The sequence below is a fragment of the Lucilia sericata genome, unplaced genomic scaffold (genome assembly GCF_015586225.1).
Source record: "Lucilia sericata isolate MDLA Ls3-8-SP2 unplaced genomic scaffold, ASM1558622v1 Contig000152F_arrow, whole genome shotgun sequence".
NCBI lineage: Eukaryota > Metazoa > Arthropoda > Insecta > Diptera > Calliphoridae > Lucilia > Lucilia sericata.
Window position 1 is genome coordinate 88287 of NW_023994183.1, and position 144179 is coordinate 232465.

A 144179-nucleotide genomic window follows, 5' to 3' on the forward strand; every position below is an offset into this window, starting at 1 on the left:
TAACTCACAAGAAACTTACTTATGTTGAATTTCTGAACTAGACTCGTATTTTTTAGCGAGTAATGGGCGTTAAAGTAATTTTTTGGAGGGGACAATATATGAGGGGTAGGGACATTTATGGACCGATCCTCATAAAATGTTATTTATTTTCCACTTTTATGGGGGCTATGCGAAAACGTGGACCGATATTCCCCATTTTCAATACCAAACAAACCTTACATATAAGAAATAATTGTGGAAAATTTATTTCTAAAAACTCTCTAGCTCTTTCCGATCGTGCTTTCAACAGACAGATAGACGGACGAACAGACATGGCTAAATCGTCTTAGAATTTGATAAGGACCCAGAATATACATATATACTTTTGAAGGTGGCAATAAAATTCTGATATGATAAAAAAATTCTAATGCCAGATTCAAATTTTAAGTAGCAATCCTTCATTTCGATTTATAAAACTTTTTGTTGGCCTGTGTTATTAAAAAATCAGTATAAATTAAACTTCTTATACAGCATTTTTCATATGTTCCTCGAGAATTCTGCCTAAAATCTAGGAAACATAGTGTATAAGAAAAATTCGATAAAATCACTCTGAAATATTAGTTAAAAAAACAAAACAAATCAGAATGGGGCCACAAATAGAACTATTTTTTTCTCCTGTTTGTTAAATATTAGTGTGTTCTGATAGATGAGATACATAGTCACTTTAAGTGAGAATAAATTCAATTTTCCGGCTTTATAAGTTAAAAGTCATGGGTCCAAAAAGTCAATGTTCACTTGTCACTTAAAATAACAATTTTTTAGACCATTAACTTTAAAATCAACTTTGTTATTTAAAAAGTGGATGTCTACTTTTACCCACATTTTGAAAAATTATTAAAAATTACTAGAATAAGTATTTTTTTGAATCTCTTTGTCTGTTCAATAACTAAAAGTTGTTACTAATTTTCACAAAAATATTTGAAATTTATATTGAAATACAAAACCAGTTTCTGATAATTTGTAACAAATTGTTGTTAATGAACAGACATTATATTTTCTAACAAAATTTCTTAATTTAAAGTTTCATTTTTAAACTTTTAAATAGTAAATCCCAAATTGATTACAATAAAATTAAGGACAATTGACCTGTTAAAAGCGGGATTTGTAGCAAAAAGCGGGATTTGTTATTAAAAAGCGACCTGTTAAAGCGGGATTTGTAGCAAAAAGCGGGATTTGTTATTAAAAAGCGGGATCGAAATCTAAGTCGGGATCAACCTTTAAAAAGCGGGATAATCCCGGATGTCTGGTCACGTTAGTCATAACAGTACTTGAATGTTATACTTTACGTTCTAACAAACTTTTTTATTGTACATCGCTTAAAAATACCAATATTGCGATAAAATTCGACATAATGAAGTTTTATAAGTTGGAAACAAAATCTATTTACTAAATTTGCGACTAGGATCATTATTAGATCCTAGCCCCAATGCTTTAAAGGAACCAACATGTATCTACTCATTCCTATAAGATTAAGTCCATTATTGACCATTCTTTCTATATCAATTAAAATAGTTTTAAATAATAACCCCCTTATTCATAAACAACATTTTATTTTCTGAAAGGTTTATAAAACAAAATTTCCATACGAAATTTGATTTATAAATCGTTTGTAAAATAAAATTGTGTTTATGAATAAGGGGGTAAAAAAATAACATTTGCTGCTAGAAAATGTTTAAGTGTTTCAAAACGATAGAAAAAATATAAATTGAATAATAACAGTTACGAACAACATTTGTTTTTTTATGTTGCCTAAACATTTATTGTGTAACTTTTAATTTTATTTCTTAAAAAGGGCAATTTTTTGGATTTCTAAAATTTTGATAACAGTTATTTTAGGTCCTTGGTATGTTTCAAATTTATTAGAGACGAAGATCTTTTTATATTTAAACCATAATATAACCTCGTAAAAGTATATGGTTTTTAAATGTAATATGCACGTAGTGCTTGTGTCGTAGACAAATCAAATGTGATTTATAATGTCAAACGAAACAAGCATACATTTGGTGGCAAACAATATTTAAGCACCGTTAGCGGTTTACTCTTTAGAATCTTCCAACAAAGTTGCAATAAAGTTTAACTTTATAAGATTCTAACGTTGTTATAAAAAGTATTACAAAAATGTAGTTACATCAATTTCAACTTAAACAAAAGTAATTCAAAATGAGTTTTTGGTATTTAAAAAAATTTTCAGTTTTTATCTGTGTTATGTCATTTCATACCAAAATGGACGTATAATTTAATAATAATAAATATTTATGTTTTCAGGAAAAAAAGGAAAGAAAAGTAAAGGTACCGTCATATCGTTACAATCATTTTTGTCGAATGGTGATGTTCCAGCAGGAACAACACAAGTGGCTAAAAATATTAGAAATGTTGATGGAGAAGACAGTGACGACGGAGGAAAAGTTCTTACAGTTGTTTGTCAACTTCCAACAGCTCCTCGCGCAAATAGAATATTTGATGATAATTCTATACCTCATAAAGCACCATTTATTGCCTATGTCACTAATTTGCCCTTTGATGTTAAAGAGGATGATATATATGAATATTTTAATGCTAATAATGTTAAGTCAGTAAGACTTCCACGAGAGGACGGAGAAACTGGCAGAGTTCGAGGATTTGGTTATGTGGAGTTTGAAAGCAGAGATGATTTAATACATTCTTTAGGTATACCAGATCCTACAATAAAAGGTCGCAGAATCAGAATTGACTTATCGAATGAAAATGAACAAAATTCAAGACAACGTGGAATGAGAAGAGGCTACGATACCGTCAGTAGTAATGTAGAAGGAAGGGAATCAACTAATTGGAGGCGCGACAATAACCAAAAGCGGGAGTCATACAACTTTGGTAATGAAAGGAACTCAAATAGAGATCAAAAGTCTACATCTGATGATTTTAATTCACCTGGCTCATGGCGTCAAAAAAATCCATCTAATTCAGCAACAGTATCATCTCCTGATCAAATTCATCAAAAAGATCGATATGCTTCTCAAGAAGAAAAAAATAGTACATCCGAACGACCAAAGCTAATGCTGAAGCCTCGAACACTGCCACTTCCAGAACTCGATGTCCAATTGCAAGTCCCTTTAAAATCCAAAGTTAATGATAATTCTAAATTTACTGGAACATCGGCAGAAAAGGTTTTTGGATCAGCAAAACCTGTTGATACTACGGCAAGAGATTTAGAAATTGAAGAACGCTTGGCAGATGTTCGTCGTCAAGATAATCTAAAGAAGGATGTTATAAAAACTACAAATGATTTCAATGAATTAAATATTGCAATAAATGAACAGGTTACAAACCTTGATCAAAACTGGCGACAACAATGTACAACCGATGACAAGCATGACAAGAAATATTTAAGAACAGGTAAATGAGACATTGTTAAATAAACATTTACGGTAATGCAATATTTGTTCAAGATATTTGTTTGTTAAGTGCTAAAAATAAAAAAATGGATGAAATTTTGTATATAGTTTCATTGGTTTTTTTGTTATTCACTTTTTTCGAAATCTATATCCGATTTCGATATGTGCAGCTTATTTTTAAAAAGAAACATTTACGGAAATCCAATATTTTTTCACGATATTTGTTTGTTAAGTGTTAAAAAAAAAACTAATGGAATTTTGTATATAGTTTCATTGTTTTTTTTGTTATTAAATTTTTTTCCAAATCCATATCCAAATCCGACTGTTCAAAAAAATAGGAGTACGGTATATTCTCTAACCTAAGTTAGATTAATTTCTTTATTCGTAGTATATATTAAAAAGATAATATAAAAAATAATATAAAAAAGATAAAATAAAAAGTAATAGTGTGGATTACTGTAATTTATTAATTGGCCAATAAGGCTTACAAATTACAAATGAAATAAATAAAATAAAATACACTCTTATATTTAAATGATTTTAAGCAATTTTAAGCACAGTTCGCAATTATTTCATTTAAAATACTGAAAGAAAATGTCAGAATTGACGAAAAAATCTGTTCAAATATCTTAAAAATATCACGAAAAGAAAAATGAAAAATGTAGTTATTAAACATCGTCACAATATTCATCACATGTACTTATCTTCATGTGAGGCAGACGTGTTTTTTTACTCGCCCCGCGATTTTATTAATATATATATATAAATTTATAAGAGTGCTTCAAAAAGATACATCTATATAGTATTTAAAATTTTTAATTGTTATTAAAAATATCAAAAAAAAAAAAATAATTTGTTTAGAAAGTGTGTGTGTGTTCATTTAATTTCCACAAGTTTTATTTAATATTAAGAGCATATGAATTCTCAAAATGAGAACAGGTTCAGTTTAAACGGCAGAAATGCCTACATATTTCTCAACGGGGAGGGAGCAACAAGTGTAAACAAAAATATAAATGATCCAAAATACAACAAAGATTACTTAACCGCCAAACCAATTGAGTGAGCTCGCTCTTCAGTAGTAGTAATGTAGAAGGAAGGGAATCAACTAATTGGAGGCGCGACAATAACCAAAAGCGGGAGTCATACAACTTTGGTAATGAAAGGAACTCAAATAGAGATCAAAAGTCTACATCTGATGATTTTAATTCACCTGGCTCATGGCGTCAAAAAAATCCATCTAATTCAGCAACAGTATCATCTCCTGATCAAATTCATCAAAAAGATCGATATGCTTCTCAAGAAGAAAAAAATAGTACATCCGAACGACCAAAGCTAATGCTGAAGCCTCGAACACTGCCACTTCCAGAACTCGATGTCCAATTGCAAGTCCCTTTAAAATCCAAAGTTAATGATAATTCTAAATTTACTGGAACATCGGCAGAAAAGGTTTTTGGATCAGCAAAACCTGTTGATACTACGGCAAGAGATTTAGAAATTGAAGAACGCTTGGCAGATGTTCGTCGTCAAGATAATCTAAAGAAGGATGTTATAAAAACTACAAATGATTTCAATGAATTAAATATTGCAATAAATGAACAGGTTACAAACCTTGATCAAAACTGGCGACAACAATGTACAACCGATGACAAGCATGACAAGAAATATTTAAGAACAGGTAAATGAGACATTGTTAAATAAACATTTACGGTAATGCAATATTTGTTCAAGATATTTGTTTGTTAAGTGCTAAAAATAAAAAAATGGATGAAATTTTGTATATAGTTTCATTGGTTTTTTTGTTATTCACTTTTTTCGAAATCTATATCCGATTTCGATATGTGCAGCTTATTTTTAAAAAGAAACATTTACGGAAATCCAATATTTTTTCACGATATTTGTTTGTTAAGTGTTAAAAAAAAAACTAATGGAATTTTGTATATAGTTTCATTGTTTTTTTTGTTATTAAATTTTTTTCCAAATCCATATCCAAATCCGACTGTTCAAAAAAATAGGAGTACAGTATATTCTCTAACCTAAGTTAGATTAATTTCTTTATTCGTAGTATATATTAAAAGGATAATATAAAAAATTATATAAAAAAGATAAAATAAAAAGTAATAGTGTGGATTACTGTAATTTATTAATTGGCCAATAAGGCTTACAAATTACAAATGAAATAAATAAAATAAAATAAAATACACTCTTATATTTAAATGATTTTAAGCAATTTTAAGCACAGTTCGCAATTATTTCATTTAAAATACTGAAAGAAAATGTCAGAATTGACGAAAAAATCTGTTCAAATATCTTAAAAATATCACGAAAAGAAAAATGTAGTTATTAAACATCGTCACAATATTCATCACATGTACTTATCTTCATGTGAGGCAGACGTGTTTTTTTACTCGCCCCGCGATTTTATTAATATATATATATAAATTTATAAGAATGCTTCAAAAAGATACATATATATAGTATTTAAAATTTTTAATTGTTATTAAAAATATCAAAAAAAAAAAAAAATAATTTGTTTAGAAAGTGTGTGTGTGTTCATTTAATTTCCACAAGTTTTATTTAATATTAAGAGCATATGAATTCTCAAAATGAGAACAGGTTCAGTTTAAACGGCAGAAATGCCTACATATTTCTCAACGGGGAGGGAGCAACAAGTGTAAACAAAAATATAAATGATCCAAAATACAACAAAGATTACTTAACCGCCAAACCAATTGAGTGAGCTCGCTCTTGTTCCCCCGTTATAAACTTTCATGAGAATAATATTACACAAACCAGGGATGGCAAAATTGGTACGATGGTACTTTTTTTTGATACTATTTGATGTTCAAAAGTACCGTTGTACTCCCGAGTCTTATTTGATTCTCTCAGGGCCACAATCACAATATCCGATTTTCGTTTAACAGATAGATAAAGAATTTTTTTATGAAAACCTTTAATATATCGTTTCGATAAAAAATAACAGGTTAAAGTATATTTAAAATTTTAAATTCCAAGAGTGTTTTACACTTTAAAATATGCATGTAAAATTACTATTACAAAGTATGTAAGTTTTTTGCGCAAATTACAGAAGATGCGTAAGTTTAAGCATAAAATGTTTATAAGAATTAATTACAACATTATGCCTGCAAAACTACAAATAAAATGTAGTATTTTGGTTATTCATAAACATGTTTCCAATAAAATAAACATTTCGACTTTATAATTACACATGTTGTGTTTAAATTTTATATTTTAGCCCCAATGTGTGTAATTTTAATTTAGACGAGTAATATTGAAATGTCAAACAATTTTTAAAAAAATAAAATATTTCAACAAATAAAACATTTTCAATAAGATTATGTTAAGAAGCAATAGAAAAAATAATACAAATAGCAAAAATATTCAAAAAATTGTATTAATTTGGTCCACTTAAATCGACAATGAACTAGTCCAAGACATCGCTCAAACAAATGCTGCATTATGCTGTTGTCAAGTTTGAATGAAGAAGGATATTTGAATAAAAATCCAATTAATGTGCGTGCTCCGTGGCTACATTTGGTTCCCATTGGTTTCTTCCAATAGAACATTAAATAATGAATATTTAATCCATCCACAAATATGCGAATATTCAAGATTCCTCAATATTTACTATATAAAGATAAAATTTACATTAAAATCCATTTAAATACGAAAGTGCATCAAGTAAATGAGATCTAAAGATAATTCTTTTGTAATTTTAAAATTAAATAAAGCATTCTTTCAAAATAATTTTAATATGTTTTAATCTTTTGAATAGAAAGTGATACATTAAAGGTTTACATTTCTATGTACAATTAAACAATTCAATATTAAACTTACATGTAAAAATGTTTTATTTAAACACAAAAAATTTAAATTTACACGATTTTGGAATGTTGCTAAACATTTTTATAAATACAAAAGGGTAAAAACACACATTTTGTATCAAAGGATTTTACATACAATGTGTTTAAAAATTTTGAATATTTTTGAACATGTATTTTTACACTAATTATACTAGGAGTCTGGTTACCTACAATAAATAGTGTAAATTTAAACAAAAATGTATAAGAGTGTAGCACATTGTTATATAAATTCTCAAAAATGCATCAACTAAAAGCCGTTTTTTCTAAAAAAACTAATAATAAAATTATAAACGGCTAATAAAGTTGTACATATTTTTATATTGATTGACATTATATGAATATTAATCTTATTAAAATTTCACTGTTAATATTTTATGAGAAAATTACCAGAAATTTAAATTTTTGAAATAATATTTGACTTTAAAACAAATGATTTCCAAACGATAGGAACTCGAAGGATTCAATCTACTATAAAACGATATGTTTTGAAACTAAGCATTTAACCAAAGATAATATAAGAAGTTTTAGGTCAAAAATATTTGGACTTTTAAGCAAATTATTGTTTCATGTCATATTCATAATCGGATGTACGAGTAAATATCCTATTTAAGGTCCCACGACGGATTTTAATTCAACAACACATATTTAAGCGATTTATTGACAATGAACAGTCGATACTAATACTTGTAGCTCAATTATTAGCATTAAGTTGAAATTCTAAATTCGTCCTTTTATAGGGCGAAATGTGGCCTAACTTTAATTAATGCCGGATTTATTAAAATATAATAAATTATATCATGACAGCTTTAAATTTAAGATATTTACATAGTACAATATCTGGCTAATATTTGAGATGTAAAAAGGTGAACATTGAGGGACGGACAAGGATACATCATATTAACATATAATGCCTTTCTACTTCTGTTATGGATTGTTTAAAAAAAATAAATGTAGTTAAGAAATTGCCATCATTTAGCAAAAAAAATATTTTAGTACTTTGAGATCCAAAAAAGTACCCTCTGAAATATTTTTTGATACTGACACAAAATCTCATTTTCCATCCCTGACACAAACAATAACACCTATTAATTCTTGTTTAGAACAAAGCATAAAAGAAAATAATAAAAATATATGTGTACAACAACCACATCATCAAAAAAAACAACAGATTCAACACACATGCCTGTGATAATCCACAAACAATATCTAGTGAGAGCTTAACAGTTTTTAACACTAAAGAGGCCGATCGTAGTAGCAACAATACACTGATGATGGTTATAGAAAGATCTCTCAATACCTAAACGAAAGCAAGGAAAACTTTTATACGTATCAGCTAAACCGCAGTAAAGGTTTAACAGTAGTTGTCAAAGGTATAGAGTCCACTGTTGATTCAAATGATATTAAGGTGGCCCTGGAAGAATTGGGCTATCAGATAAAAACTTTGTCAATATCTTTAATAAAGGTAAAGTTCCCCAGCCAATGTTTAGAGTTGAACTTGAACCCGAAGATGCAAAACTAAAAAGAAAAGAAACATCCTATATACTCTCTCAAATATTTGTGGAATCGGAGAGTCAATGCAGAGAAACCGCTTAAGAGAAGTCAACCGGTTCAATGTAGCAATTGCCAAGAGTTTGGACATACAAAGAATTATTGTACCTTAAGAACTGTGTTGCATGTGGATACCTTCACTCTTCGTCACAATGTGACATAATAAAAAATGCTAATTACCGTGGTTGCCCTGTATATAAAGTGTTACTAAGAAGACTAAGAGAGAGATACAAAATAAACTGAAAGGTGAAATTGTAGACTTTCCTACAAAAAATATTAATCTTGCTAATGAATCAAACCCAAGAGTAGATCTTCCAAAGATCTTCCAGCTACTGTAAATTCGAAACTAAACAACCAAATGAACACAGAATATTACCTCTCTTAATCGAAACATGACAAACTTCATGTCATCCATGCAAAGCACAATACAAGAACTCTTGAGAGCGCAGAATCAAATGATTCAAATTCTATTAACTAGAAAATGAGTTATTTAAAAATGTTTCTGGAATACAAACGGTTTAAGCCAACATCAGTCGGAAATATCCCACTTCATGATAAATAAATGCATTGATGTTATGTTAATATCAGAAACTCACCTTACAAATAATAAACATATATTGCCCACCGCGCTTTTCAATGACCAAGGAAAAATTTGAAGCATTAGGAGATCGGTTCTTAGTTTGTGATGACTACAACGCCAAACATACATACTGGTGTTCACGATTAATAAACCATAGAGGTAGACAGCTGTACAAATCTTTATTTGATCCCAATAATTGTTTGGATTTCATATATCCAGGTTATCCTACTTATTGGTCAACAGATCCTAAAAAAATTCCCGATCTTATAGATTTTACCATATATATTAGTAGAAATTCAGTAGAGATTCAATTCAGAAATCTCCTATGATTTATCTTCTGACCACTCTCCTGTAATAGTAAATTACTACAGAAAAAGTGAAATAACAGGCTCGTTGTATTTTAAGACAAATTGACTAAAATATAGGAAATATATTAGTAGTCATATCCACACTAATCCTAATTTACAGTGTGAGGAAGATCTAGATAAATACATTAGTGTCTTCACGTCACTGATGTCTTCGGTTTACATCATTATAAGTGCCATATTACCCCAAAAACTAATACGCTTATATGATGAGAGTGGCAACAAAATATATCTCCTGCTCCAAAGCAGAGGCTATCTACTACTACAAGGAGACTGAGAAGAGCCCTTCGATTAGAAGATGATCGCATAAGTAAAAATTATATTGAAAGTCTTACAAATAATAAATATACAAATTTCTCCCTTTGGAAGGCAACAAAAAACATTAAGCCACCCGTAGAGGCACAAACGAGTATATCCACAGGGATTAAGAAGTACCACTGGCAAAGGATGAATTTTTGAAAGTACTGGAAAAATATATTGCAAAATTACAAACCCAACCTAATCCGCTTGCAAGGCATCTCACACAGTACCAACATACAACAAGGCTTCGTAGAACCGCTAGGACGAGGACCATTCATTCTATTTTGCTCTCATCAGAGAGAAAACACTTTTAGTTTTTAAGATTTAATTACTTATTGTTAGGCTTTTGGAATAAGGCAGATTCAATAATACCAATAAAACGTTAAAAAAAGATAAATTTTTAGACAAAATTTTTTGGAAAAAATTTAATTTCAAACCATAAAGCATATAGTGAAACCGATAAAGTTTGCCAAATAACCTATTTAGAGGCGGTTTCATACATGGATGAATTTTTAATGCTTGAATACGACAACAAATTATATTTTTTTAATATAAATGAATTCAGGAAATATATTAGAAGTCCATTAATCGAAAAAATTAAGCTCTAAGCAACTTTCAAAGAAGTCGTATAATAGGAATGATTCATGATGGGCCTAGACCATACATGGGAGTAGTTAATTATATCGACTAATTAATTAATTAATTATATCGACTAATTAAATTGAAAAAAATTATAATTATTTTTTTTTTTCATTAGCATTATTTTGTCTATGGTAATGCTTTTTAATGAAACGATTTCATTAGTAATTATTTAAAAATAAATTTTCATTACCATTATTCAATGGCTTTTAAAAATTTTCGAACATTAATTCGAATTTCAAAAATAATTTCGAATATCCGAACATAATAATGTATTGTCATTAGGTGAAATCATGTATGCCAAATTTCAACACATTCGGACTAAAAGAACTAGTATTAACAGCTTTAAAAATTTGTCGAACACGAGTTCGAACTTTCGAAATTTTTTTTTTAGTTTTTATGATACAGAGATTAATTTAAAAACATAAAATTTTTTTCGAAAATAACTTCGAATTTTCGAACTTAATTTCGAATATTCGAACATATTATTGTATTGTCATCAGATGTACTTATGACTGCTAAATTTCAGCCAATTTGGGCTACGGGGACTGGTTTTAAAAGCTTTCAAAACTCGAATCTTATTAACAGCCTATATTTTTCTTTGCGCCTGTTCATTCATTATTATTAGATCATTGTGAGTATGTAATAATAAATTATAGAAATGTCACATATGTATATGTACATACCTATGTATGAAAAATTCACATGTACATATATATGTACATGTTGTAGAAACAATTATTAATTTTTTTATATTTTAATATTAATGTTTATTGTTCAAGAAATTGATTTATAATGAAAAATTAAATATTTTTAAATCAAACAATAACAGGAAACGTTTTATGTATAAAAATAAAATTGTAAAACTAAAGTGTATTAAGAAGGAGTTAAGTTCCTACATCTACTCCCCATATTAATGTTTATTGTTCAAGAAATTTATTTATAATGAAAAATTAAATATTTTTAAATCAAACAATAACAGGAAAAGTTTTATGTATAATAATAAAATTTAAAACTAAAGTGTTTTAAGAACGAGTTAAGTTCCTACACATGTCTATGTATGTATGTAAGAAAATATACATACATACACTCATACATTTTTGTTATTTAAACATTTCACAATGTAAAATTACAAAAACAAAATTTTATGTTCTCTTGTCCCCTCTCCGCATCTTATTTTTTAATTGCTCTCCTGTTAGAAATTTCTAAGATACCTATAACTTCCTTCATTATTTTATCCTACAATAGTCATTTCATAGACACTACGAATTCATTATTACCTTAATAAAAATTTATTGTTATTGTTTCTCGCTTCATATGTCATATTATCCTGTTACAAACAATACGTATAAAAAACAAGTAAGAGTTCGGCTGTGCCGAATCTTAAATACCCTTCACCACAGTGTATTTAAAATATATAAATTTTATAAAATTTAAATTTATTTCATTTTACCGACTATATCATTATTATAGCAATAGCAAAACGAACAACAACAACGCTAAACGAAATAAACACACAAAAAACAAAATACACAAGGCAGTAAAATCAGCAGACATCAAACATAATAAACGAAATACAAAAAAATCACAACGCAATGAATCCAACAGACATCCAAACATACAAAACTGAATACACCAAGAAACAAAAACAATATACACAAGGCAATAAAACACACAGCCATCCAAACATACGAAACTGAATACACCAAAAAACAAAAACATTTATTATTCGATATACCTATAAGAATTTATCAATATTTGACTTAACATGAAATCTATCGTTTCTTTGATAAAATTTCGAAAATAATAAGTAATTTTGAATTGGATACATAATATATTAGATAATCAATGGATTTGGACCTAAAAAAAATGTTTAGTGAGGTATAAATCTATATATTATAACAAAAATAATCTGGGTTTTTGGTCATTTTGTATTGATAAACAAAAACTACATTACGGAAACCCAATCTATTTGGGGAGTACTGTGTAAATTTTATTTAGAATTGTAGAATATAGATTCTTATTCAATAAATCTAACACTAAGTACCATCCTAGCCACTCTAAGTATGGGGACATCACCATATACCACTATAGAACTATTACATGCTAAAATCTTGATTTTCAACCTCATATTTTGAATGCTTTATTTTATGAATAAGATACAGTAGGCGTATTTGGATCTGGATAGTTATTCTTGATTTGGGTTCTAAATATATATAAGTGTATGTATTAGCTGAAAAATATTGCTTTTGTTGACCTTAGGGTATGATGACCACCTCTATTTTAAAATATCTAAATTAGGTATTTTTCCTGTACTACACGACAGTTCACTTTACAATGGTTCCAAGCAACCTAAGGTCTGTTTAGAGGTCTAAATTTAAACATAGTGTTCCTCCTAGTTCGTATATGGATTTTAGAGAAGATAAATCAGGAGTCCAATGGTTTTCCTTGGATACAAGTCGCCTCCCTTTGGCAGTTAAAGATTTTGAAAGACCACTCAGTGCGTTTTTTCTAATAATTCTTTGGATCATTACATCAATTACTCTATTTTATATTTTTTAATGTTATTGATTAAACATCACATAATTATATTTCATTGATTTACACTTGTTCTAGAAATCTAAACTAATTTTTTATATCGAAATTGCCTCATTATTATCCTTTAAACATTTTTAAGGTAAATAACATCACATTTTCACACAATGAGGATATGATTTTTTTGTCCTTTTAACACTAAACAATAAATTCAAAAAAGTAATTAAAAAATAATTTGAAAAACATAACGAAATTAACCGAAATTCTCAATATGCAAAATACTTTATTGACGTGCAAATTCTGATGAAAAATACTAAAATGCAACAACAAATGCACCAAAATTTGTATTTTAATATTTTTTTTCTTGGTTTTCCCATTTTACACAATCTCTATTTTTAATTGGAAAACATAAATTTACTTTTTACCTGTTTTTTCGAATTTTATTTATGAAAAAACAAAATTCTCTTAAAAAAAGGTAGGCAAAAAACTTAGTTGATTCACTGTAAACCCTTCTCACGAAGGTGAAGAGTATAATTATAAATAACAATTTTCTGCATTTTTTAATGGATTTTACAACTTACATTTTACATATAAAATATACATACATATTTCCTGTAAAAATACACTTTTTAGTGCAACTTACACATTTTCTTGATACAATCAACACGAATAAATACAAATTTTACATTTATGCATTGAACACATTGAAGACAGCAGGCTACACGACTACACGAACACAAATGCTGCTGTGCTGCAGTTGTAGTCGTGTGGTAGCTACTGAATTATTTCAAAGACTACAGCTACAAGTAATATAAATAAACAGCTGTTTCTTGTTGATATGAATTTATAATTCAGTGGTGTCACTTTATCGTTTTTTGTTTTTACATTAATAGAAAATAAACGTATAACATTTCAAAGTAATTAAGATTTAAACTATTATTTTGAGTAAATAACTTCTCTCAATAAAGTAAAAAAAAATATATTTTTTAAGCACTTCAATTTTTTATTATATTAGCAACACTGTTTCTGTTTTTGTGGTTGACAAAAATAGAAATTAGCTTAATTCGACTGCAGCGACAAAAGCAGTCGAGTGGTCGTGTAGCTGTGCTGTCGTCAAAAGAATCGTCTTCATATAAACGTGTGTATTTTATTTTTGACAGATTGCAGTTGGTAGTCTGCTGTCTTCAATGTGTTCAATGCATTAATATTCACAAAAAATAATACTCACAAATGAAATTATCATTTCATGTAAAAACTTAATTGTATTTTTTGCATCTTCACATATATTTTCTACAAATAAATACATTTTAATACTCCACATAGTTAGTTAGTTAGTTAGTTAGTTAGTTAGTTAGTTTGAAAGGAGGATGTATATACATCAAATCCGAAGAAATACACCTAGGCCTCTATCGGGCCTGTTGTGCGCTCCTTAACCAGTGCCTCAGGTGGGAATCGAACCCACCACCTCCGGTCTACCAGACTAGAACACTAACCACTAACCTACCGGAGGCCACCACATACTCCACATAAAAATTAAACATTAATTTAATATACATTAAACATTTATCAAACATAGCTACAGACGTTTTCAATAATTTTCTAATTAATATTTGGTTATTTTTGCATACATTACTCACATTTTATAGCTTTCAATTACAACATAAAATGTAAAATTTTAGACCATAAATAATTTCCTTTATTAAATAATATTTAAATTTTGCAGTAAAAATATTACAACCTTTTTTGTAATATGAAAGAAACCTGATTTATTTTCGATAATTAACGAGTCTTTAATTTGATTTTAATAAAAAATAATAATTTTCGATTATATTTCATACAACTTTCCTTAACATTTTTTTCAAAAGTTAAGTTTCCTACTACATACTTATTTGTCATGAATTTTTGATACTTTATTTTTAACTTTCTATTAAATTATCTTGATATTTAGAGGTTCATTACACTTTCTAAAGCAGTGGAGCTCAAAAACATACTACTACCAAATTTTTATTTGTATCGGTAAAGAAGAATTCAACTCAAAATAAAAGTACAGTGATGTTCAATGATATAGAGCTACCATCACGTTCAAAGTTTCTCTCCAATTAAAATCTCTCCTACAAAGAATAGAGTCGAAAAAACTAACTGAAATTTTGTATTGATCTGTTATGAATATAAAACCATTATTTTTGCAATAATTTACGTGTCGCTATTCGTAATTTTTAAATTTTTAAATTAAGCTACATACATAAAAAGGTGTGACAAAAAATAGAGCCAGTTTGCAAAAATAGCTAAATTTAACAATTTGTTGACAATTTTCAAATTGAAATTGACCTAAATAGTATTTTTCATTCTTTTTATTATAATTCTAAAAACAATATCATTAAAAACTTATAATTTTGGATCTTAAAAGGGGCAGAGGCAAACATTGCAGGATAGACAGCAGAAAAACGATAAAAATTTATGAAATAATTGGGTGCTCCAAGAAAATTATAGAAGATGCTGTAAAATATAAGTTTAAACCAAAAAATTACGCTTTTTTAAAGCGAAAAATTCTGACTCATGCGGAGCATGACAGTTTTGTGTGCTCCGAGTACCCTTAAAAATGAATATAACTTAGATGTTGCAAGCTTAATAGTAAGATCTCTCATGTATAAAAATAATTTAAATAATAAAATTAGTAGAAATCTAACCTTGAGCAGAATCGAAATATATTGTAGTCAGATGCAGAAAAGTCAATTTATTTAATTGATGATATGATCCGTATAGTTGTACGTAGACGTTCCAACACTGGATTTTGTCCAAAAGTGTACTATGAATATCATTGAACAAGGTGGATGGCGGATACGTAATGGTATGTGGTTATTTTTCTTGCTTGGAACATGGTCTCTATTTTGGATTGAGGGAAGATTAGACTGTAAATATCTCATAATTATACTTAACTAGTTGACGCTCACTCAAAAAATTATGAATCTATCCAGATGCACACTTAATTTTTGAAAAATTTGAGTACTTTGTTAAATTTCACGAGTACAGACCGAATATAAATTTTAATCAAAAATGTTGTTGATATAATAAAACTATATTATTTTATTGTTAAAATAATGTTGAAGGATTTTAAAAATATTTTTTATACTCCGATTTATAGTGAAATCAATATTGAGAGAAATAACACTATATGACGGCTGAGGGTGATCGATTATTCGACATTTTCCAAAAACTGGTGTTCGAATACTTGACATTTGAATAAAAACGGTTAACATATTTCAAATCCAGAAAAAAACGGTTAGCCGGTTTTCCATTATAAATAACAAAATCTATTTTAATTTGAAAAAAAAAATTGACGTTTATGTATAAATTTGATTAAGAAAAAATGGCCTGATTTTTAACAGTTTAAAAGATAACTTTAAATATATTCGTCTGATTTACATTATTTCTTTAATGTAATATTTAACTATTGTAATTGAAATATAATCTTAAGATTAATAAAATTTTATCAAACAGTTATTCCAATAAATTTTACAAATAAAAATTGTTTTTTATTAGGAAAATCAAAAAAGTTTAACCAAAGGTGCGTTAGAAAAATATGTTCTAGTTCCTGGACTCCAATATTTTTAAAATTTGGACGGGCTGTATTTTTATTTACTTCAAAAAAAAAGTAAAAACACCGGATTATTCGATATTCGAAAAATCATCATTTATAACAGAAAAAATTGGTTGAAAAACCGAGTCGATCAACCTACTATAGACGTCATTTGCATCTACGAGCGACCGTGCTCGACGTCTATAGACGCCATTTACGTCAACGTGTTAAAGATAATGAGTGAGATCGAAAAATTCTTAACATACGTACATATGTATACATATGTTAATAAAAACGAAACCTCTAAACTTACAGTTACAATTTACAAAAAAATATTTTTATATTTTTAATCACTAGTGATGAAATGTTGAACCTTTTTCGTATTTAACGTTTTTATAGTGCGTTGTGTCACTTTGCTCGAACAGGTAGTCCATCTCCGTTTAAAATCTACTACACTTTAAACCGTTTAAAATCTACTTCTCTTTTAACAAGAGCACAATATTACTCCACTCTTGGTATAAATACAACATAATTGTTCTTGCACCACTCAACATCTAGTTTTAACTGTCACTATGCAGTTTCCTAAGTCAGGCCAAAAATAAGTGGACACATTATGAAGTGTTATGAATGAAAGCAGCCTTTTTTGTAAACATTCCTTGATGTAAATTTCGGTATACAAATAATTGGTTTCTTTTTACGAAACTACATATTGCTTGCCATACTAAGAACTTTTTGGGAGATTTTGTCTGTTGGGTCCTAAACTTTTCTTGAACATTCCTTCGAGCATCAGCAACATACAATTTTTGACCACGAAGTCAACCATTATGCAGCAAGAATATTTGTTTATAAAACTTGACTTCAATTTCTGTGCTCTGTTTTTGGCCTCTACATTTTTAGCAGCTCCTGGCAGGAACTTTTTGAGTCCAAATAGTCTTTTCGTACCAAATAGTCCGAGCACTGAGCTAACCGGGCTGCTTTCATACCGGATGTGTGGGTGCTCTTTTGAAAATGCTTTCTATTTTTTTGGCTTTAGAAACATCATTACCATTCCTTCTACCAGAACCAGGTTTTCTATCAAGGTACAAGTTCTCCCGGTACTGTGTAATAACATTGGAAACAGTTTGACGACAGACCTTTAAATTCTTGGCCAACCTTTTATATGCCCATGTTTGGTTTTATTGAAAATATTTAATAATTTTAGTACTCACTTTTTTCTGGTCACTCATTTTAATCAGAATAATAAAAAATGAAATAATTGACATTAAACATAATAACTGACATGTTTTACAAAGGTAACTTGATAAAAAAAATTAAATAATACTTGGGTTAAGAGTTTTAATGAAAATCGTGTGTTAAGAGTTTTACGATCTCACTCCTTACTATGCTGAATGAGTAGTAGCAGTATTTAAGGAGATTCCCACTATATTTCCCAATTTTTTACATGACTCCATATCTCTTGCTCCAAAAAGAATTGTTATTTCTTATTTTTTCTTGATATTTTCTGGTTCAAACTTATGTATTACTACATTTTATACTATTTTCTTGGACCAAAGAATTATTTCAAAAATTTGCATTGTCCTTGCCTTGAACATGTTTGCTTCTTCTGCCTCTTTTTGGACTCAAAATTAAAGTTTTTTAATGAAATTATATTAGGATTGTAATAATAAGAACTAAACTTCCCAGCGGTAAAAATACACATTATGTACTCGCTTATCTAAGTGATATTTCGTGGCAGTCAGTGGTGATGCTTTCACTTATTCTTCCACTTAGATTTAACATAAAAGTGTCCTAGGCTTCCTCATCGATGTGCTCTCGCTTAGAATGTAAGCCACAGTTTCATTAAGGCAAATTAAAATTTCACATACATAATGTGTGGAGTTCTAAGCGAAGTTAATAAGACGCCTATAAACGCTTGCAAATAAGAATGCAATGTATGTAGATTACAATCCTATTTGCATTTGTAAGTTAAAATACCATGTCTTCCGATTTTGTTATAGAAAAAATATGTATTTTTTTACGTTTATTTAAAATTATGTAAGTTTGTTTAAAAATTATCATAAAATAATAAACATGTATTATAGTTAATTCAATAAAAATATAATCAAACAATTTTAACGAAGATAAATGAAATGAATCTTAATTTTCTTTTGAAACATTCGGCCATCTTCCTTTACAGATCCTGTAAACAAACAAGAGGAAATTGTCAGTATTAAAACTAGAATGTATGAAGTAAATTTACCCCAATTTTTTGTTTGTGCCATTTAGATCACCACAATTACTTTAAATTTTTACAATAAAATAACTTTTTTAAGAAAACATAACTTCACTTACAAAAAATCAACTTTAAACTGAAACAAAAATATTATTCTTTTCATGAAGTATACATACAAAAGAAAAATAAAACGGTACTTTAGTTCTGTTTTTTTTTTAAAGATATAAAAACAAAAAACAACATGAAAAAGGCAGCTAACTCTCTGCTTAAATCGTAATCTATGTTATAATTAAAGTGCATGATATGTTGGATTACGCATACATTGCACTCTAAGTACTTAGATTGCTCGCTTAGAACGTCATACTGATGTCATCGAATATTATCTAAGTACTTTGTTTCATTTACCGCTGGGTTACTATTTGTATCGATTTCAGTTTGAAAATCGTCTACAAATTGTAAAATTTTCATATTTTTGGAAACATAACACACTTCTTTATATAGCTTAATTTCAAATTACATTAAAATTACGCGACGCGTAAATTATTGTAAAAATAATGGTATTATATTCAGAACAGATCAACACAAAATTTCAGTTAGTTTTTCCAACTCAATTCTTCATTGGAGAGGTTTTAAGTGAAAAGAAACTTTGACAAAGCATGTGGCTCTATTTTTAGGAACAAACTATAGAGTACATCGTTAGCTTAGTACGCAAACGTAACAAGTCCATTTTTTATAGAAATTGAGACTTTAATGCAGAATGGTAGTATAACTAGAAATACACATGATATAATCAAAAATTACCTTTTTTATACTTTAAACATGTACTCTTGCTCCGGTATGCAAACGTGCTAAGTCCTCAAAACAATAAAAATATACAAAGAAAAAGTCCTTACAATTTGCTATTATAAAGGCATTGATTAGTCATGTAAAAAGAAATATCAATCATTTTGTACATCAACGTCTAGGAAATAGTGTGTGGTTTGTAACATTTTCAATTGAGTAAGAAATCATGGAATACTTTTTTAAAATAAAGTAAAACAAGTAAATATTGACAATAAACTGATTTTCTTTAAGAGGGATGATATAGAAGAGAATAGCGTAAGTTATGGACCGAATGTAATAGTAGTTAGTAAAGAAATTTTGATTCCTATAAAACTTGTAAACGTTGAATTGCATCTATAGGTTAGGTTAGGTTGATAGGAGGATGTATACTACATCAAATCCGAAGAAATACACCTAGGTCACAATCGGGCCTGTTGTGCGCTCCAATTCATGAAAAAAAAAACAAAATTGTTCACTGAATGTATTATTTTTCCATGTTCAGAAACTCAGTTTCCTGGACGTAATTCCTAAGAATCTTCCAATCGGTGTTGGTTAAGAATGTTATTTCCGGAATAACATCACATCCAAGATACTTGGATCTAACTTCGACGAATGCCTGACAATGGCAAAGAAAGTGCTCCAGAGTTTCACTGTCCTCTCCACATGCTCTACATTCGTCTGAATCCGCACGTCCAATTTTGTATAGATGTGCACGTAATCCTGTGTGTCCACTCAGAATACGTACCATAATACTAACCTCAGACTTGCTCATTTTGAGGAGATTTCTCGTCTTGCTCTCATCAGGGTCACCCCATAGAATCTTTGTGGTTCTACCCACCGTTTCATTATTCCAAGAGGCCTTATGGGATTCTCTCATCCATATTTTTAATTCAGCTTTTGTTGCGTCGAATGGTTTTACGTTTGTCAGGTTAACTACATCGAGCTCCCTTCCCTTTAAAGCTATTACATTCGCCCTTTCGTTGCCGACTACTCCCGAGTGGCCTGTTACCCATATGATGTGAACCTTACCTCTGGGAGAGTATTCAGTTAAAGCTTTCTTACAATCCAATACGGTCTTAGATTTAATTCTATCACCTGATATCGCCCTAATTGCCTTCTGGCTGTCGGTAAATATATTAAGCCCTGTGGGCGCCATATTTATTCTAATCCAATTTACACATTCCGTTATTGCTCGTACTTCTGCCTGGAAGCTTGTGTTATGATTAGGTAAACGGTGGTATACTTCTGTTTCTGGGTCTTCAATATAGAACCCCAGGCCCACTTTGTCCCATAATTTAGAGCCATCCGTGTAGCAACGGATTCCTATTGGTATTTGCTCTAATGTTCCGCTGGACCAAGACATTCTATCTGGGATTAGCGTTTCAAAGTTTCCGACATATTCAGTGTCTGCTTTTTGTCCAAAGCAGTCCACCAGATTATTGAAGCATAAGCTAGAATTGGTCTAATTACACTTTTATAAAGCCAATTTGTCATAGTAGGACTAAGACCCCATTTCATGCCTATGGTTCTCCTACATGTCGCCCAGCACCGATGTGCCTTGTTGATCCTATCCTCTATGTGGTGTCTCCATTTTAATTTCCGGTCAAGTATTACACCTAAGTACTTAACTTTGTCTGTCACCGGTATCTTCTTGCCCAGGAAGCAAGGTTCAGTATATGTAGAAATTTTTGTCTTTCTTGTGAAAAGACAGATTTCCGTTTTTGCCGGGTTAACATTGAGGCCTCTCGGTTGAGCCCAGCTCAAGGCCGTATTCAGAGCCTCCTCAGCTCTTCTACACAAGTAATTTGGATCCTTTCCCTTTAAAAGTATTACGACATCGTCTGCATAGCAGACACGTCTAAGTCCTTTCTCGGTTAGGATCTTTAGGAGGCTATTAATCGTGGTAACCCAGAGTAAAGGTGACAAAATGCCACCCTGTGGTATACCGCGAAATTCCTTTTTCCTGATAGTTATATCGTACATCTCGCAGCTTATCCATCTGTTCCATCATGTAGTTGATCCAGTTACGGAGCACCAGGTCAACATAAAACTGGTCTAGGGATTGGATAAGGGTATCAGTGTGCACGTTATTGAAAGCGCCTTCGATGTCAATGCATACCGCCAGTGTATACAGTTTGCTATCGAAAGATTCACCTATGCATATAAGCATGCTGCTTATATTTAAGGTCTTTGTATGGTATGCTGCTTTTAACCATGCTATCGACTATCCGTTCCAAAGTTTTAAGTAGGAAGGACGTAAGACTTATCGGTCGATAGGACTTAGGTGTCGCATAGCTAGGTTTCCCTGGTTTGGGTATAAATATTACCCTTGCATCTTGGCTTTTAATGGGGGTATATGCCAATTTTAAGCATGCAGTGAATATCTGTGACAGATGTACGGAAACCAGTCCCGCCTCCATCTGCAAAAGTGCCGGGAAAATTCCATCCGGCCCTGCAGCTTTATAGGGAGCAAAGCTCTTGATTGCCCCTTTAAACATGTCAGTTGTAATAACTATTTCCGTGTTACCCTCCCCTTCCTCCAATATCGGTTCATCTATGTTATTCGATATACCGGGTGGGAAATTAGAATCCATTAGGAGTTTCATTGTCTCCATATCCTCAAGCCTCCTGCCCGTGTCATCGATCATAGATTCCGGTTGGACATGAGTTTTGGATAGGAATTTTTTTTATCTTCTATACGTCATTTACGCTATCTACCTTTCCAGGAGTCTCGTTTGGCTTTTCGAACGATTTTCTTATATTCACCAAGTTTATTACGATACTCATCCCAGTATACTGCGGTCTTTTTACGCCGTGCCCGGTTAAATAGTTTACGAAGAGTCTTCCCAAGGTTCCGGATCTCCCCAGTTACCCAGGGTTTTTCCTGGGCAGATCTCCGCTCTCGCAGAGGGCAGCTGTCCTCAAACGATTCAACCAGGGCACTTGTGAACGTTTCCACTTTTTCATCTATATCCTCTTTATTTCGACATTGACATGAATTGCATCTATACTATACTGCTATTTTAAGCCAGTTGTGTGCTTTAAAGTCGTTGGGGTAGAGTCAAACATTGCCCTATCCTCATAAAATGTTGTAAATAGTGTTTGGGTCCCACAAAACTCCTTTATGTCGGATTTCATCACTATTCCGGTATTTTAAAAACAGTTATAAGCGTTAGAGTAATTTTTTCAAGGGTACTTTATATGGGAGCTATGGTCAAATATGGACCGATACTCATTAAAATTAGTGTAGCAATTTAAGTTCATTAAAGTTTTGTCTATATAAAATTTCAAAGCTGTACTAATATGCTGTACTAATGCGTTAAAATAATTTTCTGAAGGGGATCTTATATGGGGGTTAGATCAAATAAAGCGCGATGTCCGTCATTCTTTACTGTATAATTTTTGAATACAAAAAAATAACTTGCTTTGATAACGATTACTAGCTACTCAACATATTTATTTCTGTTTAATCTCTTTTCCGTATGGCGGCTAAAAAAAACTACGTTTACAGATTTTAAAAATATGAAATTCAAAAGAAGTTATGAAGTTTTTTGCTTCTCCTGTAAAATTGTGAAAAGAGGACTTCTTACGTTTGCGTACTAAGCTAACGATATGCTAAATTTATTATGAATTTTGACAGCCAGCTTATATCATAGTATATATGGGCAATTCTATCGTGGCGAACGTGACGGTCGTACGTTTTAAAGAGACATAATATATATTTTTAAAATTTCTTGTATTTGAAGATAGGGCTTCAATAGCTCTAAAGTTGATCGAATGAACTTAATAGACCTAAGATATAAGTAGTTAAAGTGTGTGACGCGATGTGACTGAAATAGAAGATGCTATGTTCTTTTCTGACACAAATGTAAAAGTTCCTGGTTATTGGTATAAAAGCTTTTTTTTATTGTATTTTGGAATATTTTTTGCTTTCAGATCTAAAAATAGTTTTTTTGTACAAGCCGGATCGTGTGAAGTGATCTGATATGACGTGATGTGAAAGTTAATAAGTTCGTAAATTTATTTTGGACTGTGTCCTTTTTAAAGGACTTCAAAGTTTTAAAAAGTACATTCTTAAAAAAATATTTTAAAATACATCTACTGATCAAACAATGCTAAATTTGATGTCAAGCTAACAAGACGAGTTGTAAAATATTTTATGTTATTTTTTTATTCTGTTAGCATTAAAAGATGTAAAAATTGTCTTTAAAAAATAATATTGAAAATTTAAGTAGATTTTAAAGGATAACAAATTTAAAAGACAGATTTTAATTCTGACAGTATAAAATAAAAATAATACAAAATATTTCCCAACTCTTCTTCTTAACTTCTTAAAACTTTGAAGCCCTTTTAATAGGACACAGGATCACGAAATAAATAAACTAAAAACGCAGTTTTTCTCCTTAGTTTCAGTTTCAGACGTAAATCATCCGGTTCGTGTCTAACGATTTTTTTCTTTTTTGTCGGACGGTGTTGCTGACCCTTCTGATGATAGTATAAAGTCGATACCCGAAAATGACTTTATTTTCCATACATTTCTTTCGACTTATCAGCTAAAAAATTGTCACGATCACTTAATTTAAATTGCATAAATATCGCATCATTTTGACTCTTGGTAGTAAATTACCCTTGTAGGGTTGGTAAGTATGGTAGATGTATTATAAATAATACTACAGTACTTTCGCTTATAGTCACAATCTTTAATTGCACACAAATTGAGGACTATATCGCTAATGTGATTATAAACAAAATTTTTTGTATATGCCACAATGTGCTTATAAAGAAAATCTTATATATTTATTCATTTTTTGTGAATATAAAAAAATAACAAGTAAGAGTGTTATATTCGCTCATGCCGAATCTTATATATTATAGAATTAGTTATCGATCCACCGTCATCAAAATCGGTAGAAAGATTTCAGTTCCCATAAAACTTGTTCATGTCGAATTTCATCGCTGGACTCGCTATTTTGTGGCAGTAATGAGTTTTAAAATCATTTTCTGAAGGACATCTTATATGGGGGGTAGGGTCAGTGTAGGATCGATCCTTATAAAATTTCTCGCATTTTGAGCCAGTAATGAGCGTTGAAGTCATTTTCTGAAGGGGACTTTATATGCGGTAGGGTCAATTAGGGATCGATCCACATAAAATTCCGTAGAGAGATTTTGGCTCGCAAGAAACTTACTTATGTCAAATTTCATCGCTATACTCATATTTTGTATCCAATAATGAGCATAAAATTCATTTTTTGAAGGGCACCCTATATGAGGGGTAGGGTCAGTTATCTACCAATCCTCTACCTTTTGCTGTTCGGCCTCTATCGCGCTTTCAACGGACAGACATGGCTAGATCGTCTTAGAATTTAATATGGACACAGAATATATCGTCACCTGAAACGCAAACGGCCCTAACTAACCAAAAATTCAAAATCGATTTTATTGTTGATTCTGATGTATTGCATCAAAACAAATGTCCACATAAAATTGACTCCTCCGACCAAAATTAGCGATTTTATTGACAAAAAAAGGCCCTATCTACAAAAACATTTAAATATTAAAGGTAAAAAGTCCAATTTATCCATTTTTATATACGCCAACTGATAACAATAAATCGCGTCGATAGAAACAAACTTTTCAATTTAAATAGTTTTTTGCTTCTCCTTCAAAATTTTAAAAATGTTAGATAGGGCCGTATGCGTTTTAGGTGACGATATATACTTTTGTGGGTTTTGACAATATTTCGATATGTTACAAACGGAATGACAAAATCAATATACCTCCCACCTTTTTTGGTGGTGGGTATAAAAATTCATGTTTATTAAAGAAATAAATATTATTTTCATAAATTCATTACATTAAAGAAATATTGTTTATATTATTTAAAAAAATCATCAATTTTAGTTGTTTTAGGTTGAGGATGTTGGTTACAGTTTTATCTTCTATTTTTTTTTTTTCAAACAAAAAATTTGAATTATTTCTTGCTCTAAGCAAAAATGTCGCAAAATATCTACTGCATTTAAAATTTCTTTAATCGAAAATTGTTTTTCTTCAACAAAAACTTCTTCATTTAATTCACGATAATTTAAAAAAAAATTCGTATGTGACAATGTCGTGAAGTTTTTTCATATAACATGACTTTTAATAGCCACGGATAGATGGCATATATGTGAAAAGTGCTTATATCAAAAAATGGACTATAAAGTAATCTTTTTATATGAAATTGATCGACAGAGACATTTAAATCTAATAAAATTGACAATGTCACTAATGTGACTATAACAATGATGACTATAAACGAAAACTACTGTATTTACATTAACTCAACAGCGAAATGTATTTATTTTAAATATGCAACGATACACTAGATTTATATTTGACAATGAAAACGAACTTTTAAGAAAAATAAATATATACATATGGCTATAATAAATGTTTTGTTTCGGCGTCAATCCGATATGGTTCAGTGTAAATGCACAAATGCACAAGCGGTTTACTCGTTGAATTAGTAATAGTTTTCCATCAAAGATGTAAACTAAAGTAGTAAATCATTAGGATTTACACTTAGAGGAAAATACCGCAAATAATCGATTTGTACTTAAACATGTTTATTTAGTTCAGATGTATAAATCAGAGACAGAAAATAATTGTTATCTATGAAATTTTTGCTTAAAAAAATCAGTAGAAAGAATCGTCATAGAAATGTTTCGAATGTCATTTTTACGGAAAATATAAAAAATACAAATCAAAAGCAATTTGTATTTTCTGAGAAATGAAATACAATCCAAATAAAATTTTTAATTTTTTTGAATAAAAATAATAACAATTACTGTCTCTGGTATAAATATAACATATAAGTTTTAATTATTGTTAAAAGTATCCGAATAACGAATATTTTGCGACAAAATAATTTTTACTCATTTTCCTTGTAATGTTTGATACATTTTTGTAATTATAAATAAATTTCTTTAATATTTGTCAAATTTTATATATTTCACATTGGTATAACACTAATCAATATAATTTACATAATTAATTAATTTATGGCATTTATATTTGTATTGGTATAACACTAATCAATATAATTTACATAATTAATTAATTTATGGCATTAAATTAGTTTTTTCCCAAAATGTAATCGTTAAATTTGTCTAGGTCTTTATTTAACAATTTGTAAACGTTAAAATTATAATTTTTGATTTTATTTTAAAAGAAAGCATAATTAGTTTTCGCTATCAACTAAAATTAACGAAAATAGCTTGATCTAAAAAATTGTTAAAAAATAACTTATTATTTATTGGATTAAAGAAGAAATGAAATTCTTACATTTGTCAATGGTTTATTGAAGGTATTTTAAGCTATTTGACGATTATGAATACGACTTTCCTGAATTTTGCCTAAAATTCTTTAATAAACCTAAAACAAGATTTTATAAATACAGCCCACAGTGGGGCAGAATGGAAATTTTTTGGAAATAAATCTGGCATTTCTAAACGGCTGATCCGATCGGGATAAAATTTGGCGTGAGCGTAGCCAAGGAGTATTCGAGTTTAAGTTTTGAAGATGAACCCTGCAGATGCCCCAGGGACGGCGCTGTGGCGGCTCAAAGTAGAGTACCTACGACATGTAAAATTTTTAAACTCGTGCCATTTTTTTGTTTTTCACCCAAATACAAAGATTTTTATATTTTGTGAAAGCGCTCGACGAGATCTTGAAAAAACATGCTTGGACATACTACTTATCTCTTATAATATCCGAGTTATAGGCATTTAAAAATTTAGTGATACAAAATTTACCATACCTTGGTCCGCCTTTTTTTGAATACCGGGCGTAATTTTGGACCAAATGGACTCAATGTAACAATCTTGTTAGTTACACAACAAAATTTCCAATAATATACAAAAAAATTCAGATCAATATCGTTTACAGGTCCAAAAATATACGTTTTTTAATTTAAAAATTCAAAAAATTTTAGATTTTTGGCGTTTTTTTGCCAAAAATGTGTCTTAACTCTTTTATTAATAAAATAAAATTTTTATTAAGAACATATAACAATTTTATAGTTTTCTAAAAGGTATCTTTACGCAGAACGCTTTGGCGTAAAAAACTTGTCCTATTTTTTGAAAATGTTGCCACTGCGTCCTTCCGAATATGACCTATTTTTTATCAAAACTTCAACTTTGGGCGACATGTTCTAAAATCCCAAAGCTGGGATCAGAAAACTGAAAGCAGTTTTGGAAACCTCAATATGTTTTCTATTTACTCCAAAAGTATTTTCCCAGCCCTGAAAGAAATGTGGACCCTATAGGCAAAAAAGTACAAAATCCCATTTTTGGGATTTTTATTCCTATTTTTGGGAATTGCGGGATGCCCTTTGACCTTTTCAATTTTTTTTTTTTGCATATTCTTATTTGAAATGACAAATTTAACAAGCGTTGAAAATTTCATTGAGTTTTGTTCATAAATAAAGATTTTGTCATATATTACATATTTGTTTAATTTCTAAAACTATGATTTATATCAAAATTTTAATAGGATCGCAGATAGCTACAACAATTTAGTCCATATTTCCTTAATATCATTTTTTAGTTAGATATGGAAATTCTCGACCCTTTACAAAAAATTTCAAGCCAATATCTCAATTACATTCAAAAATATGTTCATTTAAACCTGTGTCCTTTAATTTCATCTTTTTCATATTTTAGTATTAAGTATGACAGCACATATTTAAATCTTATATTTACCTATTTTCTATTTGTTTGCTTATCCTTATAATTGAAAGGATAAGCAAAAAATTATGCTTAAATTTTCAAAAATGTATAACTATTTTTACCTAAATTTGTTCGACAGATCATTTCGTTCTGTTTCGTTTATGATCATGTAGGTAAAAATATACAGGTAATGATAATTTCGATTCATTCACTAATAAGAAATATCAATGACTGAATTACAGGTTATAGTAATATAGTCCTAAATGTTAATAGGTAGACAATTCGTAATTTTTTACTTTGGAATACCTGTATCGGAAATGACAAGAATTGGTATATAAGTAAACTTCTCAGATTTTAAGTACCATATTTAATAAATCTACAATGAAGATTACATTAAAGTACGAAGAGTTGTGTTCCGTTTTATGGAGTATATCTTCAAAAGGGCCAGAAAGAATTGAAGACATTTCAAATTATATAAAAACTACATATAGTAGAAAAGTAGACAAAACAGGCATATCAAAAATTGAAAACTTTTTAAAACTTTTTGATGTAAAAAGTAAGTCTGTGGATGGAAATCAAAAGAAATTTCGATTAAAATTTTGTAGTTGGATGGAAACTACTACGGAAATCTCAACTTACAACACATCAACAGGAGCGCCTTGCAAGTCATACGAAGACTTATGTTCAAGGTAAAAAAAAAAGAGGGTCACACAAAAACTTTTTTCAATCTCAAATGAGGAAATTGCTGATACATTTAACGAAATGCTGAAAAAGGAAAACCAACATATGGATGTCGTACATATTGCAACTATTCTTCCTAATGCATCACCAAAACGACTTAAGCGAATTGTGGAAAGTATACCAACTCCAACATCATAATCAAATTTTACTGAAGAGGAAGCAATAGCGCTTATGTTGGAACTGGGTCTCAGTCGAAATAAGTACCAAATATTAAGGAAAGCTCTGCATGAAAAAGGACACAATATATTACCATCATACAAGGCGATCCAGGAAAAAAAAACAAACTATCCTACTAAATCAACAAAAAATAATGAAGAATTGAAAGAACTGAGAGCTGCGGAAAAAAGCAGAATCCAAGAAGAATGTAAAGTTCAGATGCGATTAAACATCGACAAACCACTTTCAAGTTGCGGTAGTACAAATGACGGTAATACGTCGAGAAGGTTTTTTCGTGATTTTGAAATTACTTCAAAAATAACTGGAATCGACAAGGAGTTGCTTCGAAGAGTTAAAACTATTTTAATGGCACTGAATAGTAAACATAAAATTAATGAAAATCGATTTGGGGAATACACGTCTGAAATTTCTAAATTACTTGTATCTCTGTATCCATGGAGGGAACTAACACCAACAGTACACAAAGTATTGTGTCATGGTCAAATAATAATTGAATCGAATATTCTTCCACTTGGAGAGTTAACAGAAGAAGCCCAGGAAGCGAGGAATCGAGATTTTAAGCATGTTCAACTATTCAGCTCAAGAAAATGCTCCAGGCAATCACAGAATGAAGATATTTTTAATAGTTTACTTCTATCTTCTGATCCTGTTCTTTCAACTATGCGAAAAAGATGGATTTGTTATGAAACTCTATCATCTCAAAACAAGGAAGATTTAAAGGACTTATATTACCTTCTGGATATGTATACCGATATGACAGATTATTTTATAGAAAATAAGTAGTGTTAGGAATTAACTATATAAGTAGGTTGTAAGAATTAATTGTATTATGTTTAAGATAAACAGTTCAAATAAAAAAAGCTATTATACTAACTGATGATATTGTATTAAATTGTGTTTTATATTTCGGTGGGCGGGAAAGGTAATTTGTGTGGGGTGATTTAGGTGTTGTTGTGCGTGGCTCATAATAAAATTATAATTTTTTTATTTTATATACAATATTATAATAAAATAATTAACTAAATAATTTTTAAAAATTGTCCAAATATTTTATTCAACACCAAATGTATGTTCTGTCATACTTAATACTAAAATATGAAAAAGATGAAATTAAAGGACACAGGTTTAAATGAACATATTTTTGAATGTAATTGAGATATTGGCTTGAAATTTTTTGTAAAGGGTCGAGAATTTCCATATCTAACTAAAAAATGATATTAAGGGATAAATATGGACTAAATTGTTGTAGCTATCTGCGATCCTATTAAAATTTTGATATAAATCATAGTTTTAGAAATTAAACAAATATGTAATATATGACAAAATCTTTATTTATGAACAAAACTCAATGAAATTTTCAACGCTTGTTAAATTTGTCATTTCAAATAAGAGTATGCAAAAAAAAAATTGAAAATGTCAAAGGGCATCCCGCAATTCCCAAAAATAGGAATGAAAATCCCAAAAATGGGATTTTTTACTTTTTTGCCCATAGGATCCACATTTCTTTCAGGGCTGGGAAAATACTTCTGGAGTAAATAGAAAACATATTGAGGTTTCCAAAACTGCTTTCAGTTTTCTGATCCCAGCTTTGGGATTTTAGAACATGTCGCCCAAAGTTGAAGTTTTGATAAAAAATAGGTCATATTCGGAAGGACGCAGTGGCAACATTTTCAAAAAATAGGACAAGTTTTTTACGCCAAAGCGTTCTGCGTAAAGATACCTTTTAGAAAACTATAAAATTGTTATATGTTCTTAATAAAAATTTTATTTTATTAATAAAAGAGTTAAGACACATTTTTGGCAAAAAAACGCCAAAAATCTAAAATTTTTTGAATTTTTAAATTAAAAAACGTATATTTTTGGATCTGTAAACAATATTGATCTGAAATTTTTTGTATATTATTGGAAATTTTGTTGTCTAACTAACAAGAAAAATTGAGTCCATTTGGTCCAAAATTACGCCCGGTATTCAAAAAAAGGCGGACCAAGGTATGGTAAATTTTGTATCACTAAATTTTTAAATGCCTATAACTCGGATATTATAAGAGATAAGTAGTATGTCCAAGCATGTTTTTTCAAGATCTCGTCGAGCGCTTTCACAAAATATAAAAATCTTTGTATTTGGGTGAAAAACAAAAAAATGGCACGAGTTTAAAAATTTTACATGTCGTAGGTACCCTACTTTGAGCCGCCACAGCGCCGTCCCTGGGGCATCTGCAGGGTTCATCTTCAAAACTTAAACTCGAATACTCCTTGGCTACGCTCACGCCAAATTTTATCCCGATCGGATCAGCCGTTTAGAAATGCCAGATTTATTTCCAAAAAAATTCCATTCTGCCCCACTGTGCAGCCGTAAATTGTTACCTAACTATTAGTGTGAAAAATAGCACATGATTTACACATGCCACATATTCGCTACTGACTGGATAATTACAGTGGTACATCTATAATGCAATTTAATTTTCAATCGTATATTTAGTTATAATTACAATCTCAGAATTACTGATCATGTGTGAGATTATTTGCTAAATTTTCTCAACTCTTTTCGTTCATTCGTAGAAATTGAAATTTTAGTAATGTTTTATAAAACTATTGTTACACGGTCACCACTCTATTTATTACATATTTTCCATTTTTCAAGATCTACTAGGAATCCTACATTATTGTTGCTCCTTTTTGGTAAGATCATGTAGACTTTGGAATTTTAGTTTAATTTCTACTAAAACGCCTTCAAACATTACTATGTTAACAATTACTATGTTTATCTGTTATATTCGATCCCAATAAGGCTTTGTATGGTTTTATTTACCTAATTTTCCATTATTTTATTTATTCATTATATAATTGTAAATTTTTGTATCGTATATGACCCTAGGGCTCGATTATTTGAATAAAGAATTAAAAGAAAAATATTACGAAAAAAGTAGTTACGAAATCATATTATAAAATATAAAAACTAGAATTTATAGAAAAAATTATAATAATTTTCAAGTTTTTTTAATTTAAATTTAACAAGATAGGTGAGATTAATAAATGTGAATTAATAAATATATTATTTTTCAATCCCTTTTGGTTTCCACAATGTGTTAAAAGTTATCAAAATTTGCATTTCAGATAAACACCGTGAAAATGTTAGAGATAATCGGAAAAAATATCAAGATAGGAGTGAAGGGTAAGTGCAATAATATTTTTTTAATTTATTTGTTTTTATTTCTCGAAAAACCAAACAAACCCTTATGCATAAAAATATATATACAAAAAAAGTATCCCAGCAAAAACTTGGTAATGGCTTGCAATTGTAAACACTTACCTATTAACGTACTTTTCAACGATTACTACATATCCTTCTGATTACATATACGTCTATAGACGTATTTTAATAACATCTTATTTATAATGCATCATATAAATACTTTCTAATTCATTAGTCAACTTCTGCTTGAAGATATAGAAGCTGTATATGTTTTACATTGACTGATTTTTCTAATTACTTTCAAGTGATTGTGGTAAGTACTTGCCTCCAATGACATAACCATGTTAAAATAATGACTTAAAATTATATTCTGTTAGTAGATTTTTGCATTTTAACCCCTCACCTGGTAATGAAAGTTATTGTTGGACATATTTTCAAATCGCAAAATTTTTAAATATTACTAAATATATTTTTATACCCTTCACTTTCGTGAGAAGGGTATATATAAGTTTGTCATTCCGTTTGTAATTTCTACAATGTAATTTTCCGACCATATAAAGTATATATATTCTGGATCCCATAGATAGCTTATTCGATTAGGCCATGTCCGTCTGTCCATATGTCTGTTGGAATAAATTTTCTGACGACCTTAGATTTATTTGGGATCAGTCTTCAATAATTCTATCTGACATGCTTTCGAGAAGTTTTCTATTTAAAGTCAGCAAAATCGGTTCATAAATAACGGAGTTATGAACAAAAATCTGAGACAACCTTTGAAAATTTCGTCAAAAAATGTATATTTTTTTCATACAAACGCATGAAAACAACAACGCTCAGATTGTGCTTGTTTGTGTGTCTGTTGTGTTTGCTTATTTATAATAAACAGTAAACCGCTGGAGACAACAACAACGTTTAGTATTTCTGTTTGTTGTTTTGAATTTATTTCTTTGACACAGAGATGGGAAAGCATTTATGAACGAAATGCGATTTTTTTTGGAAAAATTAAAGAAAAAATTCTTAAATTTAACACTATGGTGAAGGGTATATAAGATTTGGCACAGCCGAATGTAGCACTCTTACTTGTTTTAGTTACATATTTGTTAACTGCAACACTTCTATATCACAGTGAGACAAAATAAACAAAAATCGAAACACCTGGGAAGTGATACAATTTTTCAGAAAAGTAGATCCGAGTAGAACAAGAATCTGGTTTTGAAATTTCCCAAACACCTCCAAAATCTTGGGATATGGACCTTTAAGCATTTCATTAGGTTTTTGGTTTTAGTTATGCGCCGTTTCCCAAGTTTGGAGATGTTTTTACTAAGTATTTTATATGGTAACCGTACTATTTATCACAACATTAGAAAACTACGCCTGTTAATGAGTAAAACGCCACTTTATTTTTAAAAATCCGTTAGCAATTGTCGACGTTATTGATATTTTTCTTAAAATATTCAGAAAAATAGTATCACTCCCCAGGTATTTATTTTTGCCTTATAGTGCACAGTAGAGTGTCCCGAGGAACGGACTTTTTAAGAGTTTCATGTAGGAATACCACTCAGTCGATGCGTATTAATATACTGAACACGAGAAAAATAAAAAAATATTTTTTTGGAATGGTCCTCAGTTCCCTACCAGCGATTGAAAATCCTGACCTCAGTATAAATTACGGAATTTTTGACACCCAATTCGAAAAGATTGCAAAAAATAATTTTTCATCATATTGGACCTTTAAAAAAGAGTGATTTTTATTTATGTCGTATTTAGTACATTGAAACCCATCGTTTGAGAATGAGCTGTAATTTTAAAATATAACTATTTCTTGAGAAGATCTACAAAAATACGCTTAAGCTGGAGGTCCACACCACGCGTTCTACGCTTCTTCGCATTCTACGCGGCTGTCAAAAAAGTAGAATCAATGTTGTTGTGTGCTACAAGTTACAAGCACAAAAGCGTAGAATGCCTTGACGCGTAGAATGCTGTTTGAAGGTTAGAGTCCTCAAATTTTGTCGGAGGAACTTTAGTGTCAATATAATTTTTAGGACAAAAAGTAGGCGGACTATCATTAGGGATCGTGGCACCTCCCATATAAATTAAATACAAAAATACGTTTATCTTGGAAACTATTACAGTTAGAATCTTCAAATTTTGCACGAAAAACTTTAACTTCCAACTAAACATTTTGGGTAATAAATTGGCGGACTACCCATGAGGGGAGCGGCACCTCCTATATTAATTAAAGACAAAAATTCGTTTATCTGGAAAACTAATGGAACTAAATTCTTCAAATTTCGCACGAAGAACTTAAATATTCGTCTGAACATTTGGGATGAAAAAGATAGGAATTCTATCTGAATTAAATAGAAAAATTCTATATGAATTAAATAGAAAAATTCGTATATCTGAGAAACTATTAGAGCTAGAATCTTCAAATTTTACATGGAGAACTTTGAAATTCATGTGAACATTTAGAGCATAACGGGCGGACTTTCAATGGGTGGCTTGGCACAACATATATGAATTAAATACAAAAATTCGTGCATCTTGGAAACTCTTATATTATTCAAATTTTTTATAGATAGATAGAAATTGGCGATAGATAGAAACTGGCGAACTTGCAATAATTTGGTTGACATCTTTCATATGTAACATATAATAAATCTGGTATTTATTTATACATATTCCTTTTAGGGTAGCAAAGCACACTGGGTATAGCTAGTAGTAAAATAAAAACTAAAATTTATTCGGAATGAAATCACATTCAGTTCCTATTAAAATTTTAAATAAAAATTAGAATTTGATTTTTTTTTTTTGTGAATTAACAAAATGAATAAGAATTTGAAGATACTAAAAATAAAGAATTTGAATGATTGAAATTATAACGACGCACAGTGTCAGATTTTGCAAATTTAGGGGGACAAAACTCAAAAAATTTTTGATAATTTTTTGCATTTGTTTGAATTTCAATATGAGAGACAATTGTCCAAATAGTAAACAAACCGTTAATTGTAAGCGTATTTAAAAAGTGAGACATTTTTTCATGGACTCAAAAACATAGAATACCACTTGATTCTGGGGTTCTATTGTACCCATATGATTAAATGATATATAATCTATTGGGATTATAAAATATTTTTTGAATCTTTTTGCATACCCCATACACATTTTTTCAAAAGTTCAATATGAACTCGCAAAAGTTGCATTAGTACATTTTTGATGTTTGACGTTGAGCTGTGCCATTTAAAACTTACATAAAGTCTTGGATTTTATTTTACGAGATAACATCAGTAAAAATTAAAACAAATTTACTTAAAACCCCACTAAAATATTAGCAAAAGCGACAATTTTTACTTTAGAAAAAATATATTTATTGTTTATGAGAAAAAAGTACCAATTTTTACCCGTTTTTCCCCTTTTGTCTCTATCTGGGCCATGTTACGAATAAAATATATAGCCATTGATGCTTCCTAGTGTAGATCTGTCAAGTTTTTAAAATTGATGTGTTGTAACATGTATTGGCGTAATAGGAACAAGCACAAAAGTTGCAAAAAGTACCAAAAATACAAATATTTTCCCGTTTTTACCCGTGTTTTAAAATTATATCAATTAATATTTAATTGATATAATTTTAAGTAATTTTTCACTCATATTTAAAATTTTGACTCCATAAATATCTTTTTTACAAATGAATATAGAATGCCCTATTTTGCCCGTTTTAACACCCTGAAAGGTTGGCAGTCGCTAAAGTACTTTACTAATACATATATTTAAAAGTTTTGAGAGTTAAAACACAAATATTTCCACGTTAGAATTAAAAATTAACATTATATAAGAAAGTACTAATTTTACCTGTTTTCCCCCTTTTTGCGACTTTCTGATCCTAGATAAAAAAGTTATATAGCCTATTGACGTTTTCATAGCATTATGTTTAATAATTTTAAAATTCAGAGTTTAGTCCCCCTAAAATTGCAAAATCTGACACTGTGCGACGGTCCGAATGTCTAACAGCACTGTTTGAATTAAGAAATTGCTTTCGAGAAGATATTTCCACATTTATGTATTTAAATGTAATATTTCTATAGATGGGATTCTACCCGGTATTTACCCAATGTATGGGTAAATTGAGGGTAAATACCAGGTATATTCCTTTTTATACCCTTCACCTTCGTGAGAAGGGTATATATAAGTTTGTCATTCCGTTTGTAATTTCTATAATATAATTTTCCGACCCTATAAAGTATATATATTCTGGATCCTTATAGATAGCGGAGTCGATTAAGCCATGTCCGTCTGTCTGTCTGTCTGTCTGTTGAAATCAGTTTTTAGAGGACCCCAGATATCGGCGAGATCCGAATCTTCAATAATTCTGTTAGACATGCTTTCGAGAAGATCGCTATTTAAAATCAGCAAAATCGGTCCATAAATGACGGAGATATAAGCAAAAATCCGAGACAACCTCTGAAAATTTCATTAAAAAATACAATTTTTTCATGCTTTGATTAATAAGCAACAACAACAACACTGCTTATTCATTGAGTATTTCGTTTCACATGTTTGGATGGCTGTGTGTTCATTGGCATGTGTATATTGTTTTTGTTTCTTGGTGTATTCAGTTTTGTATGTTTGGATGGCTGTGTGTTTCATTGCCTTGTGTATATTGTTTTTGTTTGTTGGTGTACAGTTTCGTTTGTTGGTTTTACTGCCTTGTGTATTTTGTTTTTTGAGTGTTTATTTCGTTTAGCGTTGTTGTTGTTCATTTTGTTTTGCTATTGCTATAATAATGATATAATCGGGAAAATTAAATAGGTACATAAATTTAAATTTTATAAAATTTATATTTTTTAAATACACTATGGTGAAGGGTATATAAGATTCGGCACAGCCGAATATAGCACTCTTACTTGTTTTTTATCTTTTTTGGGTATTTATAAAAAGTTTTTTACATTAAATTTTTCATAAACTGATTGACAATCAATTAATAAATGTTTTCAAATATTTTTTTACATTTTATTTGTTTTGATAATAATAAACATTATCAAAATACAATTAAAAAACAAAATAATATAAAAAAATCCGTCCAAATGCATTACGTTGAATACAAATTGTAGAGAATGAATATATCAGTGATGCCTTTAGTTACATATGTATGTAGTGCATCCATAAATGTTAATCATTTTAGGTTCAAAATGGGAAGTTCTACACTAGAAAAATACCAGAAATACACCCTACCAACTGGTGGAAAAACTTTTAAGTTTTTTTTTAGCACGTAATTGGAATCTCTTAAAAAATGTCTACAAAAGAACACATACATATTTATGACTTTTATCACATTTACAGATGCAGCATCCACTTTATATAATTTAATAATAAATTAATTAATTTTTACTTTTTACAATCCGCGTGTTTAAAAAGTGTTGTATAACTTAGTTTATACCCAACTTTTTTGTAAACACCTGGGTATTTACCCATTTTTATCCAATTTATCCATTTTACTGGGTATTTACCAATTTGGTTTTTACCCTTTTCCCATCTCTAAATATTTCCTATTCTATGGAAATTCATTGAGTATTTCGTCTGTTGAGCTCTTTATAAATATAATTAAATTTTAATTTAATTTAACTATGGCTATTGAAACCGAATTTCTTAGCACCAAACCCGATACACAGATTCAATTAGACTCTTTATATCATGAATTCCAGGAAAGAACACAAAAAAACTGATAATTTTTGACCTCATGTCTTCCAATTTCTTTTATATTATCAATATATGTTCTTTATGTAAAACAACTCCTTTGTGAAAAATTTCAAAAAACGCTATTTTTATGGCAAATATCGCGAAAAAATATGATATAATATAAAAAAGCAAAATTTTAATTTATGATATTTTAAAATACTTTCAACAGCAAGAACAATTTGGTAAATGCTCTCAAGGTGATTTTACATCAAAAATGCATTTATCTTAAAAAATATTATTTAGAAATTAATTTTTATGCAAGAGTACAAGAGTGCAAGAGTGGTAATCGAATTTAAGTATTTGCATCCCAATTATGATCAATTATGTATTTTAAGCAGTTTTAAATTCATAAAATATCAATAAAATCATATATAAAATCAATAGTTTTCGAACAAATTAAAATCGTCACGAAACTCGGATTTTTTACATTTTTAAAAATTTAACGTTGATATGTCTTATGTGTCTAATAGAGTATTTGCTAACAAAAAATTAAAGAAATATGAAGACTTTTTAATTGATTTCTCGTGGAATTCATGATATAGTAATTTATAATAAAAAAAACTATCACCATTGCAAAATTTTAGTTTATGCTAAACATTACCTAAAATAACCTGATAATTTACGCAAATTTAAGAAAAAATAGTTATATTGAATTCCCAAAATTTCCCGAAATTTACGGAATTTGAAGTATCTCCAGTTGAAGTTTAGGTTCAATCTTTTTATCTTATTCTGAACAAGTTCAATGCCATATAGTTGTGGAATTGTTGGAGTCGTTGTGTAAAATAATAATGCCAAGGAAGATTATATGAGCAAAATCAAAAAATGTTAGATACAATTTTTTTCGAAAAATTTTTCTTCTGACAAAAACCACATTTAGAAGTTGTATGGGATAATAATTGCACAGGATAAATACGAAAACTTCAATTATTTTGATTGATGCGCGTAAAATTAGCGGTTTAAAATAATAAAATTAATAAAAATGATAATAAAATTAAAAAAGTTAGTGCCCATTCGTAAACATTTATAAGGACTATCAGCACTGATATTTAAAAAAAAAATTTTAATTTTTTTGACAATTTATTTCAAAACCCAAATCAAAGTACAATCTTTAATATTGTTTTTGCAATTTTTTTTTTTCGACAGATAGACTATCAAAACAATATAACTTTTGCATCGTAAAAGTTGTTTAAATTCGACTTAAAAAAAAAACAAGGAAGTCAAAAAAATCGTATTTAGTCGAAATGAAGTTTAAATTCATCTTTTTAGTTAAAAGAACTCAAACTAGTCAAGAATGATGAAAAAAGAATAAAAGAGTGTTTAAAAATTGATTGAAGTCAACTTTTTTTAGTTTTTTAAAGTCAACTTTTTTATAAAAACCCATATAAACTCAAAAATGTTGGATAAATTTGGAAAAAGTCGGAAAAATTAATTTAGGTTCAAGTTAAATTTGAAAAAAAAAAAAAAATCGAAAGAAGTCTTCAAAGATCGACTTTTTAAGGAGAAAAATTGAGAAAGTCGAATTACAAGAGAATCGTAAAATTCGGAATAAGTCGAGAGTGGTTTAATGTCGGCTTTTTGTTATTATATTTATATATATTTATATTTTAACTCCAAAAGCAAAGTTTTTGAGTTAAAATATAATTTTTTTCACATATGCCAGTTGCATACCACTAAGTGACCAAAAATCTCTTAAAGGAAATGGACTAAGCTTTTTTTCGAGTGAAAAAATACAACAAAAACGTTCATTTTGAAAAATAGGGGAAAATTAAGTGCCGAATATTGAAAAAAAATATACTTATAAATATAAATCTGGCATTTCTAAACGGCTGAGCGTAGACGAGGAGTATTCGAGTTTAAGTTTTGAAGATGAACCCTGCAGATGCCCCAGGGACGGCCCTGTGGCGGCTCAAAGTAGGGTACCTACAACATGTAAAATTTTTAAACTCGTGCCATTTTTTTGTTTACCATACCTTGGTCCGCCTTTTTTTGAATACCGGGCGTAATTTTGGACCAAATGGACTCAATTTTTTCTTGTTAGTTAGACAACAAAATTTCCAATAATATACAAAAAATTTCAGATCAATATCATTTACAGATCCAAAAATGTACGTTTTTTAATTTAAAAATTCAAAAAATTTTAGATTTTTGCCGTTTTTTTGCCAAAAATGTGTCTTAACTCTTTTATTAATAAAATAAAATTTTCTTTAAGAACATATAACAATTTTATAGTTTTCTAAAAGGTATATTTACGCAGAACGCTTTGGCGTAAAAAACTTGTCCTATTTTTTTGAAAATGTTGCCACTGCGTCCTTCCAAATATGACCTATTTTTTTTTATCAAAACTTCAACTTTGGGCGACATGTTCTAAAATCCCAAAGCTGGGATCAGAAAACTGAAAGCAGTTTTGGAAACCTCAATATGTTTTCTATTTACTCCAAAAGTATTTTCCCAGCCCTGAAAGAAATGTGGACCCTATGGGCAAAAAAGTAAAAATCCCATTTTTGGGATTTTCATTCGTATTTTTGGGAATTGCGGGATGCCCTTTGACCTTTTCAATTTTTTTTTTGCATTTTCTTATTTGACAAGCGTTGAAAATTTCATTGAGTTTTGTTCATAAATAAAGATTTTGTCATATATTACATATTTGTTTAATTTCTAAAACTATGATTTATATCAAAATTTTAATAGGGTCGCAGATAGCTACAACAATTTAGTCCATATTTATCCCTTAATATCATTTTTTAGTTAGACATGGAAATTCTCGACCCTTTACAAAAAATTTCAAGCCAATATCTCAATTACATTCAAAAATATGTTCATTTAAACCTGTGTCCTTTAATTTCATCTTTTTCATATTTTAGTATTAAGTATGAGTATATTTACCTATTTTATCCTTATAATTGAAAGGTCCTATTATGCTTAAATTTTCAGAAATTTATAACTATTTTTTACCTAAATTTTTTCGACAGATCATTTCGTTCTGTTTCGTTTATGATCATTAGGTAAAAATATAATATTGAAATTATAATAACAGGTAATTATAATTTCAATTCATTCACTAATAAGAAATATCAATGACTGAATTACAGGTTATAGTAATATAGTCCTAAATGTTAATAGGTAGACAATTCGTAATTTTTTACTTTGGAATACCTGTATCGGAAATGACAAGAATTGGTATATAAGTAAACTTCTCAGATTTTAAGTACCATATTTAATAAATCTACAATGAAGATTACATTAAAGTACGAAGAGTTGTGTTCCGTTTTATGGAGTGTATCTTCAAAAGGGCCAGAAAGAATTGAAGACATTTCAAATTATATAAAAACTACATATAGAAAAGTAAACAAAACAGGCATATCAAAAATTGAAAACTTTTTAAAACTTTTTGATGTAAAAAGTAAGTCTGTGGATGGAAATCAAAAGAAATTTCGATTAAAATTTTGTAGTTGGATGGAAACTACTACTATGTTCAAGGTCAAAAAAGAGGGTCACACAAAAACTATTTCCAATCTCAAATGAGGAAATTGCATTTAACGAAATGCTGAAAAAAAGGAGTCAAAGAAAACAACAAAAGATTTAGTGGAATATTTAAAAGATGAAATAAATGCACTGGAGCCCATTTGCATAAAAATAAAGGAATTCTCTATTAGCGTATCATATCAGCTAAGCTTAACAATGATTGATGGAAAGGTCAGTAATGCCATAACAGAAACTTCTTCCTTCTGGAGATGCTCAATATGTAATGAGAAAAAGTCGCAATTCTCAAATATAAACAAAAGCAGAAGTATTAATGAAGAAGACCTGTCTTTCGGAATTTCACCACTTCATGCTAGAATACGATTTTTGGATTACTTTTTACACATAGCATACGACCTCAAATATAGAAGTGTGCCAGAGAATCTTACTAAATCAACAAAAAATAATGAAGAATTGAAAGAACTGAGAGCTGCGGAAAAAAGCAGAATCCAAGAAGAATTTAAAGTTTAGATGGGATTAAACATCGACAAACCACTTCCAAGTTGCGGTAGTACAAATGACGGTAATACGGCGAAAAGGTTTTTTCGTGATTTTGAAATTACTCCCAGGAAGCGAGGAATCGAGATTTTAAGCATGTTCAACTATTCAGCTCAAGAAAATGCTCCAGGCAATCACAGAATGAAGATATTTTTAATATTTTATTTCTATCTTTTGATCCTGTTCTTTCAACTATGCGAAAAAGATGGATTTGTTATGAAACTCTATCATCTCAAAACAAGAAGATTTAAAGGACTTATATTACCTTCTGGATATGTATACCGATATGACAGATTATTTTATAGAAAATAAGTAGTGTTAGGAATTAACTATATAAGTAGGTTGTAAGAATTAATTGTATTATGTTTAAAATAAACAGTTCAAATAAAAATAGCTATTATACTAACTGATGATATTGTATTAAATTGTGTTTTATATTTCGGTGGGCGGGAAAGGTGGTTTGTGTGGGGTGATTTAGGTGTTGTTGTGCGTGGCTCATAATAAAATTATAATTTTTTTATTGTATATACAATTTTATAGTCTTTAATAAAATAATTAACTAAATAATTTTTAAAAATTGTCCAAATATTTTATTCAACACCAAATGTATGTTCTGTCATACATAATACTAAAATATGAAGAAGATGAAATTAAAGGACACAGGTTTAAATGAACATATTTTTGAATGTAATTGAGATATTGGCTTGAAATTTTTTGTAAAGGGTCGAGAATTTCCATGTCTAACTAAAAAATGATATTAAGGGATAAATATGGACTAAATTGTTGTAGCTATCTGCGACCCTATTAAAATTTTGATATAAATCATAGTTTTAGAAATTAAACAAATATGTAATATATGAAGCATGGAGCCGAATAAGGGCGTATAAACCATTTGGGAAATTTTACAGGAGACGATAAAAACATCATAAAACTTTAAAATCGGCATTTTTTCCTACTTTTTTCACATATATGCATAAATATAACTCACATCTATCCCTGTGCTAAAACTCAGTAAAAAATTCGAGTCACAACTTGCCAAAATTAATACTTGAAATTTTGCTAAAATGGAATAAGGGCATATATCCATATATTTTAGTTGAAAGTATATATAAATAAATGTTATTTTTATATACTTCTTAATTATTTTATTATATAAAACTTGGACAGCCTCAACATAACAGTCTAGAGCATTATTTGCTGAAGTTTCAAGGACATCCTTCATTATCCTTATAAGTAATTAAAACAAAAACCCAAAAAAAAAATATATTTTTTAGTATTTTTATACATACATACTTATATGTATTTTTAATTTATTAAACAGGAACACCAAATTAGATATTTCTCTACTAGATTTATATTAAAAACGCCTACTATACCAAAAATTCTAAGGAAATGTATTTAAATTTAAGCGTTTTTAATTAATTAATAATTAAAATAAATAACTAAAAACTAATGTAAAGTAATAAGAAACGAACAAAACAGTATAATAACAATAGCATAGTAAAAATTGTACTTAGAAAAATCTTTCTTAGAAAAATCTTTAAATCGCACCTTATTGCGTTATTGTCAAAATCAGCGAACCACATTATTATCTTAGTTCATTATCAAATTGGATAGGACCTCTTTAACTAAAATAATCCGAAAATAACAAGATATAATAATTTTTTAAAATATAACTATAGTTATGGATATACGCCCTTCTTCTTGTCCACACTTTCATACTTAAATAATTCATTCAATAATAATCTTTTTTGCAATATAATTAAAAAATTAATAAATTTGAAATGTTTTCCAACTATTCTGCAAATTTGGTGCAATTAGAATTAAAATTTATACGATTTTTTACAGAAAAATACATTAAATTGCTAATATTTCTTACCCAAAAAAATAAATAGTATTTAAAAATCGTGCTTTTAAAACTATCTATTTTAGCGAAAAATTTATATTTTTCAATTTATTTTTTTATGAATAGATGTAAAAAGGTTAGTTTAATATAATTATGCGAAAAAACGCGATTTTGAAAAGGTGGTCTTTACGCCCTTATTCGCATCCATGCTTCATATGACAAAATCTTTATTTATGAACAAAACTCAATGAAATTTTCAACGCTTGTTAAATTTGTCATTTCAAATAAGAAAATGCAAAAAAATTGAAAAGGTCAAAGGGCATCCCGCAATTCCCAAAAATACGAATGAAAATCCCAAAAATGGGATTTTTTACTTTTTTGCCCATAGGGTCCACATTTCTTTCAGGGCTGGGAAAATACTTTTGGAGTAAATAGAAAACATATTGAGGTTTCCAAAACTGCTTTCAGTTTTCTGATCCCAGCTTTGGGATTTTAGAACATGTCGCCCAAAGTTGAAGTTTTGATAAAAAAAATAGGTCATATTCGGAAGGACGCAGTGGCAACATTTTCAAAAAAATAGGACAAGTTTTTTACACCAAAGCGTTCTGCGTAAAGATACCTTTTAGAAAACTATAAAATTGTTATATGTTCTTAAAGAAAATTTTATTTTATTAATAAAAGAGTTAAGACACATTTTTGGCAAAAAAACGGCAAAAATCTAAAATTTTTTGAATTTTTAAATTAAAAAACGTACATTTTTGGATCTGTAAATGATATTGATCTGAAATTTTTTGTATATTATTGGAAATTTTGTTGTCTAACTAACAAGAAAAAATTGAGTCCATTTGGTCCAAAATTACGCCCGGTATTCAAAAAAAGGCGGACCAAGGTATGGTAAATTTTGTATCACTAAATTTTTAAATGCCTATAACTCGGATATTATAAGAGATAAGTAGTATGTCCAATCATGTTTTTTCAAGATCTCGTCGAGCGCTTTCACAAAATATATGTATATAAATCTTTGAATTTGGGTGAAAAACAAAAAAATGGCACGAGTTTAAAAATTTTACATGTTGTAGGTACCCTACTTTGAGCCGCCACAGGGCCGTCCCTGGGGCATCTGCAGGGTTCATCTTCACGCCAAATTTTATCCCGATCGGATCAGCCGTTTAGAAATGCCAGATTTATTTCCAAAAAATTTCCATTCTGCCCCACTGTGCGACGCACAGTGGTATAGGAAAAAAAAAAGAGGGAAATAATTCGGTAACTTCTAAACGGTTAATCCGATTTTAATGAAATTTGGTATGCACAAAGAGGAGGTGTTGTCGAGTTTAGGTTTTGACCTTATAGGCCAACCAGGGGCCCGGCGGGGGGTCCTCAAATTAGGACACCTCGGCTATGTTAAATTTTTAAAACGATCCTATTTCTTCATTTGAGTTCCGATTTAAAAAAATTTCGTATATAGAATCTTCTCATCGAGCACTATAAAAAATGTCGTAGCAGTAAATTATCTCTTATAGTTTAGGAGATATTCGCATTTGAAAATTAAAATTTTAAAATTTTTACCGTCCTTACTTTAGTTTTTTTGATAAAGGCATTTTAATTTAAAAAATAAAAAAAGGCGATTTTTTGTAATTTTTTTGGGAAAAAAGTATCTTTTTCTTTTTAAGTTATCTAAAAAGTTTCTAAGAAGATGTATATAGAATTTATACTTTTTGGAAAGCTGACTTTACATAAAGTACGATAAATGAAACAAAACCTAAAAATTTTTGATACCGAGGGGACCAGGTCTATCCAAAAATACCCTATTTTTTATGGAAAATTCAATTTTGAGCAAAAATTCTCAAATCGCATAGTCGATATCAAATTATAGTGACCTGTTTTATATGACCCAATATGTTCTTAATCATTTTGTAACGGGTTTCGATAACCCCGCCCCTGGTATGGATATAATAGGCAAAAAACCAAAAAATCCCATTTTTGGGATTTTTTAAAACTTTTTTGGGAATTCCGGGATTTCTAATAAGAAAATTCGAAATTTTTATTTAATTTTGGATATTAAGTAAAAAAATCTACCTAACTGTAAAATTTCATCAAAAAATATTCATAAATAAAATTTTTATTGCAATTTGAAAACATTGTATCTTCGCAAAAACTGAATAAAAAACATTTTTTATTTTTTTTAAAAAAAGTATTCCGCGAATTTTTTAATTTTCAAAAATTATATACAGTTTTGAAAAATAGACAAAATTACCTTTCCATTGATATATAACATGCCTACCTAATGTTTTTTAAGTGACAAATTAATTAGGGAAAACTCAACATCTTTTAGAAAATTTACATAGCACTATTATTTTCATCCATAAGGTTAACTCTTAAATTTGTTACATATATTTAATTTAAAAAAAAAAATTTCGTATATAGAATTTTTTAAGTGACAAATTAATTAGGGAAAACTCAACATCTTTTAGAAAATTTACATAGCACTATTATTTTCATCCATAAGGTTAACTCTTAAATTTGTTACATATATGGATGAAAATAATAGTGCTAGGTAAATTTTCTAAAAGATGTTTAGTTTTACCTAATTAATTTGTCACTTAAAAAATTCTATATACGAAATTTTTTTTTTTAAATCGGAACTCAAATGAAGAAATAGGATCGTTTTAAAAATTTAACATAGCCGAGGTGTCCTAATTTGAGGACCCCCCGCCGGGCCCCTGGTTGGCCTATAAGGTCCAAATTCAAAACCTAAACTCGACAACACCTCCTCTTTGTGCATACCAAATTTCATTAAAATCGTATTAACCGCTTAGAAGTTACCGAATTATTTCCCTCTTTTTTTTTCCTATACCACTGTGCGACGGGAAATATACACGGCCAAAGATTGTCTACAGCAGTATCAACAAAAATTATTTTCCTAAAATAAACAATGAACTCGCCTTTTTTAGTGAAACTGCTTCTTATTATACCCTTCACTTTCGTGAGAAGGGTATATATACATTTGTCATTCCGTTTGTAATTTCTATAATATAATTTTCCGACCCTATAGAGTATATATATTCTGGATCCTTATAGATAGCGGAGTCGAATAAGCCATGTCTGTATGTTTGTTGAAATCAATTTTTAGAGGATCCTAGATATCGGCGAGATCCAAATCTTCAATAATTCTATTAGACATGCTTTCGGGAAGATCGCTATTTAAAATCAGCAAAATCGATCCATAAATAACGGAGATATGAGCAAAAATCCGAGAAAACCTCTGAAAATTTCATAAAAAATTTAGATTTTTTATTCGTGCTCAGGCAGAAATTGCAAGCAAATATACAAGAAAGAGTTCTATATTCGGCTGTGCCGAATCTTAAATACCCTGTGTTAAAAAACAGTCAGTACGAATTTTATACAAAAACAAAACAAAAACAAAAATACCAATTGTACAACGGTAAGGTACCAAAAAGTCCCCTTTTATGGATTCTCACTTAATCCGGGCTAGGTTCTAGGTTCTTACCTAATCAAGGCCCTACATGCTGTATTTCATGTTTCTATGTTCAATATTATAGAAAATTCAAAATGTACCTTTTGTAGAACGCAAAAAGGACAAAAAAGTCCAATTTTATGTGTTCTGACCTAATCTACATACTTAATTTCATGTTTCTAGGTTCAATATTATAGAAAATGCGAAAAAGTACCTTTTGTAGAACGAAGAAGTACCAAAAAGTCCCTTTTTGTAGGTTCTTACCTAGTCAAGGCCCTACATGCTAAATTTCATGTTTCTAGGTTCAATATTATAGAAAATTCAAAAAGTAGCTTTTGTAGAACGAAAAAGTACCAAAAAGTCCGTTTTTATAGGTTCTTACCTAGTCAAGGCCTTACATGCTAAATTTCATGTTTCTAGGTTGAATATTATAGAAAATTCAAAAAGTACCTTTTGTAGAACGACAAAGTACCAAAAAGTATCCTTTTATGTGTTCTGGCCTAATCTGGGCTCTACATACTTAATGTCACGTTTCTAGGTTCAATATTATAGAAAATTTAAAAAGTACCTTTTGTGGAACGAAAAAGTACCAAAAAGTCCCCTTTTATGTGATCTGACCTAATCCGGGCTCTACATACTTAATTTCATGTTTCTAGGTTCAATATTATAGAAAATTCAAAAAGTATCTTCTGTAGAACGAAAAAGTACCAAAAAGTCCCCTTTAACTCAAGCCAGGCTCCACATAATTACAGCTTAATTAATTGGAACCGCTGTCGACAAACCACACAAAAAGACCGAGCGACGAATTAAAATTAAGCGACTGTCGACAGACCAGGGCTCGGAGTAAGTGATAACCTATAAAAGAGGATATTTTGGTACTTTTTCGTTCTTTAAAAGGTACTTTTTGAAATTTCTACAATATTGAAAAAATGGACTTTTCGTACTTATTCGTTCTACAAAAGGTACTCTTTGAATTTTCTATTATACTGAACCAAGAAACATGAAATTAAGTATGTAGAGCCCGGATAAGGTGAGAACACATAAAAGGGGATTTTTTAGTACTTTTGCGTTCTACAAAAGGTACATTTTGAATTTTTTATAATATTGAACCTAGAAACATGAAATTTAGTATGTAGAGTCCGGATTAGGTGAGAACCTACAAAAGGTGACTTTTTGGTACTTTTTCGTTCTACAGAAGGTTCTTATTGAATTTTCTATAATATTGAACCTAGAAATATGAAATTTAGCATGCAGGCCTCGGATTAGGTGAGAATCTATAAAAGGGGCCTTTTTAGTACATTTTCTTCAAAAGGTACTTTTGGAATTTCCTATAATATTTACTCTAGAGACATAAAATTAAGTATGTAGGGCCCGTAGTAAGTGATAACCTATAAAAGAGGATATTTTAGTACTTTTTCGTTCTTCAAAAGGTACTTTTTGAATTATCTATAATAAAGAAACTAGAAACATGAAATTAAGTACCTATAAAAAAGGAATTTTTGGTACTTTTCGTTCTTTAAAAGGTACTTTTTGAATTTCGTAAAATATTGATCCTAGCGACATAAAATTAAGTATGTGGGGCCCGGAGTAAGTGATAACCTATTAAGAGAGATATTTTGGTACTTTTTCGTTCTTCAAAAGCTACTTTTTGAATTTTCTACAATATTGAATGGTACATTCTTTGCTTTTATGCACATACGCAACAACCTGATTGACCGAAAATCTATAAAAGGGGTCTTGCTGTTACTTTTTCGGTTTACAACTGGTATTTTTTGTAATAAATTTTTTACTGGTTATTCTATTAAACACATCATGGTGAAGGGTATATAAGATTAGGCACAGCCGAATATAGAACTCTCACTTTTTCGTTCTACAAAAGTAATTTTTTAATTTTTTATAATATTGAACCTAGAAATATGAAATTTTCCATGTATGGCTCGGATTAGGTAAAAACCTATAAAAGGGGACTTTTTCGTTCTACAAAATGTACTTTTTTCAATTTTCTATAATATTGAACCAAGAAACATTAACTTAGGTATGTAGAGCCCGGATTAGGTGAGAACACATAAAAGGGGACTGTTTGGTACTTTTTTGTTCTACAAAAGGTACTTTTTGGATTTCCAAAAATATTTACCCTAGAGACATAAAATTAAGTAAGTAGGGCCCGGAGTAAGTGATATTTTAGTACTTTTTTGTTCTTCAAAAGGTACTTTTTGAATTATCTATGGAAACACGAAATTAAGTATGTAGGGCCCGGATTAGCTGAGGACCTATAAAAAGGACTTTTTGGTACTTTGTCGTTCTTCAAATTTCCTATAATATTGTCCCTAGCGACATAAAATTAAGTATGTGGGGTCCGGAGTAAGTGATAACCTATTAAGAGGAATATTTTGGTATTTTTTCGTTCTTCAAAAGATACTTTTTGAATTTTCTTCAATATTGAACCTAAAAACATGAAATTAAGCATGACTTTTTGTACTTTTTCGTTCTACAAAAGGTACTTTTGGAATTTTCTATAATATTGAACCTTGAAGCATGACTCTTTGGTACTTTTTCGTTCTCTATAAAGGTACTTTTTGAATTTTCTATAATATTGAAACACGAAATTAAGTATTTGTAAGTTAATACAAATCTGGAGGAATCGATTTTTTCAACTTTTTTGTTCTATGTACCATAGGTCTAGAAATAATTTAATGCCAAAACTCAAATCGCGCAATTACTTTTTTGGTACCGCAGTATTAAAGATTCTAAAATGTACTTTTGTTTTTTGGAAAAACTACTACACATAAGACCGCGACAAAACAAAAGTAAAATAATTATTCATAAATTAAAAAAAATATTTCTGAAATGTTGGTATTATTCTTTTCCAACAGATTTTTTAGTTAAAGAAAGAATACATTAAACATATTATTTATTTAAATTAATGATGATAATATAGATTTTACTTGTGAAACGATAAATATAAAAATATATGGCTGATGAAAAAATATATGTAATATATTTTATTCATTAAAAAATTATTTGTATTCGAATTCAGTAAGAAATAAAACAAAGTGTTTAATAGTGTTGAAGAAAATTTCTCCCGACGAATGTATCATTTATGATCAGAAAATGAGCGCATATATGATCATTTTAATCGTGCAGAAGTGTCATAAATGACTCGAATGTGATCAAAAATTTAAAAAATGTTAGCTGGGTTTTCTCTTCACACTTACATGTTCTGTGTGAATTCAACACAGAACTACAACAACAAATATTGAATATTAAGTCCAAAATTCGCACAAAAAACGATTTGGGCACAGTTTCTATAACACAAACATTTTTTACAATTATTTTAATATATTTTCTTTATCAAAATCCTTTTAATTTTCACAAACCAAAAAATTATTTTTTTAATTATTTGACATTTCATTTTTTGTTTTTCTAATTTCAAATTGAAGGTGCAAATTTATGAAAATCGAAATAATTAAAGAATTTTACATTTTAACGAATATAAAATGCATGAAAAATATTATCATGTTTTATAAATGTAATCTACAATAAAAACATTGCACTATTATTTCGACCGATTTTATGCAACTATGTGGGCATTTTATGTGTGGTAAAAAGCTTTTATACATTAACACTTCTAAAGAAAATCTTACTAATACATATGGGAAATTCTCTTTTCTCTCTCTTCTCTTTAATTTAGATTTTGGGGTTAAAAAAATGATGAAATTTTTTAATAGCACATCAACGATATTTTGTGTGGACATTGACTAAAACCTTAGAAGTACAATTATCTTCTCGTGAATAATTTTTAGCAAAAGTCGCCAAAGTTATAGCAGTTTAAAGATAAAAGTTTAAAAAATTCCCAAAATTACGGTTTTACCTGAAACTCAAAAATTCAAGCGTGGATATAACCCACAACGAAGGACCCAAAATACAAATTAATTTAACCCAAATATTTTAAATATTCGTGGATAAATTCGCTTTTTAAGAGTTTTTTTCAACCTCTTCAAAAAGTATTTTTTATAAAACTAAGTACACATTTTTTATAGACTATTTAACATGATGAATTAATACATTAATTTACAATCATTAACTAAAAAATTATGCATTTATGTTTGATAGATTAAAAATTATGAGGTTTTAATTTATTTATGCATATATTCGAATGCATTTTTTTATCTTATAGATTTTGCTATAGACCTCATTAATAGCAACCTAAAATAATATAATTTTATTAATTTTAATTAGCGGTAAGGGTGCGCTTCACAAGTTTTTCTTAAAATTAAATCACTGCGTTTTCTGCCCACGAGAAACTTTGATGCAAATATTTTTGTGGTTAGCCAATAACTGCTTGTTTATAATTATCTTCTGCTTCCATTTCTGAATTTAAATGAGTAAATAATATAAAAACCGTTAAAATGAAAATCTATATAAAGTTTGGAAATAAATTTCATACAAATGACCCAACTTTTTTCAATGCATTTAATGCAAAATCTTACTTTTTTCTAACGGCTTATTGATTTTGGTATAAGCATCATTGCCAGCTACCGATTAATGTTAAGTGTTATCTTGTAACTCAAGAAACTCTGCGTTTTCGGCTAAAGAGAATTTTTGATGAAATATCTTTTGTAATTAACATATTCCTTCTTATCTACAATTAACTGCTTTTTTCATTTCTAAATTTAAATGAATGATCAAAAAACCGTTAAAATGAAAACCTGTCCGGTTAATTTCAATTTTGTAAAGAAATTATATATTTACATAAATGAATTTTTGTATACTTTTTTAATGCAAAAACGTACTTTTTTCAAACGTCTTATCGATTTTCGTATAAGCATCATTGTCAGCTACCGGTTGATTTATAATGTCCCCAATTTAAATTAGCGGCTTAGGTGTGCTTCATCGATTTATGTTGTGAAACCCCGCGTATTCAGTCCTAGAAAGGCCTTGATTAAATTCTTTTGATTCAAACCAATTCTTTCTATATAAAGATTGATTACTGATAAAATTCAGAATTTAAAATTTGTTTATAATGCGAAAATTCGTTAAAGTTAAAAATGAAAAATTCGCAATTTTTTTGTATTCGCTCTAACATCTTTGCATGCTAATATTTTATCGCGGCTTTATGATTTTAATATGTAAAATTTAAAAGTATTTCAATCACGCGATAATTTGGGTATATTTCTTTGTTTATTTGTTTTTCCAATATTTAAGCTTCTACCGCTGAGATACCTTCTAGAGCATATTTTGGAGATATACATCAAAGGACGCGTAATTACAATGTCTACTTTTTCTCATTTATACATTTCGCATAACCTAAGAGCCGCAAATATTCTATACAAAAAACTGCAAATTTTGTAAAATTGTACAAATTTGGTTTCAAAACATTGCGACCTCGTAATTTTTTATTTATCGCACAACAATTAAATGTGGATTATAGTCATTCAATAGCAAAATTGACTTTCTAAGTTGTAAGCCGCACTCATAATATCAAAAAGTTGTAAAAAAAACTACTGGTTTCAATCACATTTTTGAGAAATTTTAACTTTGAGTGTTAATTTCTCTAACATGGAACTACTCTCGACCACAAAATTTTACGGGAAAAAAGAATTTTCCATATATTGAGTTAAGTTTTTTTGACAGCTGTGATAGGTTTTTTCCGGGAGAGTTGGCCTTCTACGGTAATTTTCTATGGATGTATATTTAAAATAAATACATTTTGTTGATGCGCTGAAATACATAGTATTATACTATATAGAATATATTTATGTACCATACAAACCAAACCTACAAGGGTATTTTACAACCAAGACTGAAAACTAAAGTCCGATCGAACTCAAAATGTGCTTCGCATTTTGTATTGTGTTCGCATTTTGTATTGTTCCGAACTTCGGCAAATTTTAAAGTTCGGTCGAACCCGTACTTAGTTCGGCGAACCCGGACTTCTTGCTATTAAATATTAAAGGCCTGCACAAGACAACAATAATGCGACAATTTACTAAAAAATTTCGTGTGCTTATGATGGCGCACACGATATTTTTTAACAAATTGTCGCATTATTGTTGTCTTATGCAGACCTTTATTAAATATTAAAATATATACATATAACTTTTGGAATTTATTAATAAAAAAAGAAAAACTAATAAATTCATAACATTTATGAAAAATAAATGTAATTTTAAAGAGTAGTATCAAAAAATAAAGGAAAAATTTTTACTTTTTAGTAATTTAAAAATGAAATACTTTGTGCTTCTTTTGAGAAAAATATAAAGATCGGGTTTTATAGTTTCCTTAGGAAGAACTTAAAAAATCAGATTAAGATTCTATAGTATAGCGATGCAGTTCTACACACATAAGTTTCATGCGAGCCAAAATCTCTTTATCAAGTTTTATGTGGATCGGTCCATAGTTGACCCTACCCCCCATATAAGGTCCCTTCAAAAAAATACTTTAACGCTCATTACTGGCTTAAAAATACTAGTATTGCAATGAAATTTGACATAATTAAGTCTCTTATGATCCAAAACCTCCCTACCAAATTTTTTGTGGATCGGTCCATAATTAACCCTACCCCTATATAAGGCCCCCTTCAATAAATTACTTTAACGACCATTAGTGACTTAAAAATACGAGTATAGAGATGAAATTCGACATAAGTAAGTTTCTTACGAGCCAGAACCTCTCTAATGACTTTTATGAGATTCTGCATATGATTGACCCCCATATAAGCTCCCCTTCAGAAAATAACTTTAAAGCTCATTACTGGCTTAGAAATACGAGAAAAGCGATTAAATTCGACACACATATGTTTTATATGAGTTAAAATCTCTATACCAAATTTATTGAGGATCGGTCCATAAGAAAATTACTTTCAGTGTTGCCACAATAAACATTTTTTGTAACCAAAATTCGAATAAATAATAACCAAATTAAGAAAAAAGTAAACAGAATTATTTTTATTTGTTTCATGTTTACATTTGGATATGAACATTAATATAATAATATCATTTTCTGAAGTGGAACTTGTAACTAAGTTGAATTTCGTCGCTAAACTGATGTTACGAAGACAGTTAGGAGCGTTAAAGTAATTTTCTGTAGGGGATCTTATATGAGACGTATGGTCAATTATGGACCGATTCTCATAAAATCTGATAGAGATATTTTAGTTTTTTTTAAAGTATATTATATGAATTTTGTTGCTACATATATTGCAGAACATCATGAGCTTTAAAGTCATTTTCTGAGGAGACTTTTTATGAGGGATAGAGTCTATATAATTGACTCTATCCCTCATAAACTTTGACAAAATCATTTCAAATAAAACTTGTTTATATTGAATTTCATCGCTATACATGCCTTTTTAACCCAGTAACTAGCACTGTAGTCATTTTCTGAATAGGGCCTAGTATGGGGGCTAGGTGAAATCGTTGACCGATATTTCGCATTTTCAATACCTAACAAACTGGGTCAACAACTAAAAATATTTTGGCAAAATATTTCAGTTTTCTATCTTGTTTTTTTCGACTCTATCGTGTTTTCAACAATAAAACTAATGTAAAAAATGTTTATTTTGAAAAATAACTGAATTTTTAACGCGTTTTACCGCAATTCAAAAATACTCCACATAGGACTTTTTGGAAAACGGTTTTAAATTAAAAAACTTTTCCCATTTTACGTACAGATTTGGAGATTTCGAAATTTGGGTTTAGGGGGTATATTTGACCAATTATAATACCATGTAGCGGATGTTAGCATTACATCCATAACTTCAGCGATATTTGTAAACGTAATCTATCCAAATTATCGGACAAATTGACCAAAATTTAAGACGGTAAAATAAAAACTAGTATACAGCATCATCTAGAAAGTGTAAATAAAGAACTAAAAGTCATGGCGAGATAGTAGAAATCAATGGTCATGAGTCAAATCTTTGCATATATCGCGATTATTGTTCGTCGTACGAGTTTAGATGTTATTAGAACTTTTGTAGATAATACAATTTCATTTTCCTTAGCTGAGTTACTTAAAAATATCAATTAGATTAATACTTTAAAGATATTGTGATACTACTCTTGTATAAATTAGCAGAAAATACTTTATTATTTCTTATTAAATCATTTATCTTAGAATTTCGCCTAATTAGCACAGTATCTGTTTATGCAAAATTTAAAATATACTTTAAATTTTAAATTTATTTTGGAGGACATAATCTACTAAATACGTAGGCTATTCCCACTAAATTTCATAAATATGAAATGCGAAATACATCCTACACAGAAAAAAAATATGCACAATTTTTTTCTTAACAATCGTTTGGTTAAATTTAATTTCGATTTTTATAAATATTTTTATTTGGGTTTATAACGAATTTGTTTGATGTTCACACAGAAGGAAAATATTTTCTAACAAACACTTTATTGAAATAAATTTAATTTTCAGTAAATATTTTTAATGATTCAATAAATGTTTTTATTTGAGTTTCATTTTTAAATCAGCATATGGAATACAACAATAAAACCAGTTTTGGAATGTTCTAAAATGAATTGATATAATTCTTATTTGGTTTATAGCATCTTAGGTTAGGTTAGGTTGATAGGAGGATGTATACTACATCAAATCCGAAGAAATACACCTAGGCCACTATCGGGCCTGTTGTGCGCTCCAATTCAAGAAAAAAAAAAAAAAAAATTGTTCACTGAATGTATTATTTTTCCATGTTCAGAAACTCAGTTTCCTGGACGTAATTCCTAAGAATCTTCCAATCGGTGTTGGTTAAGAATGTTATTTCCGGAATAACATCACTTCCAAGATACTTGGATCTAACTTCGACGAATGCCTGACAATGGCAAAGAAAGTGCTCCAGAGTTTCACTGTCCTCTCCACATGCTCTACATTCGTCTGAATTCGCACGTCCAATTTTGTATAGATGTGCTCGTAATCCTGTGTGTCCACTGAGAATACGTACCATCATACTAACCTCAGACTTGCTCATTTTGAGAAGATTTCTCGTCTTGCTCTCATCAGGGTCACCCCATAGAATCTTTGTGGTTCTACCCACCGTTTCATTATTCCAAGAGGCCTTATGGGATTCTCTCATCCATATTTTTAATTCAGCTTTTGTTGCGTCGAATGGTTTTGCGTTTGTCAGGTTAACTACATCGAGCTCCCTTCCCTTTAAAGCTATTACATTCGCCCTTTCGTTGCCGATTACTCCCGAGTGGCTTGGTACCCATATGATGACCTTACCTCTGGGAGAGTATTCAGTTAAAGCTTTCTTACAATCCAATACGGTCTTAGATTTAATTCTATCACCTGATATCGCACAAATTGCCTTCTGGCTGTCGGTAAATATATTAAGCCCTGTGGGCGCCATATTTATTCTAATCCAATTTACACATTCCGTTATTGCTCGTACTTCTGCCTGGAAGCTTGTGTTATGATTAGGTAAACGGTGGTATACTTCTGTTTCTGGGTCTTCAATATAGAACCCCAGACCCACTTTGTCCCCTAATTTAGAGCCATCCGTGTAGCAACGGATTCCTACTGGTATTTGCTCTAATGTTCCGCTTGACCAAGACATTCTATCTGGGATTAGCGTTTCAAAGTTTCCGACATATTCAGTGTCTGGTATGCGATCAGGCACGTCCGATGAATGTGTATAACCTTCCAATGTGTCCAGTATGCATTGATGACGTGTCCTATAACCGTTTTTGGCCAGTTCGCCTAAAGTAAAGAGCCGTTCGGCTGTAAGCGCCGCCTCATATCTTATATATGTTTCAATGGGTGGAATATCTAGCAACGTTTCCAGAGCCTTGGTTGAAGTAGTACACATGGCACCACTTATACCCAAGCAGCATGTACGCTGAACTCCCTGTAGTAGTTTGATATTACACTTTTTGTCCAAAGCAGTCCACCAGATTATTGAAGCATAAGCTAGAATTGGTCTAATTACACTTTTATAAAGCCAATTTGTCATAGTAAGACTAAGACCCCATTTCATGCCTATGGTTCTCCTACATATCGCCCAGCACCGATGTGCCTTGTTGATCCTATCCTCTATGTGGTGTCTCCATTTTAATTTCCGGTCAAGTATTACACCTAAGTACTTAACTTTGTCTGTCACCGGTATCTTCTTGCCCAAGAAGCAAGGTTCAGTATATGTAGAAATTTTTGTCTTTCTTGTGAAAAGACAGATTTCCGTCTTCGCCGGGTTAACATTGAGGCCTCTCGGTTTAAAAAGTATTACGACATCGTCTGCATAGCAGACAAGTCTAAGTCCTTTCTCGGTTAGGGTCCTTAGGAGGCTATTAATCGTGGTGACCCAGAGTAAAGGTGACAAAATGCCACCCTGTGGTATACCGCGAAATACCTTTTTCCTGATAGTTATATCGTACATCTCGCAGCTTATCCATCTGTTCCTTAGCATGTAGTTGATCCAGTTACGGAGCACCCGGTCAACATAAAACTGGTCTAGGGATTGGATAAGGGTATCAGTGTGCACGTTATTGAAAGCGCCTTCGATGTCAATGCATACTGCCAGTGTATACAGTTTGCTATCGAAAGATTCACCTATGTAGTGGACAACTTCATTTAAAGCGGTTTCCACCGATCGTCCCTTTACATAAGCATGCTGCTTATATTTAAGGTCATTGTATGGTATGCTGCTTTTAACCATGCTATCGACTATCCGTTCCAAGGTTTTAAGTAGGAAGGACGTAAGACTTATCGGTCGATAGGACTTAGGTGTCGCATAGCTAGGTTTCCCTGGTTTGGGTATAAATATTACCCTTGCATCCTGCCATTTAACTGGGGTATATGCCAATTTTAAGCATGCAGTGAATATCTGTGACAGATGTACGGAAACCAGTCCCGCCTCCATCTGCAAAAGTGCCGGGAAAATTCCATCCGGCCCTGCAGCTTTATAGGGAGCAAAGCTCTTGATTGCCCCTTTAACCATGTCAGTTGTAATAACTATTTCCGTGTTACCCTCCCCTTCCTCCAATATCGGTTCATCTATGTTATTCGATATACCGGGTGGGAAATGAGAATCCATTAGGAGTTTCATTGTCTCCTCCATATCCTCAAGCCTCCTGCCCGTGTCATCGATCATAGATTCCGGTTGGACATGAGTTTTGGATAGGAATTTTTTTATCTTCGATACGTCATTTACGCTATCTACCTGTTCACAGAAAAGTTTCCAGGAGTCTCGTTTGGCTTTTCGAACGATTTTCTTATATTCACCAAGTTTATTACGATACTCATCCCAGTATACTGCGGTCTTTTTACGCCGTGCCCGGTTAAATAGTTTGCGAAGAGTCTTCCCAAGGTTCCGGATCTCCCCAGTTACCCAGGGTTTTTCCTGGGCAGATCTCCGCTCTCGCAGAGGGCAGCTGTCCTCGAACGATTCAACCAGGGCACTTGTGAACGTTTCCACTTTGGCATCTATATCCTCTTTATTTCGACATTGAAAAGTGTCCTGACCTAAACGGTTCTTTAGTAAGGTCCCGAACATTGTCCAATTAGTTTTAGACTTATTCCGAAACTTTATCGGCTTTGGTGGTGGCCTTAGTATTTTGAATCTTATGTACCGATGATCAGAAAAGGAGTGCTCGTCCGAAACTCTCCAATCCTGAATTTCGTTTATATAGCATTTAATGTATAATTGTTTCAGTTTTCACAGTACAAAATAATAGTTTCTAGAATTAGAAGCGTTTACTTAAAAATGTTGTAAGTATATATGTAATTTTTTTTTACAAATTTTAGTTTTAAATTCTTTAGTAAAATTTTTATTAAAATTTAGTATATATTTTTAACAAAATTTTTATAGATTCAATAAAAAATGTTGCTTCTTTTTATTGCCAAAATAAAATAAATAATTTAACTGTTTCAGATAACATATTTGCTTGAATTTCAGTACAAATACTAATAACTTGTATTATTGTTTCAGTAAAATAATTGTTTGGAAATGTTGCGAATATTTATTAATGTTTTTCGTAAATAGTATATTATTTTAATAAGAAAAATCCTGAAATTTTTTTAATAAAGAATTTACAAATTTGAGTACTTGATTTTACGAATTTCGTGATAGGTCCTATTTTAGTAAAAAAAATACTTGGCTTTATGAATTTTTTGTTTGATTTTGAATTTAATTTTTTTCTGTGTACTTCATTTTTTCATATAAGTACCGCGGGTTTTCATATAAGTTCCAATAGAAATATTAACGGAAGGACGGACGAGATTGAATCGACCCAAAAAGTGATTTTAAGTTCATGGATGCACCAAAAGGAGAGAGAGGATTCATTATTTACGATGTTAGATGGGCTAACATAGTTGCCAGATTTCAAGAAAAAAAATCGTTAAAATCGCCAATTAATTTTTCAAAATCGTCATTAAATCGTCAAAACTATTTTCCATAGCTAATAAACATTTTTGGTGGTATTTCTACTGAATTTTTGTTCATTATTTTAACTATCGAGACGTTTTTATCAATTTCGATTGATTTTAGTTGTTATTATCTGCTCAATTTGACAAATATATGTACTTTAAAATTTGTTAGGTATATTGAGTTCTTGTAAACTATTTGAGACTAATAGAGAACCATAACAATGTTTAATACAAAAAACAAAATCCATTAAAATCCAAAATTATGATTCCTTTTACTCAAATATGTTTAAATAAACGCTAATGGCTCTATACTTCTTCCCACAACCTGAGTGCAGGTCAAAGAAGTTAGAGTGCTATTTCGGCTATGCCGAATCTTAAATAACTTTTTACTTTTTCAGAAGTAAAATTCCGGATAACGATTTATATATACAAAATATACATTTATGTCGAATTTTGTCCCGATGACTTTGATTGTCAATGTGCGTTTAATTAATTTTCGGAAATGATCCTTATATGGGAGTTGTGACCAATTATGGACCGATCAAGAAAAAATTTCGTATAATGATTTATATGCACAAAAAAAATCAAGTCGAGTATAACTCCAATAGATTTATTAATAAATAAAATATGTGCGTTTAAGTGATTTTCGGAAGTGGACTTTATATAGGAGATATGACCAATTACGGGCCTCTCCAGAAAAATATCGTAGAGTGATTCATATGTATGTACACAAAACATATTTGTGTCGAATTTTATGAAGATAGCTTTATTTGACAATGAAATATGTTAGTTTAAATGATTTTCGGAAGAGGGCCTTATATGGGAGCTGTGACCAATAATGAACCGATCCGGGGAAAAATTGGTAGAATGATTTATATGTACACAAAACATATTCTAGTTGAATTTTATACCTATAGCTTTATTTATCAATGAAACATATGCGTTTAAGTGATTTTCGGAAGTGGACCTCATATGGGAGCTATGACTAACTATGGTTCTATCCGAAAAAAAATTCGTAGAGTAATTCATATATAGACAAAACATATTTGTGTCGAATTTTATCAAGATACCTTTATTTGACAATTAAATATGTACGATTAAGTGATTTTCGGAAGTGAGCTTTATATGGGAGCTACGATCCGAAAAGAAATTTGGTAGAATGATTTGTATGTAACAAAACATATTCAGCTCGAATCTTATCACAAATGCTTTATTTATCAATGAAATATGTGCGTTTAGGTGATTTTTGGAAGTGGACCTTATATGGGAGCTTTGACCAATTGTGGACTGACTGAGATCTACGTTGGTAGTTCATATTTTATTTTTATTCATATTATATTTGTATGAACAAAATTTTGTGTTGTTACCGATATATTTGAGGGAGTTATTAACGATAAACTAATTTCCGGGAATATACACCTTTGTATGGTGGCTATAGGAAATATTGGATCAGTTGTTATGAGTTTGAACATACTTAATGGTAAAAAAATTTGTGTGACGAAATTCATCGAAATATCTTTCGTAGTTTCTGAGAAAACTACTTAAGAATTGAAAAAAAAAAACGTTATTTTTTCGATGTAGTCTAAATTTTTACTCATAACTTTTTACGTCGTAAACCAATTTTACTGATTTTCAATACCAAAATGTACCGTATAATAAAGAATGTTTTGGGTGAATTTCGTGAATTTCTATTGCTTCGTTTTAACGTGAGACTCGGAATTTCATAAGGATCAACAATATATATACATACTTTGTTGGGTCTCAGATGAATATTTCTTGATGTTACACACGGAATGACAATGTTATATATACCCTCTATCACCACTGATGGAAAATGTGGAGGGTATGAAAGAGGAATTCTCAAAAACTTTTGGTAGCGCTTATACGTCAACTATTTCTTTAGTGGACATTCTACCTCTATTATAAAATGTTATAATTAGGGTAACCAAAAGGACTGAAAAATATGTTCTAAAATAAACAATGCATATCAAAATATGCGCCAAAAACGTAAAATATGCCCTAAAAACTTGAAATAAGCCTTAAATATGCTATTAAAATCAAATCATGCATAATCATATAAATTATTATGCAAGATTCGCAAAAATATGCGCTAACAAATCGATGCAAAATTCATTAATTGTTCTGAAACGTGTAAATAACATGTCATGAGACCGCACGACGCATCATAAAAACAAGCATTTGCATACTTTTTTTTATTTTAATTTGATTAACATTTATTAATTTTATTCTTAGAATATACTAAATATGTTTCGATTTTTTTAATAATTGATAAAATAATGATAAATTTATAAAAAAATTTTACAAAAATCCATTTAAAAAAATCAAATTTAGAGTTAAAATCGTCAATGTATAATTTTTGTCACTGAAAATCGTCAAACAGTGTTGGCTAGAGTAAGTCCTGTTTTAGATTGTGACTTTTAAGGCATGCCTTTTTCTCTATTTTCTTTTAAATGCCCTTCGTAAAATTTTGAATGTTTACATTGTGACTTTTAAGGCATGCCTGCTAATGAGTGTGAGAGTTGCGAATTAATACTTTATTTTTTTAATATTTGTTAAATTAAATATTGTGTTAACTTTTTTAAGTAGTTATTTTATTATTTTATAAAAAACATTAATAAAATACTTTAAATTACATATTTGTTTACCATAAGCTGCAAGTTTAAGATCATTTTGTAGCAATTTATTTTTATACTAGCTATACCCAGTGTGCTTCGCTACCCCCATCGTAAAATTATTGTAAATTTTCAGTCAGTCCAATATACATTTAGATATATCTGCAATATCAAAAAGTCTCCTTTTATATGTTCTCATTTACTCCGGGGTCTACAGGCTTAATTTCGTGTTTCTAGGTTCAATATTATAGAAAACTCAAAAAATACCGTTAAAGAATGAAAAAGTACCAAAAAGTCCCCTTTCATTGATTCTCATTTACTCCGGTCTCTACATGCTTAATTTCATGTTTCTAGTTTTAATATTATAGAAAATTCAAAAAGTACCTTTTGAAGAGCAAAAAGTACAAAAAGTCCCATTTTATAGATTTTCATTTACTCTGGGCTCTACATTATTATTTTTATGTTTCTAGGTTCAATATTATAGAAAATTCAAAAAGTACCTTTTGAAGAACGAAAATGTACCAAAACGTCTCTTTTTATTGGTTCTCATTTACTCCAGGCTCTACATGCTTTATTTCATGTTTCTAGGTTCAATATTATAGAAAACTCCAAAAGTACCAGTTAAAAGTACCGAAAAAGTCTCCTTTTATGGGTTCTCATTTTCTCCGGTCTCTACATGCTTAATTTTATGTTTTTATGTTCAATATTATAGAAAACTCAAAAAGTACCAATTAAAGAACGAAAGAGTACCAAAAAGTCCCCTTTAATGGATTCTCATATAATCGGTCTCTCTATGCTTAATTTGATGTTTCTAGGTTCAATATTATAGGAAGTTCAAAAAGTACCTTTTGAAGAACGAAAAAGTACCAAGAAGACACCTTTTATACGTTCTCACTTACTTGGAGCTCTACATGCTTAGTTTCATGTTTCTAGGTACAATATTATAGAAAATTCAAAAAGTACCTTTTGAAGAACGAAAAAGTACCAAAAAATCCCATTGGTGTATTTAGTGTTACTAAATCTATCAATTTCTAAAATTTTATTAAAATTGGGTCAGTGAGTTTGAATAAAATCAAATTTCTCGTTTTCCCCCTTTTGGTACTTTTTCCCCTATTGAAGTAATAAACATTTTATCGTAGTGGGAGCCCATCATTAAGTATTCATTCACATGTACAAATCAATACATAGAAAACAATATTTTATGAAAAAAGTACCAAAAATGGGTACAATTTTCACCTCTTAAACGTCCGAATATCCTAAAAATACTGAATTCATATTTTTATTTATTCGTTAAGTTATGAAGGACTCAAAAATATTTTTTGAATGTTCACTGGTTTAAAAAATACATGGGGTGCCAAAAAAGTACCAAAATACAGCTTTTACCCGTTTATTCCCTATAGGGGCCGATTTTGAAAAAAAGTATCAGACACCTGTCTTATTTATTAAATGAACGACGATAAACTTTAAACTGTTTTTGTATCTTTTCTAGTTTAGTAGATATGAGGTTACCGAATTTACCCGTTTTTACCCTTTTTACCCACTAAACATTCGAATTTCCAAAAATCCAGTCTTAGTGGATCTATTTGGTGGGAGACCAACCTCCTGTCCAAATTTCAGCTCTTTAGCTTCAACCGTTTAGGCTGTGCGATGATGAATCAGTCAGTCAGCAACGTTAGAATTTTATATATATCATGAATTCCATTCCAATTCAGATCAGTAATGTATTTTAAGCGGTTTTAAATTCTGTGAAATGCATAAAATATCAATAATATTTAAAAATTTTCCAATATAAAATATTTAAAAAAATCGACAAAAATAGATGTAATGCACGTCACAACAAAATATTTTAATATTTTGCATAAAAGGCTTCAAATAATCGATTTATGCACTTCTAAAACTTTTTCAACAGGGAGAACAATTTCAAAAATACATTAAAAAAGTGCATTTCTTTAAAAAATGCACTATCTTAAACGTTTTAATATAAAAATTATATTAGAATGAAAGAGTTCATCCATAGTAATAGATTGGGTTTTAAATCAAAAAAAAAATCTGATGTAAACTCTCAAAGATATAAATCTTTAAAGTTTTATACCTTTTTGATTTTTTGTAGTTTTCGAACAAATTAAAATCGCCATAAATATCGCATTTATTGAAAAATTTCAAAATAAACAACTGAGTTGTTTTATTTTCTACATAAAGAACATATATTAATGATATGAAGGAAATTGGAAGGCATGAGGTCAAAAATTGTCAGTTTTTCTGTGTTCTTTCTTGGAATTCGTGATATAGATTAAGGAAATAATTTAATTTTAATAAGCTAACATTTGAAAAATCAATTGCTTTCGGATAAAATAAAATATAAGAAAATAAATTAAATTTTTGGAAGTGGCAACACTTAACATGTGTGATAGTAATAGCACACGATCTTTATGCTGTGAGAGCAGAATAGAAATAAAGCAACCACCAAAATTCCGAAAGTGTTACAAAAGCATTGTCGAAAAAACCCTTCAAATTACGTTTCGTGCCTGTTTTGCTAGGCGCAATTTACATGAAGACTTTTCAGACGTCTGTTTTTTCCAATTCTCTTTTGAGAATCTTCCAAAAAATCATGAACAATTTATACGGTGATTTTTTACATGCAACTACTTATGTCGTTTTTGCTATTTAGTTTTATAATCCTTTTTAATTACTTATTCGTAATAAAAGTAAAATTAAATGTTTAACATAAAAACTATTTAGTTTGATTAAAAATAATAAATAGTATTTTTTAATACAAATTTTAATGTTTTTATTCTTTCCCCCCCATTCTTCTCTACCCCGCTCACCACCAATCATCGACAAACATGAAAACAGACATCTGGGCAAACATGAAAAAAATTCATCGTGTAAATTGGGTGCAACACTCTTTTCTTCACATGTACATTTTTTCTCAAGTTAATCTTATTTTTAATTGATAAATTAGTATTTGAAGAAAAATTTGCGGTTTTTGTTTTAATTGCGGAGATATGAAACTTACGCCCTTGAGAATTTGTTTTTTCTGAAACCCAAAAGGGCGTAAGTTGCATTAAAAAATAGCAAGTTTCAATATTTTTAACTAAATAGGCCGAAACATGGAAAGCATAAGGCTTCTTTGTTTTCAAAAACATTTTCGGAAATTGGAATTCTAAAGCTGTTATAAAAAATCTATAAATCGCAAGGTTTCGCTAAAAGTGCCATTTTTGTTTTATTTGAACTCAAAATAATTTTTAAATTTTCATGAATTTTAAGGTATATGATTTTGATTGTAGGAGTGTAAAATTTAGCAGGAACATTTATTTTAATACGGTGCATCATAATCAATCAAAAAGTCGATTTTGATTTTTTTGTAACTCATATGACGACATGCAAAATAAAAATAATAAATTTTGGTTAATAATAATCAATCATTGCTGACTTAAAAATACGTGAACAATTATGAAATTTGTTATAAGAACAATTTATAGGAATGTAAATCTTCCTACCGAATTTCATGCGGAAAGTGACGGAAAGATGTTTTATATGAACCAAAATCGGTCTAAAAAAAATTATGAAAAATTTTATAAAAACGGTCAATAATAAACCCTATCTCTCATATAAAGTCCTCTTCAGTTAATTTGATGGGTAATATCATCTTGATGTTTATAGGGAAGCATTCCTTTTACTGCATACGGTTTGATGGTGGTATTTGAGATTCGGCGCAGCCGAGTATAACACTCGCTTGTTTTTATATTGTTGCTGGCTGCGACCTGGGCCTATATGTCGAGGGCAGCGAATTTAACAAGTCCCAAATAAATGAACCACAAATTGTTTGAAATATTATACATTAAATTGAGCAACCGTTTATTTCTGCTAAAAAATAAAATTATTACAAAGGAAAACAAATAATTTAAGCGACTTACCGAAGTCTATATCCCCAACAAACTAAACTTTAATTATAAAGCTAGTTAATACTGAGCCTACAAATTTCTTTTTGTTTATGCACTTTTACAACAGTTCAGTTCCAAATAAGTAAACTGAACGGAAATACTGCAGTAGAATATAGGGACAAAGAATGCGTTCAGTTATAAATATAAAAATCCTAACGGACAATTGAACTAAACAACAGCAATGGTCTTACAATAAGTATCACTAACAATTTGGTAAATAATACAAAATTAAACACCACATGGAACTATTTAAATAAACAAAAACAAAAATAATTCAATTTAAATAAAAATTATATTAAATCAAATAAATGGATTTATGAGCCATTAGGCGATTAATGTCTTTAAGGTTACTTCGTCTATCTGAATAAAGTTATCCAGCAGCACTAAATAGTTGCTCACTAGAAACGCTCGTTGGCGGTGCTGATAGGTATTTCCTGGCTGCAGCCTTAAGGTTTGCAAATAAACAGGAGTTCCAATATTCATATATGTATATTTGTTTTGCGAGCACTTAATGGTTGAAATATATAGCTTTTGATTTCTTTCTCGAAAATATTTTCGTCTTGAGATTGATGTGAAGCAGAATCATGCTTTTCCATAAAGATTAACCTCTTTTGTGCTTTTGATTCCGTCTCTGATACTTTTATCATCACGATAAATGTTTCAAAATTTTGTATATAATATTATAATCAATATAATATTATATATTATAATTAATTATATCCTGTGTGGATTTTTCCAGCTGTTCTGTAGAAAGGTGTTTAGACTTTAAACGTGGATCGAGTCATGGTTTCTAAAAATTTAAATCTTTTTAATGTATCATTTAAATATTGTCTTAATTTAATTTCCGACCCATTTTCATCAATCTTCGATAATAGCATTTGGTATATGGGAATTACTAAGGATATCGGTGACGAATCTCCCGGGATATCAAGTGTAGCTCCATAAAAGCTTTCCAGTAAATTTACTTTTTCACTTATAATTTTCCACTCTTTAGATGTAATAATTTATATTTTTTAGTTTTAATAGCATATAAGCACAGAGCATCCTTTTGATATATTAATCTGCACATAATTAAGTAGGTACTGTTCCACCTGGTATCAGCATCCTAAACAAGTTGATGCAAATTTTCGGTATGCTTGCTCTGACCTTTTAAAATGTCTAACTATTGATCTGTATTTAGTTTTTATTTCTTGATAAAGCGTTAAGCTTCCTTGTAGAATAAGATAAATTGTATGTACCATACAACCAAACGATGGAAAATCTACATTTTTCATGGCACATGTTACTGTTTACTTTGGTTGGTCCAATAAGGTTTCATATTTTTTAAATTCATGAAGATGTTGTTTCTCCAAATGGCGTTTTATGTTGCGAGTTGTTTGTTTACAGGCTTATGAACTTCCTATTGAAAGTACTTTGCCACACTGATTGCATTGAGCTTTTGCGCTACTTTAAAAAAAAAATTCAAATTGGTTTTGTAGCCATAATTAAATTGGAAATAAAAAAATTGTTAAATATTGGATTACCGCAAATAGTATTATAAAATATTTACCAGCCAAGTCATGAATATTTTACATACTTATTTCCGATTTCAAGAAATGTTAAATTAAATACGTAATTTTACTTTCAGGTCCGATACTCAAAAGAATAGAGACGTGAAACCAAAAGATGCAATTAAGAGTAAACGTGAAATAAAACCAGATCGTCAAACTTATAAAAATACACATAACCAGAGCGATCATGTAAGTAAACCAATTTTTATAATCTCAGTCGCGATTGATCTGTATAAGTGACCAGTCATATTCTGGGCATATACTATTTTTCTCAGTTAAAAGTATATTAGCATTTTTATACGATTTAAACAAAAATTTTTACCAAAAAATTACAATGTGATTGTACATTAGGGTGGGTCGAAAAAAAGTTGAGTCAGTCACCCTTACGATACGAAAGATATGTAAATAACATTTCCAAAAATATAAAAAAAAAAATTTTGTCACGCCTAGAAATACCGCCCTTTTTGTTTTTTATATATTACGTCGTCATTTTAAGTCCGAGATATGATATATCAATATTTATGTATTGACTATAGCTATATATCACTCTTAGACAATTTTTTAATTCGACGTCATATTCTATGCGCGACTTCTGATATCTCGGATCCTTCCCCAAAATCTAAAACTTTGGCTATACTGAAATAAAGTACAATTAATTAAATGAACAATTAGCTTTTAAAATGCTCCATAAACATCTATTTTACAGGTATTTAAAAATACCTATTTAGTTCTAACTACAAACAATTAATATGCTAGGGATATAGGGTAGAAAAAATGTTTTTCTTTTCAAATTAATTTACAATATAAAAATTTTATTCTGCCTTCTATCTTAACAAAAGAAATATCATTTTATTCAACATTTAATTTTATTAATTAATAACAAAATCAGGTAGGTACATAAAAACTAAACATTTTATTTTATAAAAATCGATGAAAAATTAAAAAATTAATGCTAAGTTTCATAAAAATATTTAATGATAAATTAACCTTTCATAGGTAGGTGGATTGATAGGAGGATGTATTCTACATCAAATCTCCTTATCATGAAAAAAAAACTGTCAGGAATGTTATTTCCGGAATAACATCACTTCCAATATACTTGGATCTTACTTCGACGAATGCCTGGCAGTGGCAAAGAAAGTGCTCCAGAGTTTCACTGTCCTCTCCACATGCTCTACATTCGCCAATAATCCTGTGTGTCCACTCGGAATACGTACCATCATACTAACTTCAGATTTGCTAATTTTGCTCTCATCAGGGTCACCCCATAGGATTTTCGTGGTTCTACCCACTGTTTCATTATGGGTGAGAGAATCCTTATTTTTAGTTCAGCTTTTGTTGCGTCTGTCAGGAAGGGAGCTTGAGGTCCCATCCCTTTAAAGCTATTACATTCGCCCTTTCGTTACCGACTACTCCCGAGTGGGCTGGTACCCATATGATGTGAACCTTACCTCTGGGAGAGTATTCAGTTAAAGCTTTCTTACAATCCAATACGGTCTTAGATTTAGTTGTATCGCCTGATATCGCCCTAATTGCCTTCTGGCTGTTGGTAAATATATTAAGCGCTGTGGGCGCCATATTTATTCTAATCCAATTTACGCATTCCGTTATTGCTCGTACTTCTTCAAGGTCTTCAATATAGAACCTCAGCCCCACTTTGTCCCCCAATTTTCATAGTTTCCGGCACGTCCGATGATTGTGTATAACCTTCCAATGTGTCCAGTGTACATTGATTACGTGTCCTATAACCGCTTTTGGCCAGTTCGCCTAAAGTAAAGAGTCGTTCGGCTGTAAGCGCCGCCTCATATCTTAAATATGTTTCAATCGGTGGAATATCTAGCAACGTTTCCAGAGCCTTGGTTGAAGTAGTATACATGGCACCACTTATACTCAAGCAGCATTGCACTTTTTGTCTAAAGCAGTCCACAAGATTATTGAAGCATAAGCTAGAATTGGTCTAATTACACTTTTATATAGTAGGACTAAGACCCCATTTCATGCCTATAGTTCTCCTACATATCGCCCAGCACCGATGTGCCTTGTTGATCCTATCCTCTACGTACTTAACTAAGTAACTAAGTACTTAACTTTGTCTGTATTCAAAGCCTCCTCAGCTTTTCTACACAAGTAATTTGGATCCTTTCCCTTTAAAAGTATTACGGTATACCGCATGAGTTTTAGTTCGGATATTTTTTTATCTTCGATAGCTCATTTACGCTGTCTACCTGTTCACAGAAAAGTTTCCAATTGGCTTTACGATCCCAGTATACTGCGATCTTTTTACGCCGTGCCCGGTTAAATAGTTTGCGAAGAGTGTTACCACGGTTCCGGATCTCCCCGGTTACCCAGGGTTTCTCCTATGCAGATCTCCGCTCTCGCAAAGGACAGCTGTCCTTGAACGATTCAACCAAGGCACATGTGAGCATTTCTACTTTGACGTCTATGTCCTCTTTATTTCGACATTGAAAAGTGTCCTGATATAAACGGTTCTTTAGTAAGGAACCGAACATTGTCCAATTAGTTTTAGACTTATTTTGAATCTTATGTACCAATGGTCAGAAAAGGAGTGCTCGTCTGAAACTCTCCAACCCTGAATTTCGTTTATAAGCTCTTCTGAACAGATGGTAGCTTTATTACCTAAGTTCGATGTGATCAAGTCTTTAGTATTAAGGAAATCCATAAGGGCTTGTCCCCTGCGATTGGTGTTTGTACTACCCCAAGCTACATGGTGGGAGTTGGCATCACAACTTTTTTACAATTACAATTTTCTTATTTTTCTTTTGTTTCATCAGCTCCGACGTTGGTGGTAGTGTCGGAGAATCGAAAAGCAGGTAAACAGATGCAAGGTATATGATGCCACGACCTTGAAAACATAAGTTCTTGTGACATAAGATACATGTTCTCGGTCGAGACCCTGTATCAGCGTAGAAAAGTTGAAAATTTACGTGATTTAATCCAGAAACCAAGGTTCCTGGATTAAAGCTATAAGTATCTTACCTGTGTTAATTTTAGCCATCAGAGCGTTGGTAGCCGTCTCGCTCCGATGGAGGTTTATTTGGATAACCTCAATCATTGTCATCCATTTGAACTGTCTTCCAGCGAGTTAGTGATCACCTCCCCGCTCGTTGGATTTGACTCCTCCGGGTAACCTGAAGTGGCTATTGATGCAGTGGGTACCATTGATGGCACTGCGGTGTCCTTATCAGGCCACAGTGGGGCAGAATGGAAATTTTTTGGAAATAAATCTGGCATTTCTAAACGGCTGATCCGATCGGGATAAAATTTGGCGTGAGCGTAGCCAAGGAGTATTCGAGTTTAAGTTTTGAAGATGAACCCTGCAGATGCCCCAGGGACGGCGCTGTGGCGGCTCAAAGTAGGGTACCTACGACATGTAAAATTTTTAAACTCGTGCCATTTTTTTGTTTTTCACCCAAATACAAAGATTTTTATATTTTGTGAAAGCGCTCGACGAGATCTTGAAAAAACATGCTTGGACATACTACTTATCTCTTATAATATCCGAGTTATAGACATTTAAAAATTTAGTGATACAAAATTTACCATACCTTGGTCCGCCTTTTTTTGAATACCGGGCGTAATTTTGGACCAAATGGACTCAATTTGGTCAAAAAATTTCAGATCAATATTGTTTACAGATCCAAAAATATACGTTTTTTAATTTAAAAATTCAAAAAATTTTAGATTTTTGGCGTTTTTTTGCCAAAAATGTGTCTTAACTCTTTTATTAATAAAATAAAATTTTTATTAAGAACATATAACAATTTTATAGTTTTCTAAAAGGTATCTTTACGCAGAACGCTTTGGCGTAAAAAACTTGTCCTATTTTTTGAAAATGTTGCCACTGCGTCCTTCCGAATATGACCTATTTTTTATCAAAACTTCAACTTTGGGCGACATGTTCTAAAATCCCAAAGCTGGGATCAGAAAACTGAAAGCAGTTTTGGAAACCTCAATATGTTTTCTATTTACTCCAAAAGTATTTTCCCAGCCCTGAAAGAAATGTGGACCCTATGGGCAAAAAAGTAAAAAATCCCATTTTTGGGATTTTCATTCCTATTTTTGGGAATTGCGGGATGCCCTTTGACCTTTTCAATTTTTTTTTGCATATTCTTATTTGAAATGACAAATTTAACAAGCGTTGAAAATTTCATTGAGTTTTGTTCATAAATAAAGATTTTGTCATATATTACATATTTGTTTAATTTCTAAAACTATGATTTATATCAAAATTTTAATAGGATCGCAGATAGCTACAACAATTTAGTCCATATTTATCCCTTAATATCATTTTTTAGTTAGATATGGAAATTCTCGACCCTTTACAAAAAATTTCAAGCCAATATCTCAATTACATTCAAAAATATGTTCATTTAAACCTGTGTCCTTTAATTTCATCTTTTTCATATTTTAGTATTAAGTATGACAGCACATATTTAAATCTTATATTTACCTATTTTCTATTTGTTTGCTTATCCTTATAATTGAAAGGTCCTATTATGCTTAAATTTTCAAAAATTTATAACTATTTTTTACCTAAATTTTTTCGACAGATCATTTCGTTCTGTTTCGTTTATGATCATGTAGGTAAAAATAAAAATACAGGTTATAGTAATATAGTCCTAAATGTTAATAGGTAGACAATTCGTAATTTTTTACTTTGGAATACCTGTATCGGAAATGACAAGAATTGGTATATAAGTAAACTTCTCAGATTTTAAGTACCATATTTAATAAATCTACAATGAAGATTACATTAAAGTACGAAGAGTTGTGTTCCGTTTTATGGAGTATATCTTCAAAAGGGCCAGAAAGAATTGAAGACATTTCAAATTATATAAAAACTACATATAGTAGAAAAGTAAACAAAACAGGCATATCAAAAATTGAAAACTTTTTAAAACTTTTTGATGTAAAAAGTAAGTCTGTGGATGGAAATCAAAAGAAATTTCGATTAAAATTTTGTAGTTGGATGGAAACTACTACGGAAATCTCAACTTACAACACATCAACAGGAGCGCCTTGCAAGTCATACGAAGACTTATGTTCAAGGTAAAAAAAAGAGGGTCACACAAAAACTTTTTTCAATCTCAAATGAGGAAATTGCTGATACATTTAACGAAATGCTGAAAAAGGAAAACCAACATATGGATGTCGTACATATTGCAACTATTCTTCCTAATGCATCACCAAAACGACTTAAGCGAATTGTGGAAAGTATACCAACTCCAACATCATAATCAAATTTTACTGAAGAGGAAGCAATAGCGCTTATGTTGGAACTGGGTCTCAGTCGAAATAAGTACCAAATATTAAGGAAAGCTCTGCATGAAAAAGGACACAATATATTACCATCATACAAGGCGATCCAGGAAAAAAAACAAACTATCCTACTAAATCAACAAAAAATAATGAAGAATTGAAAGAACTGAGAGCTGCGGAAAAAAGCAGAATCCAAGAAGAATTTAAAGTTCAGATGGGATTAAACATCGACAAACCACTTTCAAGTTGCGGTAGTACAAATGACGGTAATACGTCGAGAATACGTTCGTGATTTTGAAATTACTTCAAAAATAACTGGAATCGACAAGGAGTTGCTTCGAAGAGTTAAAACTATTTTAATGGCACTGAATAGTAAACATAAAATTAATGAAAATCGATTTGGGGAATATACATCTGAAATTTCTAAATTACTTGTATCTCTGTATCCATGGAGGGAACTAACACCAACAGTACACAAAGTATTGTGTCATGGTCAAATAATAATTGAATCGAATATTCTTCCACTTGGAGAGTTAACAGAAGAAGCCCAGGAAGCGAGGAATCGAGATTTTAAGCATGTTCAACTATTCAGCTCAAGAAAATGCTCCAAGCAATCACAGAATGAAGATATTTTTAATAGTTTACTTCTATCTTCTGATCCTGTTCTTTCAACTATGCGAAAAAGATGGATTTGTTATGAAATTCTATCATCCCAAAACAAGGAAGATTTAAAGGACTTATATTACCTTCTGGATATGTATACCGATATGACAGATTATTTTATAGAAAATAAGTAGTGTTAGGAATTAACTATATAAGTAGGTTGTAAGAATTAATTGTATTATGTTTAAGATAAACAGTTCAAATAAAAAAAGCTATTATACTAACTGATGATATTGTATTAAATTGTGTTTTATATTTCGGTGGGCGGGAAAGGTAATTTGTGTGGGGTGATTTAGGTGTTGTTGTGCGTGGCTCATAATAAAATTATAATTTTTTTTATTTTATATACAATATTATAATAAAATAATTAACTAAATAATTTTTAAAAATTGTCCAAATATTTTATTCAACACCAAATGTATGTTCTGTCATACTTAATACTAAAATATGAAAAAGATGAAATTAAAGGACACAGGTTTAAATGAACATATTTTTGAATGTAATTGAGATATTGGCTTGAAATTTTTTGTAAAGGGTCGAGAATTTCCATATCTAACTAAAAAATGATATTAAGGGATAAATATGGACTAAATTGTTGTAGCTATATGCGATCCTATTAAAATTTTGATATAAATCATAGTTTTAGAAATTAAACAAATATGTAATATATGACAAAATCTTTATTTATGAACAAAACTCAATGAAATTTTCAACGCTTGTTAAATTTGTCATTTCAAATAAGAATATGCAAAAAAAAATTGAAAAGGTCAAGGGGCATCCCGCAATTCCCAAAAATAGGAATGAAAATCCCAAAAATGGGATTTTTTACTTTTTTGCCCATAGGGTCCACATTTCTTTCAGGGCTGGGAAAATACTTTTGGAGTAAATAGAAAACATATTGAGGTTTCCAAAACTGCTTTCAGTTTTCTGATCCCAGCTTTGGGATTTTAGAACATGTCGCCCAAAGTTGAAGTTTTGATAAAAAATAGGTCATATTCGGAAGGACGCAGTGGCAACATTTTCAAAAAATAGGACAAGTTTTTTACGCCAAAGCGTTCTGCGTAAAGATACCTTTTAGAAAACTATAAAATTGTTATATGTTCTTAATAAAAATTTTATTTTATTAATAAAAGAGTTAAGACACATTTTTGGCAAAAAACGCCAAAAATCTAAAATTTTTTGAATTTTTAAATTAAAAAACGTATATTTTTGGATCTGTAAACAATATTGATCTGAAATTTTTTGTATATTATTGAAAATTTTGTTGTCTAACTAACAAGAAAAAATTGAGTCCATTTGGTCCAAAATTACGCCCGGTATTCAAAAAAAGGCGGACCAAGGTATGGTAAATTTTGTATCACTAAATTTTTAAATGTCTATAACTCGGATATTATAAGAGATAAGTAGTATGTCCAAGCATATTTTTTCAAGATCTCGTCGAGCGCTTTCACAAAATATAAAAATCTTTGTATTTGGGTGAAAAACAAAAAAATGGCACGAGTTTAAAAATTTTACATGTCGTAGGTACCCTACTTTGAGCCGCCACAGCGCCGTCCCTGGGGCATCTGCAGGGTTCATCTTCAAAACTTAAACTCGAATCCCGATCGGATCAGCCGTTTAGAAATGCCAGATTTATTTCCAAAAAATTTCCATTCTGCCCCACTGTGCAGGCATAGGAAGAGCAGTCTTTTTAATCGACACTTTCCCAATTTTGGATAGCACTGCTGTACTGTATTCTGGCGAGTGAGTGATTTCCTCCTCGCTTTTAGGATTTGACTCCTCAAAATTACCAGTACTTGCTAATGATCCAATCGGAACCTTCCCAATTTTGAATATGGCAGCTTTAGAAGCGAAGTAAGCCTAAAAGACGTCCCATTTTTCCATGGCCAGCTCAGCATTTTGAGCACCAAGAATTTCCAGTATACGTTCATTAGCCAGTTTACTGCCCCATCCTTTTATGTAGACTGTGGACTTTAAGAGCACCGGAAGCTCGCTCTTCTTTGTCAGTCCCAGCTTAGCGCCGTCCCAGGGAGGAGGGATACTTTCCACAAAATTCTTTAGGGTGCTAACACATTGGTGAGATGCATCACGCCCATGCTGAACTCGCAGCACTCGCTCTCTATTGGTTGTTTGCCCTTTGAAGCGATTGCGTGGTCCACTTTCTTATTGTTCACCAGATCTTCTACCTTACTCTGTTGGTCTATTGGAATTTTGCCTGTCGGATAACCGGCATGCATAGCAGAGATCGTTCCGGTGTCTTCTTCTGGCAACTTTGGCGTAAGATGGCGGCTCTTTTCCTTTTCTACTGTCTAGCCTCTCTTTCCTCGCTTTTCGGGGCTTCTTTTGAGATACCCGTACCTTCGAGGTTGATTTCGCCGACGTGATCGTCTTCGGAATATCTATCTTGGCGTTGTCACCCTTACTCTCAGGATTCTGACTTGAGATTCCTTTGAGTGAAGTATGGTTTGGCTTCGACTGTGTATTAGAAGACGGGGAGCTCTTTTTCTTCTTCAGTTTATTCTCAGTTGTCAACTCTTCGGGAGACCTGATCCTCAGATCTTGTGAAAGAGTTCGATTTTTCCTTTGGAGTGTCGTTGGATTGACTAACTATGATTTCCTGAAGCATCTTTTTCAACTTCCTCCTCTGTGCTCCAGATAGTCTTTTCTTAGTAATCGGTAGTTTAGATATGCTATCACTCACCTGTTTCACCATTTGCTTAACTTCATCCTTTTTGGGAGCCCTATCTCACAGTGATACTTTTTCAACCACTGGGTGAGTAAAAAGTAAACAACTCACCACTGCCCCTTTGTGTATCTTACACGCAGGTCGCAATTTTTGTACATGGATATGCCGGTCCATATACAAGCACTTTGCTCAAGTACTCAAGCTTTCTAATCTCTTGCTAAAGTAGTCACATTGGGGAAAAACAGGTGTCATGAGCAAGCTCAATCTACTCCGACATAATGTCGCCCAACCACACTACTATGGCTTTTTGATTCGGCAACAGCACCTAGGGGACGTAATTGGTAGTACGAAACACGGATCATGCACTCAACCATGTTGGAAAATCCCTAATAAATTAAAGAAAGGGCAGTGACGACCTTGCACCATATACTCCTCCCCTTTTTGCTAGACCGTAGTCTGACACATCGTTCATCGTTGCACCATCACACATCCGTCAAATCCATCAATCACTCCATTCTCTCTATAGAATCAAAGTAGACTTCAGAAACATCGTTCATATTCGTATACCCAATCTTTGCATTATCAGCTCAATTCCAACACGGAGACCAAGGTAGTCTCCGTGGTAGTATTTTGCTCACGATTGCAGGATGACGACGACACGTGACTCGCGAGTAGATCAACACTTGCCTCCGGTACTGGGTTATTTAGGCCCTGCACCGTAACTTTAATATTTTTATTTTCCATGTTGTTTTTTTTTTGGTCCGCTGGGAATATAATATTCCCAGGTGGTGGACAATCTGCCCTCCCTTAGCTTGAGTCAAACTAAAACTGAGGGAGGACAGATGATCCATCACCACCCCCTATCCGCCACCCGGGATATTTATATCAAATAAGTTTTGATTGAAAATTTTATATGACTTTCAGGTATCGAAAATAATAATAATCTTTGAAAAGAAAAAATAAAAAAAATGGCAGAAATAAATTTTTTTTTTTAATTTTTATTTTTTGGCAGAATTAACAAGGTTGCCAATTTAGCGCTTTTGCCGCTAGATTTTGCGGCTTTTAACAACCATAAATTCGCATTTTTCTCTTAGCGCTTTTTTGGAAAGAAGCTCTAAATCAGCATGATTTCCCATTTTATTTTTGAAAAAATGAAAAATAGCATTCAATTATTCTAGTGGAGCAATAAAGATAAATCATTTGTTCAATTCACAATCAAGTTGTATATTGTACGCATTAAAGTATAGCAACAGTGATTGTGAACAGATCTTTGCAGCAAGTCATAAGTTTATGTTCTCAATGAAAAAAAACAATCAAAACAAACATACATACATAACAATGTCAAAAGATAAAAAAATATTAAATTAATTAAACAAGTGAAATAAACCAAATTAATTTCTTTGATTTTTAAATTATTTTGTTTTCTTTATTCCACATTTGAAACTAATAAATAAACTGTTTTTAATAAAATTTTATTTTTTTGTTTTGGTAAACAGCTGTCGGTTTTAATTTCAGTGTAGCCACTTTATCGTTTTTTGTGCCAAAATCGACTGAATTTTTTGTTTATATGCTAAAATAAACAATTGACAACACTAAACTTTCTTACAACATTCGCAAAACATATGAAAAATTGTCGTAGAGTTGTATAGTGCTTTTGCATAGAAAATACAAACAACATTGTTTGTGAATTGAACAATTAAATTAACTTAGTTAAAATAAGAACTTAAAATTAAAATTGTATGTTGTGAAAAACATTGTAATGTAATTTCAACAAATAGTTCTAATCATCAATCAAGTTTATTTAAAAATGATCATCAAATAATAAACATGTATTATAGTTAATTCAATAAAAATTAAAACAATTAAAAACAAAACAATTAAAAAAACTAAACAATTTTAAAGAAGATAAATGAATCTTAATTTTCTTTTGAAACTTTCGGCCATCTTCCTTTACAGATCCTGTACCCCGTTTCTGTAACTTTGAGTGAGAAGTTCTCACATCGAGAAGTATGAAACAAAAAATTCCATCGTTTCTCGATTTGTGAGTAAAAAGTGTTTCTGTAACTTAAAGTGAGAAGAGGCTGCACGAATTACGTTTTTATTGGAAATTTCCAATAAAACAGCTGTCAAAAACATAAAAATTAGAAAAAGAAAACAAAAATTGCCGAACAAATTTATAAACGAAGAATAAATAAACAAAAAATATAGAAATTAAATGAAAATTGTTCGAAAAATTATCCCACTAAATTTGCCCTTGGCAAATTCTAAGTTTATGTCCCCTTCTTTTTTTAGCATTTGCTTCTGTATATCCGAAATTCCTCCTATTTTCTAAAAATTAGTGAACAATATATATTTTAATCTTAAATAATTATAAATATAACATTACTTTTTCATTGTTTCATATAATTCATGTTGAAATTAAATTTTATTTACTTAAAAATTTCCTTTCCGCACCGTTTTAAAATGTGAGTTTTTTTGACAGTTCATGTGAGAAACTTCTCACAAAATTTTCTTACAGAAACACTTTTACTCACAAATTTCCAATAACTTAAGTCAAAAAACATAAATGACAGATAGTTCTCACAAAATTTTCTTACAGAAACACTTGCATGCAGGCCTGCCAGATTTGCCGATATTTTACCTTCAAAATAGTAAAGTGCCGATTTCCCGATTTTTGCTTAAAAAATGCCGATTTTTTACCCAATCGAACAAATTAACGAATTTATTATAACTTTACATAAGCAAAAATTACATGGAGCTTTTAAAACAATTGGGAAAGGAAAATTTACAGTACGGTAGAACACAATTTGCTCCATCACCAATGTCAATTGGATCGATTATGAAAAGGAAACACAATTTATGTATGAAAATCCTGAATAGGTTCTAAAAGTCTGATCTAAGGGTGCTAAAATTTTAAAATATTTAAGAAATTTTTTATGGTTCGAAAATAAATTTACACATTTTTGTGGAAAAGTTAAAAAATCTGGAGAAAATTTCCCATTATAAAAATGTACTCAGCAAAATCTTTACCTATCCGGTTTTTGTTTGACGATAACCAATAACAAATGTGATTTATTTCCTCGATTTAAAATCGGCTTTGCACTAATTTTCTATGTTTATTAGTCTATTCTATTTGATCGTGCAATTTGGAATGGTTTTAACAAAAATTTAAAAAACAATATTTTTTCAAAAAACTTCTAATATTGACTAGGATTAGAACCATTAACTAATTCCACATTAGACACACCCTCTAGACAATTGGTTACAAATCCTATTGTAAAAATTAATTAATATTGTTGATAACGATCACTCACTGTCAAGTAATGTATGAAATAACTACATCACTCATAACAAAATTTTAAAATTTTTTACAGGGTAAATGTATAGTAATCCACAAATAATTATGCATTTACATTTTTCTGCAAAAGTGACACAAATTCTAATAGATTTTATTCCAGTAAACCAAAGTACCGGTGTACCCTTACAAAGAGTTATTTTATTAGACCTATTCTGAATAAAAATTCCCTAAGTTATGCATGTATGTAAAAACAATATTGTGATTTTTGAATTTATTGCCGATTTTTAAAACGTAAGTGCCGATAAATGCCGATTTTTTGGGAAAAAATTGCCGATATTTCTACAAATTTATCTGGCAGCCCTGCTTGCATGTGAGAAATGATATTTTGTTTCAATTCACATTGTTTTTTCTTCAATTTCACTGTTTCATGCGAGAAACTTCTCGATGCGAGAGTTACAGAAACGAGGCACTGTAAACAATCAAGAGGAAATTGTCAGTTTTCAAGCTAGAATGTATGAAGTAAATTTACCCCAATAAATCCGTTTCTGCCATTTAGATCACCACAATTATTTTAAATTTTTACAATAAAATAACTTTTTTAACAAAACACAACATCACTTCCAAAAGATCAACTTTAAACTGAAACAAAAGATTCTTCTTTTCATGTAGTAGACAAAAGAAAAATTAAATGGTACTTTAGTTCTGTTTAAAAAAAAATAAATAAAAAACAACATGAAAGGCAGCTAGCTCTCTGCTTAAATCGTAATCTATGTTATAATTAAATTGCATGATATGTTGGATTACGATAAGTACTTAGATCGCTCGCGTCACGTCATACTGATGTCATCGAATATTATCTAAGTACTTTGGCTCCAACTTAATGGAGCCAAGTGAGCTGCTTCTCTAGCAGCTGCCCTCGATGCATAACCTAGCCTAGTGCACCAATGAAAATTTCCATGGAAATTATCAAAGACGTACAAAAAAAGTAGTAAGTGCATGGGTTCAACTGATAATGAACTGGTTCATATCACTTGCATAATTTTAACAAGAGCGTGTCATTGGCGTGCATGGGTTCGTATTTGGATAAATAGTTCGGCATTAAAATGATTGCTTACAACCAGCGTTGCCACTTTGGTCCAATTGGACCAAAATTGGTAGTTTCAAATCTCTGCAATGACTTTTGGTAGTTTGGTTGGTAGGTTTAAATTTTGGTCCAAATTTGGTAGGATGAGATAATTTTGATCTCATGCATATGAATTTATAAACATTTCTGACCTTGTTATGACAAAGTAATAAGAATTTCAATAAATACGTCAATCTTAAGTTTATCCTTGTTAAGTTTATATTGTTTGTTCTAAGAAAATATTAAGTTCCTATGTATTTCAACATTTCTGATTCATGAATGTTAGTAAGTTAGTTAGTTTGAAATGAGGATGTTACATAAAATCCGAAGGAATACTTCTAGGTCTGCATCGGTCCCGTTGTGAACTTCCTAACCAATGCCTCAGCTATAACATAAACCACTAACCTACTGGAGGCCACACTAATTCATTTTTTTCTAAGAAGCCAGGTTCATGAATGAATATATATACCTTACAAACGGAATCACAAAATTAATATACCCCTATCTTTTTTGATGGGTATAAAAATATTATGGTATATTGATATTGTGATTCCGTTTGTAAGTATATATTTTTTATAGGTTCTTATTAGATTCTAAGACGATATATCCATGTCCGGCCGTCTGTCTGTTGAAACAGTTTTTTAAGAACCGAAATCTATGTCCACAATTGATCCTATTACAGCCATATAGCCCCTTTTCAGGAAAATAATTTTATTATCAATAAATAGCAAATTAGTTAACTGTAGAATAATAGAAGGATTTATCCATAAAGTCCTCAATTTATACGATATATATATATATATATATATATATATATATATATATATATATATATATATATATATATATATATATATATATATATATATATATATATATATATATATATATATATATATATATAGATTTCTAAAAACGTAAAACTTAGCAAATTTTCGTTTTCTTTAGGCTAGGTTAGGTTACGTGGGTTGCTCGCTAGCAAGCGAGTTCACTCGGAGGCCTTATGGCCCAGTGTGATACCCTTAGAATTACCATTCCCTAGCGATGAGAGAATGGTTACCCTCCCTAATTTCGTTGACTACTTGGTTCAACGAAATTCCTTGTAAACCAGCCGGTGCTTTTAATAAAACCGATCATATTTATCAGTGACGCATTTCTGAGACAGTCTAGATCATGAAAAAGAGCTCTGCCCAGATAGAGTAGTCTGTGCTCTTGTAAGGCTGGACAGTCACATAGAAGGTGTTGTACCGATTCCACTTCCTCTTCGTCCAAGCAGCTTCTACAGTAGCTATGATTTGGGTAGCCCATACGTTCTGACATATGTCCAATCATACAGTGCCCAGTAATTATACCAGTTAGAAGCCTAATCGAGTTCTTACCAAGAGATAAAAGGGTCTTAGTCCTATCCGTTGTCAGAGTGGGCCAGAGCAGTCTCGATATTCTACAAGTGGTGAGATTTGACCACCTGAGTTCCGTCTCACTCAGAGCCCATTCATCTATCAGTTTTGATAGGGTCGTCAGGGGAGCGTGAATATCCTTTTGCGCAAGGGTTAAGTCCAGGGACGACCCTTTGGTTGCGCATTCATCAGATATTTCATTTCCCCGGATGCCCTAATGTTCTGGAACCCATATCAACTCAACGTGATGTTGTGTCAGTTGTGCCAACGATTCAATGCAATTGAGAAGACATTCCGACTTAATAACATTGGAGTTAAGAGCCTTGATTGATGCAAGGCTGTCCAAGTATATATGTATAGTCGAATTTTCGAGATTTAGTTCCCGGATTCTTCTCGCGGCAGTATAGATGGCATATATCTCTGCCTGAAGGAACGTGCAGGTGTCAGGTAGTCGAAATGACAGTAGAAGATTTAGTTTATCGGAGAAGATTCCCGATCCCGTGCCTCTTTCTGTCTTTGAGCCATCTGTGTAGATTGAGATCACGTCATCCCTTAGGACAGTATTCGCGGCCCAATCATCCCTTGTCGGTATTTTGGTCTTGAAAGACCTATTAAAATTCAGTGTAGATAGAATGTAATCTGTTTCCTGCCCCATGATAGACCTGCCTATGTTTTGTAGGATGGTGCCATGACCAATGCGGTCGTGCTTCAACCCGTTCGACTGTTTAAGTCGTAGAGCAGATTTAGCAGAAATGCATTTGATGTATATATCAAGGGGAGTTATGTTCAGCATCGTCTCTAGACTAGCCTGAGGGGTGGAATTCAAACAGCCAGTGGTTGCAAGACATGCCAATCTTTGTACCTTGTTCAGAATAGAGAGATAAGTCTTGGTATCCACCGCTCTCCACCAAACAAGAGCTCCGTAGGTCAAGATAGGTCTTATGACCGCGGTGTACATCCAGTGCACAATGTATGGTTTAAGACCCCATCTTTTCCCAAAGGTTTTCTTACATATATAGAAGGCACATAATGCCTTCTTCATTCGACTCTCAGCATTACGTTTCCACGTGAGTTTAGAGTATAGGATTACGCCAAGATATTTGGCTTCGCTTGAGGTGTTCAAAATGGTACCATCCAAACGCGGAGGTCTGAATTCTGGAATTTTGTACCTCCTGGTGAAAAGAAGCAGTTCAGTTTTGGCCGGGTTGACACCCAGACCGTTTTCCTTGGCCCATGATAGTAGAACGCTGAGGGCTGATTCCATGAGTTCACTTATTGTGGGAAGAAACTTCCCTTGAATAAGGAGCACGACGTCGTCAGCATATGCAACTACTTTGAAGCCCATCCTACTGAGTCTGAAAAGGATTTTATTCACGACAAGATTCCACAGGAGTGGAGAGATAACACCACCTTGTGGTGTGCCCCTTGTCACGACTTTCCTTGTCTTGCCAATACCCATATTAGAGTTAATGGCCCTACTCTTAAGCATGTTTTCTGTCCAGTTTTTTATCCGCTGATCGACACCTAGGTCACCCAGTGCATCGACTATTGCGTCCAAGAAAGATGCCATAACATATTCCTTTATGTCAAGTGCCTTCTCTATGGTTCCGACAACGTCATGTAAGGCTGTCTCCACCGACCTTCCTTTCAGGTATGCGTGTTGTGCTCTACAGAAGTTATCAGGAGAGATGATGTTCCTGACATGGATGTCGACCAATCTTTCCAATGTTTTCAATAAAAGCGATGACAGACTGATCGGCCTATAGTCTTTGGCGGTACTATGGTTTACTTTTCCCGCTTTGGGGATAAATACCACTGTAACCTCTCTCCATACTTTATGTATCCTGTTTCCAGGCTGCTCCTAAATATCATAATTAGCCATGGCATGATGGTGGTGATCGATTTTTGGAGTAGTGCTGGGAATATGCCGTCTGGCCCTTTTGGTTTGTTTACATATTAATTAATCAACTATATGTTGTGAACATATGTTTGATATTTTTTATTGGGCAAAAATATCCAGTAAAATTAAAAGATTTTCAACGAACTGTTGAAAACGTTCCAAAACTACCAAATTTTTCCTTAGGGACAATTGCTTCTGTTTAGAGTTTCATTATTTTTAAAACTAATATGTAATATTATACAATGAATTGTTCCAAAGAGACACGTAATTAGACAAAATTTCAAAATACATTCATACTATATAGTTACAAAATACATAATTGCTGTTTTCGACAAAACAAAATTTATTTTTCTTACCAAAGTTCCGACAAAAAACTACCAAAACGTTCCAAAAACTACCAAATTTTTCCTTAGGGACAATTGCTTCTGTTTAGGGTTTCATTATTTTTAAAACTAATATGTAATATCATACAATGATTTGTTCCAAAGAGACAATGGTTTACTTTTACGTAAAAGTTATAAAATACATAATTGCTGTTTTCGACAAAATTTGTACCAAAATCATTCCCGAGAAAATAGTACTGTCCCACCGAACGTTCGGGTATGGGTTCGGAGTTCGGTAAAAAGTGAGGTGCGGTCAATGTTCGGTGTTCGGCGAAATTTTGACCGAACACCGAACGCCAAACTTTTTATAAAATGTTTTTTTTTTTTTTTTTCATTATATTTTTATATCATCAAAAAGTTTTAAAAATGCTGAAAATCTGTTTACAGGCTGTACAATAAATTTCGGATATACATAGGTACAAAACGCCTTTTTAACCGTTCGTTTTTTCGGCTGAGAAACTGATTAAAAAGCTAAGAAAAGTGAAACATTTAATTTGAATTATCTAGTTTCGATTATAAATCTTTGATTTCATTTGTCAGTCAGTCTCTTGAAAGAACGGTAGGACCTAAACTATTGTTGCAGTTTGATTGGTATCCAAATTGGACAAAATCGGTTTACATTTGGACATGGCTTCCATATAATGTTCGCTTTAGAAAATTACTATCGTTCATAACAGGCTTAAAAATATATATGAAATTGTACTTCAATTTTTTTATGAACCAAAATTTCATATAAATTGGCAAATTGAAATTTGCGAATTGTGTTAAGTATTGTATATATATTTTTTATTTTTTTAAAAACTTATTTTACTGATTCGATAAAATTTATTTTGATTTCGATACATATTTAAAACGAAATTTTGCTCACATTGGATCATAATATCATGTATAACAATATTATGATAAATACAAAAATATCACGATGAAATATTTTGACGGTATTTAATCATATGATATTTTAAAATTGTTACTATAACGATAATATGTTTAGACTACAATCATAATTTTAATCATAATATGTTGCTCTTATAACATGGTTATCACAACCATGTTTTTTCTCAGCGTGCTCTTACAGCTAATTATATCATTGTCAATAAATCGTTTAAAAACCAAAAATAAAAAAGTATTATTTTTCATTTAAAATAAGTTCGTGTTCACCGAACTTTGAAAATTTACCGAAGTTCGGGTTCGGTGTTCGGTACCGAACGAAATTTTGAGTTCGGTCGGACTCTAGAAAATAGTAATAGTATTATATTCGGCTATGAAGAATCATATATGTATATCCACCATCAGCATCTATCGTATAAATTGAGGACTTTATGGATAAATCCTTCTATTATTCTACGGTTAACTAATTTGCTATTTATTGATAATAAAATTATTTTCCTGAAAAGGGGCTATATGGCTGTAATAGGATCAATTGTGGTCATAGATTTCGGTTCTTAAAAAACTGTTTCAACAGACAGACGGGTGGACATGGCTATATCGTCTTAGAATCTAATAAGAACCTAGAAAAAATATATACTTACAAACGGAATCACAATCAGAAATGTTTATAAATTCATATGCATGAGATCAAAATTATCTCATCCTACCAAATTTGAACCAAAATTTAATCCTACCAATCAAACTACCAAAAGTCATTGCAGAGATTTGAAACTACCAATTTTGATTCAATTGGACCAAAGTGGCAACGCTGGTTGTAAGCAATCATTTTAATGCCGAACTATTTATCCAAATACGAACCCATGCACGCCAATGATACGCTGTTGTTAAAATTATGCAACTGATATGAACCAGTTCATTATCAGTTGAACCCATGCACTTACTTTTTTTGTACGTCTTTGATAATTTCCATGGGAATTTTCATTGGTGCACTAGGTTAGGTTATGCATCGAGGGCAGCTGCTAGAGAAGCAGCTCACTTGGCTCCATTAAGTTGGTCCCGTTGTTTTATCCTTGTGGTCGCAGGAAGTGTGTTCTAATGTCAGTCTCTGCTTTCTTGCTTTGTGCACTATATTTATGTTAAAATGTATTATTGAAGGTACTATGAATTAATTTTTAATATTTAAATAAATTTTTTAGCGTGATATTGATAAAAATTATGTATGATAACAAAATAAAACATTAATAACTGCCCAGCGGTAAATGAAACAAAGTACTTAGATAATATTCGATGACATCAGTATGACGTGACGCGAGCGATCTAAGTACTTATCGTAATCCAACATATCATGCAATTTAATTATAACATAGATTACGATTTAAGCAGAGAGTTAGCTGCCTTTCATGTTGTTTTTTGTTTTTTTTTTTTTTTTTTTTAACAGAACTAAAGTACCATTTAATTTTTCTTTTGTATACTACATGAAAAGAAGAATATTTTTGTTTCAGTTTAAAGTTGATCTTTTGGAAATGATGTTGTGTTTTGTTAAAAAAGTTATTTTATTGTCAAAATTTAAAATAATTGTGGGGATCTAAATGGCAGAAACGGATTTATTGGGGTAAATTTACTTCATACATTCTAGCTTGAAAACTGACAATTTCCTCTTGATTGTTTACAGGATCTGTAAAGGAAGATGGCCGAAAGTTTCAAAAGAAAATTAAGATTCATTTATCTTCGTTAAAATTGTTTAGTTTTTTTAATTGTTTTGTTTTTAATTGTTTAATTTTTATTGAATTAACTATAATACATGTTTATTATTTGATGATCATTTTTAAATAAACTTGATTGATGATTAGAACTATTTGTTGAAATTACATTACAATGTTTTTCACAACATACAATTTTAATTTTAAGTTCAAGTTTAATTTTTTAAGTTTAAGTTTAATTTTAACTTTAGGTTAGGTTAGGTTGATAGGAGGATGTATACCACATCAAATCCGAAGAAATACACCTAGGCCACTATCGGGCCTGTTGTGCGCTCCAATTCATGAAAAAAAAAAAATTGTTCACTGAATGAATTATTCTTCCATGTTCAGAAACTCAGTTTCCTGGACGTAATTCCTAAGAATCTTCCAATCGGTGTTGTTTAAGAATATTATTTCCGGAATAACATCACTTCCAAGATACTTGGATCTAACTTCGACGAATGCCTGACAATGGCAAAGAAAGTGCTCCAGAGTTTTACTGTCCTCTCCATATGCTCTACATTCGTCTGAATCCGCACGTCCAATTTTGTATAGATGTGCACGTAATACTGTGGGTCCACTCAGAATACATACCATCATACTAACCCCAGACTTGCTCATTTTGAGGAGATTTCTCGTCTTGCTCTCATCAGGGTCACCCCATAGAATCTTTGTGGTTCTACCCACCGTTTCATTATTCCAAGAAGCCTTATGGGATTCTCTCATCCATGTTTTTAATTAATTTTTTGTTGCGTCGAATGGTTTTGCGTTTGTCAGGTTAACTACATCAAGCTCCCTTCCCTTTAAAGCTATTACATTCGCCCTTTCGTTGCCGACTACTCCCGAGTGGCCTGGTACCCATATGATGTGAACCTTACCTCTGGGAGAGTATTCAGTTAAAGCTTTCTTACAATCCAATACGGTCTTAGATTTAATTCTATCACCTAATATCGCCCTAATTGCCTTCTGGCTGTCGGTAAATATATTAAGCCCTGTGGGCGCCATATTTATTCTAATCCAATTTACACATTCCGTTATTGCTCGTACTTCTGCCTGGAAGCTTGTGTTATGATTAGGTAAACGGTGGTATATTTCTGTTTCTGGGTCTTCAATATAGAACCCAGGCCCACTTTGTCCCCTAATTTAGAGCCATCAGTGTAGCAACGGATTCCTACTGGTATTTGCTCTAATGTTCCGCTTGACCAAGACATTCTATATGGGATTAGCGTTTCAAAGTTTCCGACATATTCAGTGTCTGGTATGCGATCAGGCACGTCCGATGAATGTGTATAACCTTCCAATGTGTCCAGTATACATTGATGACGTGTCCTATAACCGTTTTTGGCCAGTTCGCCTAAAGTAAAGAGCCGTTCGGCTGTAAGCGCCGCCTCATATCTTATATATGTTTCAATGGGTGGAATATCTAGCAACGTTTCCAGAGCCTTGGTTGAAGTAATATACATGGCACCACTTATACCCAAGCAGCATGTACGCTGAACTCCCTGTAGTAGTTTGATATTACACTTTTTGTCCAAAGCAGTCCACCAGATTATTGAAGCATAAGCTAGAATTGGTCTAATTACACTTTTATAAAGCCAATTTGTCATAGTAGGACTAAGACCCCATTTCATGTCTATGGTTCTCCTACATATCGCCCAGCACCGATGTGCCTTGTTGATCCTATCCTCTATGTGGTGTCTCCATTTTAATTTCCGGTCAAGTATTACACCTAAGTACTTAACTTTGTCTGTCACCGGTATCTTTTGCCCAGGAAGCAAGGTTCAGTATATGTAGAAATTTTTGTCTTTCTTGTGAAAAGACAGATTTCCGTCTTCGCCGGGTTAACATTGAGGCCTCTCGGTTGAGCCCAGCTCAAGGCCGTATTCAGAGCCTCCTCAGCTCTTCTACACAGGTAATTTGGATCCTTTCCCTTTAAAAGTATTACGACATCGTGTGCATAGCAGACAGGTCTAAGTCCTTTCTCGGTTAGGGTCCTTAGGAGGCTATTAATCGTGGTAACCCAGAGTAAAGGTGACAAAATGCCAACCTGTGGTATACCGCGAAATACCTTTTTCCTGATAGTTATATCGTACATCTCGCAGCTTATCCATCTGTTCCTTAGCGTGTAGTTGATCCAGTTACGAAGCACCCGGTCAACATAAAACAGGTCTACGGATTGGATAAGGGTATCAGTGTGCACGTTATTGATAGCGCCTTCGATGTCAATGCATACCGCCAGTGTATACAGTTTGCTATTGAAAGATTCAACTATGTAGTGGACAACTTCGTTTAAAGCGGACAACTTCGTTTAAGGTCTTTGAATGGTATGCTGCTTTTCCAAGGTTTTAAGTAGGAAGGACGTAAGACTTATCGGTCGATAGGACTTAGGTGTCGCATAGCTAGGTTTCCCTGGTTTGGGTACAAATATTACCCTTGCATCTTGCCATTTAATGGGGGTATATGCCAATTTTAAGCATGCAGTGAATATCTGTGACAGATGTACGGAAACCAGTCCCGCCTCCATCTGCAGAAGTGTCGGGAAAATTCCATCCGGCCCTGCAGCTTTATAGGGAGCAAAGCTCTTGATTGCCCCTTTAACCATGTCAGTTGTAATAACTATTTCCGTGTTACCCTCCCCTTCCTCCAATATCGGTTCATCTATGTTATTCGATATACCGGGTGGGAAATGAGAATCCATTAGGAGTTTCATTGTCTCCTCCATATCCTCAAGCCTCCTGCCCGTGTCATCGATCATAGATTCCGGTTGGACATGAGTTTTGGATAGGATAAAAATCTTCGATACGTCATTTACGCTATCTACTTGTTCACAGAAAAGTTTCCAGGAGTCTCGTTTGGCTTTTCGAACGATTTTCTTATATTCACCAAGTTTATTACGATACTCATCCCAGTATACTGCGGTCTTTTTACGCCGTGCCCGGTTAAATAGTTTGCGAAGGGTCTTCCCAAGGTTCCGGATCTCCCCAGTTACCCAGGGTTTTTCATGGGCAGATCTCCGCTCTCGCAGAGGGCAGCTGTCCTCAAACGATTCAACCAGGGCACTTGTGAACGTTTCCACTTTGGCATCTATATCCTCTTTATTTCGACATTGAAAAGTGTCCTGACCTAGACGGTTCTTTAGTAAGGTCCCGAACATTGTCCAATTAGTTTTAGACTTATTCCGAAACTTTATCGGCTTTGGTGGTGGCCTTAGTATTTTGAATCTTATGTACCGATGATCAGAAAAGGAGTGCTCGTCCGAAACTCTCCAATCCTGAATTTCGTTTATAAGCTCTTCTGAACATATAGTTATATCTAATACTTCTTCTCTGATTCTATTGACGAAGGTAGCTTTATTACCTAAGTTCAATGTTATCAAGTCTTTAGTATTAAGGAAATCCATGAGAGCTTGTCCCCTGCGATTGGTGTTTGTACTACCCCAAGCTACATGGTGCGAGTTGGCATCACAACCTATTACAATTTTCTTATGTTTTCTTTGTGCCTCTTCAACCAGTTTTAGTGTCCTTGTCGGGGCCGTTTTTGACAGCCCTTTCAATCGGCGCCTTCCCAATTTTGAATGTGACAGATTTAGAGGCGAAGTAAGCCCTACCTTTATTCTTGGCAAGACTAGCCATGGATTTCTGGTCGATACCTATTACAAATAAAGTTCCCTCAGGTTCTTCTTTCCTGTAAAAGACATCCCATTTTTCCACGGCCAGCTCAGCATTTTGACCTCCAAGAATTTCCAGTATACGTTCATTAGCCAGTTTACTGCCCCATCCTTTTATGTAGACAGTGGACTTTAGGAGCACCGGAAGCTCGCTCTTCTTTGCCAGTCCCAGCCTAGCGCCGTCCCAGTTAGGAGGGATACTTTCCACCAAGTTCTTTAGGGTACTAACACATTGGTGAGATGCCAACCTCATCAACATCACGCCCATGCTGAACTCGCAGCTCTCGCTCTCTATTGGTTGACCAGGTCTTCTATTTTACTCTGTTGGTCTATTGGAATTTTGCATGTCGGATTACCGGCATCGTAAACTGCATAGCAGAGATCGTCCCGGTGTCTTCTTCTGGCAATTTTGGCGTAAGATGGCGGTTCTTTTCGTAGTAATAGGTAGTTTAGCTATGCTATCACTCACCTGTTTCACCATTTGCTCTACTTCATCCTTTTTGGGATTTGCTATAATGGTGTTGTTATTATCATCTGAGGATTCAGAGTCGGAACCCTCACCTATATTTAAAGGCTAAGGTAGCTTAGAGCTCTCTCCGAGTACATCCTTCTCTTTCACCCTTATATTTTTGCCAGCGGCATGCAGTACACTTGACGCATTGTCCGCCACGGAGGCCAAGGTACCCACCTCCGTAGTAGTATTTTGCTCACGATTGCAGGATGACGACGACACGTGACTCACGAGTAGATCAACACTTGCGCCGGTACTGAGTTATCTAGGCCCTGCGTAACTTTTATCTTTTTATTTTCCATATTTGTTTTTTCCAGTTTTTTGGTCCGCGGGGAATATAATATTCCCAAGTGGTGGACAATCTGCCCTCCCTCAGCTTAAGTGAAATTAAAGCTGGGAGAGGACAGATGGTCCATCACCACCCCCTATCCGCCACCCGGGGACGCGCTCGGTAGGAAAAAACTGGAAAGCTCCCCCGAGTCATATTTTAACTAAGTTAATTTAATTGTTCAATTCACAAACAATGTTGTTTGTATTTTCTATGCAAAAGCACTATACAACTCTACGACAATCGATTTTGGCACAAAAAACGATAAAGTGGTTACACTGAAATTAAAACAGAGAGCTGTTTACCAAAACAAAAAAATAAAATTTTATTAAAAACAGTTTATTTATTAGTTTCAAATGTGGAATAAAGAAAACAAAATAATTTAAAAATCAAAGAAATTAATTTGGTTTATTTCACTTGTTTAATTAATTTAATATTTTTTTATCTTTTGACATTGTTATGTATGTATGTTTGTTTTGATTGTTTTTTTTTTTTTCATTGAGAACATAAACTTATGACTTGCTGCAAAGATCTGTTCACAATCACTGTTGCTATACTTTAATGCGTACAATATACAACTTGATTGTGAATTGAACAAATGATTTATCTTTATTGCTCCACTAGAATAATTGAATGCTATTTTTCATTTTTTCAAAAATAAAATGGGAAATCGTGCTGATTTAGAGCTTCTTTCCAAAAAAGCGCTAAGAGAAAAATGCGAATTTATGGTTGTTAAAAGCCGCAAAATCTAGCGGCAAAAGCGCTAAATTGGCAACCTCGTTAATTCTGCCAAAAGATAAAAATTAAAAAAAAAAATTTATTTCTGCCTTTTTTTGATTTTTTCTTTTCAAAGATTAGTATTATTTTCGATACCTGAAAGTCATATAAAATTTTCAATCAAAACATATTTGATATAAAATTTACAAGTATCTTTTTTTCAATGTACATTAGAGTGGGTCGGTCTCTATGGATAAAAAGAAGTTGTGTCAGTCACATTTTTCCCCAGTAAAAAATATCAAACATATGTTCACAACATATGGTAGATTAATGAATATGTAAACAAACCAAAGAAAACGAAAATTTGCTAAGTTTTACATTTTTACATTTATATATATATTTTTTTTTTACCCCAAACTCTTATATATATACATATGTGGACAAATAAATAGGTGTGTGGGATACTTTTTTTAAAAAGATGTAGAAATTGTAAAAATGTCCTTATATAAATAAAATTTTTCATTTTTAAGTCTGGCAATACTATTTTAAATACAAAAAAGGGGCATCCCACTAAATGAAACACATGTAGTATTTATTTTTTTTTTTTTTCGTTTAATTTGCTTTGGGAGCTGGCCAATAAAATAGGTGTAACATTTTTAAAGTTAGAAAAATACTATTTTTTGGGAAAGAAATTGCGATTTTAAGTGAAATCTTATTAATTACCGCCAAATTATTAATTTTAATTTAATAAAATTATTTTAAAATGGGTCGTGGACGCCATTGTAACAGTGAAGAGAGACGATTGGTTCATCAACTTCGGGAGCAGGGAAATTCATACAAATTTATTGCCGATTCTTTAGGACGGTCACAAAATTTTGTTACAAATGCACTAAAGCCCCAAAAAATACTGAGACCCGCGGAAGACATAAGAAAACCTCTCCAATTACTGACTACCGCATAGTAACTTTAGCAAAACGTGATCCTTTCAAGTCCTCAAAGGCAATTTCAAGTGAAATAGGGAATGTTGTATCACCACGAACGGTTCGGCGAAGATTATTAGAGGCAGGACTACCAGGAAGAATTGCTCGAAAAGTTCCCTTACTCAAAACAGCAAATCTACGGAAGAGGAAAAATTTTGCGTTGGCTCATAAACAATGGTGCGGGCCAGAGGGAGAGAAAAAGTGGCGAAATATCCTTTGGAGTGACGAAACTAAAATCAATTTGTTTGGTAATGACGCCGAAAGAAGTGTACGTCGTCCCAAAGGAAAGGAATTTCACATTAGGTTTACTAAGAAGACTGTAAAACACGGAGGAGGAAATGTCATGGTATGGGGCTGTTTTTCTTGGTATGGAGTAGGTCCGATACATCTGATAGACAATAAAATGGATAGATATGTGTACAAAAATTTATTAGAAACAGTTATGCTACCATATGCTGAGGAAAACATGCCATTATTATGGAAGTTTCAACAGGATAATGACCCGAAACACTCATCAAAATTGGTGAGTGGGTGGTTTCGGGATCATAAAATTAATGTTCTTGAGTGGCCCAGTCAATCCCCTGACCTAAATCCAATCGAAAACCTTTGGGGGGAACTAAAGCGAGAAATTTCTAAGCTTCCATGCAGCAATAAAAAAGAATTATGGGAAAATATTCAAAAATCATGGTATAATATCCCTGTGGAGACCTGTCGAAAATTAATTTCATCTATGCCCCGTAGAATAGAAGCGGTACTTAAGAATAATGGCGGATATACCGGCTATTAGTATCCCGATTTAATAATCAATCCAAACAATATACAATAAGTACAAAGTTTTTATATAATTTTAAATTTTCTTATATACACCTATTTTTTTGTCCACTTAAAAATACATGAATTTCTAAATATTATTTTATGACTGAAGTATTTTTTATATATATTAAATAGCATTATATTAAGATCGGTGTCTGGTACTTTTTTGAAATTCGTACTTTTAAAGGGTGAAAATGTTTTTTTGGCTCATTATAACTTTTTAACAAATAAATAAAATAACATTTTAGAAAATATTTTGAATATATCTCCCAAAATTAGGAGACACCTGTTTCGTATTTTTTTTAATTCAGTCCTTTTTGGGTGTAAAAGAAAGAAAACTGTATTTTTGGTACTTTTTTAGCACATTAAGAAAACTTTTTCGATTTATTGAAGTATTCCTATTAAATTACGGGCTAACTGTTTAATACACGTTGAAACAAAATTTTTGCTATTGCACTGGAGAAAAAAGTACCAAAAAGGGGGAAAACGGGAAATTAAATTTTATTCAAACTCCAATTTTTATAAAATCTGAAAAGTAGTTTATTTACTCACACAAAATAATCTATTGGTATATTATTTTGGAATTCGAGGACTAGAGCCTATATAGGGCAAAATTCGAGTAAATTGTTTTGTACTTTTTGAAGGCACAATTTTTCTGGAACAAATGAATGCAGATTTGAATCGTTTGAGTGATATATAGATTTAAATACGGAACATTGTGTAAACTTAATTCTCAAAAAAGTATATTTCTAAGCGAAAAGGGGAAAAATTTTACTCTTTTTATTAGTACTTTCCATTAAGGTAGAATTTATTCCACTTTTGGTACTTTTTCTTTCTTAAAATTATACTCTTTGTTCTATTATATGAATTCAAATCACATGATTATTACACTGTTCTCATTGAATAAAATTCTTTAAGAGAGAACTTTTTAGTACTTTTTATCTAATAAATGGTACTTTTTGAATATTCTAAAATATTCAAAATTCATACATAGGAACATAAATTTTAATATACATGGTCTTGACTGAATATGAGAATGAGAATTTATTGAGAGAGATTTTTGTACTTTTTCGTTTTTCCGATGGTACTTTTTGATATTTTTACGATATTGAACATAGGAATATTAAATCTAAAATGTCGGAACCTTAGTGAATGACAATCTACTGAAAGGGACTTTTGGTACTTTTTCATTCATCAAATTATATATTTTGAATTGTATATAATATTGAACACAGAAACATAACATTTTTGATTAAGTGAGAATTTATAAGAAATTTTCTATAATATAGGAGCTAAAAGAATGAAACTAAAAATACAAGCTTCTTACTGAATGCGAATTTATTCACGTGATGTTGAACGTAAAAACTGAAATATTAAAAAAAATTAATCAATTTTAATTTTCTATAAAAGCAAAAAAAAGATTGTATTATTTAATTTTGATTGGGGTAGCGAAGCACCCAGGGTATGCTAGTAAATATATAAATTAATAACACACGGATATTAAAAATTATTATTTATTCTAATTCTATTTATCATAAATTAATTTTTAAAAGAGTTTGTTTGTTGTAAAAATCATAATAAATATTGATATCTAGCGTTTCTAAAACAATATAGAGTGCCATTCTCTTAGCGAAATCTAGTAGATTTCATTTAAAATCTTTTTAAAAATCTAGACCGTTTACACTTATTGTTTTTGGCATTTAGTAAAATTAAAATTTTATTTATAATAAAAAATAGATATTTAAATATAACATTACCTTTTATTTTAAATTAAGTTTTCATTCATGTTTTTCAATTTATTAAAATGTTGTCGTTTTTTGTTGTTTTTTTCTTGTGCAGCGTCGTATTTTTTAGTATTATTTATGAAAAAACAGAGTTGCATCACTAAAAACTATTAGATTTTGAGTAGATTTTAACGAAATCTAGTTACGAAGTAGATTTTGTTTTATATTAGAAATCTAGTTAAAATCAACTAGATTTGTATGTGTAAATGGGGTATAAAACATAATTAACTGATTTTGAATTGGATTACAATTCATGCAGAATAAAAATACCCATTTTGTTTTAAAATCCGTTAAGCAGTCAGTCAACTTGGTTTTCTACTTCTCTTATTAATGTAAAAATAGAGTTAATATTACTAATTTTAACAAAAATCTACACAAAATTAATGTTATTTTTAATATTTATTGTATAAATTGCACGTTTTCGTTAAATTCTGAGAGAATACCAAATTATAGTAAAATATTACAATTCCTATAGTGGATTTACATGAGTGAATTGGGTACATTTTTTCATGTCTTCACTTATGACAAATTTATTAGAATTTAGGCATATATTAAGAACGCATTAAAAACAGTGGGACCTCGATAATCCGTAATGGTCGGTACCGGAAGCATTCTGTATAATCGATTTTCCCGGTTAATTGAGTGCCAATTTTGGCTAGTTTTTTTAATAGATATTTTTATTAATTAAGAAATGAATATGTACATTAGGGTATGACTTTTTTTGGGCTGCAAAATACCATAGCACTGTCTTATAGCTAATACTGTCCTGATAATATAAGGCTATTTTTTAGGTCAATTCGATCAAAAAACTTCCCGCACCGAAAGCAATTTCTAAAATGCTTTCGTTCATTATATTTAAAAAATTATTTTAATAATTTTTATATAAAAGTATACTATTTTCTATAACATGCAATATTATCGCGACTTGTTAAAATTTCCATATCAAGGATTTAAAGAATAATGTTCTCTTTAAGGTAATGTAATACAAATGCAAAAATGTTGGCAAAAATATTTATTTTTCTCATATAGAAAAAGTAAAATTTATACAAAACTTCATCGCCTTTGGTGCGGGAATTTTTTGGCGATCGCGAAAAAGTCATCACCCTAATGTAGGTACATATTTATATAAAAACTAAATAACTCAAGAATTTTATATTCATTCATGTTTCAAAAATATAAAAAATAATTTTGTCAGAAAACTGTAGATAAGGATTTCATGTTATGTAATTTATAAAAATAATCATGTAATGTTATTTCTTATTTTTCAATTTTAAGCGATATAGAATAAGATATAGAAAATTTAAGTCAATGCAAAATAAAATTAAGTCGATGCAAAAAAATAATTTTTCCATCCCGGATAATTGATGTTGCCGTATAATCGAATCACTGCTAATCAAGGCCCTACTGTGCGTATAAAAGAAATCATGAAAATATCCCTTCTTCTGGAACAACTTCAAACATTTTTTTTGCTGTGTTAGAATATGGGAATGTATTTAAAACGCACTAAATTGAATAAGTACTAAAGAAATCGTGAAAGTATCCCTACTTCTTGAACAGCTTAATCATTTTTTTGCTGGGTAACTAACTAAACTAACTATTGAGATCTTGATTTTCGATAGGTAGGAATGAGCCATTCAGTAAGAAAATCGAACATACACTATCTGCCAAAATAAAGTGCAAACGTATTCTTTCATCGAAAAATCTGTTAAATGATTATTGAATATGGAACTTTTTTGTACTTAAAATTTTTCAGTAAACATCTAAAATTAATGAATATTCACTTTTTTTTTGGACACCACTAGATTTTTGTAACCGGCGTTGCCCGGGGTTTCAAGTGGTTTCATAACATTATACTTAAGTATTCTCCCGTCAGAGTAAACTAAAAAATCTGCTTACTTCACAAATTTTTTGTCAATTTATGAAGCTAAAAGATTCCAAAATTATAATTCTAATACTATCTAGTTAGGTAAAACTTAGGAGAAAGAATAATTCTTGACTTAAGGCATAAAGTGCTAATTTTTCCCTAATTTCTTCATGTTTCAAAACATGCTGAAGGTCTCCTTATGAAGAAACTCCTTACAATTTCTTTGTGATCTTATAAAGCTATAAAAGAAATTTTATTGAATTTGAACAATATTTATAAAAGGTACCAACACAGTACCAAAAATACTACCCACACCCTCTTTCTCCATTGAATTATTCAAATATATGTATTTTGTTCAATATATTTTGTATCATTTCAGAAATCGATGTTGTAGAACATTTATTAAGAAAATCACGCCAGAATGGAACCTTTCCCTCTTTAATGATGTTTTGCAAAAAATATTTTTGAAAAACACATTTTTTGACCGATTACGGAAAAATATTAATAAAAAATATATATTTCTCAAATTTCATAAAAGTACAAAAAATATAGCAAAGGAACACATAATTAGCCGTTTTTCCCCGTTTAGTTTGAATTTCTTTTTCCTGTTTTTATACCCACCATCAAAAAAGATGGGGGGTATATTGATTTTGTCATTCCGTTTGTAACACATAGAAATATTGGTCATAGACCCACAAAAGTATATATATTCTGGGTCCTCATTAAATTCTAAGACGATCTAGCCATGTCTGTCCATCTGTCCGTCTGTCCGTCCGTCCGTCTGTCTGTCTGTCTGTTGAAAGCACGATAGAGTCCGAGTGGAAAGAGCTAGAGGGTTGAAATTTCACATAAATATTTCTTATAGGTAAGGTTTGTTTGGTATTGAAAATGGGCAATATCGGTCCACGTTTTCGGATAGCCCCCATACAAGTGGCCCCTCGAAAAGCAGCTTTAACAGCCATAACTTGTTTAAAAATACGAATATAGCGATGAAATTCGACATAAGTAAGTTTCTTATGATCCAAAATCAATATGCGAAATTTTATCAGGATCGGTCCATAATTGACCCTACCCCCCATATAAGGTCCCCTTCAGAAAATGACTTTAACGCTCATTACTGGCTTAAAAATACTAGTATATAGATGAAATTCGACATAAGTAAGTTTCATACGAGTCAAAATCTATCTAAAAAATTTTATGAGGATCGGTCCATGATTGACCCTACCCCCCATATAAGGTCCCCTTCAGAAAATGACTGCAACGCTTATTAATGGTTTAAAAATACGAGTGTAGCGATGAAATTCGACACAAATAAATTTAATACGAACCAAATTCTATCTACCAAATTTTATGAGGATCGACCCATAATTGACCCTACCCCCCTATATATGGTCCCCTTTAGAAAATTACTTTAACGCTTATAACTGGCCTAAATATACGAGTATATAGATGAAATTCGACATAAGTAAGTTTCATTCGAGTCAAACGAGGTTTGATGGTGGGTATATAAGATTCGGCATAGCCGAATATAACACTCTTACTTGTTTCCTCTTATGGTGGACTTTCGAATACACATATCTCTGAAACTAAAAACTCGTCGTCTAAAATATTTTTACTTTAGAACGAAAAGAAATCGGACTTAAAACATAGAAGTACAAATTTTTCCTGTTTTTTCGCTTTTTCTCCTATTTCGAAACGGTACTTTGCTACATCATACATATTTCAGGTTAAAAGGTTATTTCAGGTTAATCAGAAATGTTTTTGCTTGGGTATAGACAATAATTAGTATTTACTCCCAAAAGTACGAATATTGTACATTTTTCATCCACATATCCCTCCTTGTCCCTTCTTATCCAAGTTTTGGAAAACAATATAGCCTATCACACCATACACCTATATATCTAACTATGTTTCAAATTTAAAGAAAATCGTTCCAGCCGTTTAAGTGTAATTAAAAACATTATGCGCACTCTACATGTCGCAATTTGCAAGATAATTTGATGAAATTTGGCACATACTCTGCCAAGGACGAATCCTATTGAAAATGGTTAAAATCGGACCATTATTTCGCATAGCCCCCATATAATCGCACCCCTGAATATGGATTTTGAGCTCATAAATATGTTAAATGTTCTTGTATCACACCAAAAATCAGCAAAACTTAGTTTTATATAAGTTTTAATGACACTGCTGATTTTCGTAATGATCGGTCCTCATTTGATCATATCCCCCATATAAAGACCCCTTCATGAAAGGACTTGATAGTTCAAATTGACTTATAAAGACTAATATGTCCGCCATATTCAACATAAATAACTTTAATGTAGACGTAAATCCCATACCATCCATATACCCCTTTTAGAAAATCCCTTTTTATGCCCTTCACCTTCGTGAGAAGGGTATATGTATATAAGTTTGTCATTCCGTTTGTAATTTCCAAAATATAATTTTCCGACCCTATAAAGTATATATATTCTAAATCCTTATAGATAGCAGAGTCGATTAAGCCATGTCCGTCTGTCTGTTGAAATCAGTTTTCTGAAGACCCCAGATATCTTCGGGATCCGTCCATAAACAACGAGACAACCTCTGAAAATTTCATAAAAAAGAAAATTTTTTTATGCTTTGGTAAATAAGCAACAACAACAACACTGATTATTCATTGCGTTGTGTATTTAGTTTTTTTTAGTATTTCGTTTCGTGTTTCATTGCCTTAAAAAAATAATCAACATTTGTAACGTAATCACTGGTGTAGGGCATCATATGGTCGGCCATGCCCAATTATAAATTTTTACTTGTTTATTTATTTGTTTTATTTATTCATTGAAGTAGTTTGAATTGTCTGAAAATATGCATTTATTGAGTCCCTTTACGCAGCAAATAGAGATTTTCCTTTTTACCCGTTTTCCCCTAAGGCTGGGATTTCTAAATATATGTATATCAGAGATGGGGGTAGTGCACTAAATTATTAGTTGAATCAATATTTAACTAGCACTAAAAAATTTTGTTAAATGGATTTTAAAAAATCATAGTTTTCTATACTTTATATTATACAGGATATATATAAGAATTAAACACAAAAAGAGTGAGCTCAATACCTCTCATAATTTTACCGTACCTGCGATGTGAAGTTGAAGGATTTCGGGAAAAAGGCAATTTTGCCAATAATTAAGTAAAAATTATATTATTACCAATTGTTCCTTAATTTTGATTAATTAAATTGCGATTATTATTTCCGAGTCCATGGAAAGTTATTTCTGATCAAATTTTCGAAATTAAAAATCATTAACCCTCTAAACACCGGGGTCAAAATCAAAATTTTGAATATTTTATGTTCTTCAAGAAATAAGAGCATGATGTTGTTAATTTGTTGATGGATATTGATGAAACTTTTTAGAAGTTATTTTTACTACATTCAAATAATACAATAAAACAAATACCGGATATATATCCATTAATTCTTTAAGAAAATTAATTTTACAAAATATCTTTTGAAAAGTGTTTTGTTGTGTTTAAAAAAATCGGTATTGAATTGACCCCAAGTACGACAGAGGGTTAATTTTTGAAGAAGTTTGATTCCTAGATTTCTGGATATATTTTCGTGTAGTTTGTTAAAAAGTATTCATAACTAAATACACAATATTTTGCTATTTTTAATGAAGAATATTAAATATATAAAAATTTTATTTTGACCCCGGTTTTTAGAGGGTTAATGATTTTTAATTTCGAAAATTTGATCAGATATAACTTTCTATAAATAGAAATGGTTAAAATATTATTCAGAATAAAATAAAATAAATATGTTTTCGCATTTTAATTTTTATTATTTTCATTTAATATCTTCTGTTAATAATAACACATGGCGAAAAATGCGCATTATAACAACCCTGTTTTTGCAATTTTGCAAGATTTTTAGCAAAATGTTATGAACATATGGCAACGCTACAGCATGAAAATGAGAGAAAAGTGAGAAGATCGCCAGAGAGCGCTCAACCACAATATCGCCAACCACAAGACGATATTTTGCTCTCCATACAAAATGTATGAAAACTAATTGTCGACAGCGGTTGTGGTTCCAATTGTAATCAAGCTGTAACTTATCTAAGGCATTTAGACACATACGCTTGTATTTATAAAAAAATCTTATTTTGCTTTTAATGCACCCAATAGTTAAAGCACACTTTAGCCTTAAAACCCATTAATAAAATTGTGATATTCATAAACAAATAATAAACGTATATTAACTATTGTGCTGATTTATGTTTAAGTTGGCAGCACTGTACAATATGGCTGTCATTTTATGTGTTAGTGTTGCGTACAAATAGGATAAAATATTCGTTGATTCGGTTTTCTTAATTCCATATTTTTGTTTATAATAGATTTTTGACAATAAAAACAAATATATATATGGCTGTAATAAATGTCTATTTAGTTCAGATGTATAAATATAACATATAATTTCTAATTATTATTAAAAGTATCCGAATAACGGATATTTTGCGACAAAATATACATCACTATGACACATTTTCTTATTTTTACTTATTTTCCTTGTAATTTTTGATAAATTTTTGCAAATATTGATAAATTTCTTTGATATTTGACTAATTTTAATGCCGGCGAATATATTTTGCATTAGTATAACACTAATCAATATAATTTACATGGTTAATTACTTTATGGCATTATATTTAACCAACAAACTTTGAAAAAGCCAAATCAAATGATTTTGTCCATCATTTGGTTGACAACGGGCATTTCCAAATTGCCTAAAAATAGTGCTGGACAATTGGAATATTGTCAAATATTCATGCATTAATCCAATAATGCCTAGATTTGAGTCTTTTCCTCAAAATATAATCGTTTAAAAATTTTCTGGGATTTTATTTACAAATTTGTAAACGTTAAAATTAGAATTTTTAGATTTTATTTTAAAAGAAACCATAATTAGTTTTCGCAATCAACCTAAAATTACCGGAAAAATCTTTATCTGAGAAAAAAATTGTTAAAAATCAACTTATTGTTGGCTTAAAGAAGGGTCGAGCCTACAATAAAGTTCTTCTAATTGTCAATGGTTTATTGAAGGTGTTTTAAGCTATTTCACGTTATAAATACGATTTTCCTGAATTTTGCCTAAAATTGTTTAATAAACCTAAAATAAGTTTTTATAAATACGGCCGATAGTATGAAACCCGACTTTACAGGACTCACACTCAACACAAGAATCAGATCGAGTAACATTTTTTGAGCAGATTTAACATTTAGCAGCCGGTGCCATATTTGTAGAATAGAGTATAAAGTGGTGTTCCTTATTATGCTTAGTTAAGTGGCTGACTTTAGGGGAGACAGTAATAAAATAAAAAAGTTAACTGTTGTTATTTTGTATGTATACTATTATGCACTTGCCTTTTACATACAGCACACACAGTTTTAGTATTATGTACAAAATTATTTTAGTTTCTTAAAATTTTTTATAAAGTTATTTGAATTGAGATTTATTTAATAATTTAAAAGTTTTTTTTTTTGCTTTTACATACATATATATGTATTAATAAAAATAAAATTGATTTTTACAATAAAAAAAAAAAAAAATTTAGTTGATCGCAACTAAAAAACACGTTCACTCGCTCATAGTGTTGGCAGATTCAATGAAAATGAAATTTTAATATTTTTATGTGTATTTAATAAAAAATTTTATAAAAAATACACATAAAAATATTAAAATTTGTGTATAATATACCCTGAATGGAATAATGTTTGTTCCAAATGAAAAATTCTACTCCGGCAGATTAATTTGCAAAACTTAAGTTTATGCCTAAAATATTGTAAAATTAATATTTTTGTGAAAAATAAACATAAAAATGTAAATTTATGTAAAAATTATATTCCGAATGAATGAATCTTTGTTGCATATGGAAAATTCTAGGAGTAATTTTTAGGATTTGCACGTTGTAATCAGCTGCCGCCGGACGGGTAAATACCTCATATGGGTTTTGTTATTAAAAGCGTTCCGGAACAGAACTTTATTAGTTAATCACGTTATCTACACAGTGTAAATATAAAACACTTTATTAAAATTTAATTGATCTCAATATTTAACCATAACGTAGAAGACAGCTTCCACCGGTCGGGTAAATACCTCATTTCGGTTTTTTTATATAAAGTATTCCGGAACAGAAATTTTTTAGTTAATCACGTTATCTACGAAGTGTAAATATAAAATATAAAACAATATTGTTTAATTTGTTAACATTTAATAGAAAAATATATAAAGTTGGTACATGCGAACCAATTATTTATTTATTTATTGATTGATTTCCTGTATAACAAGATAATATCTTATAATTACAGTAGAGTAATATAAACGTTATAAAATGTGCCAAAAAGTTATAATATTAAATTAGGGATACAATATACTAAATACTGTAACAGGCCATGTTTATTTATATAATATTTTTGATAACTCCTTTATTTAAAACAGTATTTCAAAGCTTAACGATTATGTAGAATGCAACACTATTAAAAATCAGACCAATATTTTAATTTAACGTACAATTTTGAATTTAACGGATTTTGTGAAATACAACCCTATCATTCAACTGTCATTACATTTTTATGCAACTATGTTTATGTTAATGATCGCATCATATTAATGACAACTGTGTATGAATAAGGGTATAAATCAGTGGTGCTCAAACACATACTACCATAGTTTTATATGTGTTGGTAAAGCAGCAGAGAACAGAATTCAATTCAAAATAAAAGTATACTAATAAAATGACTACAAACTATAAAGTATATGCTAACTGTCATATATTTTATATGGATTTTGACAGCCAGCGTATATCAAAGTCTATATATAACCCTTTCCGTGGTTTTGTCGAATATATTCGACATTACAATAGACTATGTTTCAAGGCTTTTTTTGAGTATAATTTTTAACTTTAGTTTTAATTTTTTTCTTTTTGATGAAAATTAAGACTTTATTATGTTTATAATTGAGCTTTTGAAAGATCTTCCGTATTTGTAAAATATTTTAAAATCAGGTTTTAAGAAATTGTCACTAATGATTACTTTTTAAAAAGTGCTTTTAAACAATATATAAAAAACAGCTTCATTTAATGGCCAAAAAAATAGTATTTTACTAGATCGGACTATACAGATTTAAATTGTATTGTATTGATATAAGTGTAAGAAGACATTTTACAAAACAATATTCATAAAAAATATTGGTGGTACTTTTTGGTGACTGTTTTTCGAATGTCGAATATATTCGACATTTAACTTTGACCTTCTATAACTCACTAGGGAAAATCCAAAATCAAAAAATATTATTTTTCCCGAATTCAGCATACTCAAATTATCTTAAATATAAGTTTTCAAGTTTTTTTCTCGACATAAATTATTTTTGACCCTGAAAGGGATAAAAAACTATCAACTGTTCTCTCATGTTCTCCTACATTAATTCGTCTTTCTCAAAATTTTGTTGTTTTATTTCTGTGTGTATTTTAAAAACGTCGCGCACAGACCTTGCTTCGACAAGTGCTGATCAGCAACTGATTTGATTTTTTTTTTCAAGTTGAGAGCAAACCAACTGATATTGCTCATTATAAAAAGAAGAAGAATTAAATTAATGTATCAACTTAGCGAAAAATGCGCATTATAACAACCCTGTTTTTGCAATTTTGCAAGATTTTTAGCAAAATGTTATGAACATATGGCAACGCTACAGCATGAAAATGAGAGAAAAGTGAGAAGATCGCCAGAGAGCGCTCAACCACAATATCGCCAACCACAAGACGATATTTTGCTCTCCATACAAAATGTATGAAAACTAATTGTCGACAGCGGTTGTGGTTCCAATTGTAATCAAGCTGTAACTTATCTAAGGCATTTAGACACATACGCTTGTATTTATAAAAAAATCTTATTTTGCTTTTAATGCACTCAATAGTTAAAGCACACTTTAGCCTTAAAACCCATTAATAAAATTGTGATATTCATAAACAAATAATAAACGTATATTAACTATTGTGCTGATTTATGTTTAAGTTGGCAGCACTGTACAATATGGCTGTCATTTTATGTGTTAGTGTTGCGTACAAATAGGATAAAATATTCGTTGATTCGGTTTTCTTAATTCCATATTTTTGTTTATAATAGATTTTTGACAATAAAAACAAATATATATATGGCTGTAATAAATGTCTATTTAGTTCAGATGTATAAATATAACATATAATTTCTAATTATTATTAAAAGTATCCGAATAACGGATATTTTGCGACAAAATATACATCACTATGACACATTTTCTTATTTTTACTTATTTTCCTTGTAATTTTTGATAAATTTTTGCAAATATTGATAAATTTCTTTGATATTTGACTAATTTTAATGCCGGCGAATATATTTTGCATTAGTATAACACTAATCAATATAATTTACATGGTTAATTACTTTATGGCATTATATTTAACCAACAAACTTTGAAAAAGCCAAATCAAATGATTTTGTCCATCATTTGGTTGACAACGGGCATTTCCAAATTGCCTAAAAATAGTGCTGGACAATTGGAATATTGTCAAATATTCATGCATTAATCCAATAATGCCTAGATTTGAGTCTTTTCCTCAAAATATAATCGTTTAAAAATTTTCTGGGATTTTATTTACAAATTTGTAAACGTTAAAATTAGAATTTTTAGATTTTATTTTAAAAGAAACCATAATTAGTTTTCGCAATCAACCTAAAATTACCGGAAAAATCTTTATCTGAGAAAAAAATTGTTAAAAATCAACTTATTGTTGGCTTAAAGAAGGGTCGAGCCTACAATAAAGTTCTTCTAATTGTCAATGGTTTATTGAAGGTGTTTTAAGCTATTTCACGTTATAAATACGATTTTCCTGAATTTTGCCTAAAATTGTTTAATAAACCTAAAATAAGTTTTTATAAATACGGCCGATAGTATGAAACCCGACTTTACAGGACTCACACTCAACACAAGAATCAGATCGAGTAACATTTTTTGAGCAGATTTAACATTTAGCAGCCGGTGCCATATTTGTAGAATAGAGTATAAAGTGGTGTTCCTTATTATGCTTAGTTAAGTGGCTGACTTTAGGGGAGACAGTAATAAAATAAAAAAGTTAACTGTTGTTATTTTGTATGTATACTATTATGCACTTGCCTTTTATATACAGCACACACAGTTTTAGTATTATGTACAAAATTATTTTAGTTTCTTAAAATTTTTTATAAAGTTATTTGAATTGAGATTTATTTAATAATTTAAAAGTTTTTTTTTTGCTTTTACATACATATATATGTATTAATAAAAATAAAATTGATTTTTACAATAAAAAAAAAAAAATTTAGTTGATCGCAACTAAAAAACACGTTCACTCGCTCATAGTGTTGGCAGATTCAATGAAAATGAAATTTTAATATTTTTATGTGTATTTTATAAAAAATACACATAAAAATATTAAAATTTGTGTATAATATACCCTGAATGGAATAATGTTTGTTCCAAATGAAAAATTCTACTCCGGCAGATTAATTTGCAAAACTTAAGTTTATGCCTAAAATATTGTAAAATTAATATTTTTGTGAAAAATAAACATAAAAATGTAAATTTATGTAAAAATTATATTCCGAATGAATGAATCTTTGTTGCATATGGAAAATTCTAGGAGTAATTTTTAGGATTTGCACGTTGTAATCAGCTGCCGCCGGACGGGTAAATACCTCATATGGGTTTTGTTATTAAAAGCGTTCCGGAACAGAACTTTATTAGTTAATCACGTTATCTACACAGTGTAAATATAAAACACTTTATTAAAATTTAATTGATCTCAATATTTAACCATAACGTAGAAGATAGCTTCCACCGGTCGGGTAAATACCTCATTTCGGTTTTTTTATATAAAGTATTCCGGAACAGAAATTTTTTAGTTAATCACGTTATCTACGAAGTGTAAATATAAAATATAAAACAATATTGTTTAATTTGTTAACATTTAATAGAAAAATATATAAAGTTGGTACATGCGAACCAATTATTTATTTATTTATTGATTGATTTCCTGTATAACAAGATAATATCTTATAATTACAGTAGAGTAATATAAACGTTATAAAATGTGCCAAAAAGTTATAATATTAAATTAGGGATACAATATACTAAATACTGTAACAGGCCATGTTTATTTATATAATATTTTTGATAACTCCTTTATTTAAAACAGTATTTCAAAGCTTAACGATTATGTAGAATGCAACACTATTAAAAATCAGACCAATATTTTAATTTAACGTACAATTTTGAATTTAACGGATTTTGTGAAATACAACCCTATCATTCAACTGTCATTACATTTTTATGCAACTATGTTTATGTTAATGATCGCATCATATTAATGACAACTGTGTATGAATAAGGGTATAAATCAGTGGTGCTCAAACACATACTACCATATGTGTTGGTAAAGCAGCAGAGAACAGAATTCAATTCAAAATAAAAGTATACTAATAAAATGACTACAAACTATAAAGTATATGCTAACTGTCATATATTTTATATGGATTTTGACAGCCAGCGTATATCAAAGTCTATATATAACCCTTTCCGTGGTTTTGTCGAATATATTCGACATTACAATAGACTATGTTTCAAGGCTTTTTTTGAGTATAATTTTTAACTTTAGTTTTAATTTTTTTCTTTTTGATGAAAATTAAGACTTTATTATGTTTATAATTGAGCTTTTGAAAGATCTTCCGTATTTGTAAAATATTTTAAAATCAGGTTTTAAGAAATTGTCACTAATGATTACTTTTTAAAAAGTGCTTTTAAACAATATATAAAAAACAGCTTCATTTAATGGCCAAAAAAAATAGTATTTTACTAGATCGGACTATACAGATTTAAATTGTATTGTATTGATATAAGTGTAAGAAGACATTTTACAAAACAATATTCATAAAAAATATTGGTGGTACTTTTTGGTGACTGTTTTTCGAATGTCAAATATATTCGACATTTAACTTTGACCTTCTATAACTCACTAGGGAAAATCCAAAATCAAAAAATATTATTTTTCCCGAATTCAGCATACTCAAATTATCTTAAATATAAGTTTTCAAGTTTTTTTCTCGACATAAATTATTTTTGACCCTGAAAGGGATAAAAAACTATCAACTGTTCTCTCATGTTCTCCTACATTAATTCGTCTTTCTCAAAATTTTGTTGTTGTATTTCTGTGTGTATTTTAAAAACGTCGCGCACAGACCTTGCTTCGACAAGTGCTGATCAGCAACTGATTTGATTTTTTTTTTTCAAGTTGAGAGCAAACCAACTGATATTGCTCATTATAAAAAGAAGAAGAATTAAATTAATGTATCAACTTAGCGTCAGCAGAATTTCCTTACCCTATCACGCGTGCTATGAAATGGCAATCTTGAGCTTCTCTGGTATAAAAGCAGCGACATTGCTGTGTAGAATGAGAGTAGACTTCTGAAGCTCATACAGTGAAGATCATTGTCCAGACTTATTACAAGTACCGGAAGTGCCTTCCTGTTGAGTGGATGGTCAAATCTACTAGTAAACACATTACTTAATAATATAATAAATTTTTGTTGTTATTTGTATAAGTGTGTTGTTTTCATTACCTTCTACAATCTTGCAAACAAGATTGTTTAAATACTAACCCCCTTATTCACAAACAAAATTTTTATTTTATAAACAGTTTATAAATTAGATTTTGTATGGAAATTTTGTTTTATAAACTCTTTATAAAATAAAAATATTGTTTGTGAATAAGGGCGTAAATATTTATTTAAGATACATACATAAATTGAATAAGAAAATACATTTATTTAACAAAAAAAAAACATCGAATTACATTCATTTAACAAAAAAACATAGAATTAACAAAACAAACTAAACAAAAACTTCTTAAAATGTGTTGCGTTGTTTATAAGTTGAGCGCTAGGTGGAATAGTATTTCAAAGACGTGATTGATTTGTTAAGAACTGCCAGTCAGATGTAAGAGAGCGATACAAAGGTGTTATGAGCCGTTTACCTCTTCTTGATCTGGCGAAAGTTAAATGGTTATATAAGTATTCGGGTTCCTTTGTATAAATAATTTTGTGTAAAAACACCAAAATACGAATATTAAGAGGCTTTCAAAGGAAACATCATATAAATCTGTGGAGAAGTTGCAGACACCATTACCAACATATCTAATATTATTGTTGTAGAGCATTTTAAGCTTTCTTCTACTAACATAGTCGCAGTTTCCAAAAAGTTCACTGTTATATAGAATTCCTGATATTAAATAAGCTTTCGTGCGGAGTTTTCTTACTCTGATGGGTGTAAAGTATTGGGTTACCCATAGTGTTCTTAATTTAACATAGATTTGAATAACTAATGTATCTATGTTACTCGACCATGTCAAGGTATTGTTAAACAATATGTCAAGATTTTTAACTTTATGAACAATTTAGATTTTTTGGTTGTTTATAATAAGATTAATGGCAGGAGTAGCTTGTAGAGATTTTGTATGAATAATCAAACACTTCGTACAATGTACGACATTTTTCGTATATATTAGACATGGAATTTTTTCAGTGTACATATGTACTTTACAGTGGGAAAGTTGATTAGGCAGATCATTGGCATAGACTGAAAACAATAGTGGTCCCAGAATCGAGCCTTGAGGTACTCCCCTTCTAAAAATAGGCGTAGAAATGGTGTTATTAGCATAAACGGACTGTGTACGTCCCGAAAGATACGATGAAATTAGTTTCGTAAAAGTGTTAGAAAAGTTAAAGAAAGTTTTCAATTTTGAACACAGAGTTTTGTGATTAACTGTATCAAATTCCTTAGAGTGGTAGAGCAATACTAGAATGTTAATTTTGTCACTCTCAAATTCACGTCTTATATTTTCAGAGACGTCGACTAAAGATGTTATACAACTGTGATTGGAACGAAACCCAGACTGTTTTTCAGTCATTAATCGATTTTCGTATATGTATATACTCATTTGTTTGAATAACACCTTCTCGAATACTTTTGAAAAAAACTTAGTATTGCTATTGGTCGGTATTCGCCATTCGATTATTCATTATTTTTATAAGAAAAATATTTGTTTAAAAAATGCTTCGTATTTTTTTTTTTTTTCCATAAATTATTCAAAATACTAACGAAGTTTTTCTCTGTTTTAACGGAAGTATTAAATATAAAAATGTAATCAATAACAAACTCTGACATCAGCGCGTAACAGTCAAGTGAAGAAAAAAATAATCAGCTGATTGAGTTTGTGAATTCGCCTTAAATTAACACTTGAATGACTAATAAATGCACCGTGAGAATGAAGTTTAATTCTCAAAAACATTTTTTCAAACAATTATAACAAAAAATTATAATATTAACAAATTATTTTCTTTATTTTCTAGGCTATTCAATCTTCGAACATGTATTCTGGACTAGATGAAGTATCAGATTGATTTTCTTGTAATAATGGATACGGAATGAGGAGACATTTGATTACTACGTGCTTGTATTTTAAAAGATATTGTTAACATGAATAATAATAATAAAATACTAAGAAATGTCCTCTACATTGTTTAAATCTATCTATATACCGTTAAGCACAAAAATAAGTATACAGAAATACTGATAATTGGTTTTATTGAAAAAAAGGATATTATTTTTTCAAAAAACAAAAGAGGAACACATTTATTTATTAAAAACAATTATGATAATTATTATTCACTACTTTTTTCTGGATATTTTTGTTATTTGAGTTCTCATTTAAGGTGAAGCTAAATAGGTGCAAAATTTACGTCACAAAAGTAAGTATACAGATTATTTCAATATATATTTGGTTTCATGATATTAACAAAATTTATGTTTGAATATAATTACTTTATAATAAAATATTTTTTACACAAAGACTTGGAAAAAATCCACTTTTAGTTCCGAAAAATTAAAATTTTTGGTAATTGACCTGAATATTATTTATAGGAGTATTTTTTTCATATTTAAGGTCATCTTGATATTTAAACCCCCGGAGTTTTGTATCGGGTATTCAATAATTCCCTTGTTTGTTCATTATGATGCACTTTTAAAGTAATTATTTCTTTACAATAATTTCAATTAATTTCGTTTCATTGCCGTTTTTAACAAGATATAGCGTTCATATTCGATATTTAATGGGGATTTCCTAAAATTAATTTCTTAAAATGCGAAATTATTAATACTTGTACTAGTTTTCATTAATTAAAACAAGTTTTTTGATTCCAATCATCCATTACACACTTCTAAATACTACCAATAATCGTCAAATGGTGACCATGTCATTAACTTACACTACATATCGGTTCCGAAATTGGTCATTGTCCAAAATAAGATAAGATTTTTATATTAAATCAGACTCAATTAGTGGTATGAATACGAATTGAACAATTTTGAACAAGGATACGTCTTAATTTGTTGCTAGAACAAATAAAATGCCCGATCCATAAAACATGGTTATTGTCTCGGGTATATCAAGGTATGATTAGTAGCATTTTTGTATACTTTGGAAATCGGAGGATTTGAAAAACCTGTTTAAATTAAAGGAAATATATGGAGTTATCAAAATTTTCAAGTATATGTTGTAAGTATTAAGAAATCGGCGTTAAATTTCGGATTATAAGAACGTAAACAGAAAAAATAGGCAAAATTTGTTTCTTAACAATCGTTTGCTTAAAATTAATTTCGATTTTTATAAATATTTTTATTTGGTTTTATAACGAATTTGTTTGATTTTCACACAGAAGGAAAATATTTTCTAACAAACACTTTATTGAAATAAATTTAATTTTCAGTAAACATTTTTACTGGTTCAATAAATGTTTTTGTTTGAGTTTTATTTATATGTTAGCATATGGAATACAACAATAAAACAAGTTTTGGAATGTACTAAAATGAATTGATATAATTCTTACTTGGTTTATAGCATTTAATGTGTTTCAGTTTTCACAGTACAAAATAATAGTTTCTAGAATGTGAAATAAAATTGTTGTAGGTATATATATATGTAAGTACTTTTTTCTACAAATTTTAATTTTATAGAATTAGTAAAATTTTTGTTAAAATTCAATATATATTTTTTAACAAAATTTTTATAGATTCAAAAGGAATTTTGTGTATTATTATTGCCAAAACACAATAAATAATTTATCTGTTTCAGATAAAATAATTGCTTGAATTTCAGTACAAATACAAATAATTTGCGTTATTGTTTTAGTAAAATAATTGTTTGGAAATGCTGCGAATATTTATTAATGTTTTTCGTAAATAGTATATTATTTTAATAAGAAAAATCCTGAAATTTTTTCAATAAAGAATTTACGAATTTGAGTGCTTGATTTTACGAATTTCGTGATAGGTCCTATTTTAGTAAAAAAAATACTTGGTCAAATAATCCCTCCTTAGTGGTATCATACTGTTAAGGGGGCAACGTAAAATTAAAACAAACAAACATAAACTATATTTCTATTTTGCAATACTACCTCTGAAAATAGGAATAAAACAAGTAAGAGTACTATATTACTATTAATCTTATATGCCATTCACCATAGTGTATTTAATAAATATCAATTTCATAAAATTTAAATTTATTTCATTTTCTCGACTATATCATTAATATAGTAATAGCAAAACAAAATGAACAACAACGCTAAACGAAATAAACACACAAAATACATAAGGCAGTAAAACCAAAAGCATCCAAACATACGAAACGAAATACAAAAAAAAAAACAAAATAAACAATGCAATGAAACCAGCAGACATCCAAACATACGAAACTGAATACACCAAGAAACAAAAACAATATACACAAGTCAATGAAACACGCAGGCATCCAAACATATGAAACGAAATACTCAATGAATAAGCAGTGTTGTTGTTGCTAATATCTCAAAGCATGAAAAAATTTGTCTTTTTTATGAAATTTCAGAGGTTGTCTCGGATTTTTGCTCATATCTCCGGTATTTATGGATCGATTTTTCTAATTTTAAATAGCGATCTTCTCGAAAGCATGTCTAACAGAATTATTGAAGATTCGGATTTCGCCGATCTGGGGTCCTCTAAAAACTGATTTCAACAAACACGCAGACAGACAGACGAACATAGCTTAATCAACTCCGCTACCTATAAGGATCATGAATATATATACCTATTTTATGGGGTCGGGAAATTATATTATATCGGTATTTTGATCTTTAAAACATGTACTCAAATCATGATTGTTCACTTGTTTTTCATATTTTTCTATTAGAGGCCATAAATTCTTAATAATTTCCAAAACAATTTTCAAAGTTATGGCTGTATCAAGTTTTAGCAATGTTTCGATAGTGCGTGCATCATAAACTTGTTGCGGACTCATGTTCCACGTATGAACGTAATTGTCCCGACCCATCGCAGATACTAATTTCATTGGATAATGCAGATACATTACGCTAGTACTGTTCCTTTTTTGTGCTAAATATAATAAATTTACTGTTGTTGTTATTGGCTTTTGAGGCATCTTCACGCAAGCTTCTTTTGTTTTCTACCAAAGTTTGCAAAGTGCATTTGTTGCAAACAAAACAAAACCTTGAAACGTCATTTAATTGTAGTATGCCTTTGGCCCATATTCACTGTTAACATGCGTCCGGCTTTATCACAAATTGCCCTAACATACCATTTCCAAGAAATGTTGAAAAATTTTAGCACTATGAACAGCCACCAAATGGGGTACATGCTGAAGCAGTATATCTAACATCATAAGAGCATCCTCTTGTAGGTTCGTCTGAATATGTGTCAAAGCACAATGTAAGTACGATGAAATTGTGTGAAAAAATTCAGCTACAGCTCCAACTGACAATGACCCATCAAGCTTTTCTAGCTACATAAGTAAGTTAATTTTAACGTGGATAAAAGTGCAACCAATTCAAACCACAACCATAATTAAAAGGCAAAATAGAAATATTTATTCTTTCAATTTGATTTTGTTTTTCAAAAAAACAGGGTGTATCAAAACTTAAGAGCACTGTTATCCATTGTTTAATTATTATATTTATTAATTTGAGTGTGTGCCAACAGAGTGTATCAAAACTTAAGAGCATTGTTATCCATTGTTTAATTATTATATTTATTAATTTGAGTGTGTGCCAAACGATAGCAATACTGTTAAAAGTAAATTTTTGATAGATATGAGGTGAATAAAATTTTACTGGCTCATTGGGCTATATAAATTTCTGGCAAATGAAAATGAAAAATTTACGAAACAAAAAATAAATGAAAAACAAAAATTTTTAAATTTACACTTTAATATGAAAATCCATTTCATATTAAAAAGATTTATATATAAAATTCATAAAGGACGAAAAAACAGTTTATTTTTATTTGAAGTGTTAAATTTTCGGGAATAATCAGTAAAAATAGTCAAAATTTATCACAGCAAGAAAAGTCATCGTTTGGCACAGCAAAATGTAAAAATTTTCCCACCATAGAAAAATTACAATCCACAATTACTATAGAACATCACTTGAAAGGTAGGTTAGGTTAGGTTGATAGGAGGATGTATACTACATCAAATCCGAAGAAATACACCTAGGCCACTATCGGGCCTGTTGTGCGCTCCAATTCATGAAAAAAAAATTGTTCACTGAATGAATTATTCTTCCATGTTCAGAAACTCAGTTTCCTGGACGTAATTCCTAAGAATCTTCCAATCGGTGTTGTTTAAGAATATTATTTCCGGAATAACATCACTTCCAAGATACTTGGATCTAACTTCGACGAATGCCTGACAATGGCAAAGAAAGTGCTCCAGAGTTTCACTGTCCTCTCCACATGCTCTACATTCGTCTAAATCCGCACGTCCAATTTTGTATAGTTGTGCACGTAATCCTGTGGGCCCACTCAGAATACGTACCATCATACTAACCCCAGACTTGCTCATTTTGAGGAGATTTCTCGTCTTGCTCTCATCAGGGTCACCCCATAGAATCTTTGTGGTTCTACCCACCGTTTCATTATTCCAAGAAGCCTTATGGGATTCTCTCATCCATGTTTTTAATTAATTTTTTGTTGCGTCGAATGGTTTTGCGTTTGTCAGGTTAACTACATCAAGCTCCCTTCCCTTTAAAGCTATTACATTCGCCCTTTCGTTGCCGACTACTCCCGAGTGGCCTGGTACCCATATGATGTGAACCTTACCTCTGGGAGAGTATTCAGTTAAAGCTTTCTTACAATCCAATACGGTCTTAGATTTAATTCTATCACCTGATATCGCCCTAATTGCCTTCTGGCTATCGGTAAATATATTAAGCCCTGTGGGCGCCATATTTATTCTAATCCAATTTACACATTCCGTTATTGCTCGTACTTCTGCCTGGAAGCTTGTGTTAAGATTAGGTAAACGGTGGTATATTTCTGTTTCTGGGTCTTCAATATAGAACCCCAGGCCCACTTTGTCCCCTAATTTAGAGCCATCCGTGTATTTGCTCTAATGTTCCGCTTGACCAAGACATTCTATCTCGGATTAGCGTTTCAAAGTTTCCGACATATTCTGTGTCTGGTATGCGATCAGGCACGTCCGATGAATGTGTATAACCTTCCAATGTGTCCAGTATACATTGATGACGTGTCCTATAACCGTTTTTGGCCAGTTCGCCTAAAGTAAAGAGCCGTTCGGCTGTAAGCGCCGCCTCATATCTTATATATGTTTCAATGGGTGGAATATCTAGCAACGTTTCCAGAGCCTAGGTTGAAGTAGTACACATGGCACCACTTATACCCAAGCAGCATGTACGCTGAACTCCCTGTAGTAGTTTGATATTACACTTTTTGTCCAAAGCAGTCCACCAGATTATTGAAGCATAAGCTAGAATTGGTCTAATTACACTTTTATAAAGCCAATTTGTCATAGTAGGACTAAGACCCCATTTCATGCATATGGTTCTCCTACATATCGCCCAGCACCGATGAGCCTTGTTGATCCTATCCTCTATGTGGTGTCTCCATTTTAATTTCCGGTCAAGTATTACACCTAAGTACTTAACTTTGTCTGTCACCGGTATCTTCTTGCCCAGGAAGCAAGGTTCAGTATATGTAGAAATTTTTGTCTTTCTTGTGAAAAGACAGATTTCCGTCTTCGCCGGGTTAACATTGAGGCCTCTCGGTTGAGCCCAGCTCAAGGCCGCAGAGCCTCCTCAGCTCTTCTACACAAGTAATTTGGATCCTTTCCCTTTAAAAGTATTACGACATCGTCTGCATAGCAAACAGGTCTAAAGCTACGTTCAGACCTATCAAACCTTTGATAGACGTAAACACTTTTGTATTTTTTTTTTTTGATTCTGCATGATTTTTGTAATTGCAAATATTGTTGAAACAAATAATAAAGACGTTCTGAACTGATGTCGCACAGTGGGGCAGAATGGAAATTTTTTGGAAATAAATCTGGCATTTCTAAACGGCTGATCCGATCGGGATAAAATTTGGCGTGAGCGTAGCCAAGGAGTATTCGAGTTTAAATTTTGAAGATGAACCCTGCAGATGCCCCAGGGACGGCGCTGTGGCGGCTCAAAGTAGGGTACCTACGACATGTAAAATTTTTAAACTCGTGCCATTTTTTTGTTTTTCACCCAAATACAAAGATTTTTATATTTTCTGAAAGCGCTCGACGAGATCTTGAAAAAAACATGCTTGGACATACTACTTATCTCTTATAATATCCGAGTTATAGGCATTTAAAAATTTAGTGATACAAAATTTACCATACCTTGGTCCGCCTTTTTTTGAATACCGGGCGTAATTTTGGACCAAATGGACTCAATTTTTTCTTGTTAGTTAGAAAACAAAATTTCCAATAATATACAAAAAATTTCAGATCAATATCATTTACAGATCCAAAAATATACGTTTTTTAATTTAAAAATTCAAAAAATTTTAGGTTTTTGGCGTTTTTTTTGCCAAAAATGTGTCTTAACTCTTTTATTAATAAAATAAAATTTTTATTAAGAACATATAACAATTTTATAGTTTTCTAAAAGGTACCTTTACGCAGAACGCTTTGGCGTAAAAAACTTGTCCTATTTTTTTAAAAATGTTGCCACTGCGTCCTTCCGAATATGACCTATTTTTTATCAAAACTTCAACTTTGGGCGACATGTTCTAAAATCCCAAAGCTGGGATCAGAAAACTGAAAGCAGTTTTGGAAACCTCAATATGTTTTCTATTTACTCCAAAAGTATTTTCCCAGCCCTGAAAGAAATGTGGACCCTATGGGCAAAAAAGTAAAAATCCCATTTTTGGGATTTTCATTCCTATTTTTGGGAATTGCGGGATGCCCTTTGACCTTTTCAATTTTTTTTTTTGCATATTCTTATTTGAAATGACAAATTTAACAAGCGTTGAAAATTTCATTGAGTTTTGTTCATAAATAAAGATTTTGTCATATATTACATATTTGTTTAATTTATAAAACTATGATTTATATCAAAATTTTAATAGGATCGCAGATAGCTACAACAATTTAGTCAATATTTATCCCTTAATATCATTTTTTAGTTAGATATGGAAATTCTCGACCCTTTACAAAAAATTTCAAGCCAATATCTCAATTACATTCAAAAATATGTTCATTTAAACCTGTGTCCTTTAATTTCATCTTTTTCATATTTTAGTATTAAGTATGACAGCACATATTTAAATCTTATATTTACCTATTTTCTATTTGTTTGCTTATCCTTATAATTGAAAGGTCCTATTATGCTTAAATTTTCAAAAATTTGTAACTATTTTTTACCTAAATTTTTTCGACAGATCATTTCGTTCTGTTTCGTTTATGATCATGTAGGTAAAAATATACAGGTAATGATAATTTCGATTCATTCACTAATAAGAAATATCAATGACTGAATTACAGGTTATAGTAATATACATAGTCCTAAATGTTAATAGGTAGACAATTCGTAATTTTTTACTTTGGAATACCTGTATCGGAAATGACAAGAATTGGTATATAAGTAAACTTCTCAGATTTTAAGTACCATATTTAATAAATCTACAATGAAGATTACATTAAAGTACGAAGAGTTGTGTTCCGTTTTATGGAGTATATCTTCAAAAGGGCCAGAAAGAATTGAAGACATTTCAAATTATATAAAAACTACATATAGTAGAAAAGTAGACAAAACAGGCATATCAAAAATTGAAAACTTTTTGATGTAAAAAGTAAGTCTGTGGATGGAAATCAAAAGAAATTTCGATTAAAATTTTGTAGTTGGATGGAAACTACTACGGAAATCTCAACTTACAACACATCAATAGGAGCGCCTTGCAAGTCATACGAAGACTTATGTTCAAGGTAAAAAAAAGAGGGTCACACAAAAACTTTTTTTAATCTCAAATGAGGAAATTGCTGATACATTTAACGAAATGCTGAAAAAGGAAAACCAACATATGGATGTCGTACATATTGCAACTATTCTTCCTAATGCATCACCAAAACGACTTAAGCGAATTGTGGAAAGTATACCAACTCCAACATCATAATCAAATTTTACTGAAGAGGAAGCAATAGCGCTTATGTTGGAACTGGGTCTCAGTCGAAATAAGTACCAAATATTAAGGAAAGCTCTGCATGAAAAAGGACACAATATATTACCATCATATAAGGCGATCCAGGAAAAAAAAAAACAAACTATCCTACTAAATCAACAAAAAATAATGAAGAATTGAAAGAACTGAGAGCTGCGGAAAAAAGCAGAATCCAAGAAGAATTTAAAGTTCAGATGGGATTAAACATCGACAAACCACTTTCAAGTTGCGGTAGTACAAATGACGGTAATACGGCGAGAAGGTTTTTTCGTGATTTTGAAATTACTTCAAAAATAACTGGAATCGACAAGGAGTTGCTTCGAAGAGTTAAAACTATTTTAATGGCACTGAATAGTAAACATAAAATTAATGAAAATCGATTTGGGGAATACACATCTGAAATTTCTAAATTACTTGTATCTCTGTATCATGGAGGGAACTAACACCAACAGTACACAAAGTATTGTGTCATGGTCAAATAATAATTGAATCGAATATTCTTCCACTTGGAGAGTTAACAGAAGAAGCCCAGGAAGCGAGGAATCGAGATTTTAAGCATGTTCAACTATTCAGCTCAAGAAAATGCTCCAGGCAATCACAGAATGAAGATATTTTTAATAGTTTACTTCTATCTTCTGATCCTGTTCTTTCAACTATGCGAAAAAGATGGATTTGTTATGAAACTCTATCACTCTATAACAAGGAAGATTTAAAGGACTTATATTACCTTCTGGATATGTATACCGATATGACAGATTATTTTATAGAAAATAAGTAGTGTTAGGAATTAACTATATAAGTAGGTTGTAAGAATTAATTGTATTATGTTTAAGATAAACAGTTCAAATAAAAAAGCTATTATACTAACTGATGATATTGTATTAAATTGTGTTTTATATTTCGGTGGGCGGGAAAGGTAATTTGTGTGGGGTGATTTAGGTGTTGTTGTGCGTGGCTCATAATAAAATTATAATTTTTTTTATTTTATATACAATATTATAATAAAATAATTAACTAAATAATTTTTAAAAATTGTCCAAATATTTTATTCAACACCAAATGTATGTTCTGTCATACTTAATACTAAAATATGAAAAAGATGAAATTAAAGGACACAGGTTTAAATGAACATATTTTTGAATGTAATTGAGATATTGGCTTGAAATTTTTTGTAAAGGGTCGAGAATTTCCATATCTAACTAAAAAATGATATTAAGGGATAAATATTGACTAAATTGTTGTAGCTATCTGCGATCCTATTAAAATTTTGATATAAATCATAGTTTTAGAAATTAAACAAATATGTAATATATGACAAAATCTTTATTTATGAACAAAACTCAATGAAATTTTCAACGCTTGTTAAATTTGTCATTTCAAATAAGAATATGCAAAAAAAAAAAATTGAAAAGGTCAAAGGGCATCCCGCAATTCCCAAAAATAGGAATGAAAATCCCAAAAATGGGATTTTTTACTTTTTTGCCCATAGGGTCCACATTTCTTTCAGGGCTGGGAAAATACTTTTGGAGTAAATAGAAAACATATTGAGGTTTCCAAAACTGCTTTCAGTTTTCTGATCCCAGCTTTGGGATTTTAGAACATGTCGCCCAAAGTTGAAGTTTTGATAAAAAATAGGTCATATTCGGAAGGACGCAGTGGCAACATTTTTAAAAAAATAGGACAAGTTTTTTACGCCAAAGCGTTCTGCATAAAGGTACCTTTTAGAAAACTATAAAATTGTTATATGTTCTTAATAAAAATTTTATTTTATTAATAAAAGAGTTAAGACACATTTTTGGCAAAAAAACGCCAAAAACCTAAAATTTTTTGAATTTTTAAATTAAAAAACGTATATTTTTGGATCTGTAAACGATATTGATCTGAAATTTTTTGTATATTATTGGAAATTTTGTTGTCTAACTAACAAGAAAAAAGTGAGTCCATTTGGTCCAAAATTACGCCCGGTATTCAAAAAAAGGCGGACCAAGGTATGGTAAATTTTGTATCACAAAATTTTTAAATGCCTATAACTCGGATATTATAAGAGATAAGTAGTATGTCCAAGCATGTTTTTTCAAGATCTCGTCGAGCGCTTTCACAAAATATAAAAATCTTTGTATTTGGGTGAAAAACAAAAAAATGGCACGAGTTTAAAAATTTTACATGTCGTAGGTACCCTACTTTGAGCCGCCACAGCGCCGTCCCTGGGGCATCTGCAGGGTTCATCTTCAAAATTTAAACTCGAATACTCCTTGGCTACGCTCACGCCAAATTTTATCCCGATCGGATCAGCCGTTTAGAAATGCCAGATTTATTTCCAAAAAATTTCCATTCTGCCCCACTGTGTGTCGTCAAAGATATATTATGTTTGTGCAAATAAATATATATTTTAAGGAAATCAAAATGTAGATTTTTTAGGGGTCACGTCATTTTCGTCAAACATTTGATAGGTGTGAACGTAGCTTAAGTCCTTTCTCGGTTAGGGTCCTTAGGAGGCTATTAATCGTGGTAACCCAGAGTAAAGGTGACAAAATGCCACCCTGTGGTATACCGCGAAATACCTTTTTCCTGATAGTTATATCGTACATCTCGCAGCTTATCCATCTGTTCCTTAGCGTGTAGTTGATCCAGTTACGAAGCACCCGATCAACATAAAACAGGTCTACGGATTGGATAAGGGTATCAGTGTGCACGTTATTGATAGCAGTGTTAGAAAAACTACGTTGCTACCAAGTATTATATTATTGCTTTAACTACTGCTCCAAACAATTGTCTGAAGTTGTAGCAGTAGCATTTGTTTTGTTTTATAATCATACGTTTTTAAAACTTTTGCTACTTATAAAAAAGTAAATCTCAAAATATAGCAGTAGTAATAAAACAGTAGCAGTAGAAATAGTTCTAAATAAAACATAAACTACAAATGGAGTAGTAGCTTAAAAATAATAATAATTCTATTGCTACTTTTGATAAGTAGCAATAGAAATATTTGCTACTAGTTGATCGTTCTATTGCTACCAAATTATTGAAGTAGCAATAGAATAAAACAAAAAACTTCGACAAAAAAAAATAACACATATCTCAACGGGAAAAAGATTCAGTATAGGGGCCTTACTAAGGGCATTTTTCTATAGACACAAGTACATACAGCCGCATTGCAAAATCGTTTCAATTTTACATGCTTACTTAAAAAGGTCTTCCGTTAAAGGCTTTTTAGAAGATTTTCAGTCGAAGGATTTGTAAAATAGCCTTATAGGAAATTGCATTAATAATTATACATTAGAACTTATAAGAATTATATAAAGCAAATTTTCATACAAAATTTGATTCATAATTCTTTGATAAATGTGCAAGAATCCTTTTAGTAGAGGGAACAAAATCCTCCTTGAATATCTTTTGCGAAAAGACAATGAGAAACTTTCATAATATATAAATATGTCTTCAGGAGGCCCACGAATCGAAGTCCTAGCATTTTTCCCCGCTACTTGTGCCTTTTTCTGAATGTCATAATTTTTTTTCGTATTTTAATAAAATTTTTATTTTTTTATGCTACCAAAATTTATGTAGCATTGCTACCAAAATTTTGGTAGCATTGCTACTTTATTTAGGTAGCAGTTGCTACCAAATTTTTTATTGTTGAAAAATATAATATCGTTTATTGCTACTTCAGGAAAATATTTACTGCTACTATTTGAAGTATTCAACTGCTACATTGAAACATTTAAATACTAATGACTGTACTACTGCTATCAAACTTTTTATTTTTTTGCTACATCTATAAATACTGCTACCAAAATCTAAAGGTATCAGTAGTAATAGTAAATGATTTGCTGCTAGTTTTTGAACATTTTCTAACTACAAAAGTAGTTATTTTTCGTTACTACAGCTACTTGTAGTCTAGTTTTTTAAACACTGATTGATAGCGCCATCGATGTCAATGCATACCGCCAGTGTATACAGTTTGCTATTGAAAGATTCAACTATGTAGTGGACAACTTCGTTTAAAGCGGACAACTTCGTTTAAGGTCTTTGTATGGTATGCTGCTTTTCCAATAATATATCTTGGAACGTTTAAATACAGATTCTTCTAACAAAAAATATTATTTTTGGATACCCCAAGGGGTATATTAAATCCCAATTACAAATTTTGGTTTTATCTCTGGGAAAAAGAAGAAAAAAATACAAATATTGCCAAAAATCGACATTTTAATGATATTACATGAAAAGATGGTACAAATGCCCCAAAATTGTGGATCAAATGGGCCAAAAATATATCCATTCCTTAAAATAATTTTTAGCAAAAAAAACCATTCGATTCTAGTTTTTTTGTTTCGTATAATATGTATAAAAAGTATCACGACCATTATTTATGGTTCGTACCAAAATATAACAAGTAGTCCGACTCTCATACATAGAAAATTAATTTCTTACATCTACGAGTGTCGTGTGAATTTGACTCTCTTGTGAGAAATTTAAACTTGTCAAAACACTCAAATGTTTAACTTACTTTTTTTGCCACTTTTAAGGATTGTACGCGAAATTACGGTTGTGCACAAAAAAATCTGTATTTTTTTAAATAATTTTATCTCACTTTTCACACAAAATTTTGTTTAATTTTCCAAAACTAGAAAAAAATATATTTTTTTCTAGTTATTGACATTTAATTTTTGTTGTTGTTGAATTTTAATTTACAGATTTTCAATTTTCGGTATTGAAAATTCGAACAAATTTAAAATTGTAACTTTTTTATAAAACTCTGTGTATTTAGAATGCATCAATACATATGCATTTTTGTTACTAACACATATTTAGAGTTAGGTACTTTATCACTGACACATGCTTAGAGTTAGGTACTGCTGTCAAAGATTCGGACTACTTGTTATACTTCGGTTCGTACATTCATTTTCCCTTCAAACATTTAGAAGACATAACTATTGCGCATCACCCAGACGCCACGTCAGAAACACTTCTGGACGATTGTCAGACGAGAACGCACATTTTACAAAAACAAAATACATTGATTTCGAGTTTTCGTCTTCTAGAAATATACTGTTAAGTTACTTCCGGATGATAGTCTGACTGTTGAATTTTTTTCATCTGGAAGTATACGTTTTAGAGACTTCTGAATGAGAGTTGGGTGAGAACACACATTTTACAATAACAAAATACATTGTTTCCTAATTTGTATCTTCTTGATTTGTATATTTATGTCACTTAGGAAGACAGTTTGAAGAGTGTTCACATTAATGTTGTATTTTATTCATCTGGAAATGTGGATTTTAGTCACTTCTGGACGATTGTCAGACGAGAGCACACATTTTACAAAAACAAAATACATTGATTTCGAGTTTTCGCCGTCTGGAAGTATAGTTTTAGGTTACTTCCGTATGATAGTAAGAAGAGTTCAAAAACAAAAAAATTTAAATACTCCATTTTTTAGCGTGAACGCGAAAAAAAAAATTAATAATGCAGAAATTTGGCTAAGTTCAGTGATGTTTTGTGTTTTGTCCAGTCATATTCAATTTTAATTATTCATTGTAAAACTTAAATGAGTTATTGAATTTAATATTCATAGAAAAATAGTGTAATTAATATATTGTGAATATTAAGCAATAAAAAACAATATGACAGTGTTGTGTTAAATGTCAACTGTTAATAAACATTTAAGAAGGTTTTGTTAATTGGTGAAGTTTATTAAATATATACCAAAAAGTAATTATCTTCAAGGATTATATAAATAAAATTAAAAAGTAAGTTGTCATATTTTACATTAAAATACTATTTTAGGAATAAGTTAACAACTCAAAACGGCTTCCATTTGCATTAATTTTAAACGAAGTCTAATATGTTTAATTAAAATGTTTTTATATTAAATTTCGTCTCTATCTTAACTGGTTTAGGAGTTATAAGCATTTAAAGACTTTTTTTTAAATTGTACGTTTCGGCTTTCATTTGATGAACATTGCATTTTTAACCTATTTAGATTTATTTGAGTTAAATCTTAACTTGTAATATTTTTTAAACTATTTGCGCGTTTAGGTCCTGTTTCTAGATTACGTATGATCACTTTGAGCTAAAATTTTATTTGTATTTCATTATCGTAACAAAAAAAAAAAAAAAATACATTAAAATTTTACTTAAAATATTTAATATTGTTATTATATAATTTTGCAAATTTTGCGCACCACTAGACTTGACTTCAAAAAACCTTTGTTGTTTTTGGAGAAATGTTTAAGAAATGCTGTATAATAAAAAAAAAAAATAACTAAAAAGGGACTTTTTTGTAACCATTATAAAACATAACAAAGATTTTTTGAAGCTGTGTAAAATATTGAATTTAACATGAAGAATCGTTCCCATACGATATTTTCTTTAAAACTGTCCAGCTCACGAATGGACAACACTTAACCGAAAATATTTTGGGTAACATCATATTACATAACAGAGAATATTTTGAGGGGGTAACTCATGCACCATTTTTTGTGAGTCGGTCTAATGTATGTACATACGTACAGTGGCGAGCAAAACTGGATACATATTTAGCCAATAAGACTTAAAAATGCTATAAAACCCATAAAATAAAGGAAAAATAATAAAGTTTTCAATTTTAAATATTCAGTAAAGCAATATAAAAAGAAAACAAAATTAAATTCATGATAATTAAATATTAATCTAAAAATTAAAACATATTTATAAATAAAGTCGAAGTATCCAGTTTTGCACGTTTTAAAAAAATTTTGATTTTTAATATTTTGTGCAAAGTCCTTTTGCTTTTATGACACTTTTTATACGTTTAGGCGTACTTTTGACCAAGGTCTCAATGGTCCGGTGCGGAATACTAGACCACTCCGTTTGTACTCTCGACCAAAGTTCTTTAAGATTTCTTGGTGCATTATCGAATTGCGCAAGACGTTTTTTTAACAAAGCCCATAAATTTTCAATTGGATTGATTTCCGGGCATTGAGTTGGCTATTGCATCGTTTGAAAATTCTGCGCTGAAAGCCAATTCTTTACGATTTTTGCCGTATGCTTCGGATCCCCATCCTGTTGGAGTATAACCTCTGACTCTGGATATGCACATTCTTCCACAAAATCTGGAATATTGGATTGAAAATTCTCAAATTATCCTCCTTTTTCATTATAGCATCTAATTTTACTAAAGAATAGAGATTCTACCAAGTGAAACAAGCCCACACCATCAGACTACCACCCGCTTGTTTCACCCTTTTGTTTTACTTGGTGCTTTTTTTAGCTTTCATAAGGGCGGTGCCAGTAATATTCCTCCCCATCAGACTGAAAACGATTAGTTTTCATTTCATCGGACCATATAACCCTTCATCGGACCATATAACCCTTTTCCAGTCATCAACACTCCAATTTTTGTGCTTCTTGCTAAATTTAAGACGATACTTCACACTTTTTTCTGATAACGCTGGTGTTTTCTGCTTTACGGCTGTTATAAGGCCAATTCTACGAAGAGCTCCCCGGACTGCCCATTCACTTAAGGACTTATTTATGGCGACTATAGCCTGTTTTTTGTATTTTTACCTGTTTGGATGTCAATAAACGCTCCATAGTTCTGGCATCTCTCTCCGAAAGCAAACACGATCGACATTTCTTAACTTCTGGTGTGCTCATATTTTTCTTTTTCGCACTTGTAGCACTCTTCGGTGGCAAATTCCTAACTTCTTGGCAATTTGACGAGCACAGTAATTATTTTTTGTCATTTCGACCATTTGGTTTCCCAATAAACTTGATATTTTTCTAATTAAAACTAGAAAATTAAAATATTTGCAAAAAAATTACAAATATGACTCAAAAATGGTAACTGTTTGTTTTGATGCTTTCTTCAAAGGTAAATCAAGTTGCAGTACTCAAATTCATTGTTATTTTTAAATTTACTTGTGTTGCTAGATTAATTAAATTTAAACGTGCAAAAGTGGATACATAGACTTTTTTAATAAAATTAGCTAAAACTTGAGATAAAGTTTCAATATTCGCGAATTTTCTATTGTTTTATTTTCTAATTCTTCTATTGCTTATTTTAAAACCAATATAAAATTTTTGTTTAATATTTTCTGGATTTTATTGGGTTTTTAACATACACTTGATTGATATGTATCCAGTTTTGCTTGCCACTGTATATTACTTTTTTTAGATTAGTTGTTAAATCAATTATTTTGTCTACTATTTTAATTTAAATTATTTCAATAAAAACTATAAAATTTCATTTTATTTAGATTTATTTTTATAGATTTTATCTTGGTGAGTATAGAAATAGAAGAAGAGAAAACTCATCTTCTAGAAGACGAGAATACTCATCTTCTAGAAGAAGAGAATACTCATCTTCTAGAAGAAGAGAATATTCTTCTTCTAGAAGAAAAGAATACTCTTCTTCTAGAAGAAGAGAAAACTCATCTTCTAGAAGATAAGATAGGAACACTTCTAGATGATACTAAGTAGTCACTTCAAGATAATGATATGGGGATATTCAGCCTGATATGGTGACATTCAGCCTAGAGGCCATTGGTTATAAAAAGAATGATTCAACTATATTGAATGGCGTTTCTTTGAGGCATGCTTTGGAGTTGTACACAATATATACAAGACAAGTTTCCCCGGAAATTGTTGACCCTAGTATTATAAAAATGGACTAGAGGTCCAATAAACTGAATTAGCGATAGAGGAATGATTCCAATAATATATCTTGGAACGTTTAAATACAGATTCTTCTAACAAAAAATATTTTGGATACCCCAAGGGGTATATTAAATCCCAATTAAAAATTTTGGTTTTATCTCTGGGAAAAAGAAGAAAAAAAATACAAATATTGCCAAAAATCGCCATTTTAATGATATTACATGAAAAGACGGTACAAATGCCCCAAAATTGTGGACCAAATGGGCCAAAAATATATTCATTCCTTAAAACAATTTTTAGCAAAAAAAACCATTCGATTCTAGTTTTTTTGTTTCGTATAATTTGTATAAAAAGTATCACGACCATTATTTACGGTTCGTACCAAAGTATAACAAGTAGTCCGACTCTCATACATAGAAAATTAATTTCTCACATCTACGAGTGTTGTAAATTTGACTCTCTTGTGAGAAATTTAAACTTGTCAAAACACTCAAATGTTTAATATACTTTTTTGGCCACTTTTAAGGATTGTACGCGAAATTACGGTTGTGCACAAAAAATCTGTATTTTTTTTAATAATTTTATCTCACTTTTCACACAAAATTTTGTTTAATTTTCCAAAACTAGAAAAAAATATTTTTTTTTTAGTTATTGACATTTAATTTTTGTTGTTGTTGAATTTTAATTTACAGATTTTCAATTTTTGGTATTGAAAATTCGAACAAATTTAAAATTGTAACTTTTTTATAAAACTCTGTGTGTTTAGAATGCATCAATACATATACATTTTTGTTACACACATATTTAGAGTTAGGTACTTTATCACTGACACATGCTTAGAGTTAGGTACTGCTGTCAAAGAGTCGGACTACTTGTTATACTTCAGTACGTACATTCATTTTCCCATCAAACATTTAGAAGACATAACTATTGCGCATCTCTCAGACGCCACGTCAGAAACACTTCTGGACGATTGTCAGACGAGAACGCACATTTTACAAAAACAAAATACATTGATTTCTAGTTTTCGCCGTCTGGAAGTATAGTTTTAGATTACTTCTTCTTACTATCATAGAAGAGTACAAAACCAAAAAAATATAAATACTCCATTTTTTAGAGTGAACGCGAAAAAAAATTAATAATGCAGAAATTTGGCTAAGTTCAGTGATGTTTTTTTGTGTTTTGTCCAGTCATATTCAATTTTAATTATTCTTTGTAAAACTTAAATGAGTTATTGAATTTAATATTCATAGAAAAATAGTGTAATTAATATATTGTGAATATTAAGCAATAAAAAACAATATGACAGTGTTGTGTTAAAAGTCAACTGTTAATAAACATTTAAGAAGGTTTTGTTAATTGGTGAAGTTTATTAAATATATACCAAAAAGTAATTATCTTCAAGGATTATATAAATAAAATTAAAAAGTAAGTTGTCATATTTTACATTAAAATACTATTTTAGGAATAAGTTAACAACTCTATTTTATTTTATATTTTTTAAACTATTTGTGCGTTTAGGTCCTGTTTCTAGATTACGTATAATCACTTTGAGCTAAAATTTTATTTGTATTTCATTATCGTAACAAAAAAAAAAAAAAATACATTTAAATTTTACTTAAAATATTTAATATTGTTATTATATAATTTTGCAAATTTTGCGCACCACTAGACTTGACTTCAAAAAACCTTTGTTGTTTTTTGAGAAATGTTTAAGAAATGCTGCATAATTTAAAAAAAAAATAACTAAAAAGGGACTTTTTTGCAACCGGTTCAGCTAACGAACGGCCATCGATAGACTAGAAATATTTTGGGAACCATTATAAAACATAACAAAGATTTTTTGAAGCTGTGTAAAATATTGAATTTAACATGAAGAATCGTGTTCCCATACGACATTTTTTTAAAACTGTCCAGCTCACGAATGGACAATACTTAACCGAACATATTACATAACAGCGAATATTTTGAGGGGGTAACTCATGCACCATTTTTTGTGAGTCGGTCTAATGTATGTACATACATATATTACTTTTTTTAGATTAGTTGTTAAATCAATTATTTTTAGAATAGAATAGAAGAAGAGAAAACTCATCTTGTAGAAGACGAGAATACTCATCTTCAAGAAGAAGAGAATACTCATCTTATAGAAGAAGAGAATATTCTTCTTCTAGAAGAAAAGAATACTCTTCTTCTAGAAGAAGAGAAAACTCGTCTTCTAGAAGAAGAGAAAACTCATCTTCTAGAAGATAAGATAGGAACACTTCTAGATGATACTAAGTAGTCACTTCAAGATAATGATATGGGGATATTCAGCTTGATATGGTGACATTCAGCCTAGAGGCCATTGGTTATAAAAAGGATGATTCCACTATATTGAATGGCGTTTCTTTGAGGCATGCTTTGGAGTTGTACATAATATATAGAAGGCAAGTTTCCCCGAAAATTGTTGACCCTAGTATTATAAAAATGGACTAGAGGTCCAATAAACTGAATTAGCGATAGAGGAATGATTCCAATAATATATCTTGGAACGTTTAAATACAGACTCTTTTAACAAAAAATATTATTTTTGGATACCCCAAGGGGTATATTAAATCCCAATAACAAATTTTGCTTTTATCTCTGGGAAAAAGAAGAAAAAAATACAAATATTGCCAAAAATCGCCATTTTATTGATATTACATGAAAAGATGGTACAAATGCCCCAAAATTGTGGACCAAATGGGCCAAAAATATATCCATTAAAACAAATTTTAGCAAAAAAAACCATTCGATTCTAGTTTTTTTGTTTCGTATAATATGTATAAAAAGAATCACGACTATTATTTATGGTTCGTACCAAAGTATAACAAGTAGTTCGACTCTCATACATAGAAAATTAATTTCTCACATCTACGAGTGTCGTGTGAATTTGACTCTCTTGTGAGAAATTTAAACTTGTCAAAACACTCAAATGTTTAACTTACTTTTTTGGCCACTTTTAAGGATTGTACGCGAAATTACGGTTGTGCACAAAAAATCTGTATTTTTTTAATAATTTTAGCCTTTAGCCTTAAAAACCATTATAAAATTGCGATATTCATAAACAAATAATAAACGTATATTAACTATTGTGCTGATTTATGTTTAAGTTGGCAGCACTGTACAATATGGCTGTCATTTTATGTGTTAGTGTTGCGTACAATTAGGATAAAATATTCGTTGATTCGGTTTTCTTAATTTCATATTTTTGTTTATAATAGATTTTTGACAATAAAAACAAACTTTTAAGAAAAATAAATATATATATGGCTGTAATAAATGTCTATTTAGTTCAGATGTATAAATATAACATATAATTTCTAATTATTATTAAAAGTATCCGAATAACGGATATTTTGCGACAAAATATACATCACTATGACACATTTTCTTATTTTTACTTATTTTCCTTGTAATTTTTGATAAATTTTTGCAAATATTGATAAATATCTTTGATATTTGACTAATTTTAATGCCGGCGAATATATTTTGCATTAGTATAACACTAATCAATATAATTTACATGGTTAATTACTTTATGGCATTATATTTAACCAACAAACTTTGAAAAAGCCAAATCAAATGATTTTGTCCATCATTTGGTTGACAACGGGCATTTCCAAATTGCCTAAAAATAGTGCTGGACAATTGGAATATTGTCAAATATTCATGCATTAATCCAATAATACCTAGATTTGAGTTTTTTCCTTAAAATATAATCGTTTAAAAATTTTCTGGGATTTTATTTACAAATTTGTAAACGTTAAAATTAGAATTTTTAGATTTTATTTTAAAAGAAACCATAATTACTTTTCGCAATCAACCTAAAATTACCGGAAAAATCTTTATCTGAGAAAAAAATTGTTAAAAATCAAGCTATTGTTGGCTTAAAGAAGGGTCGAGCCTACAATAAAATTCTTCTAATTGTCAATGGTTTATTGAAGGTGTTTTAAGCTATTTCACGTTTATAAATACGATTTTCCTGAATTTTGCCTAAAATTGTTTAATAAACCTAAAATAAGTTTTTATAAATACAGCCGTTAATATTTAAATTATTGAGTCAATTATATAAAATTGTAACTTTTTTATAAAACTCTGTGTGTTTAGAATGCATCAATACATATACATTTTTGTTACTAACACATATTTAGAGTTAGGTACTTTATCACTGACACATGCTTAGAGTTAGGTACTGCTGTCAAACAGTCGGAACACTTGTTATACTTTGGTTCGCACATTAATTTTCCCTTCAAACATTTAGAAGACATAACTATTGCGCATCACCCAGACGCCACGTCAGAAACACTTCTGGACGATTGTCAGACGAGAACGCACATTTTACAAAAACAAAATACATTGATTTCGAATTTTCGTCTTCTAGAAATATACTGTTAAGTAACTTCCGGATGATAGTTAGAAGAGTGCATCCATTTTGCTTAAACAAAAAACCATGACTGTTAATTTTTTTTCATCTGGAAGTATACGTTTTAGAGACTTCTGAATGAGAGTTGGGTGAGAACACACATTTTACAATAACAAAATACATTGTTTCCTAATTTGTATCTTCTTAATTTGTATATTTATGTCACTTTTGGAAGACAGTTTGAAGAGTGTTTACATTAATGTTGTATTTTATTCATCTGGAAGTGTGGATTTTAGTCACTTCTGGACGATTGTCAGACGAGAGCACACATTTTACAAAAACAAAATACATTGATTTCTAGTTTTCGCCGTCTGGAAGTATAGTTTTAGGTTACTTCCGGATGATAGTAAGAAGAGTACAAAAACAAAAAAATATAAAAATAGTATGGAAGTGAGATTTTCATCTGCCTCCCCATTTGTTTTCAGTGAAAGAAGAAAATATTTTTTTGAAATTGTGGGGATGAAAATATTTTTTGTAAAATTGCAAACTTGCAGAATGGGAAGAAATTATTTTTAGTGAAAATTGACACCAATATATTTATTTTGTATAATACATACATATGTATGTAGTTATGTTAAAAGTCCATACAAAAAATGTTTAACAGGTAGACAATTATTTGCGATTTTAATTTTTAGCATGGAGACAATGTTTACATATGTAACCTAAATTAAGATTTTCTCAATTTGAAATATTAAAGAGAAATTACTAATTCTTTGGAGATGAATTGGAAAGACAAAGCATTATTTTATTTTTAATTTGTAAGCATTAATTATGAGGAAAAAATTGCATTTAACCAATGTATTTATGTTGTATAATAATATGTGTGTAAAAATGTCAAAAGTACATACAAACAATTTTTTTTAGCAGGGAGACAATTTTTAATTTTTGCACTTTTAAAAGTGATGAAATCGGAAACTGATGACTTGCATAAATATTTTTGGTATGTTTACGTGAAAAAATAACCTTGAGTAAGACTGTTGACATTAATGAAGATACATATATTTTGTGATGTTGAGTATGGTCATGATTTATTTTGAATACTCTAATAACAATTTAATGGGAGTATTCTTTTCTATTTACATTAAACATTTTTCTTCTCTAGAATACTTTTAAAATTATAGTATATGGCTCAATATTTACATCAATATCAATTTTAAATATTAAAGAAAAATACTCTTTTTGTTAATTATTCTATTGCTACTGAATCACTAATATTTCTACTTTGCAATCAATACTCTATATACACACATACATATGTACATATTTTTGTTGTACTCTACGATACATAGTTTTGTTAAAATTTAGAAATTACAGATTTATTTCTCATTATTTAAATTTCCCTATTCCGTGACCCTATAAAATTCTTGAATAAAAATATTTCCAGTATTTATTAAAAAAAATAATAAACATTTTCACAATAATAATTTCTATACAATATTAACAATATAAACCAAAAATGTTAAATATGTACTTGACAGAGAAAATTATACGATTTACAAAGACTGATTTTTCTTATTAGTTTTAAGCAATTACTTAGATAATTGCTGAGTAAAAATAATGACTTAAAATGCTAATATGTGAGTCTATTTTGGTAATAAACATTATTATTGGAAAAATTGAAAAATTACTTTCAAACATTAAAAAGTATTAAAGTTCATCTGTCATTTTATTTTTTTTAAATAAACTAAATTGTTATCAATATTATTTCTTCTTTACATTTAAGATTTTATATTATCAATGGATTTGTTTTATTATTCTAATGGATTTGTTTCATTTAGTATGTTTATCAAAATATTTCGAATAATTTCACTTATATGCAGGAAAAAAAAAAACATAGTAAACCAAAAATTTTACATTATAAAAAAATTAAAATTTTTTGCTACGGGCGGATATAGTAACACATTTTTTGGCCTCTACGACAAATCTTGTTATAACTTTATTAAAAAATCTAACCAAAATTTATGTCTTAAAGAAACTAATTTATTAATATTATTATAAAAAGAATCACGACTATTATTTATGGTTCGTACCAAAGTATAACAAGTAGTTCGACTCTCATACATAGAAAATTAATTTCTCACATCTACGAGTGTCGTGTGAATTTGACTCTCTTGTGAGAAATTTAAACTTGTCAAAACACTCAAATGTTTAACTTACTTTTTTGGCCACTTTTAAGGATTGTACGCGAAATTACGGTTGTGCACAAAAAATCTGTATTTTTTTAATAATTTTAGCCTTTAGCCTTAAAAACCATTATAAAATTGCGATATTCATAAACAAATAATAAACGTATATTAACTATTGTGCTGATTTATGTTTAAGTTGGCAGCACTGTACAATATGGCTGTCATTTTATGTGTTAGTGTTGCGTACAATTAGGATAAAATATTCGTTGATTCGGTTTTCTTAATTTCATATTTTTGTTTATAATAGATTTTTGACAATAAAAACAAACTTTTAAGAAAAATAAATATATATATGGCTGTAATAAATGTCTATTTAGTTCAGATGTATAAATATAACATATAATTTCTAATTATTATTAAAAGTATCCGAATAACGGATATTTTGCGACAAAATATACATCACTATGACACATTTTCTTATTTTTACTTATTTTCCTTGTAATTTTTGATAAATTTTTGCAAATATTGATAAATTTCTTTGATATTTGACTAATTTTAATGCCGGCGAATATATTTTGCATTAGTATAACACTAATCAATATAATTTACATGGTTAATTACTTTATGGCATTATATTTAACCAACAAACTTTGAAAAAGCCAAATCAAATGATTTTGTCCATCATTTGGTTGACAACGGGCATTTCCAAATTGCCTAAAAATAGTGCTGGACAATTGGAATATTGTCAAATATTCATGCATTAATCCAATAATACCTAGATTTGAGTTTTTTCCTCAAAATATAATCGTTTAAAAATTTTCTGGGATTTTATTTACAAATTTGTAAACGTTAAAATTAGAATTTTTAGATTTTATTTTAAAAGAAACCATAATTACTTTTCGCAATCAACCTAAAATTACCGGAAAAATCTTTATCTGAGAAAAAAATTGTTAAAAATCAAGCTATTGTTGGCTTAAAGAAGGGTCGAGCCTACAATAAAATTCTTCTAATTGTCAATGGTTTATTGAAGGTGTTTTAAGCTATTTCACGTTTATAAATACGATTTTCCTGAATTTTGCCTAAAATTGTTTAATAAACCTAAAATAAGTTTTTATAAATACAGCCGTTAATATTTAAATTATTGAGTCAATTATATAAAATTGTAACTTTTTTATAAAACTCTGTGTGTTTAGAATGCATCAATACATATACATTTTTGTTACTAACACATATTTAGAGTTAGGTACTTTATCACTGACACATGCTTAGAGTTAGGTACTGCTGTCAAACAGTCGGAACACTTGTTATACTTTGGTTCGCACATTAATTTTCCCTTCAAACATTTAGAAGACATAACTATTGCGCATCACCCAGACGCCACGTCAGAAACACTTCTGGACGATTGTCAGACGAGAACGCACATTTTACAAAAACAAAATACATTGATTTCGAATTTTCGTCTTCTAGAAATATACTGTTAAGTAACTTCCGGATGATAGTTAGAAGAGTGCATCCATTTTGCTTAAACAAAAAACCATGACTGTTAATTTTTTTTCATCTGGAAGTATACGTTTTAGAGACTTCTGAATGAGAGTTGGGTGAGAACACACATTTTACAATAACAAAATACATTGTTTCCTAATTTGTATCTTCTTAATTTGTATATTTATGTCACTTTTGGAAGACAGTTTGAAGAGTGTTTACATTAATGTTGTATTTTATTCATCTGGAAGTGTGGATTTTAGTCACTTCTGGACGATTGTCAGACGAGAGCACACATTTTACAAAAACAAAATACATTGATTTCTAGTTTTCGCCGTCTGGAAGTATAGTTTTAGGTTACTTCCGGATGATAGTAAGAAGAGTACAAAAACAAAAAAATATAAAAATAGTATGGAAGTGAGATTTTCATCTGCCTCCCCATTTGTTTTCAGTGAAAGAAGAAAATATTTTTTTGAAATTGTGGGGATGAAAATATTTTTTGTAAAATTGCTAACTTGCAGAATGGGAAGAAATTATTTTTAGTGAAAATTGACACCAATATATTTATTTTGTATAATACATACATATGTATGTAGTTATGTTAAAAGTCCATACAAAAAATGTTTAACAGGTAGACAATTATTTGCGATTTTAATTTTTAGCATGGAGACAATGTTTACATATGTAACCTAAATTAAGATTTTCTCAATTTGAAATATTAAAGAGAAATTACTAATTCTTTGGAGATGAATTGGAAAGACAAAGCATTATTTTATTTTTAATTTGTAAGCATTAATTATGAGGAAAAAAATTGCATTTAACCAATGTATTTATGTTGTATAATAATATGTGTGTAAAAATGTCAAAAGTACATACAAACAATTTTTTTTAGCAGGGAGACAATTTTTAATTTTTGCACTTTTAAAAGTGATGAAATTGGAAACTGATGACTTGCATAAATATTTTTGGTATGTTTACGTGAAAAAATAACCTTGAGTAAGACTGTTGACATTAATGAAGATACATATATTTTGTGATGTTGAGTATGGTCATGATTTATTTTGAATACTCTAATAACAATTTAATGGGAGTATTCTTTTCTATTTACATTAAACATTTTTCTTCTCTAGAATACTTTTAAAATTATAGTATATGGCTCAATATTTACATCAATATCAATTTTAAATATTAAAGAAAAATACTCTTTTTGTTAATTATTCTATTGCTACTGAATCACTAATATTTCTACTTTGCAATCAATACTCTATATACACACATACATATGTACATATTTTTGTTGTACTCTACGATACATAGTTTTGTTAAAATTTAGAAATTACAGATTTATTTCTCATTATTTAAATTTCCCTATTCCGTGACCCTATAAAATTCTTGAATAAAAATATTTCCAGAATTTATTAAAAAAAATAATAAACATTTTCACAATAATAATTTCTATACAATATTAACAATATAAACCAAAAAAGTTAAATATGTACTTGACAGAGAAAATTATACGATTTACAAAGACTGATTTTTCTTATTAGTTTTAAGCAATTACTTAGATAATTGCTGAGTAAAAATAATGACTTAAAATGCTAATGTGTGAGTCTATTTTGGTAATAAACATTATTATTGGAAAAATTGAAAAATTACTTTCAAACATTAAAAAGTATTAAAGTTCATCTGTCATTTTATTTTTTTTTAAATAAACTAAATTGTTATCAATATTATTTCTTCTTTACATTTAAGATTTTATATTATCAATGGATTTGTTTTATTATTCTAATGGATTTGTTTTATTTAGTATGTTTATCAAAATATTTCGAATAATTTCACTTATATGCAGGAAAAAAAAAAAAAACATAGTAAACCAAAAATTTTACATTATAAAAAAATTAAAATTTTTTGCTACGGGCGGATATAGTAACACATTTTTTGGCCTCTACGACAAATCTTGTTATAACTTTATTAAAAAATCTAACCAAAATTTATGTCTTAAAGAAACTAATTTATTAATATTTCTACGTTTCGCTTATTGCAAACATTTTAATAACAAATGTTTATAAATTGCAAACATGAGTAAAAATTTACTTCTTTTTTGAATTATAAAAGATCTCTAGATATATTACTTGTTTTAACATGTTAAGGTAATTCTTTATTCAATACTATAATAAAATATTGGTAAAAAGTAGCTTTAAAATTTTATTCAAATATTCGATTAATCGAAAAAAAATTTTTGAATTATTCTTTAATCTAAATAAAAAAATTTTATTCGTTCGAAGAAAAAATATTTTTACTCTATTAATCGAATAATTTTTATTCGAATGACAACCCTAATACATATGCTTGAGATCATTGTGATCATAGAAAACAACTTTTTACAAACAATTTTTAAATCTTACTAAATTTAAAGTTTTTCAATGTATAGAACTTTTGATTCAGTTACTGCATATGTATATTCATAATCTATTTATAGTTCATTTGTAGATCTTGCGCAGTTAATTTGTGTATAGTATAATTTATTCTAATCTTTAATTAAAAATAAGTGAGACATATTTCTAGTATTTACTAAAAGAATAAAAATATCTTAAACCATAAATTTTTGCAATATTAACAATTAAAGGAAAATTAAAATATAACATATATGAAATATGTAGAAAACAAAAATAAAAAGTTTTTTAAGTCAATTTTAACCATTTTTGAATAAATATAAATACATATCGTTTTTACATCACTTTTTGTTATATTGCTATCTCAAAATATATTTTTTGTTGAAGAAAATAAGTGCTAACTTTAATTATTTAGCAATTGATAATTTTTAATATGTCCGGAAAACCCCGAACCTGTCAAATTTTTTCATATTTGATCTAAAATATCTTAAAATTAAGTTAATGATTTTGAACCTTACTCTTTTTTAATGAAACTTATGCTCCTTTAAATTTCAGGAAAAATAATTATCAAAGATGCAAATTTCATACCTACATAAGTAACTCAAGAATGGAAATTTTTCTTAAATGCTAATTTGATTATAAGAATGTTGTTATATTTTATCATTTTTTAGATGTTTTTTCTGTTTCTGCTTCAAAATTTTATTGAAAAAATTTCATTTCAGACCACAAAGCATATAGTGAAATCGATAAAGTTTGCCAAGTAACACATTTAGAGGTGGTTGCATGAATACGACAACAAATTATATTTTTAAGTCTAAATGAATTCAGAAAATATATTGGAAGTCCATTAATCGAAAAATATTAAGCTCTAAGCAATTTTCAAAGAAGTCGTATAAAAGGATTGATTCATGATGGGTCTTGACAAAAAGGGTATGGTCTCATAAACTGTAGAATGGAGTTGTAGGTCAAAGTTTGTAGGTAAACATATTACTTCAAGATATGTTCTCATATTCCCAACAAACAAAACGAAAAATAAAATTTGTTCCCTATTGATTTGTTTAGAAAAAAATTCCATAGAATTTGTTTTTAATTTTTCAATATAATGTTGTTACATTTTATTGAGAAATATGTATGTATGTCTGAATCAAGATTATCGAGTAAAGACTTTTTAATGGTTTTTCGTTATATGATATCCAAAACAGCTATGTGAATTTTGTGATCACTTTATGTGAAAAAATCGTCTGCAAGAAGCATTATGCTGAAAAAAAGAATAAGTATTCTTTTTTTATTTATTTAGAAAAATCCTTCATACTTTTTTAATACTTTTTTTTTTGGTCAACTATAAACAAATATCTTTGTTTGAGTTAGCATATTTTATTCAAATAATATGATTGTTTTGCATAAAAAATGTAACGAAAATTTTATGGAATAATGTTGTTAAAGTAATACTCTGTTTGTATTGTTGAAAAACGTGTGAAATGTTTCTAACAATATTCCAGCAACATTTTTTCAATTATATGAATGTTTTCTAAATTAAATTTTAATATCTTTAAAAACATTTTAATAAACGAATACATGGCAAATTCATCCAATATCTCACTCTTTTTAGTTTAAAAATTTACTTTAGTATTGTCTGCACAAAAACTTCTGATGTTTTCCTTATTAATTTTTAGACTCTCCTAAGTATGTGTGTACATATGTATGTATATGTATTTCGACTTCAAAATATCAAATCATATTACTCAGTTAGAGGTATTATATAAAACTTTTGTCCAAACTTCATTTTCTTTAAAATATCTCTCAACAATAGAAAATGTTTTAATTTTACCTTTGTTGGAAGCATTGATTTAGTTTGAAAATAAAAAATTCTTATTCATTTTCAATCTCCATCAACGTTTATGTTTATATATTAATATTTTAAGAAACTAAAAATTTACATATATCAGACTTTTGGTTAATTCAAACTCAACGGTTAAAATGGCTAAGAAAAATTTGGATCCTTTCGTGCCGGTTGTTCTAAATTAAAGAAAATTTGTTTTGATTACATTAAATTTTAACAATTGTCACGAATTTCACAAGAAAATCTGCATTTATTTTAATAAAAGAAACACATTTATTGATCTTTCATTATTAAAATAAATTTTTACAGACGCAAATGTATTATAAAATATTTTATTTTTTTTGGATTTTCAATTATTTCATTTGTCAAAAATTTATGTAGCCCTATGAGCTAGTAAAATTTTAAATTTTAAGAGAAATGTATATAAATTCTCAAAAATATAAAAAGTAAGCAAACGAGACTCAAGTAAATTTTGTTTCATTATCATTATATTGAAAAACTAGCTTTTTGTACCTGACGTTGCCCTGGATTTTAAGTAATATTATCCAGATTAACATTGGCCCATAATCATAGTCAAACACTAAAGTCGGTTCTTTTTAAAAACAACTTTAATATTTAAACCTATTACTAACTGTTTCTTAACTATAGTGGAAATTAATAATAGTTTTAAGTTGATCCAGCTTTATGTGGGTGCTTAGACCTGGTCCACACTAGGAAACTTTTGTTGAGAAACTTTTTCTTAATTCTCTTTTGAAGTTTCCTTAATGTCCACACATAGAAACTTTTGTTTCAGAAACTACGTATTAATTGCATTGATTTGTGCGAATGAGAAGAATAACAAAACAATTTTCCGAGTACGAGAAACTCCGTACCGCGAGAGAGATGAATGATATTCTTTCTCTTTCTCTCTCACGCAAAATCAAAAGTTTCCCAAAAAAGTTTCCTAGTGTGGACCGGCAGTTAGTAACATGTTTGAAATTTTGCATACAAACTGGTATAAATACTGTATAAGTGGCATCTCTGCACAGCTGATGCAATAAAAGAACCAAGAAATAAATAAAATATATATTGTTATTTTAATATTTTAAAGAAAAATAAACTTATTAAAAAGTGCGTCGTTATTTTACGAAGCCTATATCGCAAAAAAACTCATCAGCGTCCAGCTCAAATGGGCAAACTTAGGCTTTCTTTCTTCACACAAAATATTCGATAAAACCAAAATAATTTTCATTGTACTCTTCAATTATTTTTCAACACTTTTTCCATAATTTATAAAAAAATAACATAATTCATACAACGTTTGTTTTTGGTTTGATTTTGTAACTCTTGATAAATGACAAATAGCGATGTTAACTTTGTTAAAAACAACTTCAGCTTGTTTTAAGTATAAAACTGACTTTAGCCGAAAAAGTAGGCTTTTTCTCGTCTATAGTAGCTGAAAAGTATACATTTTAATAAATGATACTTAAAGTATACTTTTTTGATGACTATGATTATGGCCCATTGACTTTACTTTTTACCCCTGTAATTAATATGTCGAAATTAAAATATACGTTCAAAATATATAACTTTGTAATTGCATAAAATTATACAAATTACGTTCGAAAAGAACTTCACGAATAAAGTTTTTATAATTTTATTAACTTACAAATAAAGTTTTTATAATTTTATTAACTTACAAATTAAATTTATTTGATTTTTGAATAATTCAAACAAAAACACTATAAAGTAACAAAAATCTAACAAAAGGTACCAAAATTATAAATTGTTTAGACATAAATGGTGAATAAGTATTTCTAAAATTTCTAATTTCATAAAGGTACAAAAATATTAATACTTGAAATTTCTGAATCATCCTCTTTTCCTCCTTTAAAACACGATTTAAACTTTTCAAACATTAGCTTTTGATTTGCTAAATTGACAAAGCATAACGAAAACATTTTTCTTAGAATAAATAATATTCATTGACTTAGAAAAAAGTACTAATTTTTCATCATAATTTCATTAAATTCAGTTCAGACGTTAGACGTAATTAAAATTTACAAATAGAGGTGGTTATCATCATCTAAAGTCAACAAAAGCAATATTTTTTAGCTAATACATACACTTTTATATATTTAGAACCCAAATAAAGAATAACTATCCAAATCCAAATACGCCTACTGTATTTTATTCATAAAATAAAGCATTTAAAATATGAGATAGAAAATAAAGATTTTAGCATGTAATAGTGGTATATGGTGAAGTCCCCATACTTACGGTGGCTAGGATGATACTTAATGTTAGATTTATTGAATAAGAATCAATATTATACAATTCTAAATAAAATTCATACAGTACTCCCCAAATAGATGGGGTTTCCGTAATGTAGTTTTTGTTTATCAATACAAAATTACTAAAAACCCAGATTATTTTGTTATAATATATAGATTTATATAAAATTTTTTCTAGGTCCAAATCCATTGATTATCTAATATAAAATCAAAGAAACGATAGATTTCATGTTAAGTCAAATATTGATAAATTCTTATAGGAATATAGGATAATAAATCGGTTAAGAAATGTCCAAATTTAGTCGTACCACTACTAAAATATCTAAAAATTGTTATTTTAATATATAGGAGTAAAAAATATTAAATTTTATAAAATAATACAGCAATATTAAAAAAATTAACAAAAGACCTAAAGAAGCAAAATATTTTATCGACCTAAAAAATTAACAATACGTTCTTCTCGTTAATTATTATGACGATTTTACTTTTTATGGTAGAAAATTAAAATATAAGATATTCAGTGCACTAATTTTTAACTAGCACTAATGTTTTTAAAATAATATTTAGTGTAGTGAAATGTTTACTGCACTTAATATTTTAGTGCACTACCCCCAACTCTAACAAAAAAAAAAATATGAAATGAAAACTGCTTTCTGATATGTTCAAGGTTAAATTCACAGAATGTTTTTATTTTTTTTAATATTAAGATGTTTTAAATTACATTAAAGTGATGAACGCGACATAAAAATGTACAAAAACATATGTATGTAAATGTTAATATTTAAAAAACTTATGAGAAAATTAAATTTAGCTTACACTACAATTTAAAATTCATTGTAAAATCTCTTTATTTTTCCAAAAAATTTTGGAATTAGAAAAAAATTTTCAAATATGTTTAGGTTGCATTTCCGTTTTCTTAGATCATTTTTTTAAAATTCTGTTTAATTATATCGCAAATATATTTGTATTTAATAAAAATTCATATAAATAATTATTCTTCCTGAAATTTAAAGGAGCATAAGTTTCATTAAAAAAGAGTAAGATTCAAAACCATTAACT

At 30.1% G+C, this 144179-nt stretch overlaps 1 protein-coding gene across 1 annotated transcript; it reads left to right on the forward strand.

Annotated features, from left to right (window-relative positions):
- Positions 1-2294: 2294 nt before the first annotated feature.
- Positions 2295-111900, forward strand: LOC119601232 (eukaryotic translation initiation factor 4B). The gene is made up of 5 exons (XM_037952034.1): positions 2295-3414; positions 4471-5085; positions 32610-32667; positions 68339-68450; positions 111741-111900. Exons 1-5 carry the CDS (start codon positions 2295-2297, stop codon positions 111789-111791), a joined length of 1956 nt encoding a protein of 651 aa, XP_037807962.1. The 3' UTR covers positions 111792-111900.
- Positions 111901-144179: the final 32279 nt, after the last annotated feature.

Excerpts from the sequence above, each read along its gene's own strand:
- LOC119601232 (XM_037952034.1), top strand. The coding sequence starts at position 2,295 with ATGTTTTCAGGAAAAAAAGGAAAGAAAAGTAAAGGTACCGTCATATCG. Across the intron at positions 5,086-32,609 it reads CAAGAAATATTTAAGAACAG|ATAAACACCGTGAAAATGTT; the intron begins GTAAATGAGACA and ends TTTGCATTTCAG. Across the intron at positions 32,668-68,338 it reads TATCAAGATAGGAGTGAAGG|GTCCGATACTCAAAAGAATA; the intron begins GTAAGTGCAATA and ends TTTTACTTTCAG.